At 41.0% G+C, this 144,179-nt stretch overlaps 5 protein-coding genes across 12 annotated transcripts; 3 read left to right on the forward strand and 2 right to left on the reverse strand.

Moving 5' to 3' along the window:
- Positions 1 to 269: 269 nt before the first annotated feature.
- On the reverse strand, positions 270 to 8,906 carry LOC311487310 (EF-hand and coiled-coil domain-containing protein 1). 2 transcript variants are annotated; one of them, XM_084543532.1, is made up of 9 exons: positions 8,080 to 8,906; positions 6,351 to 6,795; positions 6,116 to 6,250; positions 3,323 to 3,393; positions 2,899 to 3,040; positions 1,804 to 1,957; positions 1,155 to 1,271; positions 876 to 945; positions 270 to 795 (listed from the first exon to the last, which is right to left on the reverse strand). In XM_084543532.1, the coding sequence occupies exons 1-9, from the start codon at positions 8,681 to 8,683 to the stop codon at positions 653 to 655; spliced, it is 1,881 nt and encodes a 626-aa protein (XP_084399658.1). In that variant the 5' UTR covers positions 8,684 to 8,906; the 3' UTR covers positions 270 to 652. The 2 variants fall into 2 exon arrangements, with proteins under 2 accessions (XP_084399658.1, XP_084399657.1); XM_084543531.1 differs by having other exon boundaries at positions 2,899 to 3,055.
- Positions 8,907 to 18,874: 9,968 nt separating this feature from the next.
- Positions 18,875 to 37,861, forward strand: etnk2 (ethanolamine kinase 2). 2 transcript variants are annotated; one of them, XM_084542518.1, is made up of 9 exons: positions 18,875 to 19,769; positions 25,474 to 25,611; positions 25,701 to 25,822; positions 26,405 to 26,545; positions 28,271 to 28,413; positions 30,443 to 30,526; positions 30,622 to 30,782; positions 30,880 to 30,953; positions 33,029 to 37,861. In XM_084542518.1, the coding sequence occupies exons 1-9, from the start codon at positions 19,623 to 19,625 to the stop codon at positions 33,099 to 33,101; spliced, it is 1,083 nt and encodes a 360-aa protein (XP_084398644.1). In that variant the 5' UTR covers positions 18,875 to 19,622; the 3' UTR covers positions 33,102 to 37,861. The 2 variants fall into 2 exon arrangements, with proteins under 2 accessions (XP_084398644.1, XP_084398643.1); XM_084542517.1 differs by having other exon boundaries at positions 30,880 to 37,861.
- Positions 37,862 to 41,564: 3,703 nt separating this feature from the next.
- Positions 41,565 to 82,734, reverse strand: sox13 (SRY-box transcription factor 13). 5 transcript variants are annotated; one of them, XM_084543203.1, is made up of 14 exons: positions 82,459 to 82,734; positions 59,439 to 59,655; positions 59,207 to 59,309; positions 57,909 to 57,995; positions 56,479 to 56,651; positions 55,977 to 56,045; positions 55,758 to 55,869; positions 53,675 to 53,751; positions 52,992 to 53,157; positions 51,373 to 51,503; positions 49,707 to 49,803; positions 49,075 to 49,245; positions 47,282 to 47,498; positions 41,565 to 45,613 (listed from the first exon to the last, which is right to left on the reverse strand). In XM_084543203.1, exons 2-14 carry the CDS (start codon positions 59,652 to 59,654, stop codon positions 45,268 to 45,270), a joined length of 1,965 nt encoding a protein of 654 aa, XP_084399329.1. In that variant the 5' UTR covers position 59,655; positions 82,459 to 82,734; the 3' UTR covers positions 41,565 to 45,267. The 5 variants fall into 5 exon arrangements, with proteins under 5 accessions (XP_084399329.1, XP_084399330.1, XP_084399328.1 ...); XM_084543204.1 differs by having other exon boundaries at positions 51,373 to 51,494; positions 55,758 to 55,872; XM_084543202.1 differs by having other exon boundaries at positions 55,758 to 55,872.
- A 35,631-nt stretch (positions 82,735 to 118,365) lies between these two features.
- Positions 118,366 to 122,367, forward strand: snrpe (small nuclear ribonucleoprotein polypeptide E). Its single transcript, XM_084543658.1, has 5 exons — positions 118,366 to 118,531; positions 119,390 to 119,416; positions 119,516 to 119,578; positions 121,414 to 121,492; positions 122,165 to 122,367. The coding sequence occupies exons 1-5, from the start codon at positions 118,475 to 118,477 to the stop codon at positions 122,218 to 122,220; spliced, it is 282 nt and encodes a 93-aa protein (XP_084399784.1). The 5' UTR covers positions 118,366 to 118,474; the 3' UTR covers positions 122,221 to 122,367.
- A 613-nt stretch (positions 122,368 to 122,980) lies between these two features.
- cdc42 (cell division cycle 42) lies at positions 122,981 to 135,474 on the forward strand. 2 transcript variants are annotated; one of them, XM_084542519.1, is made up of 6 exons: positions 122,981 to 123,040; positions 128,042 to 128,182; positions 128,656 to 128,728; positions 128,836 to 128,945; positions 129,094 to 129,291; positions 133,689 to 135,474. In XM_084542519.1, the coding sequence occupies exons 2-6, from the start codon at positions 128,078 to 128,080 to the stop codon at positions 133,776 to 133,778; spliced, it is 576 nt and encodes a 191-aa protein (XP_084398645.1). In that variant the 5' UTR covers positions 122,981 to 123,040; positions 128,042 to 128,077; the 3' UTR covers positions 133,779 to 135,474. The 2 variants fall into 2 exon arrangements, with proteins under 2 accessions (XP_084398645.1, XP_084398646.1); XM_084542520.1 differs by lacking the exon at positions 122,981 to 123,040 and adding an exon at positions 127,111 to 127,154.
- The last annotated feature ends 8,705 nt before the right edge of the window (positions 135,475 to 144,179 follow it).

Below are 144,179 nucleotides of genomic sequence, written 5' to 3' on the forward strand. Positions count from 1 at the left end.
AGCGTCATGTCTGTTACACGCCAGGGATCTTCAGTAAGTACGGTGGTGGCAGTATCATGCTGTTCTCAGCGACATCTAAAATGAAAAATTAGTTAGTGTAACTAAATCCATAAAGGTCCTTGAAGGAAACCTGGGAGATTTCAGTTTTTGATTTTAAATGGATTAGGAAAAATGTATTACCATGAGTTATTGAGTGCAGGTTATCAGGGAGATGCCTGGTTTATGCATTTAAAATCAATGACGTATGAAAACACATTAACAGGAAGTGAAAGTTCACCCCATTTTTATTTTGCCAAAATGCCAGAACTTTACAGGAAAGCTACTGTTTTCCGTGATTTAATATACTTTAATTGTTGATTTGATTTATTGTCACCTTGTAACAGGAGATTCACGATGTTCCAATTTATGGGGGCATGTTATTTTCACACTGGATGGCTGTAGAAATTGTTAAATTCTATATGCACAGTAATTGAAGTTTTAATCTGCAGATCAATATCCAAACAAATGGGTACAATAAAAATCAATTTAAATAGACAGAAAGTGAAACACTAACAGACAGATGAAATATAGTAAATATATTAATCTTTAAATACTGGGGATCTTACAAGGGTGCAAACAAACCAAGAAGAGGAGATAAACAGTAGTATGTGATTTAGCAGGAGATGAGCAGAGGGTTGGTGCTGCTGGTTTGACGTCCTCCTCCCTCTTTCTCCTCTCCTCTGTCTCTGAGGATCTCACTGGAGGAATCGAGGTGGACACAGAGGGCATCGGCCACCTGCAAGGCCTGGGATGGACCTGTTTAGGGTAAAGTGTCATGAAAAAGTTAAGCAATACCTACTCGGAAAAAGTGAACTGAAAAGGCAGAGCAGACGTACCGTCTCCACCCTTGCTGCACACGTCCAGAGTGTCCATCACTATCTTCCCCAAGACTCTGCGGGACACATTCTGGAGAAAAGGACAGAGTCATTGTAAGATGGTGGAAAAGAAAATAAAGAGCATGATGGGCTAGTCTCTGATCATTTGTATAGTTTTAATGAAAAATATGTGCCATGAAATATAGAGATCTTTGTCATTAAAGACCCCAAAACTCCATACATGCACTGAAGAGGTGTGCGTGAAGGCGTGTGTGAAATCGTTTGTGCACATGTGAATACCTTGTTACGTAGTTGCAGCAGAAGCGTGAGGGAATCAGTGAGTTTGTCTTCCAACAGAGATAAACGTTTCTTTTCTTTCTCCGGCAGCCTTGTCCTGTGCTCCTCTTCCTCAGGCCTCTGAGGACCAGGAAGAGGAAAGGGAGAGTTCATTTCATTTTATTTAACCCCGTACATGAAATACTTTGCAGAAATTACCTCTTGATTATATGAGTAAACTACAGTGCTGGTTGAGGTCAGTTGTTTTCACATAAAGTAATGCATCTAAAACATTAATGCATACATGGGGTACTGCACTGATTGTATCTGCATAGATGTTTCTAAATGTCTTAAATCTTTGAATGTCTCAGCTGTGGTGCATCAGCTGTGTCTCTGCACCGATATTATTATTATTGTGGAACATTTTAATCTACTATTTACTTTTTCAAATTGAATTTTTTAACTGCTGAGTCTGTTATTTTCCCCAATTATCATAATCATAATGTCCTCTACATTCTAACATGGTATTTAATCAAATAAATTTTGCTGCCCTAACTTAGTCTTTGTCAACTTGCTGTCCACACATTTTTGTACTGCAGAGTTCTAGCAACTGGAGGACTTTTTTGGGTTAAACTCCTTCCAAATTGCAATGAAATTCATCTCTTTCCCTCACCTTCTCTTTATCTAAGCTTCTTCTTCCATCTGGCGGCTCTTGGTTTGGTTCCTCGTAGCTGCAGCGCCCCCTGCTGTCCTGAGAAGAACTCAGGAGTTTTCTGTCATACATATGACTCTGGCAGAAAAGATGAGGGACCACATGGTTCTTACACCTGGAAGAAGACAGGGAAATGTGAAGGCCTCCGTACACTGTGAAGATTTGTGTTTATTTTGTGATGTTTGCTCATCCAAGACATATCTTTGGTGACCACAGCGAAACAAATTAGTTTGTTGCCTCTGAGGTCTGTGTGAAAATACAAACCAAGACTTCAGTAGTCCAAAGAGACCCCCCGCAAGTTTGTATGCACGTATGCCTGCTGTATGTGTGTATCGGTATGTATCATTATCTTTCTGAAAATCCATTCAATTCCAATGCAATGAGGACATTTTGTGTGGTATTCACATACAGATTTTAAGTTAGCACTGGAGTTTAGAGTGTTAAGACTGGGGGTTTAGCTTCCATGTGAGGCCACCATTTTGTTGTATGCATGTGGTTACACGTGGTTTTATTTTCACTTGCTGTTTTCTTTCATTTTGTGTCATTATTTGAGCTTTCAGTCTCTCCTTGGTTGGTTTAAAAAATCCAAAAATTAGATTTAGTTTGTAAAATCTGCTACGCTAACTGTTTTGTTTTTCTCTATCACCAACTAATTTAATTGCTGCCGTGCCGTATTTAAACGTAAAGAATACAAAAATGAGAAAAAAAAGAAGAAAAACATCAGGAATAATAATATATCTAACAATATTATTCCCATGCTGTAGCCAAATCATTAATATGGCTTTGATTTTCTACCCACGTGCCTCAGTCATTGGTTTTACCCTGTAAATGTAGCTGTGTATTTAGATTTAACTGTGTAGTTAAAAAAATCTTTTCTACTATATTTCTCTGCCAGTATATTTTAATATAGCGAAACAAATGTCCGGTGTTGATTTGGTGACAAACACGACGTTATCTGATGACTACACTCCCATTAAGAGTCACTCTGAGTCACTGTACATGTTGATGTGTGCAGATGAAACAAATACCATTTATGAGTGTTAGATGTTAGCTGACCCTTTGCTACAGCCATGCAGTCGGCCGACGCGCCTCTTCACCTCCATCGGGCAGCACTGTCCTTCCTCCATTACTCCCCTGTCCTCCTCCTCTTCATCAGAAGCGGCTCTTCCCTCCACTGCCCTCTGTAGACACTCAGCGTCTGCAGATGGAGAGGCTGTATACTTTACTTCCCAAAGACAGCCTTGCACTTAAGACTCTGTACATGTACACCTGTGTGAGTTGCCCCCATGTGCAAACCATGCTGAATGAATAAAGTTCTATATTTCCTATAGACCATGTCACAGTTCCCCGGTGATGACTTGACGGAACTCAACATTTTGTTCAACTTTAAAGGAGGAGTCAACTGCAGAAATGGAAATGTATCTAAGGAGGCCCGGACGAACATGCAAAATGGGAGCAAAATACTTTTCCAGTGCCTCACCTGTTTTGCTGCAGTTGTCTTCGGGGTGATTTTGCTGACTTGTAGGGTCAGAGCCACAGGTGCAGCAGGTTCTGACGGTGGTAAAGGTAGAGAACATACTTTAAATATGCTGCCATCCATGTAATACTGTGGACAGAGGTGCCCTGTTTTACTGAATATGATAAGTAGTTTTGCTTATTGGCTTGAACCTGTCTTTCTCTCACTAAAGCTTTTTATGTGCTGCATCAGCAGATGCTATGCTCTCTGGTAGCTGACACCAAATGTCATACTGGGGACCGCTGATGTTTTATGTCAAAGTAGCAGACTGATGCTGAGATCAGACTAGAAGAGATGTATGTCTTTCTAGACAATATCAGAATCAGATTAGTACTACCATGAGCTAATGGTTCTAATATCCAATCTAGGACGACTTCTGGAATCATGTTGCAATCAACCCAGTGGTGTATAATAGGGACAGTGAGCGTGACAGAGAAAACATTCTATAAAAGATAATCAAGGAGCCATTACACTTCCTGCAACATGTATTTGTGGTTGCAAACTAGTTACATATACAAGGCATTTCTAGTACACAAGGTACTAGATGGGGTCAAATGAAAGATTAGGCCGCCTTGGGCGACCAACACTGAAGAAAAATGTTGAAAAATGAAACCATGGACCCATGGACATTATGTCCCTTAGTAAAAAGTAGTATACTTGAAGTTCATTTTATTAAGTATACTTGAGTATAAGTAGAGTACAGACCATGTACTTGCAGTGTACTAGAAAGTATACTAATTTAATACTTCTTCCGGCTAAATTGGAACATTTTAAGTATATAAAAGTATACTTTAAGTATACTTTTATAAACCAAAATGTGGACTAGAAGTATATACCTAGTACGCTAGTAATATATATGAGAGTAGTTGTGGTATACTTGAAAGTATACTTTAATAAACTTAAAAATGTTCCAATTTAGTCTGAAGAAGTATTAAATTAGTATACTTTTTAGTACACTACAAATACATGGTTTGTAGTATACTTCCTATACGTATACTTATACTCAAGCATACTTAATAAAATGAACTTCAAGTACACTACCTTAATTTTAGTATAAAATAAGTATACTTGTAGTACACTTGAATAAACTTCTTTTTGCTAAGGGGTAGTATGGGCTTTAACCATTAAAAGTGTCACTTTCCTGGCAGCTTGTTCGCATTTTAATTCATTCATTCATTCATCTTCTGTACCCGCTTATTCCTGTTAATGGTCGCAGGGGTCTGCTGGAGCCTATCCCAGCTGTCATCGGGCGAGAGGCGGGGTACACCCTGGACAGGTCACCAGTCTATCGCAGGGCTAACATAGAGAGACAAACAACCATTCACACTCACACTCACACCTACAGCCAATTTAGAATCACCAATGAACCTAACCAGCATGTCTTTGGATGGTGGGAGGAAGCTGGAGAACCTGGAGAGAACCCACGCAGACACAGGGAGAACATGCAAACTCCACACAGAAAGGCCAGCCGGCCTATGGATTCAAACCCTTCTCGTGAGGCATCAGTGCTAACCACCTTGCCACTGTGCTGCCTGCATTTTAATTTTCAGTCTAAATAAATAAAAAAACTTTAACTTGAAACGAACTTCAGCTTGAAACATTTTGTGTAAAAGCTAATGTATACTATTTTAATTTTTTGTCACCCTTAAGAACAATGATATTTTGTGCAACTTCTTGTTTCCCAAATCTCCAAAAAGGTGGAGAGGGTAAGGCGGCATGACCTCTACAGCCACAAAAAATACATTGTGCTGAAAATAATCACAGTTATTCTTGAAGTGGGCTAGAGAGTCTCCAAAACCCCTGCAAAATATCATACTTGAGGCTGGCATGCGTATTTACTGCAGACCCAAAATCTGAAAGATTTTAGGTCTGTGGATATCGCAACTGTGTATTATCTTGCTGATGACTGCCTTACTGGTCTGCGAACCATGGCAATAATCAGGCATAACAAAACATTACAGCAAGAAAAAAAAGAAGAACCCAGTCTAGGCAAGCTGGTTTATTAGCAGTGGATGTTCAGTATTTTTTCTCATTGTGGCTCTGCTTTGGTGTCCACCTCTGGCCCACCTCCAGGGCTGAACAATGATACCACCTCAAGTTCCAAAAAACTGAACTCCCTCCAAAGACCACTTGAGGCTGGCTCCAAAAGTGAATCAATTACCCACATTATAATCCTCAGTTTTACAGCCAGAGCCTGGAAGAAGAAAAGTTCTATAGCTATCTATTTCTCCATTCATGACCTTATGAGGGAGGCAAATTTAAATGATATCAACCTAAAGTTAGGCATATGAATACGGTCGGTAGCTGTATGACCCTCAGCTCCACTCACGGCCCATCTCTTGATCATTGTTGTAATATCCAAGAGCTAGGTGGAGGTACCACCACATTGAGTGACATCACAGATAATTCATTAATCTTTATATACAGTCAGTGGCTCTCTAGCTGCTACTTTGTCTATATGTTGTTTGAGACTTTATGAGGCCATGAAACATAAATTGTTGTTTTTCACTAAAAACAGTTGCATGCTGCTATTAGCCTCAGATGGAGGTTTGCAAAAGAGTCTATTAATAATTGTTACATTGGCCTTGTCTTTAATTCAGATCAAGTTGTGTGCAACTTAACCTGAGGTCCTTTGTGCATTGAATTTCAAATCAGCAGAGCACCAAGGCAAATGATGTGTAAATTGATGCACCGACACACCCATGCACTGAATTCTTTAACTCACTCAAGACCATTCACTGGTATTGATGTCTGTACCTGTACTGGTGCAGTTCATTCTCCAACTGGGTGATCCTGGACTGGAGCTGCGGCACGGACTGGGCCTGCTCCTGGATCAGCCGAACCCTCTGCAGCCCCAAGCTCAGAGCCTCCCTGGCCTCCTCCGCCCGCCTCCTGATGGAGATCGGCAATGATCACCATCAATGCCATATCCAGTTAAACATCACCCAGTCAGTTATTAAAATAGAAGAAAGACTATGTTAGTGACTCCAACCTGATCTGAGCATTCTCCTTCCTCAGTGCAGACTCCACCCGCTGCAGCTTACGCACCTCCTGGTACGCCCAATGCAACTCCTCCTCCAGACGCTCATTGTATTTGATGGCCTCTTCCAGCTGCCCATCACGTGAGGAGCGGATTATCTTCAGCTCCCTTAGAAGGGGGTCTCTAATGTCCCGTTTCCTTGCCACCCTCCTCACTCTGTCTCCATCAGCAGCACTCAGTTGCCCTTTAATTCTGAGGGTTGGTACCAGTTTTCCCTGCCTGATGGTGATGGAAGATGTAGGAGTTGAAACAGTGGTGGAGTTGTGGCACGATGGAAAAGGGAGAGTACCGCTTCTCTCCCGTTGGAGAGCCACCTCCAGGGCCAGACAGCGGGCGTCACTCCCCTGCAGCGCTGAGCGGAGGTCCTCCACCAGCTCCCTCAGAGCTGCCGTCTCATCTGGAGAATAAGATAGAGAATAACACAGAAAGTGAGTGAAGTTAACCAATTTCAGATGTGCATAGACCACAAAAGACTTAAAGAGAGAGAAATGTATACTTTATACTTATACCTCATTACATTATAGAGGAAACCATATTCATCTACAATCAACTTAGTTATACACTCACACTCATTGGACCGCTTTTAACTTTGATTACAGCACACATTCTCTCTGACATTGTTTCAATAAGCTTCTGCAATGTCACAAGATGTATTTCCATGATGTGTTGCATTAATGTTTCACCAAGATCTTGTATTGATGATGGGAGAGTCTGACCACTGCACAAAGCCTTCTCCAGCACATCCCAAAGATTCTCAATGGGGTTAAGGTCTGGACTCTGTGGTGGACAATCCATGTGTGGAAATGATGTCTCATGCTCCCTGAACCACTCTTTCACAATCTGAGCCCCATCAATCCTGGCATTGTCATCTTGGAATATGATCCATTGATGGAATAACCTGGTCATTCAGTATATTCAGGTAGTCAGCTGACCTCATTCTTTGGACACATAATGTTGCTGAACCTAGACCTGACCAACTGCAGCAACCCCAGATCATAGCACTGCCCCCACAGGCTTGTACAGTAGACACTAGGCATGATGGGTTCATCACTTCATCTGCCTCTCTTCTTACCCTGATGCCCCCATCACTCTGGAACAGGGTAAATCTGGACTCATCAGACCACATGACCTTCTTCCATTGCTCCAGAGTCCAATCTTTATGCTCCCTAGCAAATTAAGCCTTTTTTTCCAGTTAGCCTCATTGATTAGTGGTTTTCTTAAGGCTACACAGCTGTTCAGTCCCAATCCCTTGAGTTCCCTTCACATTGTACGTGTGGAAATGTTCTTACTTTCACTACTGTTGGTTTTCTTCAATTTGATTTCACCAAACGTTTAAGTGATCGTCGATCACGATCAATAAGGACTTTTTTTTTGACCACATTTCTTCTCCACTATCCTTCCAGTTTTTAATAATGCGTTGGACAGTTCTTAACCAAATTTTAGTAGTTTCTACTATCTACTTAGATGTTTTCTCGACTTTCCTCCTCCTCTCTTTGCTCAGGCCTTGTGTCTCTGTATTCAGCAGCTAAATAATCAGCACCTGAGGCAGTACAGGTGTACTTAATTAGAAGGTAACTGAGTAATCTACTGTATACTGTAATTATCTTAATGTGCATACGACATCTTTAGATTTCCGAGAACCCTCAGGATGTTTAAATGGGTAGGTGTTCTATTACAGTACCTGGCTCTTCTGAGGTTCGACCTTTCATGGATCTGCTCACTGGTCCACTCTGGTTTCTCGTGAGGTCAAAACTTACACACTTTCTCCGCCTCACACGCGGCCACCGGACCCGGATCTGTTTTTCCACCAGCTCTGTATCCTCAGTAACGGGCAGGCGCCATGCACACTCCCCAGAACTTCTACGGGCAGTGCGCACACGGAAATACCCACAGAGTCGCGAGTGAAAGTCTTTGAAAGTCAACTGACAGGGTAGTCCAGAACACACGTCTCTAAACTCTTCATCCTCCCCATCTTTTTCACCATCCCCTGCTCCTTCATTTCCTTTTACCGTCCTCTTTCCTTTCCTGTCTCCGATGAGCCCCAGGACAGCGCAGAGCGCGGTGAAATCCTGCGCAGACACAGTATCGTCCCGGTTCGGGTAGGCCAGGTGGTGGAAGACCTCCTGCAGGTATTGGTCTATTCCAGTGGCCAGGACGACGATTTCGTTTTCCGCGCCAGGATCTGGGCAGTGATGGTGGGCTAGAGCACTGCGGAGCCACTCGCTTTTACGCGCTGCTCGAGGCAAAGGCTGGAAGCGGGGCAGTGCCAGAGCGGTGCGCTCCATGGCTGCACATAAAACAAGTGTGTCTTCTAAATGATAATATATTTAAAAAATAATAATAATAATCAGATTGTGGAAATTAGCATCTGGTAATTTTTAAAACCAAAATGAGGCTAACAGTTTTACGATGCGTAACTCCCTAGGTCTGATAGCCTACCTCGAATGAGGAAAAAAAAAAAGTTACAAAGCACCGGCTCCACCCTTTTGTGTGCACACTCTCACCGCATGCGTGTGCTTGAATGTGGGCTACCAAAAGGTGCTCTTCGCCGCTTGCAGCTAAGTAGGCTGTGCCAGACATTTGTGGTTGTTTGATCAGTGGATCAAATATCAGTTTAAAAACTTCTGGGACCTGATAAACAATGAGTCAGACTACTGAGTAATTTCAGCTTCACAAAGGTTTTTGAGTTAAATTATATAATCTTAAGGCATTGTGTGGCACTCAAAAAAAAGAAACAGTCAATGAATCATGGAGGGGTTCAGGTCGCACATTTACCAGAATGAATCGTTAAGTGGATCTGACTCACTGCCAGTGTGGCAGCAACCACAGAAAAAAGTAAAATGACCCCCGTTTTCTTCGCCTTCTCCCACATCAGTCACATATATCTTTCTTTGGAAATCCAATGTGATTTTATTCCTGGAATCTCAACAACTCCCAACGGAAATACCTTTCCCCACCCTGACCTCACCACTTATCACTCACCTGACAGCCAAAACAAAGGCAGCATCTTGAGTTCGCTCACCTGGGCATGACTAGACCTTACCACACCAATTTCCCAATAATTACACACTAGTGCTGCACTTGATTCTGGAATTACACACTGATGTAATTTAGTTCAGTACTCTGGAACTAGTGCCAAAACAATTTCTCAATCAACAGAGAAATAATCAATAAAACATTAAATGAATTGAAATAAAAAGACTGCTTGTAGCAGCATCACAGCTTTGATGGTTTGATATTTTTTTCAAGGGAAGAATAATTAGAAGAACCTTTGGATCTGGTGACTTTGTCATTGTTTTATAGCATTTTATAGGCAAACAATTGCAATTCGTACAAAACAAAGTGTAAAAGCAAAGAGGCATTTGACAAAGGGTTATGAATATTTCTTTGGCCATTGCGATGACTTCCAGTGGTCTTGTGTGTCTTTAGTTTTCTGGTGCAATCACCACACTGATCGGATACTTCTCATCTGCAAGAAAGTAAATAAGCACATTTCAAAGTGACAACTACTTCCTCAGGTACACCGTTTAAAAGAAAATCTCAGGAAGTTGGAGATTAGTTGGGGTAATTATGACTCAAGAATGCAGGTGCTCTTTGTGGAGACCATACGAGAAGCCTAAAAACTCAGCTCACTTAAAATGAATCATTAACACTATGGAAGTGTTTCCAGCCTATTTTTCACCATTTGCTACCACTCACTAATGTAGTGTCTATTAGGTGAGTCACCTGAACTTACATGAGCTCACACAGTGAAACCTGAGATATTGTTTGGTCTTTGTTTTGCTTTCCAGAACTAATCTCGATATGATTTAACTGCGGCATCCGCCAGTGACTCATCTGGGGCTTTTTCGGTCACCAAAAGCCTGCTTGGAGGCTAATGCTGCACTTCCACAAGACAAACAAATCTCAAATGCACACAAGTTGTCCTGAAGGTATACAAAACGACACTTATCACCTGAGGCCATGGACATGTGGACGCATGTTGGTAACCAGCTGAAGTTGTCTTTGGACGGTGGGAGGAAGCTGGAGTACCCGGAGAGAACCCACGCAGACACAGGGAGAACATGCAAACTCCACACAGAAAGGCCCAGTCGGCCAGGGAAATGTGGTTAATACGGTAAATCGACTTATTTATTATTTATTACGTATTTAGTTTGCTCTTCCATTCCATTAAATGCATCTAAATTAATTCATAATGGAGAGTAAAAACCAACTAACTTAGAGGAGGTAGCTAAAAAGTAGCTAGCTGGCTTGGCAAGTTTTTTTTGGCGCTAATGGTTTGGTGGTTGTCTGTTGTAGTCACACTGAATTCTTATGAGAAAATTAGTCTGGTAACACTCCATTTGGATTTCATTATAGGGTGCATTTCAATTGATACAGAGAGAAAATACATCTGCCTACTTAGCATGATCATACAACCAATCAAGCATTTTTGTTGCAAATGAATTCAACTCCACTGCACTCAGATGACATGGAAGACCAGGTCACTGTTACTCTTCTGTCCATTAACACCTAAAGCATGCTCAAAAGATTTGACTGGACTGGCAGATCTTGCTGGAGCATATTCAGTTCTTAATGGAGTGACGCACAAAAAAAAAGTGCATTGTATTGTACATGAATGGGTTACATTGACAGTAGGCAAAAAGAAACACTCAAATCGCAGCCATACCCAACAATACCAGGTAAAAAGTCGGGTGCAGATATGTTGTCACAAGGGTTTTCATAAAACCAATCCTAGCTGCAGTAACAGCAGTAGAACCTACTGTTATTTCTCCATCAAAGATGTGTTCAAAAAGATTGAGTTTAAATAAATCACATGATAGGTGTTCTGGTGTTAAATGGCGTGTGTGTGCATATGTTCGTGTGGGGTAATCAGTAATTAATGTTCGGCCGGGAACTTCCTGCCACCCCAGACAGACAGTCCTCCAGCTGCTGCCCGATATGGGTGAAAGGACCTGATCTGAAAATGAAAGGAGAAGCAAGAAGAGAGGGCTGTAAATAAGGGGGATGGGGTCACTGTTGCTGTGTGTGTGTGTTGCTGCCCTGTTGTTCACCTTTGTGAGGAGGAGTGAGGCAGTATCAGTATTGATAGGAGATGGGTGGAGGCTTTGTGTTGTACTGCCATATGTTCCTCTGAGTGTCAACAAAAAGACAAATAAAGGCTCAGACTCCTGACAACACATGCACCACCTCTTTGGAGTGACGACACTGACCGATATGACCAGTTCACCAAGGACTTGTCTTGGCTGAGCCCTGCAGCAACGTGAAGGTCTTTAAACATGACGACACACATGCTCACTTATTTGCCAGCTTTCTTTTGTCCCCCTTCTCTCTTCATTGCTGCAGCCTCCATTTCAGGACTGAGTTATATGTTATGGACTAAAATGAAGACTTCACTCATAACAAGCTAATGTGGAAAATGAAATCAATCATTAAACCGTATAACATACACAAGTGCCAGTAAAAGTATATACAGTACAGTACAGCGCCTATACATACATTGCACTGCATGTTAATATATGGCCAGTATCTATCTTCACTGCAGATACCCAAAGAGTCATCTTTCAGAGCCACTGCATGTGACTCAGCGTGTAAAACATTTTCTTTCTTTTTTTGCAAGAGAACAAACAGGCTTTTGACAGCAGTGCACACGCTTTGAGCGCTTTGGTGATCTCTCTGCCTTGTGTGCTCAGGTGTGGTTATCTAAAGAATCTGGAGTGGGACAATCACTGACCTAGATCTCAGACAAAACACCCAACTCTGAAATGTCACAAAGATTTTAAATAAAATAGACACTGGCAGAACTTATTTTCAGTGATTCAGTGAGCAGAGATAGGAGAAACAGAGACGAAGGACAGGACAGATGACCAAAACTATGAAAAGAAAACTGGAAATCGCCATAATAACAAAGAAACGTTTTATATTACAGTTTAGGCAGTGTGATGAGATGACTTTTTAAAGCTACCCCACATCTGTTAGACTTTTATTTTCCATTTCATTAACCAAAATGTGGCTGTGGTGGCAGCAGATTAAGCAGGGTATTTTCCAGATGTCCTACTCCCTAGAAAATGTTTTCCAATTCCCCCTAAAGGATTCTGAGGTGTTCCCAGGCCAGATGAGATAGGCAATCCATCCAGGAAATCAATGGCTGTGCCCAGTAAACCTCCAAATATAGATGATCAGAATAAGGCATCATCATAAGATACCAAATGCAAAGAAGCAGTGACTCTACTCCAAATGTCATTTGTTGGATGCCTGGCTATTTGCTAAGATCTTTTCTATAGTATTTTCGAAATGAGAATATTTTTTTAACAATATAGATGAAATTGGTGTGGAAGACAGTTTTCAATACCAGCTTTAAACACAGCAGCCTTTATTTACAAAGATTCCTCCCACAAAGAGCTCACTATCGTATCACATAGCTTTCTCTCTTGACACTAGTAAGAGATAGAAATTAGAGAAGGCCATCAGTCCATCAGTCCAGCTTGTTCTAAACTGTTCAGATGGTCAGGTGTCCCTGAATGACCTTCAACACAGTTACTTAGCTGTAGATCATAAACTGTTCACATTGTTCAGCTACTCAAAACACATCTGTCAACTTTGAAGGCTGTCCACATCTTTTGTGGTCGTGAGTGAATGTTATGTAGTTGTGTGTGAAAGTAAACACTCCTCACATGGAATGGTCCCTCTCTCCAAACTTCCCCAGTCCATTCTAACCGTGCAATCTGTGATAGATGAGGACTGTGTCAACATCGGCCTTGACATGAGAAATTAGGTTGGACAAGAAGTAGGCTTAGTTCAGTGTGTTTGTGTCACTTTGTAAACAGAATCCCAGCGTTTGAGCATGTAAATATTTCCTCATTCCTGCGACATCGAAGGAGCAGCACTCTACGTTTGAGCTGTCCCACCTGTCTGCGAGGTCACAGCAAAGACACATATACATACACATTCACACCTACCCACTTACACATGGTGAACCTATCTTTACACACACACACACCGTTATACACGTCCATGCACAATTTACCAGCTACATTCCTGAGCCAGTGATGAGCCTGGATGAAGTTTAGGGGGAGCAGATGAGACATGTGGCTACAGGCAGAGCTGCAGCTCTGAGCTGCTATTTTCTCGCTGAAATGACACTGCATGGGTGTGACTGCACTACCTGGTGAGTGCTGTGTAACTACAAGCAGCTAGAAATCAATGTAGACATTTACTTTGGTTGTGCATACCTTTTAGTTATTGAATTTTTCTATCAGAATCAGAATCAAATACAATAAAAAAGAAAGCAATATACTGCATAAACATATAAAAATAAAATGTAAGTGTGTCATGGAGTGGGTGAAAGGAGTTGTCCAGGATGAAGTCTTATTGTAGCTTTGTTGTTCTATGGAGCAACAGCAACACCTATCTTTCACCAAGGTGGATCGCCAAAGGTCCAGAAAATCATATTAACTCCATTTTATCTGGGCTTGCATCATTAGTTACAAACTTGTCTCGCATTCTCCAGCTTAAGGCCTATATATATACACTATATCAGCTTTTACACGCATATGAACTTAAGTGACATCCCATTCTTAATCCATAGGGTTTAATATGACACCGACCCACCCTTTGCAACTATAACAGTTTCAAATCTTCTGGGAATTCTTTCCACAAGGTTTAGGAGTGTGTTTATGGGAATTTTTGACCATACTTCTAGAAGCACATTTGTGAGGTCAGACACTGATGTTGGACGAGAAGGCCTGGCTCGCAGTCTTTGCTCTAATTCATCCCAAAGGTGTTCTATCAGGTTGAGGTCAGGACTCTGTGTAGACCAGTCAAGTTCTTCCACACCAAACTCGCTCATCCATGTCTTTATGGACCTTGCTTTGTGCTCTGGTGCTCAGTCATGTTGGAACAGGAAGGTGCCATCCCCAAACTGTTCCCACAAGGTTGCCCCCCCCCCCCCACCAAACTTCACGCTCAATGCAGTCAGACAAGTACCGTTCTCCTGGCAACCGCCAAACCCAGATTGGGCCATCAGATTGCCAGATGGAGAAGCGTGATTCATCACTCCAGAGAACGTGTCTCCACTGCTCTACCAGATAACCCATCTTGACTGCTCTAGAGTCCAGTGGTGGCGTGCTTTACACCACTGCATCCGTCGCTTTGCATTGCACTTGGTGATGTATTTCTTGGAAGCAGCTGCTCGGCCATGGAAACCCATTCCATGAAGCTCTCTACGCACTGTGCTTTGAGCTAATCTGAAGTAGAAGCCAGATGAAGTTTGGAGGTCTGTAGCGACTGACTGCAGAAAGTTGGCGACCTCTGCACACTATGCGCCTCAGCATCCGCTGACCCTGCTCTGTCATTTTACATGGCCTGCCACTTCATGGCTGAGTTGCTGTCGTTCCCAATCGCTTCCACTTTGTTATAATATCACTGACTGTTGACTGCGGAATATTTAGCAGAGAAGAAATTTCATGACTGGACTTGTTGCACAGGTGGCATCCTATCAAAATACCACACGGGAATTCACTGAGCTCCTGAGAACGACCCATTCTTTCACAAATGTTTGTAGAAGTAGTATGCATAGGTGCTTGATTTTATACACCTGGCCATGGAAGTGATTGGAACAATTATTTGGATGGGTGAGTGAACACTTTTGGCAATGTGTGTGGCAATAGTGTAGGTAATTTGTACATATCATATCAAATGGTTTTCATTACAGTAGACATGTAAGGCTGCAACCAGTATTTGTCTTCATTGTCAGTTCAGTGTTCCATGTCTGAAATGTCAGAAAATTGGGTAAAATTTTAGAAAATTGTGTGTTTGGCCTACAGTTGGAAAGCAGGAAAAAAAGGAATTTACTGCAACATTACAGAGAAACCAAGCTCAATCTTTACTTCCGCTGGAACCGGAGAATTTCCGGTCTTTCCAGATCAGATTTTACCACAACCATTGTCTGTGAACTGAACATTTTGCTGTTATCAAATCAAAATAACTACTGCCATCTGTCATTTCAGAGTCAGAATAATGAAACCCCCCTCTCTGCTGCATTCAACTGCATGTGCGTGTGAATGGTTGTCTGTCTCTCTGTGTTGGCCCTGCAATAGACTGGAGACCTGTCCAGGGTGTACCCTGCCTCTCACCCGATGACAGCTGGGATAGGCTCCAGTCCCCCTGTGACCCTTCACAGGACAAGCTGTTACAGAAGATGAATGAATGAATGAATGAATGAATGTGTCTTTGTCTCCTTATTAAAATTATTTCATATCTAGAGTATTGGTCACTTTATTAGTGCCTGGAAGAATGATACAACTGACATGTAAAGGAATAACTAATGGCCCCAAAACAAATTGTTGCCCTGTGGCCCTGTCTCACATGCATCAATGGCATAAACCACTCGCACATTGACACATTCCCTTAAAGCCTCTCCAATTATATCACACTAGCAGCTATGTTTTTGCAACACCTGATCCAAAGTCATGATCAAAAGTCAACAACTTTGACTGCTGTTCCCATTAATCAGAGACAAAATAGCGTAAATTTAGTGTAAAGTTACTGTAAAAATACCAACAATCATTTTCAATTTGAGTAATACATTTGTGTCTCAAAAGTGCCATGCCAAAGACTCTCTTTACAAATCAGGGCTTTAAATCCATGATGACTGACATCATTAAACATTCTCAGACTGAATCCTATTAATACTGTAGATCACAGCATTGCAGACATAGGCCTACCTCTTGTTTAAATATCACACCAAAGACAAGGATTAAGAAAAACACACAGTGAAGTAATAGTTTTATAAGCAAAACAAACACTGATATAACTCATTGCATCATACAGTGATCAGGCATACCATTATGACCACCTTCCTAATTCCTTGTGCCTTCCCTGTGACTCATCAGAGAATGGAACATTGGATTGCCACAAGATGGTCAGTGTTATTTACTTCTCCTGTCAGTGGTCATAATGTTATGCCTGATCAGTGTAAGTAAAACTAATGTACCTTTTCATCCATGCCTCAGACACAAACACCAATGAACATCTTACCTCATGAACACATAAGGAATTTGGCCTCTTCAGCGGTTATTTACAGATCTATACATCCAGGTCCAATCACTGTTCTCTTCTCCCAAACAGTAAACAATACAAATGAAAATTCCCCACACTTCCTGTCAATTTGTTTATGTCTTCTGGCTTAGCGTGCACACACAGATCAGTCAAACCCCTGCATGATGTGCAGTGGTTGCCTCCAGCAACATATGCAACTAGTCTGAGCAGGTTTAATGTGGACAGACGGCCGTGGATGTTTATTTCATTGTGAGACACGGCACTGGGAGGCAGCTGGATGTTTAGAAAGAATTTTTATCTGCACAGAGTGGGGCTGTGGCATATGGAGCATTTGATGTACTCTTTACTCCAAACACTTATGCATAAATAACCTAATGAAATTAAAGGATCCCAACATTAGAATTGTGGGTGATCCGTAGGTTACCTTTAAAGGGTCTTTACTCTTTACGTGCAGGAGCGCCTGGTTGTACGTGCGTCTGTGTTCTGTGCTCTGTGCTGTTTCTCTGTCTTTCCCCTCCCTCCTCTGTTCTCCAGATTATGGGCTGGGCTCACCTGATCAAGCTGGGCTGCTCATTGGCCAAAGTTGGCCAAGATCTTTAGACTCATGTTCCTGTCAGCCTTGCCACTGAGTTTTTGTGTGTCTCACATTTGGTTACAAACATGTGACTGGAGGTCGTAGACTTAGGAAGGTCAGGGGTACCCTAAACACTTTCCAAAACATGTAGTATTATATTATTTAATCACACTATTTTAGTTGGTTGGTGCCACCCCCTGTATTTTTATTTATTTAAACCTTTTTTTAGAGAAGTGAGTGATGATTTTATTGGTTGTTTTAGTTGTCAGACAAATGAGCATAGTTTTATTACGATGATTAATTTTGGCACAGCCACACATCTCCTCCTCTTCCCACAGCTTTTGAAAAAAATAAATGGAATTTAAGGTCATAGTGTTGCAATAAAAGCCCGTATTTGTTGCATCATTTTGACTCTGTTGAATTGTTGGCTGTGGTTTTAGTGTCCCTGGTAAACAATGTGGGGGCATCAAATCACTCACAAACAGGATGGAAAGTAAAAGCATGCCTTTTTGTAAACAGAACTTTAAGATTCCAGATGTTTATTGTCATGTTCAGCGTAGAAAGAGCAGTTTAGACCTTTACCCATGTTTGCAGCACATTTTCATTTCTTTACTGCCCTCATTTGGCCGAGAGGTGGCACTACCAGAAAGGAGACTTGCTGGTTGTGTGCTCTTCATGCGTTTAACTGTCTAACAGTATCACTCAGCTTACTGCACCGTTGAATCTGACAGAGTTGGTGTTTCTACACCATGTTTGTGTTTATGTTGTGCTGCTTTCTAGAATAGGTGACAGAGGTGCAAGATAACAATTTAGGTACCATTTTAATCTGGCACATGGCATTACATTCACTTACATTCATCAAGAGAGGCAGGTCCCCACAACGTGACTGTGTTCTGATTTTTGTCCCCACTATCTGAGTAACACACATACAGCAGACCAACATTAATGTCTGTCCAATCACCTTATGTCTTACCATCAGCTATGTGCAGAGTACAGATCAAGATTAGCCAGCAACTGTGTCATTACAGTTACACAATAATTACAGAACATTTTGTATTCATTACACAGCTATTGATTGCAGCAGTTACAGAAGAGTCATTGGCCGTCTCGTGTGTACATACACTACCAGTCAAAAGTTTTGGAATTCTTCCACTTTTCTATTGAAATTCAAGAGTTCAAGTCAAATGAATAGTCTGCAATGGTACAATGGAAAAATGACAGACATACCATTGTAACACTTAAAAATGTAGGTCTTTCCTACGGAGAAATTGTGAAGAAAGTCAAGGTGTCAGTGAGTACAGTTTCCGTCACCATCAAAAAGCTCTCAGAAACCGGGGGAAAGCCACAACAAAAGCAGAGGACAAGTTTGATAGGTGGCTCACAGGACAACAGCTTCAAGTCCAGCTTAAGTGGTCGTAGTAAGCAAGTCTCAGTTTCAGATGTAAAGAGAAGACTTCGAGTTGCAGGTTTGACAGGTCAACTTTCAGCTAGAAAGCCATTGCTAAGATGTCAGAATAAGAAAAAGAGGCTTGACTGGACCATGAAACACCTCGAATGGACTACTGAAGACTGGAAGAAGGTGTTATGGACAGATGAATCAAAATTGGAACTCTTTGGTTCATCACGCAGAATTTTTGTACGCCGTCGAGTAGGTGTGTGTGACATCAACTGTCAAACATGGAGGAGAAAGGGTGATGGTCTGGGGCTGTTCTGCTGGATCCAGGGTCGGTCACTTGAACAGAGTGACCGACACCCTGAACCTAAACGACCACACAGTACCCTCTGGTAGGCGCCTCGTTGGTCAGGGGTTCATCAGACAGGAAGATAATGACCCAAAACTTAAGTCCATGTGAAAACATGGAGTGGCCAACACAGTCTCCAGACTTTAACCCCATCAAGCTGGTTCGGGATGAACTGGACAGAAGAGTGAAAGCAAAGCACCCTACAAGTGCCACACATTTATGGGTACTTCTGCAACATAAGTGGGAAGAACATTATGATATTATTTGATTTCCATTTTAGAAATAAAATATCACACATGTGTTCACATGTTATATCTGCCAAAGTGGCTATTTTGATGGGTCGAAAGTTTAGAATATATTTTGATTTATAAACTGATTTGAATGTTTTTGTTTTGTTTTTACTTCAGTTGTTTTTTTATTTGTGACAGACTGAGCTTTTTCAGTCCAGACTGTGTGCCGTCATTCGGCTGGACCCGGCTCCACTCGGATAAACTCGGAAATAATGGGCGTGCTCGGCTGTGTTACGTCTCCGTCTCCGCCGTCGTACAATCGGATGATCCTGAGCGGGCGGAGCCAAGTTTGAGGAAATGGTTCGGTTGGTAGGCTGCTCCCAAGAAAACCGGCGACGAGCATCCATACCCGGCAGTTTCACCGTACATCTTCACTGCTTTTAGCGTCACTGGCACAGCTCATCAAGCAAGATATACCTCTAATACGAAGCTTAAGTCATTCACAGAAAACACAGTAACATTTAGCTGCTTACAAACTAAGCGACAGTTGTACGCTACAGTTTCTGGAAATATCTGTGTAGGGCTCGGAGATTAACGTTTAAGATAAACCTCTTTAAGAATGGAGACGCAGATACATGTGCCCGTCGGGTCGCCGGTAATTAGAAAGATTCCCATTTTCGTGGACGAACACAACGTGACGGAAGGAGCGATGAAGCTCATTAAAGAGCTGAGACCGGCGTGGGAGACGAGCAGTATCAAGACCAAGGTAACGTTAGCCGCTAAGCTAGCTGTACAGAGTATGCTAGGCTAGGCTAAGATTGACAGCTCTGCAGCATCACCAAGCATAGACACCAAGCACTACCAGCCAGGAGGAGGGCCACGGAAACATGCCCTGCTGGCTAGTGACATGTCTTTTACCTTACTATGTATTGTTAGCAAGTCTCTCTATTCATTAATGGAGACGTCCAATTATTATTATTTTTTATATTCTCTTGCAGTCTCGGTAACATAATGTGTTAATGTTATTTAAGCTAGCTGAGAATTATAGTAGCAAACTAATACCAGGCAGTGAACTATTACAAAGGTCTGTGGGGTTGTAATCTGTGTAGCTATATATACAAAAACAAATTGGGCCAAATCCAGAATTAAAAGGCTAGTCATGCTGTCATCTTAGTGTCAGTGGCCAGCTGGTGGTGACGTGATGGTCGATTACATTGAGCAACGTGGTGATAGTTAATTGTGAGTTCAAGGAGGCAGACACACCTTTACACTGACTGTTTTACAGCTGGCTGTGCTGCTCAGTCTATTTTATTTTTTTGATATTCAGCCAAGTTCCACGTCACATGTTCTTATGACAGAGTGATTGGATGTTAATAATAATCAAACCAGCAGCGGTGGAGGTGGGGTCTGGGTCCTTTCTAGGATGATAGTTTGGACTTCCATGTAGTTTAGTACAGTTAGTTATCTATTTGAAATTAAATGACATGCTCGGGGGCAGAGTTTATGTTTGCGGTACTACAGAGAAAACATTTGTGTCGGATTAACCATAATTCTTGATGTAATAAACACGTTGCTAAATCCTGGCATGCTTTAGATAATGACAGACTCTGAGTTGTGCACTCTCAAGTATAAAACTAATCAAATAACAAAATTCCTCTCAGGCAAGTTCAACATATTCATAAGTAATCTAATTTAACTTCTAAAACCAGTCAGACCGTTTCTGGCCAAATGTTCTTAAATCGCAGCACAGTGTTGTTCCTGGTCATGCCCAAAAAGCATTTTTCCTAGCAATCACTGTAAGAAATAAAAAAATTAAAAAAGAGGCTGTAATACTGTTTAGGGATGCACCGAAAATTGCTGCGGTTGTTGCTTGCATCATCACAACATCCTGTTTCGCCCGTGTTGTTTCGGCGATAAGTTTCCGGCTTTCGGCCGAACATTTTCGGACTTTAATCGCCGAAACAACATGTGCAAGCAACAACAACCACAGCAATTTTCGGCCGAAAATGGCCCGAAAGTGCATTTACGGTTTTCAGCCAAAAAATTTTCGGTGCATCCCTAATACTGTTCACATTATGTTAACTGCGAAACTTTTTTCCTTTTTCTATTATAAATATTTAGTCCATGGATGTTTCTTATTTGTAAAACTTCCCTCGGTACCTACGAAAATTAGTTTTATTTTCATCAACTAACTACAATTTACAGTAAAGTCTGTGGACATTGAAACCCATGGACACAGTTAATGGGAGTAAATGATGTGCATGTGCAGTTGGTTTCACAGTGTAGTAGCTAGAAACATTTTTGGTCCATGCACCAGTTGACTGATTTGCATTCAAGCGGGGGCGTCCAGTGTCTGGTACTCCTTAATAAATGAATGTAGGAGCTCCGCATGGTTTTTGTCCATATGGGAGGCCCAATTAAAATGTGTAGTGTGAATTAAAAGTGATTTTAATTAATTAACATGCAAATCCAAGGGTCTGTAGCAGTGTTTGTAGGCTAACCCTGCCACCATACTGTAGCTGATTGACAGTAATTGGTCCAATTCTGAAATGTTCCTGGTGGAACTTATGTACTTGAATTTCCTTTTCAAAACTGAATACACAGACAGAAATTTAATATTGGACTGAAGTTCTGAACCCCGTTGCTAAATGCCAGCCGTTCCCAAAGCAAACAAATTCCCCAGTGAAAATGTTCTGTGTAGTTTTAGAGTACTTTTGTTATTCATATCAGCTATTAACTTGCTAAGAAGTGTTAATTATTTACTTTAGTTACCTTGGTAACAAGACTGGACATTCAGCTTGCCTATTGGCTGATTGCAATGCTCTGTTCAGATGTGTATGTACTTTGATTATTGGACTCTATGTCTCTGACCTTTTTAACACTAATATTTATAGAGCCTTCACAATCTCTAGAACAAAGACTACACGGATGTACTGTAAAATAGTTTGTAATGCCTTTATTTTCTATATGTAAGCTCCTCTTAGCATAACACTCTAATGTAGCTCTGTATGGCTATATGTGAAGTATAATACTCTTCATTTTCCGGGTAAAGAGGGTAAAAACATTTACTTTTCGATTGCCAATATATCATAGCATATGGTATGCATCCCTATCACTAGTATTACTCTCCCTCAGTCTTTTGTTTCTACTTTGAAATGGGAAAAAACATAAAATATTTTTATAATAGAGTATATACCTGAGGATTCAATTTTTTATTTTCACAACATGAATTTTTTGATTAAATGACAACAGTCCATGTCAGATATGAAGATTATTAGAGATATGATTATTCACTAATAAATCAAATTAGTTAAAAAGTTTTTAAAGAATTTATATTCGTTAGGACTACTGGACTATATTCTGTATATAATTATATGCATTCCAAGTATACATTGTGAGTTCCAACCACGGTGGAACCAACTTAAGCAAAATGTTTGTGCAATATGCTTTTCACCACACGTGTATTGTTAAGCAGTCCCTTGCAGGGATAGAGAAAATGCATAATTGATACCTGGTACATGGATCAAATGACTGACGTGTCATAGCCAGGTCAGAGTTTTTGGAGTGGCTCTGACAGTGGACATGATAATACCATTCACTGCCTTCACTCTCTCGTGGCTCAATTTGAACACAGCTGCCGCAGCCGTGTGTTTGCATCCTGCTGGCTAATCTCTCTGGATCTGATACCCCGCTCACTCACACACACCTGCAGCTGAGAACATCACAGTGATTGCTTCGTTTCCCCAGAGCTTTTCTCTGTGACCACCGCACAAACAGAACTCAGAGGTACATCTCCACGGCCGTCAATGCAGCCATCAGCCTGGTCAGATCAGATAATGTAGGAAAGTGTGCGATTAAGGTGAAAAACTACAGTTACAAAGAAATGTTTGGTTGAGTTGGAGAGGATGCTATAGAGCAGCTGCACCATTGTTCTGATGGGAGTTTGAAGCTCTAAATGTGGCAAGGAGGGAGCGGGGCAGCACTGTTGACAGAAACACCTGATTTGCCCTGCCACCTGGACAGGAAGACTTTTACTGTAAATACACACTGTCCATTTCCAAACATCCTACACACACACACACACACACACACACACACACACACAGTTCCTGAAAACACCAGAATGTGTCAACCTCAACAGAGCCTTCTCCTCTTACAATGTTCTCATGCTGAAGATAAAATGATTAATATCTGCCAAAGGAAGCCTGCGTCAGGCCATACATTCAGACCAGCCCGTGTTGAGCGTAGACTATAGACTGATTGCGGGGGGGGGGGGGGGGGTGTTTACCTCTGTCTAGATCCAAGCTTATCGCTGTCTATCGATCCATTGATTGACGGTCTTAGTGGCGTATTGTGCGGTGGGTGGAATGGATCAGTCATGTGGTCGCAAAGGCGTGTTTGCCTGTGTATGTATGGTCATAACAGGGATGCCTGCGTGCCCATCTTTGTGGTTCGCCATGTGTGGAATGCCAGATATGTGTGAGTGAGCGTCTGTGCTGAGGGAGATGCAGGCCGCGTGTATGTTGTTATTGTGTTCACATCAGGGGGACGGACTGGCCCACCGGTTTCCTTTGGAAAGATGCTGTCATTCATCCTAGCTCAGATACAGGAGGCTTTTTTGCTAACTCTTCACTTTAGATGAAGCATTGGAGTCAACTTGTTGGGAGTCAACTTGTTTATAATTAGTAATGCATGAAGCAGCAATGTATTCGGTTTGATGCAACATAGTAAGCACGTAACACATAAATGTACGCTTAAACACAATTCCGATGCAGCAATTAAAACAAACTTCTTAGCAGATTTTGTTATTAGATACAGAAAAAAAATCCAGATAAAGATGTCATAATATTGCAGTTAATTAAAACCAGGTAGAGACAGAAAAACAGAGAGGAGGGGTGGAGAGGAATTCATACAAACTGTACATCTGGCAGTTGCATACATCCACCATATAAACATGATACAAAGACTACAATATAGAGGTGATGCAAACAAAGGCCTCTCTACCTAGTAGTCAATAAATTTAATTAAGTGGGTTCAATATTTTTTTTTCTTGTGGCATTCCACTTTATTACACATACCATTCATAATCAGAGAAATCACAATATTACAATCCATAAAAAGGTACTGTGCAAATTTTAGGAGTTAATACCAATATGTTGTCAAAATGTATTATGAATTGCTTCATTGGAATATTTAAATTCTAACATGGTTTAGGCTTCATGTAGCCTGTAAGCCAGCCTGAACCCCCCCTGCAACATTTTTGTGGGGGAAAGTTGGTCTGGAGTTGCTCCATTGGGAACTGATTATGTACCGGCAAAGATCTAATCGAATAGTTTGGTTGGGCTTTATGTGGTAATGGTGTCGTAACAGTGACATAGACATCCAGTTGCATGCAGAGGTATTGTTTTTTTGCATTGGTTGTAACACATCCCATAACATCAGGCTATGCCAGGCAAGGCATCATGTCCAAGTTATCTAAGTAAGTGAACTGAAACTTGCATTTGTAAGGAGGCCCCTATCAAACCTGGCAGAATCACAGGCCAGACTACTGAGATGTGTACTAGGTTATGGCTCCCAAATATTTTGTACTTGTTGTATTCTTTAAATTTCAGTATTACATTAAACGTAAAAAGCAATAAGTCTGTTCTATTAAATATAGATTAGATAATAGTAGATGGTAGTTACTTTTGTCAGTTTCAGCTTGTTTAGTACAAGGTTACCAATATTTTGAGTGTTGGTGTCAGTTTGTTTTACATGCATGACCCACATATTAACACCTTCTTTAATCATACGTGATTAAAGATGTGAATCGTGAGAAAGTGATCAAACTCTCAGCTTTCGTGATTGAATATTACTCACAAAATGGAATGAAGTATTTTACTGCACTTCAAGTATGTGCAATTGATGGATCATCACAGTACTTAAGAACATTCAGATTTTACCTATACGCATGCCTGCTGTTTGTTTAGTGTTAATTTGCATATTTTTAGAGTGAAGTGTTGATGGACACGACTGTCCATCAGTGCAGGGTGTTACAGACACACAGGAGTTACTCAGAGGTGTAGAAAAATGTCATGCAATTAGTGATACAACTAGTTTGATATAACTGCAAATACGCAAAAAAAAAATGCTTTGGCATATCCAGGTTGTTCCAAACTATTCAGTACATTAATCAATGACTGAATGTGTGAAATAAGTTGCATACTTTGAAATGCATTAAAAAAAAGTAATTTAAAATTGCTCAGCACTGAGCTGACGATCTATTGGCTGAAGGCTGATGTGATATGGATATGAATCACACATTTATCCCATGTAGGTCAAAGTTGCATGGCGTCTGCAATGTTGATGCTGACTCAAGGTGAACTGATAGCTTTGTGAAATGACAAAACAAAACACTGGAACCACCATGGTGCCATAGAGTTTGATGTTTTCTCAGAGGGGTTATATGATTTATTTTCCTCCTCTTCCAGCTCTTCACTGATGGAACCACCAACAAGCTAGTGGGCTGCTACGTGGACGACAGTCCAGAGGACGTGGTCCTGGTCCGAGTGTACGGAAACAAGACAGAGCTGATTGTGGACAGAGACAATGAGCTCAAAAGCTTTCAGGTAGTGTTAGTATTTTTCTGAATTTGGCATATTAGGTGCTTCACGATTGTTTGTCCCATCTGTTTCTTATGTTTTCATGTCTCCTCTAGGTGCTGCACGCCAACGGTTGTGCTCCCCACCTCTACTGCACCTTTCAAAACGGCATCTGCTATGAGTTCATGCAGGGGGATGCTCTTGGGACGCAGGATGTCAGAGATCCTTCTCTACTCAGGTTAGGACATGATAGCGTCGAGACAGCTCAGGATTATTACAGACCTAGCTTAGTGGGGTAAAATTACAGCAGTGTGCCCATTAACATTGTGCTGTTATGGTCAAGAGCCTCTGTAGTTCCTAATTCCCACACAAATGGTTAGGCACACATATTTTACAATGCAGAAATGCCTCGTTGTCATATAGGAAATATGCAAATGAAGTAAACCCATTTTAGTCACATGCAAATGGTAAGTGGAGTATACATACCACAATAAAAAAATAAAGTGACAGAAGTTGCTCATGGCCAAAACAGTCTAATACTTTATCTGGAACACAGTGTCTATGGTACATGCTATATTGTTTGGCACTCCTTTGTGGGAATTACTATTCAGTGTTGCATGATGTATTTGCTGGTGTGAACTCAACTGTACAAGAGATTATTTGTCCTTAACCTTGTAGATATCTTCACTCTGTAGCCCAGAACTCTGTCACTTGATCTTTAGGATTATTTGGAGATTGGAGACTCGCATAGTAAAGATAATGATGTAGCCATTTCACTTTAGTCATGATGATAACCATGTTTTTTTCTTTCCCTTCACAGGATGATTGCTAGGGAAATGGCTCGTATCCATGCCATCCACGCACACAACGGCTGCATCCCCAAACCCAACCTCTGGATCAAGATGCGAAAGTACTTCTCCCTTGTAGCCACGGAGTTCACAGAGCAAGCCTCTAATGTCAGGTGAGTCCTTGCTCCTCAGATTTTTCTTGTTGGCGGGGCTCCTGCAGACTCCTCTACACATGCTGCGTTAAAGATGCAAATAGTTCTTTGAAGTGCAGCTTGATTTGCCTGTAGCATAGGACAGAGGCCATTTACCTTGAGACTGACATCACCTGAGAGAGCTCGGTGGAGAAGAAGATGAATTGCATCTTAAAATACAAGGCATGTAGTTGTGTGCATAAAAAGTCTCAGAAGTGCTTGTGCTGAGAATGAAATAAAGCACCTGTTAGGTAGATATGAGCAAACATAAGGTATGACTCTTTCCTGGAGTTGCATAACATAACCCTGATGATTCTGGTACAGTTAATTATGGAAATAATGAACTTGGACAAGGCCAAACTAGCTGAAGTGATAAATAGATCAGACCTCTAAAAATGATTTTGTACAGCACCCCAAATTTCTGGAAGTAGCTTTTGACTACTGGACTGACACACACCTACAGTAAGCATATTTATTGGAACTGCATATTCATCTCTGAGAAAGAGGAAGGATAACTGTCCAGATGTGTTCATGCTGAAGGTAGTTGGGTGGTGGGATCTGTCAAAAGTAGCCCCTTCATAACCTGGCCAGCTGCCCCGTCACAGCTGATATCTTTGTCCTGATGGATATTAGATTATGTCCAGCATGTGGCTTATATAACAGTAACAATAATAGCTGCCTGGATTAGGGAGTCTGAGGCATGCAGCGGGCCAACAGATGTTTGCTTAGCTCTGTGTATCAGGTCACTTTACTGTCTTCCATGGTAACACAGATGGCTACGGCGTTCTCATCCTGGAGAGCAGATACTTGTTTCACTGCAGTTTGAGAAACCCATGTGACCGGGTATGTTTAAAGAAAACTGTGTGATGTGGTGATGAGAAAATTTCCTCTATTGATCCACACTTTTGTTGAGACAGTGTGGGAGAGGCACCAAACCAGATAGACATCCCCAAGGGGAGGGTGTGTCTTGTATGTGTGTGTTTGATGCAGCCTTTCGCCCTGTTTTCTCTCATCTCCTGCTATCAGGCTGACTGCGGCTTAAGCCCCATAAGCCCATTACTGTTAGCACAAGGGTCTCTACTCAGCACTCAGGACTTGGTTGGCTGAGACACTAACCCAGTGGCTTAACTCTTTTTCCATTAGCCAATAACACCACTTTCTGACTACTTTCAAGCAGCGTCTGCTGTTGATCTGATTGGGTGACAGGGCATCACCTGCCCCAGGCTGAACACTCCTTGGATGAATGTTCAGCACGCCCGTGTCATGTGTATACACATTTGTATAGTTGCAGAATATGAAATCAATGCTTAAAACTGAATCCAGTAACACATTTCATAAGGAGGCATAGTATTATATCCATGGTGACACTGAAACACTGCAACACCATGAGAGTCCACTGAGGACAGGTTTCTCTGTTGCTGTTCCCAGGAGCCATCTGGCCAGGGCCCCACTGAGCCTGTGTGTTGCCTGAGCATGTTGATCTAGGTTGTTTTTACTTAACATATGTATCCATGCTACAGTGATACCAAAACATGCAAAAGTAGTTTATTTTGGTCAATAACGGTTAGTGAAACTGTTTCTGTCACTTTCTCTTACTGTAAATGTGGGCGCATGTTGCGTTTGCAGACACTCAGTATCGTTTTCACAACAGTCCAAGAGAGGTGTGAGAGAGAGCTGATCTTTTTTTGCATCTCTTTTCCCGTCCAGAATCCAGCAGGAGGTTCCCAGCAAAGCAGTTCTGGAGCAAGAGATGGTGTGGATGAAGGAGCATCTGTCCACGCTGGCCTCACCTGTGGTGCTCTGCCACAATGACCTGCTTTGCAAGAACATCATCTACAACAGCAAAGAGGGTAGGTGCCCTCTCCCCTTTTGATTGCTGCCCCCTTCCCCAACCAGAATGATCCTTACTCAGACTTCACTCCTGACACTGCTTTCATTCAATAAATGATTGACAGGTGCAGAAACAAATCTCTAAAAATGCAGATTGTTAGACTAAGGCTGCAACTACTAATTATTTTCATCAACAATTATTCTGACAACGGTTTTATAAAGCAACCCAAAACTAAGGAAACAGCAAATGTTCACATTGGACATGTCAACTGAAGGCCGACAAAAGCCAATATTTCAACTACAAACAGAATGCTGGAAATAGTGACTTGGAAATGTACATGTATAATCCGTGTTTGAAAGTCACATGATCCCTCAACTTCCTGCCATTTCAAGTTAACCATCAAAAGACAATCCCTACTTCGACAAAGTAAAGAGTTAAAGAGCTTACACAGCAATCTTGTATTAAGAGACTCTTAAAGGATTATTATCACATGCATGATGAGTGTTACTTGACTGCTGGTTTAGCAGAGCTAGCATAGTGCTAGCAAGCTTTTTCATTGGCATGTTGGTACTAAACTTGTATGTCAGACCCTTGGAGAGTATCCCATATTACTTCCCTTGAACTGGACAACAACACGTCTGTCAGCTCTGATCAACTAATATGCGAAATTCAACCTAACCACAAGGCAGGCATGCTTAAAACAGACAATAATAAGCTTCTGCAATGTCACAAGATGTGTTTCTATCCAGTGTTGCATTCATTTTTCACCAACACCTATATCTTGTATTGATGATGGGAGAGTCTGACCACTGTGCAAAGCCTTCTCCAGTACATCCCAAAAATTCTCAATGGGGTTAAGGTCTGGACTCTGTGGTGGCCAATCCATGAGTGAAAATGATGTCTCATGCTCCCTGAACCACTCTTTCACAATCTGAGCCCCATGAATCCTGGCATTGTCATCAGGGAAGAAAAAATCCATTGATGGAATAACCTGGTCATTCAGTATATTCAGGTAGTCAGCTGACCTCATTCTTTGGACACATAATGTTGCTGAACCTAGACCTGAGCAACTGCAGCAACCCCAGATCATAGCACTGCCCCCACAGGCTTGTACAGTAGGCACTAGGCATGATGGATGCATCACTTCATCTGCCTCTCTTCTAACCCTGATGCCCCCATCACTCTGGAACAGGGTAAATCTGGACTCATCAGACCACATGACCTTCTTGCTCCCTAGTAAACTGAAGCCTTTTTTCCAGTTAGCCTCACTGATTAGTGGTTTCCTTAAGGCTACACAGCTGTTCAGTCCCAATCCCTTGAGTTCCCTTCACATTGTACGTGTGGAAATGTTCTTACTTTCACTATTAAACATAGCCCTGAGTTCTACTGTTTTTTTTCTTCCGTTTGATTTCACCAAACGTTAAAGTGATCGCCGATCACGATCAATCAGGATTTTTTTCCTACCACATTTCTTCCTGGAAGACGATGGTTCTCCACTATCCTTCCAGTTTTTAATAATGCGTTGGACAGTTCTTAACCCAGTTTTAGTAGTTAGATGTTTTCTCTGCTTGATGCATGCCAATGATTTGACCCTTCTCAAACAGACTAACATCTTTTCCACGACCACAGGATGTGTCTTTAGACATGGTTGTTTAAGAAATGAGAAGCTACTCATTACATCAGTTGGGGTTAAATAACTTGTTGCCAGCTGAAAGATAATCACCCATGCAGTAATTATCCAATAGGAGGCTCGTTCCCATTTGCTTCGTTAAGTCCAGGTGGTGACTTTTTTTTTGGCCGAACAGTGTATTTTTCTTTATTTTCCAGAGAACCTCTATGATGCTTTTTGAGTGTGTCTGCACTGTGGTGCCCCTAACTTGAACTCGGTCAGCTGACTTCTTCAGAAATTGCAGCCTAACTTTCAATGTTCTGCTTACTAGACTTGAATCAGTAACAGACTTCAATCATCACAACCAAATGTTATCTTCCAGGGGGGTATTGCACACAGTTCTGTTATATATGTGATGTGTCGTCTTTTTGTCTTGCAGGTCACGTTCGTTTCATTGACTATGAATACTCCAGCTATAACTACCAGGCCTTCGACATCGGCAACCACTTTAATGAGTTTGCAGGTTTGTCAAACCGCAAAGTGATTTGCATGTGAGAGTTAATGTTATATCAGTGCATATTGCCTGTTATATCAATGCTTATTATTATGTGTAATCAGGCATGGCTGAGCTGGACTATGGACTATACCCCAGCCGGGAGATGCAGATGGACTGGCTCAAAGTGTACCTGCAGGCATACAAACTCTTCACCAAGAAAACAGAGGAGGTCAGCCCACAGGAGCTGGAGACGCTTTATGTACAGGTCAACAAGTTTGCACTGGTGAGGAGAAAAAAAAAACACGCTGTTTGTTCTATCTCTTACACACTGTGACTCAAGTTACTTGACCTCATCGGATATCTAATTTGTGTCCCTCAAGGCTTCTCACTTCTTTTGGGGCTTCTGGGCACTCATCCAGGCCAAATACTCCTCCATCGACTTTGACTTCCTCGGGTACGTTCGTGTGTGTGTGTGTGTGTGTGTGTGCCTGTGTGTGAGAGAGAAAGAGTTAGCGCTGTGTGTGGTGACCCCATACCCCCACTCCTCTTGTGTAGGATGTTACGTAAGTAATGGGTCAAAGGGTGTGTATGAAAAGGATCTGTCAGCATGGGTTAAACAGAGTATTATGAAAGACTGAAACCAATAACCCAAAAGCCAACATGTCTCTCATTTTCTTTTGTGAGCTTCCATACTACTTAACACTCCCTGACCTCACACCTGCAACACATAGAGATGCTGGGTTTGCCTCCCCTAGTGTTTCACAGAAAGAAACTAGACCTAAGCACCCCTTAGGTCTAGTTTCTTTCTGCACCCCTTGCTGAGAGAAGTGGCAGATCTAACGTCCCCCAAAAATGGAATATAAAATCTTTTTTTTTTTCTAAGAAGTCAGTATATACAGTAACTTATTGCAGTTTATTTTGACATGGACTGACATATTTGGTCAAAGTTGTAATTACAAAAATAGAACTAAAACTTCCTAGTTCATAGCGGGGGAGACTCAACCAACCACTTCTGTTTACAAAGTGAGGGTCACATGACAAAAGGGGTTAGGCAAGTTACTACAGTCGCTATAAAGCTAATCTGCTCCTGGTAGCATGTTTAGTGCTTATCACTGACACAGTGTTCAAATCACAGTTCAGCTACCAAATTAAGTAGATGTGAAAGAATAAAGGAATGTCAGGCCGATTAAGAAGCTTGTTCTCTTTCTGTTACGTCATTATCAAACGGAGAACTGTTTTAAATGCGATCAGTTTTTACCTTTTCTAATGGTACAAGTTGACAAGCTAGCAAGAGCTGCTGATGACACAGCAAATGTTGTAATTACGTGACACAATGTAATGTTTAGTAGCATCAGTGCTTACTAGCTAACTTGTTAAGCATATAGTTAGACAAGTGAAAGGAAAGTTATCAAGCTTTACTAATAGTGAGTCCAATACATACTTAACAGCATGTCTCCCCAAATGTTTGATGGCACAGCATTATTACACTTAAAATACATTACAAGTTAGAAGACAAAAAACACACTATAAGGATGTGTCGTACTCTAAAATCCACATCTACTTCTACTGGAAGGGAAAAACAGCCTGCACCCCAATACTTAACCAAGGGTTGAAACAAAACACGTGGAGCTGAAACTATTTTGTGGTGGAAAGTTGGTCTGGAACCGCTCTGTTAAGAACTGTTTATGCTCTGGCAAAGATCTGCCGGGCCAATGAAACCATTTGGGTGGACTTTATATGGTGATGGACTGAAGAGGAACAGTGATGTAGTCACACATGTCATCCGAGTGCCATGGAGATAAATTTGTTTACAATAAAAAGACTATGATTGGTTGGAGGACTATCCGATTGCGTCCAGAGTTTTTTTTTTTTTTAATGTATCAGTTGAAACGTGGCCTGTAATGAAATCCTAATGGGTGTTGCTAAACTCATATTCTGATATGAGTGTGGCTGTGTCAGGCTACCTGTAGCTACAGTGAGTTCAGACAATAACAGCTGCATAGCTTTCCAATTTATAGATAATCCACTATAAGACAATACTCATCATCAAAATGCTTTAGCTTGACATACAGAAATATACTATTTTGATATGCGTGTGCCAGACATTTCCCATTCTTCCTGCTGACGCCTCCAATGTTATGTCATGAATTCACTATATTAATGAAGGCTCAGAGTTTGGGATTGGTAGCTTAAAAAAACTTGGTTCTAAACTCTTTGGTAGTGCATCCCACCACTCAGCAGCTTTTAGGTATTTTTCAGTTTTTCTAGGAGACAGAGGTGACGAGAACACACTTCCGCTTAAAAAGTCAGTGGAGAACAGTCACTTGAACAGGGACTTAATTGTGCTCCATCTCTGTGTGGGCTTGTTGGAAAAAATGTACAGTCATAGGAATCACTGAACCAGATCCTTGAAGTTAGGACGTTTCCACAAATACGTTTAACTATATACAGTACATAACATCATTACAGTTTGTATTTCCCTACTTCCTTTCTCCACCGTCACCACTTTCATGCACTTTTTTCTTGCAGGTATGCTGTGCTACGTTTCAACCAGTACTTTAAGACCAAACCCGCAGTGATGGCCCTGCAGATCCCAGAGTGAGAGCCATGCAGAGAGAAGACAGGATGCAGGGTGTCGCAGACGTCCTGTAGGGTGGGGACTCTCTTCTGTTAGATGGACCACAGCTTGGTCTACCTGCCATCCTTTTTCTGCAAGAAGCGCAGTTACTCTTTCATTCCTCCAAACTTAGCTCCACGTCTGTTGTGACTCCAGCTCAAGAATTACAAATCTTCCATCTGTGTGAATGTGCGTGTGTGTGATTTACCTTGATGAACCCCAAATGTCTTGCTTTTCCTCTTTGGGCAGCTGAACCAGGCGTAATGAGAACAGCAGTGTGTGTAGGGTAGAGGTCTCTGGCTTAAAACCTGCTTTATTATCTGTCACACTGGCACCAAAATGTTCCAGAACGCTGGTAATGAAGGTCACTAGAGGGACGAGGCTGCTAAGGACAGTTTGACACTGACAATGACTGATAGTTTGTCTAATTTGTTGTGTGCACTATATCTATGGGACGAGCCCATGGCCTCCTTCAGGCATTTTGCCTGGCATTCCTCACATTATGTGTTTGGCGAATGGAGCAACACCGTTCCGCCTTCTGTCTGCAGATATTTTAATACATTCAGGTCTATGTTTCCTCTCTATTCTCTCCGTCTTTGGTGCTAAGGTCTGCAGCCTCTTTTGCACTGAACTTCCCAGACATCAAATACACATCACTTTCCTCCGGCTCTTCCGTTGATGCAGGTTGACCTTCTGTCAGTACCTCGGATAGTTAACTGCTGCTTCTGCCGCTGCTAGAAATGTAAAACCTACTTTTCTGTGTGTTAGTGGGTTTCCCCCTGGAAGGAAGGATCGAGTGTGAAAAACAGCAAATGGAAAAGCTTTTAATGGACTGGCTTTAGGTTGAATCACTTATTGTGTTGTAGCAATCAGTGACAGAGAGTAGCTAAAGGTGCATTTATTTATATGTGTGAAGACACTGTGGATTATTACACATCTCAGGTTAACAACTCTTCAGTTTGGAGCGCTTCAGCAAGTGTTGCCCAGTTAGAAAGTGGTACCAAGGGAGGGGTGGGAGTAAATGGTTAAAAAGAGGAGTGTAAATGTGACACTAATCTCTGTGTGCATTTCTGTCCTTGCGCTGGTTTTCCACCTTCTTGACTTTTATGGTTACACTGGATCGCTTCGTCAAGGTTTCCATTTAAACTTTCCAGACCTTTTGGAAAAATCCTGACCTCTTGTCACCTTTCTGTGCCAACTGCTCCTCCCCACTTTTACGCCCTCATGTGTCAGCTCCCTCCTTACTTTTTCCATCTATGATCTATCTCCCTTCAGCTGATTAGGTTTAGGCCGTAGCACCTGTATCACAAACCATCTGGCTATCCCAGCCACCACTCACCTCCACGCTGTAATCCATTCACATTCCAGATTTGGAGCCAAATTGTGTTGCATAATCAGACATTACATAAGCTTTTAAACGGAGGTAGGAATGGGATATGTGGGGCTGTGTGACTTTCATGCGATCACCTCTTACTTTCATGGAAAAAAGATGAGTTCTGGGTCTTTATCCAGAGCTTCTATTTCAACTCAATTTGCATAAAGTCTAAATGTTTAAAAGCATAATTCATAAGGCATAATTCTCTGTTCACTGATGCTACTTTTCATGTGAATTTCTCTCACAAAGTGAAACATTGTCAGCTTATGCAGACACCTCTAGCTGTCACGCAGAAAGAGGCAAATTCATGTTTTATGTAGTAATTTACATGCAGCCGTGCCTCTAGAATTTCATTCTCTCTGAAAACATGTTAATACACTACAGATGTGGTAGTGCATCATACATCTTGACTGGATGTCATGGTCCTTGGTCATTAACTTAGACTTTTTGACTTGTCACAGTAAAGAAAGTACAGGTTAATAAAGGCTGCTGGGACACTTAATGGAACTGGGCCATCAATAATACACCTGTGCATTTCCTCATGTGACAAATCAAAAGAGCTGCTTGGAAACTTGTAGAACTGATAAACCGTAAGAACATGATTTACATGTACTTATTTCCTGTTAAAAAAAAAAAAATGCCCGTTGCAGGATCATCCCTAACAATATTGCTTTGACTGCCTCCTTTCTACTTAATGCATAAAGCTCAATGATAGTAGACGATAGTAATAGGAGCCTTTATAATCTCAAATTGGCAACTTTGTTTTCTTTTATTCTATTTGCCTCCAGCAAATTTTATATGTAATCTATCAAAAGTCTTCTGTTTCATCCCACACGCTCAAAAGAATTGAACTCCTCATAGGCCCAGAAGGGGGAGACACTGAGCTCTGACCTTTATCCTCCACTGCTGGTGTTGTGTAACCAACAGGCTTAATAATTCACCAGGTGAGCGGTGCCTCAGAGCTGCAGCACAGACAGTGATGTTAATGACTTTCAGTAAGGAGAGTTGACCTGAGAGATGTCTCTAGAAGAATTGTATTTATTTCTGAAAAGTGTAAGTGCTCTGTCGAGCAGGAACCGTTAGATCCTTCTCAATGTGAATCAGAACTCAATTGAGGGCAGTGTGACGCTAAATGGGTTTTAGAGTTATTTATTTAATGGCACATATTTGGGAGCAAAAAAGCTGCCAGCGGCATTGTCTTAAAAAAAAGCTTGAATCACATCACACATCAATGGATTTGTGAACAATCAAGCGGCCCTCATTTTTAGGGCACTAATAGAGTAATCTGTTTAGTAGATTTGCAGACAAAGGCCAAATTAGTCAACTTGCTGCTTGGATGCACAATCCTAATGCCCTGGTGGGAATTCAGCCTGGATAAAAAGGGCACTTGCACCCCTTGAGCACTAAATAAATTTCTCTATTCACTTAGCAGAGGGCCCTGATCCAAAGTGGAACCCATCTGTTGGCAGAGTTTTCTGAAGAAGAAGGAGTTTGTGAAGTTTCATTATCTCTAAATGATATCCGATACCGTAGCATAAACAGATGCTAAGGGCTAGAGCTCAATGTAGAGTCGGTGACCTAAAAAACACATTCCACACAGCTGAGGTTGTCCTAAAAACGTTGCACTCATTTCACAGCTGTTTGGCCTTCTGGTCACCTTACCCACTGTGTTGTTTGACACTCTGGTTAGTCTGGTGTCATAGTGTCTTCATGTGACTGACATCGTTTGTATTCTAAAGGCATCTGCATGCTTCGCACATGATATCCTCAAACCACTGAAATATTTCTGTCAGTGCAGTTTCTGTGAAAGAAACCAAATGTTATATAAAAGCACAAAAGCACACGATCAGATGTGTCCCACTTCAGTATAAACCAAAAGAGAAGCCCAGAACTTTTTATCATTCAACAAAGTCTTTAAAATATCTTTTCAGCCTGATGTTAGATATTAAGTTTTTAAAATATATCTGTAACTATACCCAGCACTGATATCACATCATATCAAGTGTTCCTCTTCCAATGCACTATGGACACAAACATAATCTAAGCTATTATTTTGACAAAACTAGTTTTGTCTAACTACAGTTTCCTAGGGTTAGGTTAGAGTTTCCCCCCACTTACCTAGAAACTCTTATTAATTAAAATATTTATGTAAACGAGCTGTGAATTAACCCCTGAGTGATAAAATGAGACCTATGATGGTTTCTTTAATTTGTTCAAATGTTACCTTAAGGTTTTGTACTATTGCACTGACTGCACTGACAATGATTTTTTTATTTATTTATTTTTTTTGCATCACCAGATGGAAAAAAAAACAAAACAGAAACGAAACAAAAATAGTCTAATCAGTAGATCATACCATGGGTAAGGTGTCAAAAAGCCAATCAGGAAATTCCTGTGAGCGTTCACTGAAGTTCTTGAAAGTGTTTCCTGTTTAAAGACTGATCCACCTTTTATTTTTTTGTGTTTTTGTGGCGGCTGTTCACTCCTGCTGGCCATTAAAACATTTAACCTTCACTATGTTAGGCCTTTTAGAGTGTTCTAAAGCTGTTTATTTATTGAATGAATGAATCTAACGCTGCATTTCCCACCTTTTCTGTTGTTGTTTTCTAATCATACCAAAATGGCTAGATTCAGTGTGCATTACAGTTCATTTGAGATTTACAGTTTTTGTGTGTGAATGTACTAACGTAACTTTACGATACACTGTACAGAAAAACTGATTATTTTTTTCCTTTGTATGCCGATATTTACTTTTTGTAAAAGCTTTGACTTGAAACCTAGAGCGCTGTGTAAAGGGACGCAGCGTTTGGCTTGCAGATGTGACTTTGTAAATGTACTCATCCACTGCTAAAAGAGGTGGTGCCTCAGTGTGTGTACGCCTGGCGGAGATAGAGGATGTAAATACTGTAAGAAATACTGTGAAAAGCTTACTGTACAGTGATCCTTCACACCTCTGTAGGAGTGGCAAGAAGAATTATTTAACAGTTGTCAATAAATATTTCCATTAAAATGTCTGAAATGCTGCATGGCCTCTGGTTTCTCTGCTCTCAACCATGCTAGGAGTCGAGGAAATGACCCACGTGTGACTTGTGTTGACACTCCAGCTTCCTCTTGTGTTTGTTTCTGTCTGCCAGCTGACCCTGTGTTTTGACCCTGGCGGGAGGAAGGAAGGAGAAAACTTCTGCTGTGGGACATCCTGCCACAACACACGGGCACACACGACTGCTAATATTATTACTGAAGGCATAGGGCTAATCTTTTCCTTCCCACACTCACCGTCACCTTGTTTTATTTCATAGAAGCTAATAAAAACTGCCACCACAGAATCAGAACAGCACTGGAGGTTAATAACCTACAATACTGACCACATTAATATTAATAAAGAAAGCGATCCCTGAAGTGTCCTGTAAAGTCACATTTTGACACTTTATTTTTTCTTAAAGGTTACATAATATGGTCCTTCTGCACAACCAAACCAACACAAGAAGCAAAGAAATCTAATGAATGTCACAAATCTACACAGAAATCTAAACGCAACAAAAGAAACCCAGTGAACTTTATCACAAACAGGAAATGCTCATAGGTCGTTTGACATATATTTAATGGCACATTCACTGTAAAATCTAATAAACTGACTTTACGTAAAGTACGCAAACTCATTGCTTCAGGAAAAGTAATTGTAACATGGTGAATTAGAGCTAATTTGTTCAGTTTAAGTACTACTTAAAGCTTTGAGGAGAAAATGGAATGAATCTAAACTGAGTATGATTAAATCTGAAGTTAATAGTTGGTCTAAGAAGGGTGCAATTTGTGTCAAGTAGTGGACAATGAATCAACTTAAACTTTAAAAAAAATGAGTGTTAGTTGTACTATATGTCGAAGTAGTAGTAATTAATGAAACAAAGATGTGACCTGATCTGCCCAAAAGCTATTTATCCAATAACTTTCTGTTCCTAAGGGGACTGAACTTAAAAACAATGATTCCAAATTGTTCTATTCCAAGTCTCTGCATACGTATACGACGAAGTGTAGGCGACAAGTTGATAAAAACTGAGCTCGGGCCACTAGTTGTATATGATTAAATACCATGTTAGTATTTATAGTGTACATTAGACAAAATGTAAACGGGGCTGTAGCTGACATTACAGCAGCCCATTAATGAGCTAACCAGGTGCTGATCTCTTGAAGGTGTGAATTTCCATTATGGTACTGGTTAACATATATGAGCATTAATATGTTAAACACTCTGCAAAAAACTCAAGATGTTTTCCTGTAGTTCTCACTAATGTGGAAAGAATGAAAAATGTCTCATACACACTTACAGTTGAACTTTTTAACAACTTTATTTAAGTCATTTTCAGTTATAGAGACAAAAGTTTACATACAAACATACACAAACTTATCAATACTCGTCAACATGATCCCACACTAAAACCCTCCTCTACTGCCTCCCCATATACCCTCCCTTGGGACCAAGAGTACAAGAAAGAGAGAGAAAAAAGGATCCAATGCTGCATAAGTTTAACATCAACGGGCTAGTCCCAAGAGTTGAGAAAATGCTTAGATAACATGATTGATTAGAGATTTTACATACTCAGCGAAGGGAGACCACACTCTAATGCATGTGTCGCAAGAGTCCTTCGGTGTATGTCTTAATTTTTCTAGCTGAAGTAGAGATAGAACCTCCACAAGAAACTCTACAAGTCCAGTTGCGTCCCTCAGCTTTGTTTATTGGGTATAATATAACCTGGCTGTCTGAGAACCATCTCAAGGCTAGATTAACACCTACACCACCCTAGAAAAGTGACTAAATGGGATTTAAGCCAAACCTTAACTAAGGTAGGAGTTGGAAAGTAGGAGCAGGCTTTGCTCATGGAGAACACAGGTAGAAAAGTTGATGTCCATTTCTGTATAATGAACAGATTATTAGGATTTGTCATTTAATCTCTAAAGTCCTAATCCTTGATACCCTATTCCCACACGCACACACACACACCCTCATACTCCCTATATACTGACTTTTGATGGGAGCATATTCTTCTACTGTGGGCAAACTTCATCGACACTGAGTGAACACACGATGGCGGGCTTGGGAAGGGGGCGAAACATATGAAGATTCTCTGTATGGGAATTAAATATTACCAATACTACACCCTGCAGCTACATATGATATACTCTTGGTCAGGGTTTTAAAAAGTGAGCAGCAGGTGTAAACAGGTGACAGCCCTGGAGGCTCTGGAACTCGCATTTGATCATGACAGGAAATAGAGGAGGATATGTCTGAAGATGAAAACCAGCTTGAGGTCAATTCTGTGTCTAATAATTCTGATTCTGAACCAAATGAAGAAACTGCTACTCATATTCCTCCAAGCAAGACATCTACATCAAAACATTGTGAAATACACTGGTCTTTGTGTACCAGGCAAGACTGTTTGCAGAAAATATAATAAAGACAGAGCCAGGGCCCACTAGGATGGCAGTGGCTTGTGTGACAGACATAAAGTCAGCTAAATTAGCAAATCCACAGGACACATTTGTCTTGATTTTAAGTCAGTTTGAAAAAATAAAAATAAAAATCAATGACAAATAAAATGATTGTATTTTATATGTATGTCTATCCATTGTACATTATAAAAGTTTTAACCTGCATTTTTTTATGATAATTAGTGAATTATCCCCATTGAGCCATGATCTGTGAGAGGTAACAACATTAGACTAAATATTAATTGAAATGGTTAGTAATGGAGTTAATAATGAGATATAACCTATGTTTATTTATTTTATGACTTTTTGGTTTTAGATAACTGAACATGCATCGGGTCAAACTGACCCAGGAGCACCGTTGCTGTTCCTGAGACACGGACATAACAGGAGGGTTAAAATGAATCAGAAAACCACAAAAGTAAATATAAAGCTCCTTTAGATGTTAAGCACTTATATTAGAAAGACAACAATAAGACAAGCCTAGTCCATTTTTTGGATGTCACTTTGTAATATTACTTCAAATTAAATTTCACAGTAAGAACAAAGAATGCAAAGAGTGAGCGTTTTGTATTCTCTTTCCTTGTGGGCAACACCACAGCTGCAATACACACCACCACCAACAACACCAGCCTCATTCTCAAACAAATGTTCTGAGTCCTGTTTGTGCTCCTTGTCCTAGCAATATCTGCTTATCACAAGCTCCCACTTTATTCAACTTCCTCCATGTTACTGTAGCTGCTGTAGTAGTTACGAAAGTACAAGCTGCAGTGGTCCTGCCCAGCAGAGGGCGACCAGTCGACATTTATAGACTAAAGTAGAGGTTTGCCAATTTTTCTACGCCCTTAATAACATACCACATTAATATTTCTGGTTGAGTATATTTTATCTTGGTTAGCCTACGTGTGTACCCTTTTTTTGATAGTTGATAGTTAATGAAGGCCCATCCTGTAAAGAAAGAGTAATTGGCTGAGAAAATGCTTAATCCACCCACCACCAGGCCATTCTAACAAGCACAATGCAAAAACGATCCTAATATAGCTGAATTCACCCTAAAGTACACAGTTTGCACCTGCAGGGAGCTGAATAGAGCTGTCAGAACCTCGTTTTGGGAGCTGCAATAATGTAGAGAGTCATTGACCAGAACAAGGTTTGTGGGGAGAGACCGTAGACTGTAAATATAGATGGACAGCTCCTCAAAAGTGAAGGCAAAGCAAGTAAAGTTCCCCCTGGTGACTGCCTTTAGTATAGGTCATAAGCTCCACCCCCTCCATGGTAATGGATGGGACTAAAACACTAAAATAGACGTCAAATATTTTTTTTCAAGGATGGTTTCTCTCCTTTCAGGAAGTTAATATAATGCTGATACAAGTTCAAGTTTTTTTCATAAGATTCGTTTTAGTTAGTTATTTGATGCTATAAAAACAGGATGTGACATCATGACTACAAGTTGCCATGTCAACCATATTTACATGCACTGTATGCAAGTATGGACAATGCGTCTATGCATAGTCTATGTGAAAGACGCACGACCCTGACTCATGTAACATATAATGTAATTATAAAGAAATGAAATAAAAAATCATACCAAACACAATTAACACAACCAATTTATTGTCTTTCAAAAAACGAGAAAACAAAATAACAACAACACAAAACTCTGAAAACATAGAGAAATGTACACCTTTAAATTACACAAGCTCTTATAAACAAAATAAAGTCTCTTTCTATATTTACATCAGCAGGGGTAGCAACAGGTGACTCTTCAGAATATCTCATAAACAATCTTTCTGATTTTTTATGTCTGTACACACACACACACACACACACAAAAAAAACAGCATTAGGATGTGACCCCAACCCCCAAGGTCTGACATTGGTCTTTTCCCGCCACTGTGATTTGTCAGCAGTGTCTTTTTAGGCACACAAACTTTTTGTTTAAATTGTCTTATTGGTCAGCAAGTCTAGTGAGTGAGAACAAGTACAGAGTGTCACATTTACACAGGCCAATAGTGATGTGTCAGTGGCCAAACATATTAAGGAGGGTGCTTATTTCTGGGACTGATTTATTTAATGTAACGGTGATTTAGGGCCATACTCCACAACCACCTTCACTTCAAATGGAAAGGGCTGGCATTTTCCTTGAGTTGAAACTGTAGGAATTTCTTACACAATACTATAAATTTAACTTATTTACAACAACTCTACATTTAACTAGTAAATAATATCAATTAATATATCAGTTTAGGGACCTCTAGTCAATTGACAGCGTATGCCATCGTTAGCATTGTTTGCAGGGAGCCGTTTTATCGTTGCAATTGAACATTTTCTCATTTTCGGCAAGGAAAAACAAAATAACATTAAACCACTATGTTGGTGTTCCGAGTCACGGAGTTGTGTTAATGTCAAGCCTGAAAACAAGCCTGCATGCCTTTAAAACACTCTTGGTGGTATATTTAGTACTCTAACCATCGGTGATTGCAGACTCAATACCAAACAACCTCTTCTAATAAGTGCTTAATGAGCCTAGCATCACTCAGCAAGCTAAATCACAGGTTGCTGCTCGTATTGTCATCACTAAGCTGACCTGTGGTGCAGTCATCCCCCAAAAGTAGATCCCTTCCACTTGCTATTATATATAACAATCAAGATTTCTCTGCTTTTGTGTCAACCCCAAGAAGGGGAGGATGGGTGGTTTATATACATCCTACCGATAAACAGCTCCCTCCGATGTGAGGGTTGTGTCCAAAATCTCTCCCTAGTTACTGCATCATGAACTATATTTACCCTGCTGTTTTGTTTGAATGTCCAAATTTGGAGTGTGTAAATGTACCCACTACACACTAACCTCAACAATTCCACTGTCAGTATTATATACACTGCTTAGAATTATTATTGTGAGTGATTTTGGACACAGTCACTCAGATCTGTAGAGAATTTGCCACTCTGATAAATAACTGTGGACCAGGAACCTAAGAGATGATGAAAGGACAATCCTTCAGCCTATATAGATGGAACTTCACCTGAATTTTTTCAAAATTAATAATAAAATAATAATAATAATAACAAAAATAACATGTTGTATGTGGTTATTTCCTGCAGTGTTGCGGGAAGCTGCATTTCAGAAGAAAAAAAAACACGGCAGACGTCTGGATACAGAGATAGAAGGTGCTCAACACGACAATCAATAAACACTCGAAGAACCAAACACAGAGGTATTAAAAAAATAGGCAAGGCTGAGGTCAACCCACCCTGCTGTGGGGAGGGAACTGATGGACACACAAATACAGCATGTACAGCATGGCTCGACTGAGCCGTGTGATGAGGGAGGACGAGGGAGAGGAGGGCTTGATTGTTGATTGCCTGGGCCACTCTGACAGAGAAGCAACACCTCCCTTAAAGATGTACACCCTAAAATGATCCTCTTTAAAGTTGTTTTAATTAACATGATTTTTTATTAGCTTAAAGTGAACACTGTCCCTGAATGCAGCCACAGTGTGATTCTAATTTAATCTAATATATTAGTATGGCGCATTGGTCAGTTTACTACCCAGCCTGAGAAAACTTCTCAATAGTATCTGCAGTTCTGCTCAGATTGCCCCAAAAGTGTGTAATGGTAATCCCAATGATGTTGTAAACTAGATCTGACCAAACCCGCAAAGGAAAACCTGCGTTATAGAAATAACAGGAGTCGATTTAATGGAGCAATAAAGATGGTGGTGCCATTAAAGCATTGCAGGAGAAAAAGTGGGTGGTATAAAAAAATGTAGAAAGCATGGTGGAAACAAACTATTAAACTGATGTTTTCCAGAGCTGCTAGTTTTTGTCTTCAGGGGACGCTTCAGTGGACACTGAAGTCACATGATTCATCTCATCGTATGTCGTGATCTTCTCCCTGAAGGCCAGTTCATGGTTCCTGAATCTATGTCGATGGGCAGAGTCACACTCAAATCTGAGACACGCTTCCACTGTAATCAATTTGGCTGTCAACACATTTGCACATCTCAGCAAGACAACAGAAAAGAAACTGTATATGCATCTGCACAGCAAGAATAGAGATCCCGGGGTGTGCAAAACAGTACAAACATTATGATATACTACACTGCAAAATAACCAAGAGTCTACTTTGCTTTTCTGACACATACGCAGTCCAGACATGGGCAGACAGCGAAATTCATCATCAGACACACAAATACTGGCATGAGTCTCAGCACTCATCAGAATATGAGTCTGGTAACACGTCACTGGGATTTCATCATGGGGCGTGTTCCAACCGACACGGAGAAAAAAAATACCTCTGCACACAATTGCACAAACAATCAGAGCCATTTTGTTTTAGCTCCATGGCGCTTAGATGACACGTACGACTATGCTGCTGTTACTCTTCAGTCCATCACCACATGAAGCCTAACGGATCTGACTGGTCCAGCAAATCTTTGCCAGAGCATAATCAGATCCCAGCACAGAAAGTTGGTCTGGCTTCCAGGCCGCACGAATACAAGAACCATGAACTGGCGTCCGTGGTGGAATAATTCCCACTAAATGTGGCTATTTTGCTCATGTTAACTTTGCACTCTTCCTCTCTGTTGTAGAGATCCTGGGACATGAGTTGTTTAAAATGGGTAAGTAATCAGCCTCGTTACACGCCCAGATGCCAATAAGACAGAGAAACACCAAGATTGCTTAAATATATTCTTAAATGTCTACCTTTGATGTTACATGTCTTCTAGGTAGCTGCTGCCTGGACAATCTGAACAGAATATTCTGCAACAAGCATTCAGTAAGATTTGTCTCTCTGGGTGCTATAATAAGTAGGCTTTACCAGCAGGGGGCAGTACTGCTATAATAATAGAGATACACAGGCCTCAGGTGCTTAGCTCAGTTAATCAGCTGAGTAACAGGTGAAAACAGGTATTCTGTTGAACTTCTTTTAGAGTTTTTCCTCCAGTGACTGTTAGCCAAAGTCAACATAGGGAGAAAACAAGAAGCAAGACAGATTAAATGCTAAACCTTCCATATAATAACCAGGGTTCCACCACAAAGGAGGTGATGACATGATATATGTAAAGGGAAATAATGAAAGGCTGCCTGTGTGTGTGTGTGTGTGTGTGTGTGTGTGTGTGAGGGGGGTATTAAGTATGATGTTTTCTTTTTTTAATTCATTCAATCTGTCCTGTTTATCCTCCTTCCACTCCGACTGCCATTAAACAGAGCCCTCTTTCACCTCTGCTAACCTCACCTCTCCCCCAATTCCTCATCTTTTATTGAGTTTCTCCCTCACAAATCCACCCTTCTTCAGTCTGTCAGGAGCACCAGTTCCCCCTCACTCCTCTCCCCCCCGTCGCTCTCCTCTCCTTCACTGTACGGGGGTCGTTCCCTCTCTCGTTCCCTCTCTCGCTCCCTCTCTCGGTCCCTCTCACGGTCCCTCTCGCGCTCCCTCTCTCGCTCCCTCTCTCGGTCCCTGGGCAAAGAGGTGGGTGTGGTTTGGCCCTCGGCTCTGCGTGGGGCAGGCTGGACTTGCGGCAGGTAATGCTCCAGTAGCGCGGGGTGAAAGGGCATAGCCGCAACTGAGACGGTGCCACCACCGCCTGGGTACTGACTGTCCGCGTGGGAGTAATGGATCTGCTGGGGGTCCGTTTGACTGAAAAGACAGGAGTGAGACATGGACATTGAGACTGTAGCAGTTGATGAGAGGTGATGAGATTCAAGCTCAACTTTTAAAATCCTTCCAAGGTTCACTTTATTTAGACCTATCAACCATGCCAACATGGCAAACAAAACATAATTACTGTTCTTATCAGAATACGAGTCTTTTAACACGTCATTTGGATTTCATTAAGGGCTGTTTTCAGCCAGTACAGAGGAAAAAACACCTCAGCACGCAACTGGATAGTCCTAAACCAATCAGAGCTATTTAAGCTGTAAACAAATTCAACTCTACGGCACTCAGATGACGTGTATAAGTATGCTGCTTTTACTCTTCTGTCCAGCAGCATAATCAGCTCCCAACTGAGCAACTCCTGCCCACAAAAAAATGTGCGGGCCAGAGTTGTTCTGGTTAGGATTACCCCAGGCTAGGATTACTCAGAAACAGATATGAACTAAAACTGCAGAAACTGATTGCTGTAGAGATGAGAGTCAGCTGTGTTAGCAATCCATGATCAATTAATTGCTGAAAAGGAACAAAACATGCTGGACATCTCTTATATGTCACAAAATATAAGAGATTATTATTTACAGATTAATTAAAAATTTGGACTTCATTTTACCACTTCTCAATCTACAGGAATGAACTATTACATTTACATTTAAATAAATGTGGCATGAGGTGACAAAGCCTTTTTTGTGATGATTATAGTACCGCATACCGCATACTTCACTTCCAGTGAGGTAACCAACTCTTTCCACAGTAATATGCCGTTCACAGACTCATGCCATGTGCAGCACAAAATAATAATATTGCTTGAGGGACTTCTTCATTAAAACAGGAATAGATAGTTGTGCTCTCTGGTATTGGTAAACTAAATTGGCTGTTTTCATCAGTAACTACCGGTGTCAACCAAATCAGCCAGGACTGAAAGGATCTTCTGCTAATGCTCTGGTGCCAGATACCCCATTCACAAGTCTTGAAGCGTCCATGCCTCAGTGGCTCGGAGCTCTCTGGGAGCACGTGACGGACCAGCAGCATATTAAACAACATCACAATGTCTTTACTCGTCTGTAGATACTGATGAGTTAATCATGCCAGTTCAAACACAAACACATCAGGTTGAACCTTCAACGTACCAGACATAAGACTGGTCTTAAAATGTTCTTTTAACTTCCTTCAAGATTAGTTTTTAGTCATAGGAATTGATTTTTTCGTCCAGTTTGACAGTCTGATATTGATGTTTTATCCTTAAAAAGAGTTTAAAAGAGAATAGATGTGATGGGGCGAAGAAAAGCAAGAGGGAAACACAAAACAACTCAAAAACAACCACTGTAAACAGTTCCATCCTCCAACTCCTCAGCTTAACTAGTTGGAGGAGTTAGCGGGACCAATGGGGAGGGAGTCTATTCATTGTCAAGGACAGACTGAAAAACAGCCCAGCTGCGTTTTCCATACTTCACTTTTGTTTGTGTCTTCAAGAATAAAAAAAGGAGCTTTGAGAGTTGAGCGCATTGTCTGCAGTGTGTGGATGTACTGCGCAAACTCATCATTGGAGTGAATGCTCTTGTTGTGTGGTGTTGTGTGCCAGGGACAAATTCTCTCACGTTATACCTTATACCTCAAAGTTTTGCAAAGCATGCTGGCCTCTGTGGTTTCTACCTGTGTGTGTAGGTCGCTCTCTGCTCCTGCCGGCGGCTCTTCATCATGGCCTTGTACTCGCCGACCCTCAGTCTTCTTCCCTCGACAATGCAGGTGCGCTTGGGCCGAGGTTTGTATTTGTAGTCGGGGTAGCGCTCCAGGTGCTGCCTGCTCAGCCTTGCCTGCTCTTCATAGTATGGCTGCTTCTCCTGGTTGGACATGCCCTTCCACCTGGAGCCTAGAGACAAAGACACATTAGCACAAAGGAGGTGAGCTCATTCACAGAACATCTCTGGCAACAGAACACTCAGGCATGCTCTCGTACAAAGCCTATGTTAGTCTATGTTGCTCATTGACTCTTTTAGTTAAACCTTTTTTTTCCTCTTCAATAAAAGCTGAGTATTATTATTGGCGTCCATATGACAATATGCTTAGACACCGTTTACAAAAGAGTTGTCTTCTCCCTCTTTTTCCATTATTAAAGCAATAATAATCATCATACATCCAGTCCTCGTAATTATGAGATGTAATGAAAGATCTCGGGAGTAATTATGAGAAAAAGATAAAAGTCATTTGAAACAGTGTGAAATACTGTATACAATTTTTCATGAAAAAAAAAAAGCATTTTACAGGAAATGTCAGTTGCTGTGGATTCAGTCAATTACACTACGGGCTACAACTCTTTTAGAAGATTTAAGTATGTTATAATCAATTTTTATATCCTCTGAAACTTGATCTTTCACTCAGAAAATCAAGCTATGGCTCCTTATTTTTGACACAAAAACTAACTTCATGCATCTAGCATCTTTCCATCTGGGCCTCCAGAATATTGACTTTCATGGGTAAAAGATGCACAATTGGTACAACCCCAATTACATCGACTCTAATTTTATCCTTTTAATTAAAGAAATAAGAGGCCAAAATCTAGTACCGCAAAACAAACTAACCTGAGTTCATGAGAAATTTTACTGGACTGAATGTCACAAAAATATCAGTCAAAACCATCAATGTCACACTTAAACAGAGAAGAAAAATGAAACGTCTGCAGAACAGCAGCCACAAGTGTCAGTTACAGGATGATAACACACACCCCTTCATGTTGCTAGTTTCCCTTTTCATTTTCCTCGGGCGGCTGTGGCTCAGTAGCAAGTTGTCCATGAACCGAAGGGTTAGCGGTTCAATCCCTGGAACGTGCCCAAGTGTCCTTGAGCTTGACACTAAACCCCCGCCCAGTGTTGGAGCTTAGAACTGGTATGTGAGCGAATGGGTAGATGTATGACTGCAAAAGCGCTCTGAGTACCAAGAGGTGTCATTTATTATGACACCTTGTAATGTTTTTTTTTGTTGTTGTTTGTTGAAAAACCATCAAACTTACCTTTGCCAAGCTAGCTTGGTCAAAAAAAATAAATAATTAAATTTAGGGTATATAAGTTTCTCCACTACAAATTTTGACTAGCTAGTCTGCGCAATGAGCAAACCCTTATATCTTAAAAAAAAGTGTGGAGTAAATTTTAAAATATATCTTAGAACTTGATTTCAAGCCTGCACTGTAAAATTCCTCACTGCAAAAAAGTCCAATAATAGCTTTAGTATGAACATCCTGTGTGTTCCTGTGTGAAGGAGGGTCCTACATAACCAAACAAGCTCTTCACAACACAAAGAAATGCAAATGTTGGGTCAAGGGAAAGGGATTCAGGCCAGTATGTGTGTGCTGCTGGGGAAGCAGGTGGCTGTTCATGCCCCCACATGTGCCAGGCAGCGTCTCAGAATAGAGACGTCAAGTGAAACCAACCCCTACCCAGTGCTGGGCTTACCCAAGATCTTGCTGATGGAGGAGTTGTGCATGTCAGGGAAGGCCTGCAGGATTCTCCTGCGCTCATCCTTAGCCCACACCATGAAGGCGTTCATGGGTCTCTTGATGTGGCCTGAGGAGGCAGGAGGCCGGGCCTCTGCGTAGCTGCCTTGGACCGAGGCGGGCAGGGCACCTAAAGAAAACAAGGTTACTGGCTGAGTTAGGAATATGTTAGTCATTCTTCAGGATATCTCCACTTGCTCCTTCCTGGGAGTGGTTCACTTCTTGATATTAACTTTTCCTCCTACAACTTCAAAATTGGTAAATATCTCTTGATAATCTTTAGTGGTTGAAGGAAAACTTTTCATCACCCCCAAACATCCGTTCTTAAACACAATTACGATTCATTTTCTCCACCCGCATTTTCCATTTTGAAGTTTTTATCAGAAACGTTTGTTGTGTTTCTCATTAAAGCTACAACACTTCATGAAGAGAGTGTATTACAATCGGATGGTGGTGGTTACTTTTTTGATATTTAAATGTCAACGTGATATTGTGAAGCGCAGTAATAAAGAATGTATGAGGAAAAATAAGGAAAATAATATGGACAGTTGTGCCGGTTAGTATTATAAAGTATTAAACGGGGACACCTACTCTCAGAGTCACTGCTGAGGTGGTCCTCAGTGGACGGAAGGCCGTGCCTGTCTTCACAGTGTGAAATTCTCTCGCTGCGGGGAGAAGCTTTATACTCCTGCAGACATAAAAAAGACAAAGATAGATGAAGTCAGACATGCAGTAAAGTCAAACAAATATTCCTTCAGCACAAAGAGACAATTTGAATTTGGACTGCAGTAAAAAAGAATGACTCAATGCTCAAGGGGTGTGTTCAAGGCACACGTGTTACACAGAGTTCTATTTAAGGTAAAGACATGGCAAGCTCGCCATATCAGCTGCTGTTTAAATGTAGAGCTGTAAATGCAAAGATAGGATATTACGACGCTATGAGGGGGGAAAATGGTGTTTATTGTTTGAGGGAGGAAAGGTGAAGGAGAGGAGGCAGAGGTGGGAATGTAACAACTGGAGAATTTGCAAAACTACCATCCCGTCAGTGTAATATCTATCACCCATTCCCAAGCTATAAAACGTTATTTATCCCCATGCAGTGGAGTGAAGTGTGATACCAAAATAGGTCAGTCAACTATACTGGTGTTAACGCAGCAGCAAAGGCGAGATGGAGCAGTATAATGGAGGAGAGGAGGAGGAGGAGGAGGAGGAGGAGGAGGAGAGCCACAGAGTACAGTATTACTGTGGACAAAGAGAAGAGGGCAGGTGGCTCAGTCAATGCCACACTGAGGCCTTTGTGGTATTGTGAGGCTGCAACAGCTGTTGCTCAGGACGAGGCTAAGACCAAAGCTTCAGCCACCTCAAAGAATGAAAACCAAGACCAGAATAGAAGACCATTTTACAAGAACCAAAGCAGAAAATAACAGCCAGGAGGGTTTTTTTCCCCCAGCAATCGACATTCTGAACAAAATACGAAGTTTTGAAACATTTAATATCACTTTAAACGTGTTGCACTTTTCCCAATGCAGCACATTGCTGCAGGATAACAACAGTTTACTGTTTACTTAACAGAGTTTACTGAGCTATAACTATGTGCTTCTGTATGCGAGTACAACACAGCTGGGATATTCATCCATTGGTTAAATCCAGAGGAGAAGCATGACTCCTTGTAACTCTAAACCATACTCTGACCCCTCATTTGGACCACAATGTCACGCAACATCAAATTGTTAATAAAAACTCTAATTTACTATACAATACCCACTCGGTAAAGTTAGCAACTAGCGGATTAACACCGTGGAGCATTTAGCAGCTAAAACAACGATACAGAGTTTGTAGGAACCAAAGCACAGCTAGAAGAGAGCAGATTTTTGACTTCTCAGATAGACACAAATACAATGCCAGATGCATGGTAATGGTGCTCTGTAACAGCTGGACGTGAAACTAAGTGACTGTTTGCTAGCTTGTTTCTGCTGCCCCCAGTCTCCTTGGTATTAAACTGAAAAGAAACATACAACAGAGGTACGAGGGAATGACCGATACTGATAAGTAAGTTCATTTTTGTTTTATTTTGCGCTGCTGTTATATGCTAGTTAGCATGTAGCCTATAAGGCATCCCACTAAGTCTTGAGTCATTTTGAAGTGTTATTAAAGGTCAAAAGTTAAACCTAACCTAATGGCTCATGTAAAAACACCATGATATTTCAATAACGAGGTCCATGTCTGACAGGGGTAGGGAGGTTCAACATTAGCTCACCATCTTTCCACTGCCGTCTCTATCCCTGTCCCTGTCCCTCTCCCTCTCTCGACCTCCACCGCTGTGACTCCTCAAGAGCTGCTGAGCATCGTGGATGGCCTGGGTGACCACGTCGCCATCTCCTAGGAAACCTCAAGATTAAAATACAGCACAAGGAGGAGAAGAGCAAAAAACATGAGGAACAAATTAAAGATTAGACATTTATATATGTATAGGCCTATCCATAGCAGCCAAGAACGGCTTGCTTGCAGTTCTCGGCTTGTTATTTTTGTTATTTTGAGACAATTTGGACAATTTGTCTTGTTATCTCAAGAAAACTTTTATTCAATCAAGTAGAAAGGTGGACTTGGGAGTTGATGCGGGAAAAGAAACAACTCTTCCTATAAACCCAAAGATCTACTATGGGCTGGGAGGCTAATAAACAAGGACAAGGTGCAAACGTGTACAGAGTTGGTTTTTCCTGAACGATGCTGATCAGTTTTTCTACAGTTTATTCAGGTGATCATGACGGTGTGAAAATATTTGTGTGTTTGAATGTTCAGATAAATGATACAGTTGCAATCAAAATGATTCAACCACGATTGCAAATTAGGTTAATTGGCAAAATGTACAAACAAGCAGCTGCTTGCAATAAACAAATCAAACAAGAACAATTTAAATCGCTTAGCACAACTAATAGTACAAGTGGTTTCTCCAAATTCAACACAAAATGCCACTTTTAATGACTACTGCAGTCTCAAACTTATTCAACTCCCCGAATAGAATTCCTCATAAGAGCACACTTCAGCAAATCACGTGAGCTTTGAAGGCAAATCAGGTATGGTCTCAAGCACACCTGATACAACTAATCAAGGGCTTTATTAGTTGCATCAGATGTGCTTGAGATAGAACACCTCTAAGATTTGGATTGATGGTGACATTTGTTAGAAACATGGTGGTAAGTCGAGAGAATTGTCCAAAAAGGTCAGAGAAGGGATCATTGCTTTGCACAAACATGGAAAAGGACACAAAAAGCTAGCAAAGGCACTGAGTGTTCCTTGTGATACAGTTGGAAGCATAGTTTGCAAGTTTAAAGTTAAAGGAACAGTGGCTACACAATCTGGCAGAAAAAAGTATACTATCAGTGGCTGTCACCAGAGTCCTGAGGATGCAGGTGGTCAAAAACCCTCGACTGACTGCAAAAGGCATGCAGCAAGACTTGGTGTCGGGCTGTGCATCACGTTTGCAGCAGGTCATAACAGCAACAGGGTGCTCTACTAAGTACTAAAGACGCTTGTCATGACGGGGTTGAGACCGCAGTAGTCATTAAAAGTGGCATTTTGTGTTGAATTTGGAGAAACCACTTGTACTATTAGTTGTGCTAAGCTATTTAAATTGTTCTTGTTTGATTTGTTTATTGCAAACAGCTGCTAGTTTGTACATTTTGCCAATAAACCTAATTTGAAGTGGAGGCTGAATCATTTTAATTGCAACTGTTTATGATCAGATAAAGATCTACTACATAGAAAAGTAAAGTAGCTGACAGTATGCCAGCAGCACAACTCAAGGTTTTTTACCTCTAAGGCCATGATTCACTGCTATCTGTCTATCAGAGGAGTGTAACTGTATGCATAACTCACTCAGGGCTGATCGTGATGGGCTGTGGGGCACCTCTCTCTGGAGATCTCTGGGTCTGTATGTCCCTTGCAGCGCTAGCGATCCCAGCTCCATGGCCTGCGGACTGGGTGTTTTCCCAAGCTCCAGCCCCTTTGGCTTGGAGGTCAGGTTCAAGGGCTGACTGGCTTCCTAAACACACAGATGAGCAGGCAGGGGTGGAGCTATTTATACACATTCAACCATAACCACAACGGGCGAGGATGTGCATGTTTTCTGGTTACGCACGCCACATACGGCATGTCAGAGCACATCTGTCACACCTTTGTAGCGCTCTTTTGTCTTTAAGTTACCCTCATCCTCTCTTTCCTTTTATTTGTCTAAGCTGTGTTCGTCTAGTCCTGCCTGAGAACCTGCTGTGTAATTACAACTCACAATACATAAATATACACAAGCACACACCTATACCACACACATTAAACCTCTGAACGGTGGGTGCGGTGTATTCCTAAAGCCTCCCAGACACCTGAAAAGGATATTATTTGTTCAATCTGGAAGGCTTCACTTTCCTTAACATTCCTTAAACCAAACACATAGTATATACACACTGCACAGTAACCAAACATGCTGCTATAATACACTACCAAGTGCTAAAAGCTAAAGAACTTGCTGCCATACAATGCACGGAAACAGTGAAGTGATACTGTACCTGTCGGAAGGAACCACTGCTCCTCTTGACAGGGGTGGGGTGAGCGTTTGGCAGCAGCTGCATGGGATAGTCCACAGCTGTAAAGGGTAAAAGAACATTTTTCTCCGGTTGCAAACCACATTTAACTACATAGATTCAAACATACAGTAAGCTGGGTCAAGTCAGCCACGATGTTGATGGCTGGAGCCATGAGAGTGGCTCTACAGGAATTAAATGTATGAATAACGGCACAAGGGTTTTGTCCCATCTTTTTAAACAGCCATTGTCTATTGCGGGTAATCAGACAACACCTCCAAATGACTGCACTGTATCGTCATAAATGAATAAGTCATCTTTTAGTTAATTTAAATTTCTAGTGAAATATTTTTACTAGAAAGATATTAATACTAGAGAGAACAATACAAATGCGGCACTGAATTTCGTAGTTTCAAACCCATTTAATGTGGAGGAACTTTAATCAGGTGCATGTGCAGTGGTTGGGGTTAGGAGCCCGGAGACAACCTAAAGCTATGAGGTCACTTTAGCACTTACATTTTCACTCACAGTCACAACAGAGACATTCTGCTGTAATAACCCTGGAACACCACCACTTCATATACTTCATATTTAGGATTACTTAACACAGTGACATACAAACATAGCTGATTAAAAAATTTCAGCATCTTACTTTCATATTACTGATTAGAAAAATGGTTAAGCACAACAGTCATTAACTGGTCAGAATCCAGCTGCAACATGGCAACAGCAGAGACGTATCAGCCAAGTGGTTTGCAGCAACTTCCTGTGCTTTACTCTAGATATGGCAGATTGCAGATTGTCTCGGGTGTGTGAAATTTCATGTTCAACCTTTATTAAAAGAGTGATGGGATTATTCTGAATAGAGAATGTATTTCAACAGCGTGGTAAAAACAGAGTCCGCTGGGACTTGAAGGGTAAGTCCACAAAACACAATGTCCATTTGATAGTGTAGTTATATGCAAACGTGCAAACAAATAGAAGACACCATCGAAATGAAAGGAAACGGCACAGAGAATCATTCAAATGAGAGATACACAGTATAGCTACAAAGAACTTTCTGTCTGCAAGTGACCTCCTCCACACAATGCAGCAATCTTTCTACATTTTTTACATTCATGTGTCAAAACATTCAGAGGCACTCACACTCTGAAAGAGAGAAAAGCAAATGAATGGCTATTCTGAAACTCTGCCTGCAATGTTAAAATGTCCGGCCTTGTGTCTTTAAGTTCAGAAAGAGAAGACAAGGTCGCCCACGAGTACAGATATGAAGACTCGTGAAAGCAAATCTGACAAAGCTGTGGCTTTCTCAGCCGTGCCCTCTGTAGCCTGCTAACTGTACAAGCATACATGTGGGAAAGGTATTATCAGCTACACTGTTCAGCTGAAGTCTTTCGATTTTCTATGAAAAAGGACGCGAGTTGAAGCGCATAAATATGCTTAAGCTTTTCTTCAAAAACACTCACGGACTGCAACTCGTGGCAATAGCTTTTCACTAAGTTTCTAGCCTCCAAAGCTCACGTGATTGTTTGGTAAGTTGAGTGCTCATCCTTCTTTCGCAACAGAGTGCATATGAATAACTTTAAATGAACTGACAAAACCCAGTGAGCCCATCCCTAAATGTCTGGTGTAGAGAAAGCTTGGAGGATTATTAAGAGATCCCAGCGACTATTAAAGATGGACTAAACAGTATGCCAATCATTACTGTGCCCATTGGTTTCCTTCTGCACTATGCCTTGAAAACTAAAATGATTTTTGGCTATGATGGCTTTCTAGAGCCAAAATATCAATTTTTTTTTGATAAATGGTAAATAGCCTTGTTTTTATTTAGCGCTTTTCTACCTATTGGTACTCAAAGCATTTACCCATTCGCTCACACAAGTGCACACACCAGTGTCGCACACTGGGAGCAACTGGGGGTTCAGTGTCTTACTCAAGGACACTTCGGCATGTGGCACATTTCGGGGATCAAACCCTCTGGTTCGTGGACAACCCGCTCTACTTACTGAGCCACACGGTTTAACGGCAGTCATTTTTCCAACCTAAACCTTTGCACTTGATGACTCACTCGGCTTGCAGGGAATCGGTTGCAGGGGCAAGGTCATCTGTGGGTCAGAGGTGACCGAGAGGGGCTGGGTGTTGGGGTGGAAAGCCGGAATCATCACGTAGGGCATGTTCACCTGCTGGGACAAAGCAGGACAGATATGGTTTACCCAAGAGTTGTAGTTTTACTTGGTTGAAACACTCATTTGCTGAGCTAGAGTGAAAGGTCTTGAGAGGAGCTGACCTGGATCTGCTGCTGAAGCAGGTTGATCTTGTGCTGTTGTTGGATCAGCTGCTGCTGCTGCTTGGCAATCTAAGACACAACACTTGCTCATTAGTTGCTACTAGAACAACTATCCATGAATGCAGTAAAATCTTTAGTTCAATTTTTTAGTCTCCAGAGTGCAAGTAAGCTCTAGTGGACTGTCATTCACGTATCCATTCAAACAAACATCACACGGTCAAGCAGCACTGGATTTACAAAGGCATACTGTGGTGTTTCCTAAGCAAAAATTACATCTCAAACAAAGATCGCTTTCAGTTTTCATCCATCTAATTTACCTGATCTTCTTACGCAATCGAAACACCAATGCAAAGACAAGATTTCAGACCGTTTCATAACGGCCCATTATACGTCTATTTTCATCAAGATAATAGACAGTACAGACGCAGAAATTTGTTTAGAGGCGTTGAGACGTTTGCATGTTCTGCTGGAAGATGGCAGTTGCATAGATTCAGAGTGGTACCTGCTCCTGTTGTTGTCGAGCCAGCTCCATCTGCTGCTGCTGTTTCTCCAGCAGCAGGGCGGCCATGTTTCTCTGCTCAGAGTGGGCTCCCAGGAGCTGCTCCCTCAGACCGCTCAGCTGGTTGATCATCATCAACAACTGGAGCTCCTTCTCTGCCAGAGACTCCTGGGTACCTGGAACGTCAGAGGACCATATTTCTCTGAAAACTGCTTGAGAACATACACTGTATGTATTTTATGTCAAACTAACCCGTGTTAATTTACTAATTTGTAAGCTTCTAATGTAAAGGCTTAGACTTGTGTAGCCAGACTTAAAAGGTGAATGTGGTAAAACTCCATTTGGATTTCATTACGGGGCGTATTTCAACTGATACAGAAGAAAAAAAAATTCTGTACGCAACTGAATAGTCCTACAACCAATCAGACCCATTTAGTTGTAAACAAGTTCAACTCCAGATGACATTTATGTCAACATCACTTAAGAAATTTATTATTTTGTCCATCACCACATAAAGTGCACTGAAATGATTTGACTGGGCTGACAGATCTTTGCTGTAGCAGATCTTTTTACTCACCAGTCTATTTTCTTCTGGTTTCTATTTTTTTTTTTTTTAGAAGATATCTTCTCATTTCCTGAGGAGAAACTTTTCTTGCTGTTACACACATCTTATTTTTACAAGAAACTTGTCACATTATAATAAGAGACTTCTCTTGGCTTTATGGGAAACATCTGTTTTTTGCAGCGAAATTTCTTGCTGTAAGAAATGATGCCTTTGTTTTTATGAGAAAAAAGGGAAACTTTGCTTTTTCCCCCGAGATGCATTACATTAACATTATTTTTACTCATTTCCCCATTAAAAATCGTTACACAACATAAATCTTTGCAAGAAGGATGCTCTGCAGTAGCAGGAAGCTGATATCAGTGTGTTCACACGAGAAATGTTAGATAATGTTGTTAAAACTATTATAGATTAGTCGCCAAATCTTCAGGAAAATGCTAAAGAAGGCCAAATGACAGAAAACTGAGACACACAGACTACCACTAAAGCACGCATACCTTCTGTGTCCACTAACACCAGTGAGACAGAGACACAGACAAAAAAGACTGTGCTGTAGTTTGACTAAACAAGTCTTCCTCCTTCTCCTTGTCTTCCAGATATGCCTTTTTGTTTATTACTAAGTAGTCCAGATTTTAGAAGTAACAAAAGATGAAACCAGTGAATTTTACCGCACAGTTGTCCAGCTAGGGATGTACTGAACTAGTGCACGCAACCAGGTCATGATTGTGAAACATGTATGTATGGGTTATATAAAATTTTCTCCTTAATAAAACAAATGGTAAGAAAAAAAAATAACAATATGTGTACAAGGTAATGGTTAATAAATGGTGCATAAGTGGTGCAAAGTTTATGGTAGTGTCTGAAAGCTGACCTTTCAGTTGTCCTGCCCCCGCTGCACTTTTATCTAGAAGTTTCTCCTTCCAGTCAGCATTCAGAAGCTTCTCAATGGTAGGCATTACTGTTAACAGGACACAACAGGTACTCAGCAGAACGGCACCGGGCAGCAGGAGATGGCGTGAAAAATATATTCTGTCAAATAAAATGCATCTGACACCAGACTACTTTCTGAGCCTCTCTTCTGCCTTTCTAATGGTGCTGATTGAAGAAGACATTGGAGGTGTCGAAGGGCAGAGGATGTTTGTGCATCAGGGAAAAGTTTTGAGTGTTTGAGTGGATCAATATTTGGACAGAGAACAATCCAAGGTCAGCTAGTGGAGCGAATATGAGAAAATTTTAAGGCGAGGAGTGCGGGCTGGTGAAAGACTTGAGGGCAAGGAGAGGCATGGAGAGAAGCCTTTCACTCCACATGCGAAGGACAGAACAAAATCAGTTGAATAAAAAACCCAGCCCCGACCCCCCTGAACCAATACAAAACACCCTCGCTCTGCTAGACAAACTGTCACTCTGCACATCGATTTTCAGCAGAAGGCATTGTTAATTTCTGAATGAAGTGCACTTAAACGCATAAGGAAAGGAAAGAAGCTGTGGAGGTGCACTGACACAACTACTTTATATCCAATAAATACTGAGGCAAATGGAGAGAACTTGTTGAGGTGAATTAAGTGCAGATCCCAATACAACTGATCTGTCATTTTGACATCTCTTAGACTGATGTCAAAATGACCTGTCCTTAATTATTACCATTATGTGCAGCCACTGCAGTTTTGATGGACTTTGAATACAGTCGGCTGCTAAACAGAATTGCAACTATTCAACGTTCACAACCAATTCATACCCTGTGTGGAAACATGAAACTTGACCCGCTGCCTTTGGTTTTTTATTCTTGATGCAAACATCTTTAATACTCACTCAGTCTCTGAAAAAGTGCGCCGCTATGACCATATGTTAACGAAAATAGTGTATGGCAGTCATGAATTGTGAAAAAGTGCTGTGATTATACCTACAGTAAATTTCACAGCCATTTCATAGTCGTCAGATATTTCACTGTTATACCAAAATCGGGGGAAAGGGGAAAATTGGGTTTTCAATACTGTATTAAAATATTCAAAACAGGTTAACGGTTATCAGTGTGGCAGGTTAGGCTTAATAAAATGGGGTCCTTAGTCCGAACAGCCATGCTTGTAAATAAAGAAACTACGTCTTTAACTTATGTATGACTGGATCTAGCTCTGATGTCTGTGGAGAAAGTGGGTGAGAGTTTAGACAGACCTTCCTTGAAGTTGGATGGCCCTTCTGGACGATCATGCATCCTAGCCTCCTTCAGTCCCATGGGGCTCCGTCTGTGAGGGAGCTCCTTACCTGGAGAACCCTCCTGTCAGTGCACAAGAAAAAACATTAGACTTGGATAAGCAAAAGCACACTTTCCACTCTGACATACTTATCTGTGACACATCCCACATGTTCTAAAATGTCTAGTCAGGGCGTTCCTGATAATCCTTACCGATGGGGAACGAGACAACGGTGGGGTCAGTTGGCGGGCCTCGAGCAGCTGATTTCCTGACCAATCGCGTGAAGGAGGTGTCTTAGGATGCTCATTATTGGTACTGACTCCACCCCCTCCGCCGAACTCCTCCTGTTCTACTTTGATACCAACGCCCGCCATGCTCACGTCTCCGCTGGTGAGGAGGTGCAGCGCTGGAGGGCTGGGCTCAACCATTCTGTTGAAAGACAAACACAACACACAATACTAGGTGTCATTTGGGTGTGGTGAGGGTTGGGCACTTGACATGTTAATAAGCCTATTCTTGAATTTAGAGTTGATATTGTTTCAGCAAAGTGAAGAAATACCACCAAGAATCAGGGATCGACAAATAAATCCTACAGAAAATTTTCAACTGCAAATTTGGTCTACAGATTTGATGCAGCAAGATGATGATGAAAAATCATTCCTGCAATATGATGTTAAAAAAAAAAAGAACTTTTCGACAAGACCATGCAGCCATACTAGAAGTTCTGCTAGCTAAATGCTAACATCTGCATGCCATCGGTAACAATGTTAATTTGATGATGGGCCAAATAAAATCAAGATTCCAGCGCACACCAGGATACCAAAATCTTAGGCTACATTAAAAAAAACAGTGTTGTAGGTGCAAATGACTACTGGCCACATCTTAGTTCAGCATGTTAGCTTGCAAACTGTTTGCTGATAAGCAAATGGAATGCTACCCTACAACTGTTATCTTAAGCATATCTGGAGAAAATCTCATCGTCATCCATCAAATAGTTAAATGGACATTTCACTTTGAATCACTGGCATCAACCTCATGGACAAAAGGAAATCTCAGGATCACCAAGGATTCATCTCTTCGGGACTGTGACTGTCTGTACATAATATACAGTAGCCCAGCCAATAGTCTTTAAGGTATTTTGTTGGGACCAAAGTGTAGAAGTGACAGCACTCAGAGCATCCCTACAGCTGTGTATGCCAACCAGTCCTTATAGCACCGCTCAGGGACATGGCTAACACAAAAGGCTAAAGACTGGCCCCGAATAAAGGCCAAGACATTGACTGGTGGGGGTGGAATAACCTGTAATGTGATGTCTGACATGCTCATTTCAGAACTGAAACTGTACTGCATATGTGTGTGTTTTTGATTAAACGTAATACCTATGTGCAGGAGATGTTGCATTTCATAGATGGTATTGACCAGCGACTAAAGGAACGAGGTGATTGGAAGCATAGTGTTATGGCATGATGGGGGCATGAGGCAATTTAATTGAAGTCCATTGTTTTAGGTGACTTCTGCAGTCAGGGTCAAGGGTTAGGTGATGCTTGTGTTAAAGCCACAGCCATATTGTCCAAGTGTGTGTGTGTCTGCGCGAGTGTGTGACAGTGAATAACTGGAGGTTATAGGGGATTGGAGCCAGACAACGCCTCAGCGAGGGAGAAAAGGGAAGAGAGGACAGGTTGAGTGAGAGAGGTTTGAACCACAGTGAACTTGAACAAATCAACTCAGGCTTGTGTGTATGCGTGTGTTATTTCCCAGCTCTACAACAGGAGGAAAGAAAAACACAGCAGACAGCAGAACAAAACAAACAGAACACACAAGGGCAAAAAGTGCACATATATATATAAAGAGGCAGAAAAAAAGCCATTGTTGGAGCCGGGGAACAAAGGAAGCTGGGACAATGGGGGAGAGGCTGACAAAAGCCGCCGGCCGCAGGAAACAGGCCGGATAACAATGCCAGCGGAATGTGCCGACCAACTCGGGAACACGGCAAAAAATGCGGAGCGCCACCGTTCTGCGGAAAGCATAATAATGATTATAGCCCCCCTCGACTTTACCCAGCTCTCCCAGCCTGCACACTGTGTTTCCGAAACAAAGCCACCTGTCTGTGACAGGGTCCCAGACTCCAAACCTCTGTGATGTATATGCACGTATTAGTGTGCATATGTGTGTGTGTGTTTTTAAGCTGCACAATAAAACACAGGTATGAATGAGACTAAACTAATTCAGCCTGTTCGTGGTCACTGCTGGAAATCTTCTCCACAAAGAAGTAATGAATCAAACACAAAGTACAACACAAAAACTATCCTCCAAACAACAACAACAACAACAAGAGCTATGGCAGAGAACTTTGGACTTAACCACTAGCAAGTCACGTAAGTTAATGCACCCTGTAGTTTGGGGTAACGGCTCAACAAAATCTCCCTATTGTTCTTTTACAATGAAAGCTTTTAAGACTTAAAGGTGGAGACGTTTTTTTATAATCACATTGTTGTTTACATGCAGCAAGGCTGCGTTGGCTAGATTTATTCTGAATCTGCATATCAGAATAATGGCCCAATCACAGTAAAAATGCCTCGTGTAACCACCTCAATCAAGTTTCCAGGGAGGTTTCTAGGGCGGCTGCGACAAAAGAGATCCAAATGGTATTCTGATTAATGATTTGGAGCATGTAAAAGCACATATCCTTTCAGATCATTTTATTTAGTGTCCTTGTATACGGACAGTTTACTTAGAATCTCTAATCAGAATAATTTCAGTCAGGTTGAGCAAACCATGGCGTGTAAACGTTGGCATTGTGCATAGCACGGTTCAATGCACTGCTTCCTACAGCGCTCATGGCAGGTTTCAGTCACCAGCGGTTGATCAGTAAAAGCGCAAACAATGCTAATGCATGCGCATCATCTTTATGCACATACTAGTAGTGCAAAAAAAACATGGAGCCTTTCATCAAAACATTGTTCCACAGCGCTCCTAGTGGTCAAAAAAGGTTCAACGGATAATTTGTCCTCTAAGTTAACTCCTACAAACTCAGCTGCTACTGTGATAACTAACAAATAACTCAGACAATGCAAGAAATAATCATATGTATCTTCTCTACTCATACAATCTCTGATAACAATCTACTAAGTGATTTGGCTAAAGTAATCATGCGTATTAATATAAATACGTTCTTGGATGGACGTGTATATGACAAGACGGCAAATTTAAGTAATATGACATTTAAAACATTCATAAGTATTGATTATTATTTAAAAAAAAAACTGCATTACATCGTCCCCACGCATATGAAGCCTAAAATACTGCTTGTTATTTCACGTCTTATTGGAAGCATTAACAGTGGTCGATACGGCACTGTCACTTGCAACCGGTTTGTCCCAGTGGTCACTCATGGTATTGTAACAAAAAGTGTCCTAAAGCAAAAATTTAAAACACACAGACTAAACAGATTAAAATATTTAATCACAATTAATCGAATTTCCGTAGTTAATGCGCAGTAACGCAAATTAATCACACTTGACAGTCTTATAAAAAAGACAATGGCACAAGTAGCATGTTTGTAAAAGCCTCCCCAAGCAGCCACAGAAATGAGTCTACTTTTGAGATGTCAACACAATGGAAAGGACAAGTGAGGGCAAATGTGGTTGGTACTTACTATACTTTTTGGGCAATTTGCCATGGTGGAAATCACAGGAACAAGAATTCTCTCTTTTTTTTTTTATCAATGAATGTGCTTTGTGATTTATATTACAGTACATTTTTTCACAATAAATCAAATGTTTAGGAGAGACACGCTGACTAAATCTATAACTACTTATACACCGTATGTGTGGTAGCACAATGCATCATAATGTTGCTGCTACATTTCAACAAAAAGCCACCTGTCTGTCCTTCCTGAGTCAATGTGTGTGTATTTATATCTCTGTATTCAAATTGCAGAATCATAAAAAAATCTCATTTACACATCTGATGGTAACTAAAAAGTACCTTAAAACACAGCTGCAAGCAAGAGGAACAACAGACCTCATTAGATGCCCCCTGCTTGACTACTGTTGACTTTCAATGCAGTGTCACAGTGATGTGAGCGGATATATGTTTGTGGTTCATTGTTCCCTAAAGAAAAAAAAAAAATAGTTTTCTAAGTTTAACCTTTAATCTCAAAATGATATTTTTTTTTCCCAAAAGACAGCGATACTTGTTATTTGTCATATTTGCCATAAATTATCAGCAGCTTTACACCTAGAAGAATCTGCATCAGACTTATCTTGTTTGACGGTAATTTACAGGTTTGGTGTGTGGTTTTGCCGAGCGTTGGGAAGGAATTAGGATGGAGACAGATGAAGACGAAGAGGTGGGAAACTGTTTAGCCAACACTGCAGCAGCCGCCCTCGGTGTCGGCGAGGGGTTGATTGTGTGACGGTGGGGGTGGGGGCGTGGGGGGGGTCGCCCCAGCAGCGGCAACATACCGAGCTCAGTCCCACGCTAGTTATTCCTGGGTCTCCCCTCCATGTTCCAAAAGGGTTGGACTGTAGAGCTGCCACAGGTGGCTTTCACACGCCTCTGCACCGACTCACACTGAGTGTGTGTGTGTGTGTGTGTGTGTGTGTTGCCATGTGCGGAGGTATGCACAGAATCTCTGCAACACACTGAGCTGTTGACAGTGAGGAATGTGTGTCAAGGTGCATGTATGTTTTACAAGTGCAAAGGTGTGTGTGTTTTGTTTTTTTTAACAATGCCTTTAGCGTCTTAGAACAATGCAAACCAGTCAAGGCCATCGTTTCCCTCCACATGGCTCTCATCTAGTTAAACACACACTTAACCTATCTGGAGCTGACTGCACCCACGTGAAACCTGACCTTGTGTATGTATGTATGTATTTAGTGTGTGAGTGTGTGTTGCATGATTTCAATAGCACTGCCTTCCTACGAGGTTATCTGATTGAGCCCCTTTTCCGACCACCTACAGGGCTGTTCAGCTTTTATAGGCGCTCACCACATGCTGCTAAGAAATCACAATAAAACCCACCTCAGAGCAGCTGTTGGCTTAAACAAAGTAGAACAAAGTGACCAAAAACTTCCACTCGAGACTGTGTGTAACTATGTAAAAATATACATACATAACTCAACAGATTACTGAAAACGGTGGTGGGGAGTTCAGATGAAACAGGGGAGTCAACCGTGTGAGCTGGGGGGGTTTGCTTTAAATTACCATTTATTTGTGAATCGTTGTAAAAAAAAAAAAAAAAAAGAAAAAGAAAAAGAAAAATGGGCGTGTTATGGATCATTTAGTCATGTTTATACTGCCAGCGGTTCCTCTGCAATTCCTGAACAAAACTGAAAATGCTCTGGAGTCAAAGGTGCTGACAGTTAGCTTTTCATGGCATCATTTTAGCAAATAGTTGATTCAGTTACTGAATGTGCATGTGAACAGCATACACACATCTAACAGAAGAAGGTAAAAAAGAAGACATTTCCATTTGTTAGCAAAATATCCAATAATGCAACTGTAAAAATCTGTTTTAGGTTGCTGTAACAATCACTTATCAGTCACTTAAGTTTAGTTCAGCGTGCAGTTTCTTTAAACCAAATGCAACGATGGAACAGAAACAAACGCTTTTCAACTGATCACTGTTGAATTTTAGAGTGGACGAGCATAGACTGTAGCAAACTGCACAGCAAACCTGCATATATCGGCTTAAACGTGAACTTCATCTGGACTCAAATGTCATTGACAAAGTGAGCACAGGTTCTTTGACCCTTCACACTTACACAGGTGACCGAACAATTTAAAAGAAGTCCACCATTCATCTGCAGTCACGGCTGCACCACTACAGAACTACACTTGTGCTGTTCCCCCGCTGCGGGCTGAATGCTCCTGAGCCTCCAGCAGACAGGGAGGGGTTTGGAGGATGACAGTGGACAGAGGGAACATGCCTCTGCCCTTTGATAATAATCAGCTCTTCTCCTTTGAGCTCTGACAAGACTGAAACGTTACACTTCCCACGACACAAGAATCACTTCACACAAAGCCTACAGTTACCCAACAAGCTGTAACATGTAAAAACCCCTGGGAGGATTGGCAATGCAAATCCTTTCTGTTGTTCTCCCTTTCCATTCTTTTCTTCCTTTGTTCCGTTATTCTTTCTCTCACTGCTCGTGTTTTTTTTTGGGATCTACCCACCTGACAAGAGCAGCTTGTTAGGTTTATATCGTCCTTGTCGCTTTCCAACTAGTGCCTAAGGCAGAATAGCAGAGCGTGCATAATAGACAGAGGGAGAGAGTGCCAGGAGCCGGTCTCAGCGGTTGAGAGCAGAATCTAAAGAGGCTTACTTGGTGATAAACAAATAAAGACATTCTCACCATCAACCCTCAGACTGACAGCTGTAATGGCAGAAGGCTCCCTGCAGGAACATATCAAAGGCAGAAAACCACAACACAGCCCAGTACGCTCGCTAGACCATAACTTATCAAATAAATAAATAATAATAATAAAAAACCTGTAACTCACACTCTAATCTTTGTAAATTTCCACAGCCGGTTCTATCGCAATTCATCCCTGAACAAGAAGCCTTTTCAGAACATTTTCCCACACATATTCAATCGTCGGAGACTGTTCGTGACAGAGCTCTCGCAGTAAGTTTCCAACCTGCTGTGCAGTCGTGTTAGGGCAAGTGTGAACCAATGTATAAACAAATGTTTGGGGAAATGTTTCACAGTTAGCTGTATTTGCTTAGGGATGATAAAACAATCCAGTGTTCCGTGCCAGCTAGAGTCAGTCCGCCTGAGGGACCTGTCTCAGGCTTATCGCAAAAAGAGCTTCCAGGAAACTGAAACATCACTCAAGTAAACCACATCTCATCAAATAAAAAATCCACCTGTGACTCATCTGATTTCTCTTAACATTTGTCTCTTCTTGCTTTGGTTGAAAATCAGGGAGAGGTGTCACAGAAAAGTAAAGTTTTAAATAAGAGTTTCAAAAGGATTCCAGATACTGCAAAGCTCATTTCATGTAAAAAACAAACAAACAAAAAACAACTACCCGTCTCATCCCTCCATCTACATTCTAGTTCTGTGTACTGACCTGGTACGGCCGGGTGGATGTGAGGAGATCCAACAGTGCTCCCTGACTGCAAGAGACCTGCTGACACAAGTCATAGTAACTGCTCTCCGGCGACAGCAACGCCTGTTTTTTCTACTCTTTTGCCACCTCGACCTATCCATCCCTACCCCCATCTCTCCTCTAAAGAGAGGAAGTACAAAGAGCCTCTTCAAATCCCACTGTATAGCCGCTTCATTTCCATAATTTGGCACAGTGCTGCAGGTAACCCTCGCTGCAGAGTATCAACGTCCATGATACCAATCAAACATCAACATCACACCAACAGGTGTGATTGCCATGTGATAAGAGCATTCATTAGCCTCAGACACTTTCCAACAAAGTCTGCTTTATCCTCTAATACAATTTCCTGGATGGGTGACTGAGGGAACGTGAGTGTCAGACCAGTATAAAAGCAAGTGAAAAAGGCAGCACATAGACATTAAAGTGACACTGACTCCATTGTCGTTGCCATTTAAGACCATTTATAACTGAGGAGTGAACGACTTGCCAGTTTTAAGCTGAGATCACAACACCCCTTATTGTTAATAAGCAGTGCTCTACAATGCTGGGCGTAATACCTTTTTGTCATTAAAATCTTTCTTGTCATTTTGGGTTGAGAACAAGTTGCGGTCACTTTTATCCACAAACTCTAAGTTGTGCATGTTCAGGATCTACCCGTTTGGAAGGGTCAGATTGCGGCTTGCAGCTTTCTCAAAAACCACTCATCTAAATGAGAAGCAGAACTGTTGCTGCACCGTTCCTCAGACAGAGCAGTACCTGCTCAAACTGTGCCTGTCTGGAACGGACTGAGTGCAGCATTATTTGACAAAATACAGCAATGTGCCGTCATGCCCCCTGATGACAAAGTCCTGTTGAGGAGAAAGAGGTACCGTTAAGACAGACAATGCAAAGCTCAACAAGGGGCTTATTTGGTTCTTCAGCTACACTGTACACCCTCAAAGCGATCCACTGAATAGTTACTGAGAAAAGTGAAGAGCAAACACAGATAACAATCATATAGTGAGATTATTTGCTTTATTACTGAGCTGGCTCCATGTGCTATCTTGAGTTTAATGACTGAGTTCATTAAAAATGATGCAACTTGAGAAATTTCACTGTAAACAAAAATGGAGAAACCAGTGTGGGTTTCCAAATTCCCAGAGTTACACGACTCGTAGTTGCTGCTTTTTAACACAATTCTTATAAGGATGTGAGTCTAGTAACACACCATTTGGATTTCATTATGGGGCGGGTTTTAACTGATGCAGAGAAAAAAAGTAGGACAGTCCTCCAACCAGTCAGAGGCATTTTGTTGTAAACAAATTCAGCTCCACAGAGCTCAGTCGATATGCATGTCTATGCCGCTGTTACTGTTGCTGTTAACCCCAACCCCAACCCTGTCCATCACTACATAAAGCAAGTTCCAATGGATTGACTGGCCCAACAGATCTTTGCCAGATCATAATCAGTTCCCAACAGAATGACTCCAGACCAGCTTTTCGTCACAACAATAGTTAAGGGCAGGGGGAAGTCGGCTAGTGATTTCATGCATGTGAACACATCCACCAAATGAATGTGCATTTGTTATCTGTGGCAACTTTGACTCATAAATTGTCACAAACCATATTGACTGAGATCACAAGCCGCAGAATTAGGTGGTGTAATGAGCGGCGTGTATTACAGATCTAATCTGATCATGGCCAGTCAAGCAGAACATCTCGGAAATTCAGGTGTGATGAATTATACACAGACAGGCAGCACCAGTCAGACATGTGCCGAGTGACGGATTATTCAAAGAATGGAACTCTTCCTGAACACGGAGAGTTTAGTCCTACACTGTGCATGAGAATAAACATTTGATATAATACAAACATCAGTCTGCTTTGTGATGTGCTTCCACATGAGCATGCAGGCTGGGGAAAGACCCTTCCCTCTTGTTTTGCTTGCAGCACCACCTGCCTTTCACCGGATAAAGAAGAACAGATTCTGTGGTCCATGCTGCAACTTCTTTTTGCCAGTCATGGTAAAGACTACTACGTAGGTATGTGCCGGCAGTAACACTGATACCAAGTTAAGCTAATGTAACACTATGAGGTGGCATACTATCTCAAGGTCAAAAGAAAAAAATCAGGTGTTAGAATTAACATTACCACAAGCCCACGACTGTTTGAGGGACCTTGCAAAGGACTGATGTCAATTAGGCCCAACAAGACCAAAACCAGCTCACAATGAGCTCATGAACATCAAACACGCACAGATTCTACAAGGTTTGCACACCTTTCTGTACAGTATTTGTTTTCTTCTCCCAGTCACCTTTTTTTTTTCCCACTACCTGCCTCTAAAGAACTTCAAAAGCGGCTTTTCAATGAAATTTCAAGGCCCCACAGAAACGCTCACACGGAACTCTTCTAAGATCACACCAACCGATGAGGTCTCAAATAACTGGAGAGTGTATATTTTGGATCCTGGATTTTTAAAATTTTTATTTTTTGTGATATCAGAGTGGTCGGCACACCGACACAGAGCAACAGACACACACAGCTGTTGAACAAAGCTTCCTTGGGCTGCTGACTGGGCCTCATTAGAGATTGAGCTCTGAGGACCAGAGACACAAAAGCCTCACTCTCTTCTTCATTCCTTCCCCTCTCTTCCTCTGTTCTCCTGGCCTTTTGATGTCAAGGGTACTGAACCATAGTGCATAGTCCAAAGTATAAGCTCATCAAGAATACACATGCAGTTTTATCTTCTTTGTGTGTGCTTTACAAAAAATCTGCAATGAATGTGTGTGTGTGTGCGTGTGTGTGCGTGTGTGTGCGTGCTGAAAAGCGAACATAGAAAGCTACAAGCCCTGATAAGGTGCTGTTGTTCTGTGGTTGCCGGTCAGTTCATCACACAAAGAGCAGTGTTGGAAACCCCGGCACAGCGATTGAGTGATAGAGGCATCACAAAGACTACATTTTACTCCTCTTTTCCTCATGGAGTTCAGGGGCTGCCCCTCGGCGGCCCGCCCCCATGCACGCACGCATGCAACAACGCACGCTCAGCATCAACACCTCTCTACCTCACACACCGAGTCCACCACAACTTTAACACCAGTGGAGATGACTGGTAAAGGCAGGTGGGAAAGAAAGGCAACAAGGAATAAAGAAACTCACACATTTGCGTTAACAGTGGCAAATTGTTTTCATTATAAAATGCCTTTTCTGAAAGAAAAAAAAAAAGAAGAAAAAAAGATGTTCAGTGGTTGCAAATTCAAAGTTGGTGAGATGAGTTATAGGTGTAAAGGTCAGGGGTAATTTCGAAACCAAGTTATGCATTGAATAATAGAACAACTATAGAAAATAAGAAGAAATAAAAGAAGAAGAAAATAATTCTGTTTGGGTACGTCTTGGGTAAGTTAAAAACAAAATGTTCCTTTATCATCCTTACATCTGTGTTCATCTGCCAATGCCGAGTATTGTCCCAGTGGCTACAGGCTTAGCCCGATATTCCAGATGTCCTTCTACTCGGCAACACGTTCTAACTCCACCAGTAAAGGTCCACAGTATGGGAGATTCAAACGTAGCTTACGTCATTCATGTTAGTGTCATGTTTGATAATGATTCTGTTTCTAACTAAATTTAAAAAACGTTGAATCACAGAAACAGAGGAACATTTGACATTGTAGGACAGCAGATGGAGTCGATATGGTTCACGTGTAACTTCAGAGTAGCAAAACACCCCAAGACTTCAACACTCCCACCTCCATGTTTCAATAAGACATACTGTAGTGTCACGCTCTATGATACAATATATTGCTTTGAGCATCAATACTATCGATCTGATTTATTCTGATCAGTTAAGAAACCCAAAATACAACATTTCCATCTGTCACTGTGCACTGGTTTGTTAACTAAATTAAACAGAGTTCAGTCACTTTTGCTACCCTGTTACATACCACCTAAACTACATTTGAACTGAGACTGGTTTTGGGATTCTGATGGGTTCACCCTCCCATCGTCTTGCTGCATGTGTAGCTGACATAAGGTATGCTCTTCCTTTATCACTGCAGCCCTGCAATAAGTCATTAGAGGAGAGCAAAAAGAAATGCCTTAATTATTAGGTGGTGATGAATATAAGTTCAACCTTTTAATAATGAATAATACATATTTTACTCTTACATGCACATTAGCTGCATTTAACAATAAAATGTGTTGATAAGAGTATTGGGATCCTGTCTTGGTAATACTTCATCACACATAGTACCTATATTATTAACCACACATTTAGCATTGCAGTATTGATGCCGCTGTCACATATTTATGGGTAATTTTTTCTCTGATTGCTCTTAATCTCACATTCTCTTATGGCTGGATTGATCAGCACCCACAGAACCCAACAAAGTAATCTACTATTTTTTTATATATATATATATATATATTATCTGTATCTGCTACAGACTTAACTAGAACTTACGGTGAACACACTGCATATGACTCACCCAGACCACAAAGATATATGCTTATTTTCTTAAATAAAACCACAGAGCCTTTATTCAGTCGTCAGGAGATCAGGGCCGACTATTTAATTCAAAAACAGTTCCTTGTGGGCTGCAGCACTTTTTTATTAATACATGAATGAGTCAGACTTTGTTTTAAGCTCTGCGTGTTTTCTCCAAATACTTCATTTTTGGCATTTTGTTAAACAGCGCAACCGTGACTGTTTATGTTCAATGATTACTGATCACCGACATCCATTACGGTCATTAAAGGAATCTTTTTGAATTGGCATCCTGAACAGAGGGTGCGGTTGCTGCTAGTGGGTCTGAGTCACAGAGTCCAGTCACCCCGAAAAGACTTAACTTTCTTTTCTGTTTTCTGTTATGTGTTCTACAGAGTGACAGCGCAGAGGGGTTTGGTTTTTGTCTTGCTCATCGTTGTGCGGTGTGGTTGAGTTACTATAGAATTAATAAGAAAGAGCTTTGTGTGTCTCTTTAAGACACAACCTAAGCCTCACTAGTGAACATTCAACTCAGAGCGCCAAGGCTGTACATGCTGCAGTCAACTACTCCGAAATAAGATGTATGCTTACAGCTTTGTTACAGCTCCCATACTGTGTATTCAATAAAAATGAGGCAATGTAACATGACATAACATGTATTTACAAAGTATTCACATGATGAAGAGCCGCTGTCAGATTGAGCGGCACGTCCAAAGAATTGATTTGCTGCTCTTCTGATTGCCATAATCTTTACTTTTTACAAGTCTGTCTAATAGAAGCACAGAGGGGAAAAAAACAACAACAAAAGATTCTAAATTGATGTCAAAAAGATCGGAGGACTATGTTCAGTAAAGTCAACCGGTATGCAAGTCTAAGTGAGTGCACAGTTTGAGTTCCCGTCCTCTCCAGACAGCAGCTGCTGGACAAAATCTAGTAGTAGTAGCATGTGTCATGATGTTTTTTGACAATAAAGAATAACTTTCAGAAAAATTGTTTTTATGTCAAACAAAAAAAAAAAAAAAGTAGTATAATAATGTAATACTACCTGTCCTGCTTACCATGAAGACCACACTGGCACAGCACTAGCTGGTTTGGCCAAGACAGAACATTAGTGTAAACTATCAGAACAGCTGCGGTGCAGTTTTTTTTCTTTCTTTTCAGCACTTAAACATATTTGAAAATCGTGGAAAACAGCTCTTCTGTGCACCCCCTCATTATTGTGTATTTGATGCACTAGAAAGTTAAAATTTTTTTCATTGTTGACCCAAGTCGTGCTGAACTTTGCGGACGGAGAAAATCTGTTGAACACCGAGCGTGCAAAAATATTGAATAAATAAATAAAAATTCCAGAAGTGTGCAATAACTCTGATATTAGACACGAACGATTTGCTTGACAAAATATCAGCATGCAGATGTGGCTACAATGTACTCGCCTGGCGTTGCAAGACATGGTTCTTATCAGTATATGAGACTGGTAAAGAGCCATTTGGATTTCATTGTGGGGTGTGATTCTACCAATACAGTGAAAGAAAATGCTCTGAATGCAACTGGATTGACAAATAAACAAGCAGAGTATTGGAAACAAATTCAATCCACTGTAAGCAATACAGACCAATAAAGAATGTGCAATATGAGTATGGCAATATTGTCAAAGTCACTTGGTCATTTGTTCCACTAACTGGTTTGCCAGCGGCGAGAAGGCGTCTTATCTGTCACAGGACAGAAGCCAGAGTGACCATGTGACATGGGGCCTGTTCAGACCTTGCATTGAGCTCTGATCTGGGCGATCCGATCATGTAAAAGACCACAGTTGAGATCACATTTGGAGGTGGTCTGGGTCGCACGTGTTCTTTTGGTTGTGCGAACGCAATGGGTCCTGAGTCACGTTAAAGACCTCCTACTCAACAGGGGTGCTACTGCGCCAGCTGTGTTTTGCCTCATTCATTCAGAGAAAAAACACACGGCCGCAATTATATGTTCAGATGTTGTCTGGGTTTATTTGCATACAGAACGTGAAACTGAGACCGGATCTGGAGACGCATGTTAATGCCAGGTCTGAACACAAGTACCTAAAGCTGGTCACTTGAGATCGGATGGACCAGATCAGATCTTAAGGCAAGGTCTGAACAGGACCAGAGTCTTCCTCCATGTCTGTCAAACCCAAGACCAAGCGTAGGGATAGACGACATGACAGGTCCCATGAAGTGAAGCCAAAATGTCTTGATTGGCCCCAGTGGCTGGTTGCATTGTAGGTTATGAAGTAGGTTGCATGTTTGACTGTTCATTTTTATTAATTATTTGACGTTTGTTGTTGATCGACAGTTTCTCTGAATAACGTAATCACAGGGGCACTCGTATTACATGTGTAATATAGCATATTCTGTCTTTAAATCCTGCCCAATACACTTCATATCCCATATCCCATATCCCATCTCTCTCTCTCTCTCTCTCTCTCTCTCTCTCTTTCAAAAGCTTTCTAAATAAGATGTATAAATAGGCTGATGACACAACTGTGCCCTTCTCAAAGACACAGAGGAGAGAAAAAAGAGAGGACTCTGGCTTTAGTCACAGCCCCTTTATTCTCCTGCTTTTCAGAAGCACAGGTTAAAAAGCAGCCATTTTTCTTTTCATGCCTCCCTCTCATCCCTCTTTCTCTCTCTCCTTCTTCTCTCTCTCTCTCTCTCTCTCTCTCTCCCCCTTGCGTTCTTCGAAACAGGTCGTCCATTGTGGCGGCTAGCGAAAGGCTACTGTGGCATTTATCAGAGAGGAGGAGGAGGAGGAGGAGGGACCGGGGGAGAAGACAAAACACACTCCCAATAAAGAGATAGAACAAGAGAAAGGGAAGAAAGGATGTGCATGAAGGCCACTTTTTTTTTTTCTCTTCCTTCACAAAGCCCCCCCACCCCCACTCCCTTTCCACCCCCTGCTCCTTCAGGCTAGCTCACACAAAGGAGGCCCGACTCTCACAATGTGCTCTCTCCTTTAGGCCGGCACACTTTATATCCTCACTCCATTTACTGCTGCTTCTTGAGAGCGCCCACATGTGCACGGCGTATGCGTGTGTGTTGTCAAGAGTTTCTAATGGTCATGGTGGTGGTGGTGGGGGTCTATATTTGCTGAGGGTCTTATAGACCAAGGGGCCAGGGCTCTGTAACTATGGAAACGCCTTTGAGCAGCAGGAGCACAACAGGTGATTCAGCTGAAGGCCTGCTTGTCTTAGCATTGAGTAACTGCAGGGGGTCCTTCGCAGTGCGTATGTGTGTGCGCGTGTGCATGAATGTGTATTTCACAAGTATAGCAGCTTATGCTACTAACAACTTAGTGCCATAGGTCTTAACCAGCTCCAATAAGCTGGAGATCATGTCTGAAGTTGCTAGCCGACTGCCGTAATGACACGCCGCCTGGATTCACACACAGGGCCGGCCCACAGACCTGACTACACAGTAGATACATCTGGATGGAAATAGGAAAACGCAGGAGGATCAGTGGTGGAAAATAAACCCACGTATGCTCCACTGACTCTTACAGAGAGATGCATTCAAATACACCTATGGCAATTCACAAAGCAGAGGGTGAGAAAAGGCAGAAAAACACAGTAAGGAGTCATTACAAAGTATGTAAAACAGCTATAATTGTTATAATATCTACACATAAGTGATGTTATTTGTATGCATCATATTGCATGAAAATGTGAAAACTGTTCTCTCACCTTCACCATACGCTCCTGTATCTGCTCAGCACCACACGGCAGAGAGTGACAGTTAGCTGCCAGCAGGTGACACATGCGCTAGCTAGATATTTAACAAGCTGTCCAAATTTACCCAACATACCCACACACATTATTTATTTTTTGTGGCGGAGAGTTGCTCCGGAGTCTTTCCGTTGCAAACCGATTATGCTCTGGCAAAGATCTGCCAGCTCAGTCAAATAATCTAGATAAAGACAGGAGAGTAACAGCGACATAGCCATACATGTAGTTGTAAATATTCTGCTTTTCCTTTCCTTTTTATCAACAGTTCAGTACTGATGCTTGTTGATGGAAGGTGGAACGCTTTCATAAATCAATCTCATGATGTGACACATACTTCTGTGGCTCCGGTGCTGTGCAAAAACTTTTCAAAACCCATCAATGAGCCCACTGAACTGGGTGACATGCTATTTTATCACAGCACACATACCCACTGTAGTTCATTGTGACACACACCTGTGACCACAAGACCTAACAAGACCACCGAATGCAAATTCATCTGTTTGTGTAACGTTTACAGCGCCTCACAGTTTAAAGAAATTAAGAAGAGTTAACAAAGCCTTTGTTAAAAACTGGAAGTACACATACCTGTGTTTTATTTACATACCCGTTTATTTCCATTTTAGCACCGTAACCTGTCAAATACTATTTGGTACATTGTAACAACCTTCATTTCTAAATAAAGGTGCTTGAATGCTGATCTAAATATAGTTTTACAACTCGAAGACAGAGTTCAGCATTCTCCACAGGCCGCAGGGGTCTTTGTTTTTGAAGGTGACAGCATGATAAAGCGCTTAAATGTCACATACAGAAATTTATCTGGGTGGTTTCTCCTTCAATTGTGTTACACTTCAGCCGACGAAAAAGAATAAAAAAAATAAATTGAAAAAAAATCCTTATCTGACTGCAGAGGAACAGCAGCGAGAGCAGCAAACAGAGCATGTATGATAACAAAGGTTTAGTGAAAAATGTCGCGGGATAGTGTACACGCACGGCTTTTATGGCTGCAACAAAATATAACGTTTTTTTAAATTCAGTCAGATACACAACATATTTTATGCATTTTTTGTTCATTTCCTCTGTGACTCTATCGGTTTGATCGCTTACTATTCAAATGAAGGTACTGACAACCATACGGGATGCTTATTTTGCTTTTTCACTAGGTTATCACGTTCAGCCGAGACAGCTGGGAAATAAAATTCGAAAACGCTTCTTTTACATCTTCAGAGATCAGAATCAGAAATACTTTATTAATTGGAAACTGGGCAAACATGCTTTACTTTACTAAAATAATACGTGCTGACCTTAAAGAGGTATCACAGCCCAAGACGTTACTGGGGACCATTATTTCTATTCACTGGAGCCTAAAGGGATATCAAACATCTAAACCTACCAGTGATAACTCACAGTGAAAAGAGCATTCAAAGGAGTAGAGGAAAGCCGGCCTTCACTGTATGTCCTACATGCACACCACAAACGTCACACAAGCAACAAACTTGTACACAAAACATGCACATAATGGCCCACTGTTGCTTTAGATTTCCCAGATTTTGAAAGGAAATGCAAATGGCCCGCTGTGGAACAAACAAACGGTCTCAGGTTCATTTGCAAATGACACGATGGCCGCATATGCAAACACACACACACACACAACAAACAGGTATACAGTTTTGTGTTTTATAAAAAAAAATGTAAAATTTAAGTTTGACATGACAACAGGGCAGTGTTGTGTGAGTCCAATGGAAAGTCATGTAAATGAACCAGGAAACTGCTGTTTTTATTTGTGCATGCGGACCCGGATCGCATCAATAGCGGGTTTGTGAATTCTGTCGATCTGTGCAGAAATAAACAAATGGGTTGGGAAAAGGATGGCAACAAGCCGATTATACCTTCAGCTGTGGTGAACAAAAAAAACATTTGTTCACGCGTGTGTCCTCTGATGGCAATGCAAATCTGTTGGTTAACACTAAGAAAGTAGTAAAGGGTATTGAAACAAAGTACCTTTTTGTCTTTGAGGTGTAATATGTCAAACCCCCTGTAAGCTCAGTGTATCAACTCCATTTACTGATCTATTAATCATCTCTCATCATCTTAACTTAACTTTTACCGTGATGAGAGCAAATCAGTACAAAATCCACTCATTAGATGTCTTCTTTCAGTATCTTAAAATTAAGAAGCACAAACCTGCTCATTCATGTCCTGCATGTCAAACAATACAGGGCCGTTATGTGACGAGCATTATGGGAACACGCAGACAAAAGAAACCAGTATTTAAGGTCCTTAAAACTCACTGCATACTTCCCAACAAAAGATTTCTCCTTGCCACTACATCTAGCCAAACACACCTAGGTCCTGTAGGAGCTTGTATTTTGACATTGCGTGCTGAATGAACACACGTGCATTCAGCGCAGGCGGGCACACACATAGGAAAAGTTGAGAAAAGTTTTTTTTTCAGGGGATTAGAAAGTGTTCAAAAGTAGCATGAGAAAAGCAGGGCAGCGTTCAAGAATGCTTCCGTTCTTTCTTATTCAAAACTGATTTACAGCTGTTGATAAATAGCCTGCCGCGGCTGAAAGCGCAGGCTTTACTGCTGCATTATTAGCTCATTATTATGAGCTTATGACAGCATTCACGGACGAGTGAGCGCACATTCAAAGCACAGCTGGCAGAATGTAAATGGACGGTATGCGCAGGACACAATGCACTTGTGTCTATTTATTTAAATACCCTGTTTAATCTTAAGCCTTTCTGCAACAGAGACCTAAACAAGTGTGTACTACATTACTGCTTTCACACACACAACAACTCATCAGATGCTTTCAAAGTACAATTAAAAGCTTCAGAAACAAACACATGAAAAGCAGATACCAGATACCTAACCTTGCCTGCACCGAGTTTTGTTAAAACGTAAAAGTTTGTGTTGTCAAGAATCTTACCTTGAAGGTGTGGGTAGACGCTTACAGGGTTGTGTGTGTGTGTACGGATGCTGTTGTCTCTGAGCGTCTCTGAAAGTGGCCCATCAACTGTGTAAGACCTGCACTTTATCACCCGCCCAGCATGAGCCACTGCGTGTGTGTTTCCTCCGAGGTCTGCACAGATATTTTTTTCTTCTTTTACCAAGGCAACAGGTGGAAAATGTCTTTAAAAAGTCCTGTGAGGGATGATGATAGATGTTAAGATGAAGCAACGGCAATCAACGAACCTTTCCACCTTTGCGTTTCCTTCACAAAGACATGAATTCAAACTGCTTCTAATTACTGCTCTTTTTCACCAATAAAAAAAAAAAAAAAAACAGTGACTCCGAGGTGTGTCTCGACACTTGCAATAAGTTCTCAACTCAGTGGTTCTTTCAAAAGCCCTTCTCTGTCAGTGTACTCTGAATGTACTAGAATTGCTCTTTATGGCACTGACGTATAGAATCATTAAACATTACAAGTTCATGTGCATGAGGAGAGCAGACTGTTAGATAATGCAAAAGGGGACATTGTGAGGGAGAGAAGCAGGCTGCGATATCACGCTTTTATCAGGGGTTTAGTGAAGAATTAACCTGAATAATCTCGCTTCATCCACTTTTTACGGTGCAGAACAAAAGAGAAGTACCTCCACCATTGGTGAGGGTGTCCGGATGAAAGCCCGAAGAGTCGCGTGAATTTAACGGGATAAATGTTAAATAAAATCATTGGATCAAACTGAACACAAGCCCTAAACAGTAAACACACATTCATTTAAAATTAAGCTGCAACCACCGATTCTTTTCTGGACTTCCTCAATGTTTAGCCAGTAAACTGTCAGAGTAAAAGCATCCAATGAACACATGCAATGCCAAGCTGCCATGACATAGTTTAATTACATTAAATCTGCACTATAATGAAACTACACTAAAGTCCATAAAAAGTACACAGACAAGCGGACACAAAATTTTGCTAACCTACATTTTGACGAGTCTTCTCATTCTTTAAGCTCAGAAGAAGAACCACTGACAGGTTATCACTGGTTATTTCCAGTCAACTGACAGGAAAGGGAATACTTTGAATAGGAGCCATCGATGCGCCAAGCCGATATTAGTTTATTTCATACATGGTCGTATGGGTGTAACGTTGGCCAGCAAGAATATGAAGTACAAAAATGACAGGCTAATGTCATAACTGCATACTTTGGCCACCAGAGGGCACGAAAAGTAGGTTTTTAGACCGTAAAATGTCGAAATTTTTAACCCGATATTCATTTTTAAGCTTCCAGTCTTCAATATTGAACTATAAAAGTTATATATGATTCATATGCAGTTATATTGTCCTGCATTTGATTTGTTGGTCATAAACTCAAGTATTATCTTAAGTAGTAGTAAGTAGTATCTGGTTAAGACCAGATAAGTAATACACTTGAAGAAGCATTAAGGCCTATAGAGGATTATTATCAACTATTGCGCTTTTTTTCTCTCAATATTTTAGAATAATAATGACTGTTATTATTACTTATGTTCATCGTTTTTCTTTTTTTTTTTTCTTTCACAGTATGGTTATGTAACCGTAACTAAATTAGTCTGTATCATTGAATCAACTTGGATGTCTTCAAATATCAGACTTTTTAGATTAATTTGAACAACCAATATTTATACTGCAGTAACACAATACGATCATTTTATCACATTACAATCCACATTCGCTTTTTAGCATCTGTTAAATCAGCAGTGTAAACAGTAAAATGACCAAGATCAATGATGAAATACAATATTTACAGGCATGGCTCTGAGGCTCCATGGTGAAAACACAACCATCAGAGATGTCAGATGACAGGCTGACAGCCAAAACCAGTCGACTGTCGGCCTGTTTATCACTCAGTCAACCAGCTGTGTGTGTCTTTCACAGTACTTGTGATTCTTCCCGAGGAGACAATGCAGCGAGAAGGTTTTCTTTGAAGAGATCACAAGGCTTCCCTGAACCAAGCATTGTTCTACGTGATTGGCTTGGCCTCACACTGCGTTACAGGCTGAGGAATACACTCACACGCACAAACACACGTGCAGACACACTATTATTCTCCATTGTGGCGTTTCTCTCTGGACCCCTGGTTCAATAGGATTCAGAGAACAATGTCCAGAGCATATAGGAGGTCAGGAGGAGAGCGAGGGGAAAAAACCTTTGTCTGCTCTGCTGCCCTTATAGAGATGTCCGATGTATAGGAAATGGTACACACACATACTCCCGTCCACGCACACATGAGCAGGCTACTTAGACTACAATGCAACAAATACAAAACTCTACTGATCTGCTACAACTAAGAAATGACAACATCTGATTGTATTAAAAAAAGAAGAAGAAGAAGAAGTCTATTTTGTAGTTACTTTCTATATTGAAATGTCATGGAGTGCATTATGGGGATTATAGAAGGGCTGCTTAGGATTTGTATTGGATCAGTTCCAGTTTTTACTTGTCAAGCACTACACTCACATTGTTGAGGCTGATATTCATATCAATACTTGTATGCAGTTATTTTAAAACATGTAACACAAATAGACTGTCAAGATTCCTAAATTTGTTTGATGACGCGACTAAGATCCATTCAAATTGCGACATTTTACCGTGTACTTCAGTGTACGTCAGCGCCCTCTAATGGACGTGTGATGCGACGCGGACACGGTTTCTTATCGCTCTTATCGGTCACACACCGATAATATCAAAATGTGAAAAGAGCCGATATCTGCGGATAATGTTATATTGTAGGAAAATATAAGAAATTCACCTACATACGTGTTAAATAGTAGATATGTCATCGCTGCCTACTGCCTGGAAAATAGACGCAACTTGAAAAATGAGATGGGATCCTTTTCCATCCAGATGTTTAGAGGAAGGTTAGAAGGTCTTTGAGGATTACAGAAATACGTTCAGAAGCAGCAGTAAAGCAGATCAAAATTTACAGGTTCTGGGTCTTTCGGTGTTTGTTGAATGTTATTATTAACCTCGAGGAAGACTTCTTAGATTGTTAGTTCAGTGACAATGTAGTGATAGAGGCAAAAATTCTGGAAAGCCAACTCAAATTAGATAAATAACGACTCATTGATTCTGGTCACTGAAACACCCTCTACAGCACAATCCAAGCTAGAGTGCAGGGTGATGACAACGTGCCACTGTCTGGTACTTCAGAATATTGCGTTTACAGTTATCTAAGACCAAGTAACAAACTCTCACATGAGAGCCCTAGACCAGATTGTGTGGGGTTTTTTTAATAATGGCTTGAATAACTAAAACTGTTGATTTTCCATGGATAGCCTTATCAGTTGGTTTACTAATCAATGCACGTGTACACATGTGCTCCATTAGTGTTCCATAACAGAAAATAAAACACTCCATGGTACCTGTTAGTTTAGTTTGGAGTTCAACAGAACTTCTTTGTGATTTAAAACTGTTGTAATTAGCCGGAAGTATGCCAGTACATGATTGTAAGGAACACCTGCCAGTCAGAAATGAGAATCTCCAGCAGACTGACGGGGGACAGAGAACAAGTGAACACACGGGTCACCTTTCCCCCGACATGAACCCATTCACCTGGGAAGACAAAGCTCCAGAAGAGAGGGCGGGAATGATGAGTGTGTGTGTGTGGTGGGGGCAGAGGTGAAGGGTGAAATGCCAAACCACTCCTTGAGATTACCTTCTGTGTGTGTCTGACCAAGGTTGGTGGTGTTGACAGACTATATACATCTGCACTACTCTGTCCTGTGTTGTACGCCGTGGAGAGACCGCACGGCATGATGGGATGTGTGTTTGGGTGCAAGTTCCAGGATGTGGAGATGCAGCATTACTGTCCTTGGAAGCATCCCAAAAGAGAAAAGAAAAGAAAAGAAAAGAAAAGAAAAGAAAAGAAAAGAAGTGGTGGCAGCAGCAGGAGGTGTGAAGATGGGACTGAAGAGCGAAAGAGGAAAGAAAGGAGACTGACAGAAAGAAAGGTCAGGGACTCCCCACTGATGGACAGCTTTGTATGCAGCCAGCCACTGTAAAGACGAGTGTGCACGCTCCCTCCGCACACGCATTCACACATAAATACAAACACACACTCCTTCCACACAACTCCACAACTTCAGAGCTCAGTTTGACCCCCGCTGTGGCAGAATGCCCACAAGCGTTCACATATTTTGCACCCTGCGCTGACATGGAGACATCACCTACAAACTGGTCCCAGATCTGTGAACTCTTTCGCTCCGTACTTCTTTCTGACCATGGAGACTGAGGAACCTTCTCAAAGAAGCTATAGTTGGAAATCCAGACACTACTGACCTCTTTCTTTGTACGCTGTATGCAGTCCTGTACCGCGACCCTTTTGGCCTCATCTCTGACAAAATGTTCTTCTATTTTTAAAACAAACATGACCACAAGGACCACTTCCATCACCTCTAATCATTCACAGCTAAACTTTAGAGAATCAGCTGAGGGAGGAGGGGGAAAAAAGGGTGTTGAATCACTTGCTAAAATGTTGACACCTGTACCTATTCTCGGTGAACCTGCTGATATCCCCTCATTTGCATCTATCAAAAGCACTGACATCATCCTCACCATTTTCCCCACCGGTAGATAATTGCGTCGCAGAGCAGAACAGCGGAGCGCACAGCTCCCGACTCTGCCACATCCAGAGGGGGGAAATGAAGATGTCACAAGAGAGCGGAAAAGTAGCTGGAAGTGCAGGTGGAGGACACAACTTGGTGTTAAGTCAGAATTAATGGAAGGTTTAGAGAAGCTGGAGGTCCACACTGAAATTTGCCCCATCGCATTCATCACACCTGACATTCAAGACAGCTTTGGAAGTTTTCATTCAAGGAAATGTTGCGCGACTCCCTCAGAGTTAGTACAGAGCACATTAACACCTCAACGACAAAGCTTAGCATTTACATTAAGAGTGATTTCCAAGCCTCCACTCACCGGTCCCGGTGCGGCTGCGCTTTCCACGAGAGAGAGAGAAGAAGAAAAAAAAAAACTTCCGTCCTCCTCCTCTTCCTCTCCCGCTTTAATTGCTCACCGCATGCAAAGCACAGTGGTTTGAGGCAGAGAGGCTGCTCGGTACGTGCGCGGACTTCTGCTCCAGTCTTTCAGAGTGAGCCGGTTGCTCTTGTCGGTGGTTGAAGTTGAGATGACGGCGCGGCGGGAAGGAATACTGCTGCGGCGGTGCGCAAGTGTTTTTGGAGACAGAGAGCGCACTCGGTCAGTCACTCCCGGTGACTTTTTATCTACTGGTCTGGGTTTCCAACACTCACCGTCCGCAGCGCCCTGGAGCTCACCTCCCACTTAAAGGGAGAGGGACTGATTTCCAGGTGGTGGCGGTGGGGACAGGGAGAGACAGAGAGAGACAGAGAAAGAGAAAGAGTATAAAGAAAAGCAAAGAGCGCATCAAGGGAGGGACGGAGTCAATAATTTGTTGCTACCTCACTCGTCATATTTACATAGGTATTGATCAGACTATCGATGACTATTGATAGGCTTGTCCTCATCTGTTGACAGCCCCTCTTCCACTCAGATCCATGTCCAGTCCAATATCTGTTTACAGTAGGGGTTTGTACTGATCAGTCTGCTACCAACACAAGCAAGGTCACACACAGGTTTATAAGAGGTACAACTGATCATTATTATTCATAAGCAGTTTTTCAAACTTTAAAACATCCCAGAATAGTGAATACACAAACATTATCATGTGCCCCAGCTGCTAGAATCTGTACTGTAGATACTTTTGAATGAAGAGACGCATTCTGACTTTTTTCATTCCTCACATTGTACTTTAGGAAGCCTTCCCTTTTCAGATTTATCTTGTAAAAATAACGTTCCATGTAAAAGTGCTTTTTAAAACATGTAGTTCTTAACATGAAGATTGTCATAGATATTTGTGCTTGTCAGCTCTGGCTGTTGAGGTGCACAGCGGATGTGCAGTGTCTAATTCATTGCATCAAGGCTCCTTAACTATCAAATGTAAGGAGGTTTTTTTTTTTCAAAGTGAAATAAAATTGATATACCTGTACCCTATATTTAAGTATCAAATACATATAATATAAATATATCTTAATATACTTTTTTTGTATCACACACAACACTCACACTGCCTTTTGATATACTTTCCTATACTCCACACAACATATTGCCAGTGAATTTAATCCATGTAACAATTACTTTTCCTGCAGAATGCATTTTACAAACAAATGAGAAAATGAAAACAATTTCTCAGACACCATAAGGTTACTACTGAAGATGTACAGTTTGCCAGAAAAATCAGGCACTCTCTTTTTCCTCTCTTTTTCACAGTGTTTGTAGGAAATGTCAAAACGGTGCATAGAAACATTACTGCAACAAACAAACAAACAAACAAGCCAAGAAATGTGTTGTTTCACCCAGGTTTGTTTCATTCATCTTTTGTGAAGGGTCGCGGGGTCTGCTGGAGCCTATCCCAGCTGTCATCGAGCGAGAGGCGGGTGTACACCCTGGACAGGTCTCCAGTCTATCACAGGGCTAACACAGAGAGACACTCACACCTACGGCCAATTTAGAATCACCAATGAACCTAACCAGCATGTCTTTGGACGGTGGGAGGAAGCTGGAGAACCTGGAGAGAACCCATGCAGACACAGGGAGAACATGCAAACTCCACACAGAAAGGAACCAGTCGGCCTGGATTCGAACCTGCAGCATCAGTGCTAACCACCACGCCACGTAAGTATGCATCTCAGTGATGCAGACCACCACGGCTGTGATTAATCTGAAATGCATCTTCTTGTTCACATGTCTCTGTGGTTGGACAAGCACAGAAAGTTCTCCATCATTCTGTCTCCTACATATCTTCTACTTCTTCTCTATGTTCTGTGTTACAGTGATTTCAGTGAAGGTAACTGATGAGCCACATTTATTAATTCAGTTCCACTTGCCATTGTTTGAAGTACACTGTAGAGTCTACAGTACAATGTAAAACCATCTGTCTTTGCTTTTTCTTGCAATGATTTGATGGAGGCAGTGCATTTCTCTGAATAAATGAGACAAAACTCTGCTCATGTTATGTAATGAATGAATGAATGAATGAATGAACATTTGGGGTGCAGTAGAATATTATAATAGCTGCTGTCTCTGATGCACTGCTATTTACTGCTGGATCACAACCGCGAATAGTGATGGTTGTTGTGTTAGCTCAATATGGGGACATGATACAAATTTTGGAACAAGCTGTAAAGTCTTTCCCACTCACTCACTGAGCACAATCATTCAAAATAGTGATTGTGCCTTTATTTCTGAGTGAATGATGCAAAAGTCCGCTTATGCAGTAGCACACTAGTTGAGTAGGATATCATTAACGTGACCCAGGATGCGTTGTGTGTTCACAGTGCAGAAAGAATGCAGTCGCAAAGGCGCCCAGACCACCTCTGAATGCAGTCCAAGTGATGTCAAACGTGTCCTCAGTGCGAGTGCGTTCACACTTGTACTTTAAAATTGTCACTTGCGATTGGATCACATTAATCCCAGGTCTGTACAAGGCTGAAAAAGATTCCAATGCATGCAGCAATGACTATATGACAATGATGGTTGACATACACACTGAAGAAACTTCCGTGGTGCATTAGAAGACAACTAATCAGGTCATATAAGTTCACTAATTAATTTTACCATTGCTTCCATATATTTTTGTGGCACTCCATCAAATGTGCATCAAGTGCATTTTTGGGAACATGGATGGTGCCAATAACTTTTGTCTGAACAGTTTGTTAATGTTGCTGAAAACTTTAAATACTGTCCATTGTTCATTATTGCAAAAAGTTTTTAAACGTCCATCAGCATTTCCTAAAAGCTCAGTTTTCATTAGTGGAAAACATCTTGGGGTAATGAACATCCAAAAAAAATTAAGGGAGGGAAAGATGCACAAATGAACAATGTATATTTTCTGCTTTAGTGTGGACATGCTGTACAGTGAGGTTGACTTACTGTATCTGCATCGACATAATTAACAAAGCATCACGGAAATGAGACTGAACAAGTGAATACATAATTCCAAGAAATAAAGGAAGAAAGAAAGTATCTGCAAGGTCATGGGAGTGCACAGAGTGAGGGGAAGATAAAAGGAGGCGCGGCTCTATGGGGACGGAGAGATACATAAAGAAAGAAAGAAAGAGAGGAGGAGAAAGGAATGAAAGAGAGGGAGAGAACGAGGTAGAGAGAGCTTGGCTGCGCATTGGGGAAGCTGATGTGCCATTTCTAATCCCTCCTGTTCGTGGCTTTGTGCCGTGGCCCAGCAGGAAGTGGGAGCTGGGCAGACAACAATTAACAAAAGAGCTGTGAAGAATACAATTAGCCATCAATGGCCAACCATGGGCCTTTGTGCCTGTCGCCATGGAGACGGCACAACACCACCATACTGAGATTACAAAACCCCTTTTCTATACTTCTCCTTTTTTCTCTCCATCTCCCCTTTTTTCTTTTACCCTTTCCCCCTTTCCACTTGTCTCCTTTCTTCTGCTTTCATACTAATGTTCCCTTTTTTCTCTTCAGTTCATCTTCTGTGTCTTTTTTATCGCACACTCAGATGTTCCTCCATACGTGTGAACATGGGAATGCTTTCTGTGAAGCTAGATGATGTCTCTGTTGGCCCGGCTACAAGTCTTGACAGTCTGGATGTTCAAGCACTAACTGGACCTCTTCTTACAGATAAAATGACCTGTCTGCATCAGTCAGGAGGCTAATTTTATTCAGCAAACCTTCAATGTAACACCTGTAGCTCAGAGAGGTAGCCATGATGGGTGACTGCGTAAATAAGTCGACTGAGACATGGGATACGTCGCAATATTTACAGTCATCCAGTTATAAGACATAAGACATAAGACATGTTTATTAATCCCACGTATGGGAAATCACCTTGTCCCAGTAGCGCGGGAATTTGGCAAAAAATATATACAATAACAATAACGACTTCGACGGGGGAATTTACCAAAAAAACACAAATACTAATTTGAAAAATATATAAAAAAATTAACAACACTTCAAAAAATATATAGCGAAATATAAAGACATTCTGTATATACAGTGTGGTGGTGGAAAAAAAAACTTTACAAATAAATAATCGCTTAAAAAATTAAAAACTATAAGATGTGATAGGTTATGCTGGAAATTTGAAAAAGCTCAAACCTGATCGTCAAAATGTGAATTATTTAAACAGAGACTTAATAAAAGAACACTTTTTAATAATGAAAATGCCCTTTCACAGCAGCACGACTCCATTCCCAGATTTTACGACCTCAAGACTATGATATTGGGAAGGTCACTTTCGACAGCAATAGTATATGTAGTATGGGGTTGATATTTACAGTGAGTTTTGTCTGATTGGCGGTTTGGCAGTCAGTGTCTGGGAGAAGTTGTTGCATCGCAGTCTGTTGTGTTTCAGACAAGAACTCAGCAAAGACTCCCTGAACAATATGCCATGGCAACACTGTGGAAAGTTGGTCTGGAGTTACTCTATTGGGAACTGATTATGTCCTGGAAAAGGTCTGCCAGGTCAATAAGATCCTTTGAGCGGGCTTTATGTAACGACGGGCAGAAGGGCAACAGCAACACAGTCACACACATCATTGGAGTTGACGTTGAATTTGTTTACAACAAAATGGCTCTGATTGGTTTGTGTGCAGAGAGTTTTCTCTGTATTGTTTGAAATGAGTGAATGAAATGTGTTACCACACTCTGATAAGAACTGTGTCTAGAGGCCAGATAAATAGATAGTGTTGAGTATTGAATTTGAATTAATCAAATTCAAAAACAATAGTTTATCATAGCCCTATCCTACACAATGTACCACAGCACTGGATTTGCTTTTGTGTTGCACAACCTGCTTCATATTAATGTTTCACCTGCCTACCCTGCCTGCATGTTCCTGCTCTGTCCATAGACCTTGCACACAGATGACGAGCTTTAAAATAATATAAGCACCTTCGTTTAGGTTTATGCGAAATTGTATGTCCATAACACAGGGGATTTTTTTTTTTTCCAGGTGACCACAATTGCAAGGCATATGAAAAGCATTGTATCCCATTCTCTAAATACACAATGATTTCACTGGGCTTGTGATCATTTTAATCTGCATTTTTTTTTTGTAATTTTACAGCCACCTTATGCTTCTTGTGATTCAATTTAAAGATTTCCTGCCATCAGCTTAAGTTTTCATGTCCAACATTCTTTCCATAACATATCTGACAAGTGAAGACAGCCTAACAGGAATGAATAATTGTCTGGATTCCATACTCACGTTCACAAATCAAAGTGAAGATTCTTTTTCTTCAGCCTTTTGTTTCTCACAATACGGATGATGAATAGAGACAAACTGTAGCATGTCAAAAAAAAGAGGGAGTAGGAAATACAGCTGTGAGACACTGGGGTGCACTAGAGGAGGCCTTCAAAGAAAAAAAAAATCTAGTGAAATCAGAGCAAGGGGAGTTGATGCAAAAGTTTCAAACCTATATCAGGCAAGACATGGACATTTTCATCCACTTTCTCACCTGTTTAAGAAGTCACGGTCAAGGTGGTGAGATTTTAAAACCCAGCCCATCATAATAAGTCAGTTCTCACGAGTTCTTGTGTCGCCACTGCGCAATTACAAGTGTAATCTTTCACGGTGAAAAGAGGTTTGTTTTCTTTTTGCTGTGTTCAGGGAGGATTTTTTTGTTGTAGTTTTTTTTTTCTTGCTTTTCAGGCACCGTTGTATTGTTTAGTTAATGGTTTAAGAACACAAAAACATTTCAAGTGGCATTTACTATTTTGCAAACTGAATCAGTTTTTGGTTGTGTCACCTATTCTTAAAAGCAGACACTTTTGTGTCTAACGACACATGCGAACAATGGAGGGGAACTGAATTATTCTGAATGACTACCTGCAGCCTGACAGTGACAACACAATGTTTTGATTAATATTATTTTATGATGTTTTTGAAATGCATAGGCTTAACTTCCAACTGAAATTTCAATGTCACAGTGTTGTTGTTTAGCGGTTTAGTAGCTTGAGAGATTTTTAGTTGTGTTTAAAGGTCTTTATGATAATTCTTTCCTGGCAAAATGTGAACTGATAGGCTTTGCTTTGTCTACAGGATTTGTCCTTTATGCACGGACGACATGTATTTTGTCAGTTCAAAGATGTTTTAATGTCAAGTTAAGTCAAAGTCAAAAGATATTGGAATTTTCGAAAAGCACATTAAATTTCAGACTAATCTTCTAACCCGGACTGGACTTGATGAATCACACGATCAACAATCACAAGGTCGACAAATCTTGTGTGCTTGTGCTTATTCATTACAGTGTATACAGTTTAACATCATAAAAAAAATCATTTTGAACCATATGATAAATTGGCTAATGAATTAAACGTCATTAACTATTGTGAGCCAACAATAAATGGTAAACCTGTTACGTCTACATTGCTTCTACAAATCTTAAAGTTTGAATCTTTCCTTGCAACACTGAATACAGAACAGTTTTTGCAGCTTGGTGTGGTGCATTTTCCTGGTGTACGTGGTTTGCATACATATTTAGGTATGTGGTACGTGTCAAAGTAACATCCACATGAATGCCAGAATCCAGCAGAACCCTTCCTCCCATAGTGCATCTTGCTAGTACTTGTAGCTTTTTTCAGTTTTCAGCTATATGTGCTACAGTCGCTTGTTTGTGGGATTGCACCACACAGGCGAGCTTTTGCTCCCTGCACGCATCAAGCTCAAAGCTGTTTTATACCACCTACATTCCAGAAACACCTTATAAGATATGTTGGTTTTGATTATATGACTCAGTCTGAAAGGTATCAAAATGTTTCCCTTTCAAAGTAACTCAGACCTTTACGTTTCCATAGCATTTTATACTGTAGTTTTGGAGTGTATTTTCTGTCCTCACAGTGTTGAGAGCGGGGCCTCCACCTGAAGTGTTCCAGCAATGGAGGTTTGCAGCCAGACTGTCTTGACATCAACTGTGACCTTTAATCCACCACTGGATCAGGTCGATCAGGTTCTAATGTGTCAATAACAACACAAATTGTCTCAAGACGCTTTACAAAGCCCGGTCCAAAACCCAGCCTGAAACCTCAAAGCAAGCACTGAGGTGATGGTGGCAAGAAAAGAACTCTCTTTGAACAGGAAGAAACCTTGAGCAGAACCCAGAAAGAAAAACTCAGTACTAATAGGGTGTTGCTAGTATTGCTACTTTTACTCAGGTAAAGTATGTTCTTTCACTTTTGGTCATTTATACATCAGTCTGCTCTCGCCAGTTTAAAGGGTTGTATCTGATATCTACAGGGGAATTCCTAGCTTAACCATATTTAGGGGTCCAAGGAGCAAAGCTGCTGGAACCCTTTTGTTTTGTTCTCATTACTAAGGGAGCAAGCAGGGAAGCCGCTGGATCCCTATTGTTTTTCTTCTCATTATTAAAGGTCCAAGCTGTTTAGCCACTGGAACTATGTTGTCTCTGTTCTCATTCTTCTTATTATTATTTCTTCTTATATAAGTGTTTGAACAGCAAAAGTTATAAGAAACTGAAACACCAGAATTTACTGGTGGGTTGCAAAATGCCCCTACTACTGCAGCCTCAAAACACAAGAGATTTCATCCATTGGTTGTGCAGGAATAACCGAGTTTATATAGTCACAATTATCCCAAAAACTGCATCTTGAGACACATATTTGGGAGTTTTCACTGGGTTTTACAGAGTAAAGTGCATTGTTACCTTTTAAGGGGTGAAGTTAACTTCAGATAATTAAAAACAAAACAAATCTGACCCTGTGGAATTTCAATATGTCAGTCATATTTTAGCATTATACCAACAAATGTAGTCATTGGAAAATGTCTACACTAAGTCGTCGTAAGCCACATAAAATGTTTCTGAAAGTAGATTTATATATCTAAACAGAGCATCAACATATAGTGGTGATCATAATTCATTATTAAGCCACTGTTTATCCGGGAGCTTGAAGTGGAGAGGGTGAGCAGCTTTAAGTACCTGGGGGTCCACATCACTGAAGATTTCACCTGGACACTACACACCACACACCACACCACACAGCTGGTTTAGAGGGCTCAGCAACGGCTGTACTTCCCGAGGAGGCTGGGGAAGTTTGGCATGTCGCCTAAGATCCTCAGCAACTCTTACAGCTGCATTGTTGAGAGCATCTCGACCAGCTGCCTCGCTGTGTGTTACGTCAGCACTATTGTCATGGACCGCAAACGCCAGCAGAGAGGCTGCTGAGAAGATCACCTGTACTGTTTTGTCTGCTGCTGCTCCTGCCTTCATGGCCGCGTTTGGCATACTTTAATATTTCGCTTTGGTCTGTTGTTTTTCTGTACACCTGTAGCCTAGAAGCCAAGATCAAGTTCCCCGCCTGCAAATGTTTTGTGGCAGAAAGCTAGTTTGAAACCACCTAACTGGGAACAACTGATTATGCTCGGGGCAAAGATCTGCCAAGCCAGTCAAATCATTTGGGCGGGGGCTTAAGAGTAACAGAGACATACTCAGACACGTCAACTGTGCACTTCAGAGTTGAATTTGTTTTCAAGAAATGGCTTCTCTGTTAATTGAGTGTGTTGTAAAAGATACTGACGGTAAAATAACTTTTAAAGATGAACAATAAACAGCACTTAAAGCACTTGTTGAGAATGCCTTGATCACTAAACTTCACGTACTTTGTTGTTCTGACTGGTTGTAGGATTGTCCAATCGGATTGTTTTCTCTGTATCAGTTGAAGCACAGAATGAAAGCCCAATAGAGTCTTACCAGACTCATATTCGGATAAGAATTGAGTTTGGCTACGCCAGGGTAGTGTACCTGTGCGTCATTTTTCTGTTATTTTTCAGATGTTTCATCCTCCTCTTCTCAGACGTAAACCTAATTTTCAATGTATTACAATTTCATTTCATATTTTGTTTGTGCACTAATTGAGGGCCTCCAGCTGGCTTGCACATGCTGGTAGATATAACAGCAACATTTTAAAATAGCTTCAATTCTATGTTATAATCAGGATCTGGCATTTTGCGAAAGATTAGAAAAATTTTTTACTATTATGAAAGCTAAAAAGCATTCAAATGATCTGATGAATGACATAGTTTCACACCTGATACATGCACATGTCGGACCAAAACTCTACAGGCTCATTCTCACCATGGCTCACGGTGCGTGGAAGATGTGAGATGACGGAAAGTGGCATATTCATAACCAGGTTTATTATTCACTTGTGCCTATTTAGCTTTTCGGTGTCAGACGGTGAAGTTAACTGTGCCAGTGTGGGGGCAGAAGTGCAGTTCCAGTAACAATCAAGCCGTGAAGTGCAATTTTCATGTCAATTATTGCCAGGATTTGCATTTGTGCCACCCATCTGTTCACATCAGGACACAGAGCACAGGGTGTAAAGCAAAGTCATGTTTCTTCTGTGTTTCTGTGGCTTTGCCGTTATGCCTTCGCGAGTAGTTCCTGTTCAAAATGGAACTTTTGTTGATAAGTTGGCTGGCTGGTGTACAGTAAGTCTGTCCAGCAAGACAATAAAATAAACAAAACCGTTCCTTTTAACTCCATGCACATTGCCGTCATGTGAATGATTGTAATCCGAAACAAAGCTGTCAGTTTGTGCACCATGATGTGATGTGTGCTGTGGAGGTGGCCACATCTATTAAAGATTTGTTTCCCACACTGGAAAATGGATCTTTTATGACTGGAGCAACACAGTGAGTGGTGTGTTTTTTTCCTTCCAGGCAAATTCTACTTGAACATGTCATGTGCACGGACTATTAAATACTCTGTTGTTTCCAGCAGTCAGTGTTTGGAAAGACGTGTAATAGGTTACCAGTTACTAATCATCCTGTTAAATTACAGTAAATAACTTATTAGATCTGATTGGTTTTGATTACCATTCTAGAAAGAAAAAACAATGAAAACGTCCATTTAAACCAGGCAGTGTAAACTTTAATCAGTTATAACTTTAATCAGTACAATACGTATTACTGTCCAACTTTTATCAAAAGCTCTTTGATAGAATTTGAATGGAGATAAAACATAAATGGTTAACCTTCTGGATGGGTGCCAAGCAAAAACACTGACTTGGACATTTGCCTCGCATTAACATGGTGAGGCGAGAATTTTTCTCAGGGTTTGATGCTGAGCGTTTCACTCTAAAAGGAGTTCTTCTCCTGCCTCGGTGTGATCACCTGGTAGCAGGCGTCACAGATCCACCGCCATCCTAACCTCGTTGTTGCAGTCAGATGTATGCCAATGACTGTTGACTTGCACTGGAAGTGAATACATCAGATGGGCAATAGAACAACTGATTCCTTAGTATAATCAAAATAAAAAACTAATAAAAATAAAATAAGGTGACAAGCCCAAACACCAGTCACTAAAAGTAGAATTTACAGTGGATCCAGGGGTCGCGTTAACCGAATATTTTCTGTCATTGACCGTTTATCTAAAACACTGACGGAAAAATCTGAAGGCCATCGGTCATTTTGACAGATTGCAATTCACACCCCTGACCACTTGGTGGCGAGTGAGGTTATTAATAGGCTCTTGTCTGTAATCGTAGTTTGCATTCCAAACATCGCAGAATTTTTGTCAGTGTACGATTTCCTTGTACACCGATTACACTGATGCACACGTCAGAGCTCGGCTAACCATAGACATATGTACAATATATATGTAGCCTATATATATATGTATATGTCTATGTCTATACGGCTAACGGCTACCAAAATGGAATTTGCATACCACCGAAGCACTCAACCCTACGGTACCGTCTAAGAGCTGTACGCTAGCAGTCCCGGTCCGAGTACGGACAAGACGTGTCAGCAGCCCAAACTTTTTTTCTTTTTTAAAGTCTTTAAAAAGTAAAAGTATATATAAGTTAATTGGAATTTAATGAAAGTTAAATGTTATTGAATATGTCATTATTATCATTTAAAAAAATTAAAGTGACGGGTAAAAATAGATTATGACGGGATTTTTATGAGCCTGTCAGTCAAAATGACAGACAATGAAAAAGTCTAGCGCAACCTCTGAGTGGATCATTCTCCACAGTGAAGCCACAGGATTGCTATGATTCTCCTATGAGTGTAACATCTTGTTTACACCAGCTGTAGCTAATTTTGCATAACTGTCCTCCACCAAAAGATGATGGAATGTTTTTGAGGTGTTTGTTGGATCAACGATCAATCAGGATTTTTTTTCCGGACACATTTCTTCTTGGAAGACGATGGTTCTCCACTATCCTTCCAGTTTTTAATAATGTGTTGGACAGTTCTTAACCCAGTTTTACTAGTTTCTACAATCTCCTTAGATGTTTTCTCTGCTTGATGCATGCCAATGATTCGACCCTTCTCAAACAGACTAACATCTTCTCCACGACCACAGGATGTGTCTTTAGACATGGTTGTTTAAGAAATGAGAAGCTACTCATTGCATCAGTTGGGGTTAAATAACTTGTTGTCAGCTGAAAGATAATCGCCCATGCAGTAATTATCCAATAGGAGGGTCATACCTATTTGCTCAGTGGCAGGATACCAACAGAAAATTCTCCCTTGTCCATTCAAATGTCTCCTCTCTGTCCTACGTTGCGGTAACTGAGTAAAAGTAACTCTTGTGTAAGATCTGGTGTAGCTAAATTCAATCAGTCACAAAATATGAGTGTGGTATCATTCAGTAGGGATTTCCTTATGGGGCGCGTTTTCAAAAATACATCTTCATGTGACTGGATAGTTCTACAATCAATAAAACAAATTCAGCTCTATGTTGCTGTCACTCTTGTGTCCAACACTGCATTAAGCCCGCCTGAGCCCGTGATTTGATTGGCCCAGCGAATGGGCATCTTTGCCAGAGCATAATCAGTTCCCAACAGAGGAACCCGGGACCAGCCTTTTCCAACAAACATTGTTGAGAGAGAAATTTGGGGCCAACTCCCCGGCATTTTAGCAGCGTAACTACAGAACAATGACGACAAAGCAGCACACAAGTAACGGTGCTTACTTAGGCTATGATGTCTGCCTGACTCAGTCCCAGAAGTGTAATCCAAATGTGCCCAATTTGACAAAAGTTTTAAGTCAAGATGGCTTGTGTTTTGTATTTTGATGTGATCATTTATCAGCAGTTTGAATCAATAGTTTCTTAGGCTATGGAGTTTACTCCTTTATCAAAAAAATGCACAAGGCTACCATGACAGAAAGGATTTTTTCAGCCACACAGCACAGCAGCGAGAATAAGAAGAAGTTTTGAAGACAAGGCCTAAAAATCAGATCATATATTTCAAGGCAAAGTCCACAGATTTTACAAAATATATACAAAGTGTGTTTCCAGGTTACTCCTTTGTCATATAAAGTATTTTGTGGTTCCAGAAGTTATGTCACATGAGTGAGCCAGGTGAGCCACATAAAGAAAAGACACTTCTGTAGACGTTTCGGTCTTTTGTATCTCAGACTGATATGCCAGTGGTCATTTGTGGATAATGCATGTGCCAGGTTTTGATGAGGAAGAAGAAGGTGTGCAGTCCTCTGGTTCATCATCCTTTACCATCCATCACTGACAGTGTTACAACAGTGTTTTATTATTGGAGTACTCTTTTCGAACCAATCCTGATGTTGAACTTTCAAACTGTAGGAAACCAGCAGTGCTTCTATACCTCGACAAAAATGTCACTTTGAGCACACAAACCACACAGTTTTTGCTCTGTTTTTCCCACAGCACCTTCAGACACTGCTGGCTGTAGTTTCTAGACTATCCTTGTATTACCAAACTGCATACTAGACGGACCAAGCTCTTTTTGTACTCTCTTAGCGCCAAAGTTTCCATAGTAGAGTGTCAGGTTGTTTAGAAGATGAACCTTTAACGATTTTTATGAAGATGTTAAGTTGTTGCCACAGCAAATAATAGGTGCAGCAGAGAAAAGTACTGTAAGTAGACGTGTTCACGGTGAAGTAACCTGTAAGATCAGGGCTATCATGAAGTTTTTCAAGAAAGTAAGTTTTCTTGAAAGGGGGTTTTATGCATCCATTTCATAAGCAACTGAAATACATTTTTTGTTATTTTGTTTCTGTTGCTGAATAGCCCTTCAGTTTTTGTACATTTTTTGTTGTGTTGTGGGTTTATTTTTTTCCCTAAATCACACTCTCAAAATTCTCATTTTGTGAATTCAAGATGCCAGGCCTTTGCTGTGACCTTCCAAACTGTGGTCAGGTGCACCCTATTTGTTAATGACACCTGTCAGTATGAAGGTCGCACAATTCAACCAGTGCAAAAGTCTAAGAAACTCTCTTTAGACCTCTGTGATAAAATTGTGGCAAAGCACAAATCAGGGAACGGATATATAAAGATGTTTAAAGCATTGAGGTCTCTGGAGCTCAGTGGCCTCAATTACAACCAGGAGTTTTCATAGAGTTGCCGGGCCAGTCAGACTTAGCAAGCAAGCCTTGGTCAGGGGGGTGACCAAGAACCCTCTAACAGAGCTTTAGAAGTGTTCAGTAGAGAACCTGCTCAATACCATGCCCATAGTGAAGCATACTATGGCGTTGTTTCTTAGGTCTAGGGACTGGGGACTGATCAGGAAGAACGAGTTCATTTCGCTTTGGTCTGCTCGAAGAAAAACTGCCTCACTCTGCATGCCAAAGCCTAGACCGAAATGCCACAAAACATCTATTAGAGACCTGAACAGGGCAGTTCACAGATGTGTGTTAACACAACTCAACCAAAATTGCACCTGAGAGGGTCTGTCAGGAAGAATGATTAACTGACAAAGCCATGTACAAAGCCACAGAGCCTGTAGAGACGAAACCTGAACCCAAGAAGACTCAAAATTACAGATACAGATACAGAAATCTTTATTAATTCCCAAAGGGCAATTAAGTTTCTACAGTCCACCATTATAATAGTTGAGTTATTTTAGTTTTTTTAATACGTTAGCAAAAAATCTGAGGACTGGTGATGGTGAAACATATCGGTTAAAAATGTTAATTAAATCTGCCGCAGAAGAAAACTAAAAATGAAGTCCTGAAACCTCTTCTAATCTGTTTACAATGTTTCATAGTTCACCAGAAATATCACTGTGGTATATGCTAAATAACAGAAAATATGTTATTAGATCAATTTTTTCTTTAGCACAAGCCCTCCTGGCCACAATGGCAGTTGCTGCAGGCTTGTTGTGCATAAGCAGTCCAGCATAATCTACGTGATGCAACATGTCATAACAACCCCGACCTCAACTGAAGTCAATTGCCCACACTATCTTCCTGTGTCCCAGTTTGCCCCTCTTTTCTGGGTTTGTCAGACCCTGATGGCGGAGATTGGAATCAGGTCACTCAGGCTGCCATCTCCTCTCAGCCATTAGATAGATATCTGCTCTATCTGAGGGCTGCTGACTGCACAGTCTACCTGCTGCTATACTCTGCTCCGCACACTCACACACACAAACACGCACACAGACACATTATATCATTTTAACCAGACACGTCCAAGATGATATCCTGCAATTTACCTAAATGTTAATAGATGCTGAGATGATGGACACTGGTGATATTCTTTAGTTGGAATCTGCATTCTTTATGATAATCTGTGATTGCAAAGTTCAGAGCATTTTTATTTTTTTTTAAGTATAGAGCTTTATTGTGCAGTAATACCTTTTCTAAAAGTTTAAACATCTTTTCACATCGTTTCTTTCCTATCAGACTTCACCGATCAGCCGCAATAAACCAGCAGGCTACAGTAAATAGTCACTGAGCTGCAGTTACAGCCTTTGGAGTGAACGCTCGCACACTCGTCGGGGGCAGTGATGACTGGAAACAACTGAGAGAGACTTGTCATCCTCACAAAACTGACCCTGACAAAGACATACTTTAACTCGTTGGGTCACAAAACTGGTTCACAACACACGGAAATAGACATGAGAAACACTAGACCACAGAGAGAAGTAGGCCTGCAGCCACTGCTGACGGGATGCTTTGGGTCAGTCTCTGTTTCCAGCAGCTCTGGTCAGACAGACGTGTTCAGCTATACCAACACCTGGTAAACTGCATTTGTGACATCAGAACAGCTTTACAACAAAAAATACAGATGTGAACTGACTCAGTGTTGCTTATCGAGCCTGCCCATTTGGATCAGGCCTTATTATGCTCTACAGTATATAGTGTAAATTCTTGTACCACATACCTCAGTGCGTAGAGAGGATGCAGTATAATCTATGGCATGTTGATGTGTTCCGGTTGGAGTCTTGTAGTTTTATCCTAATTTGCTAAGACTACTTTAGTTCATTTGACATCTTGGGTAAAGTAAAAATGAATGTCAGTATAGATCATTTTTTTGTGTGGGGAGTGTAATTATTGCATACATACAATAAAATACAACACATAACATAGTTTGTCCTTATCTCGTGTTGTGCTAATGTGCACTAGTAAAAAAAAAAGAAAAAAAAAAGAAGATATTTTGGGTCCTTTTGCTGGAATTCCAGCCTGTTTAACAGACTCAGCATCTGTTGCTGTTTACTCATTTAGTGGCTTTCAGTACAAGTGTACATTACATTTACAGTTTTTGAAGTGTCAGATGTAGAATTTGCACATTAAGTATGTTTCTTCCTGTGAAATTTCTCACCTGATTCCACAGTTTATATCTTAAAGTGCAAACTTACATTGACGCAGGGGAACTTAATTTATGTAAGTTCCCATCATTTAGTGCTGTTAAGTCAAACATGCATTCCAAGATGTCATCAGGGAAATGAAAGTAATGGACCTGGACTTGTTGCAAAGCAAGAAAATATAAAGAAAGTGGTGTAGTTATAGGTCCTTCATCACAGTGCACTTGCTGTACTTGGCAGTGGAGCTAGCCGGTTAATGGTGGTATCGGCTTGTGAACACCAGCATAGTTAAAAACAACTTGCATCTGTTTGTATGTGTATTCTTACATAAAACACAATAAATCAGATAAGCTAAATGTTGCATATATATTTAAGGTTAGCAACCCCCTACAGCTGCAATAGTGTGAACCACGGTATTAAGCCTAAACACTAAATGTATCACGCAAGCCAGAGATAGAGAGGGCCCCTGACAGACAACACTCTGAGATAAACACCAACAGTGGAAAAACCTCATAAGATTATTCTGCTTAGCTGACACAATATCACAGCGATAGCGCAGATCTGCTCATGTGTGCATTTAGACTGAACACGTTGTCTTCAGCAACCTGCAAAAAAAAAAACAGTGACACACACACACACACACACATACCAACACATTGAAAACCGCACAGGGGTGGCTGAATGGGACTTGTCGTAACAACCGTTTTTTGTGAGCGTGTCAACATGTTGCTGATGCTCCTATCCGATAAGCAAAGTTCGCATTATTTCTGAGAAGCAAGTACACCGCAACACCCTCTTTTCCGACCCCTCATCCGCTCAATGCAGCAAAACAACACTGCGGAAGCATGTTGAAGGCGAGAGCTGCTCTTCGCAAACATTAACCTATAGAGATACGGAGACCACAATGACCCGATAGAGCCGATAGCGATGTGCACAGTATTCTACAGAAAGCCTCTTGAGGATGGCGGGGGATCCGGGTTGGCGTTGGCGAAACACGACTCAATGGTGCCCCTGAACATTACAGGTCAGCCCAGGACAGGGTCTGATACTTTCTCCGACCAACACCCATCACCTTCCTGATTTCAGTTTTTCCCCCCTCTCTCTCTCCCTCCATCTCTCCACGTAACCGGCTACACTTTGCCCTCTGCTGATGGAAAGCAAATAACAAGCCGCATAAAAGGCCTGCTCTCTGTCCACGGACACACTCGTACGTGAACAAACACACACAGCCGCGCACAAGATAACAGGGCCTCAGCGGGGGCGAGGGTGTGTGGTGGTGGGGTGATTCAGGGAGTTGAGGATCGAGGAGAGGTGGGGTGGAGGGGGTGGGGGGTGGGGTGGGGGGGGAGTGTGGCACTACCCCACACAAAGGCAGCCCTGAAATAGCCCCCTCACACAATGAGACCTGCCACTCTGTCTATGAGATAATGTCTAATTGAAAACACTGCAGCCATTGTGCTCCTGTCACCGGCTCTATTGTCCAGATAGCCCTCCCCCCACCACCACCACCTCTCTTTTTCCATTGACGCGGCGCGATTGTTCCTCGCCATTGTGGCAACCCTACTCTCCCTCTCTCTCTTTCTCTGTCTCTCTATCTCCCCTTCTCTCTGTATTGTTATAATTTCATTACTTATTTGTTTTTTGTTCCACTTCTCCTTTCACTCCCCTGCAGACCTTTTGTTCACCATATTTAGGCACTTCATTGGGATCTGCTGCCAATGTGTGTGCCTGTGTGTCTGTGTGTGTTTGTTGGCGTGTGTGTGTGTGTGTGTGTATTCGTGTGTGTATGTGAGCAGGTGTCAGTTTCATGAGGAGATAAAAACAGGAAGCAAGATAAAATAGCTCTGAGATGAAATAAAGCCCTTGCAGGCATCACAGAGGGGGGAGACCAGTTTTATCCATATGCAGCTCTTGATTCTGGTAATATGAAACACGGCCTTCGCGCTTCATGTTTCAGCGCCCTCTGAGACGAGCGGTTACGAGGACAGCAGGCATTGTCCCGGGTGAATTACAGTCTGCACAGAAAAAGTCTGCGTTTATTGACATCGTAGCGTGTCCAGAAACTATGGACAACCTATCACCCAATGACACAGATATTTGTCAGGGATGAGGCACACGTGAATTATAGATCATGGGACTGACAATGGCAGCTGACCTGAGGAGAAGCACTGCAATGCTCGGAGGCCTGACAAACCTGTTGCGGAAAAAAAAAACCTCGCTCCTCACCTACTGCATTTCTTGTATGGTTATTCTCAGACGTGGATTTGTTTTAAGTATTCACAAGAACTCCGTGACGTTGCAGTCTGCCCGTATTAAGTGATATAACATTCTGTCCTAATCCTGTGTTTTTACTCTCAAACAGTCATTTTTCTCATATCACAGAAGATTCTGAGAGATACTGAACTTGTCGCCTATGTAGGCAATCAAATACGATCTGTGGTAACTAGCTATAAAGAAAATAAGACCATTTGCTAGTGCATGTACTTTGGCTTCCTCCCACAGTCCAAAGAGATGCACGTTAGTCTAATTGGAGATTCTAATTTGGCCATAGGTGGGTATCTTTGTTTGTCTCTCTGTGACTGGGACTGTGTTAGCCTTGTGACACAGTGGAGACCTGTCCAGGATGTTACCAGCCTCTGGCAGGTATTCATTAAAGTTAACATGTCTAGAAACACAATAGTACGGCGAACTAAAGACTTGTCATTTGCATGTGATGTGAAATTTCACAGACACCACACCGATGCTAACCTTTTACTGGGAAGTTGACAATTACCTATTTGCATTACGGAAAAGCAGGCTGGGAACCAGAATGACCAGCAGCTATGCCTGTGACGTCCTTTGCATCTCAACCACCAAACTTCCTCCCTGCAAACCACTCTTCAGTCCAACGCGTCACTGTTCATACTGAGTACAATAAAAACATTCACACACACTGTTCAGGTGGAAAGCTGTGATGTAAGGTATATTATATACCTACATTTATTTGCCAATACCTGACCTGAGTGGCCTTCTTATATTTTTCTGCACGTGGCCCTCAGTAAAATAAAATTGGACACCCCTACTCATAAAGATAACCGGGCAAAAAACTATCCAGACATTGAGTTTACCAGTGCATAGGTCATTTTGCTTATTCAAATAAATGGTTCAACACTGGCATATTCACTGTATTTCAGAGACAGAGGCAGATCCATACAACTGTCATTGATGTATGATGCATATGAAGCTAGAACTAGGGGATGGTAAGCTTAGTTTAGCATTTATTTATAATTATTATTATTATTTCTTACTTATTTATTAGTTTAATACTGGAAATAGATGGACACACCTAGTTTGGCCTTGCCAAACACAGCACCCTTAAAACTCGCAGGCTAAGACATTATATGGAGTTGGTTGGTAGTTTATATACAAACAGAGTAAAATAAATGCTTTATGGAAACCAGTAAAATTACCATTTGAGCTAAGTGTATGTGACACTTGTTCTTAAATGTTTTCCAATGCACACCTTTTTAGGGTCATATGTCAGCTCTTGTCAGCTAACATTCTAGTGAGAAACAAAATCTAGTAGCCATGAAAACGCAGGAGGACAGTGTTATTACATCTGTAGTATGTATATCTCCTTAAAATATACTAGAAAACTACCAGATGTACAGGTATTGTGCAGAAATGTGAAAAAAAAAGAAAAAGATAGGAGTTCCAAAATAAGAAGCCATGTCAGTACAGGACTATTGTACACTATTATTTTTATGATTAAAAAATAAAAATAATTTTTAAAAATGTTCATTTAGCTCCCTAGCGTCTGGACAGACAGGTCAGTATTTATGTTTAATATACAGCTGAGGCTCCAAGACATGCTGTAGTAAAATATGTGCTGCTAAATGTTGCTTGAAATTCCTCACCTTAACAAAGAGTGTTTTGTTAGCAGTGGTAAAAGACACAACATAAACAAATCCAAACCTGACATTTCGTGTTGTCTTTTTAAGATAAGTGACTAGTAAATTAGATATTTATTCTGCAAGGTGAGGTTAGCAGTTTTCCTTAATTTGTATATTATATGATAGACTATGATAGGCACAAATGCTTTTAGTATACTATACTAGTCTACTAAATGTTTCTTTTAATATTTTTTTTGCAGATGTGCTTTTGCAGTTGACTAGCAGCATCACAGAAATGTAATGTTTTAGTGTTACTCCCATTATTAAATTCAGTCAGTTTGATAGCGTAGCAATATCAGGAGCTACCATTTCTGTACATTTGTATTAGACCCTTCTTGTTATAAATCTGCTACATACAGGGCTAGCATTTTACCAACACCAATTCACACAGCAATTATAGTTATAAAAGGGTTATAAGCATTTTATGACTGACTACATGAGCTCTACGGACAGGCAACGGGGTGAAAATGGACACATACACAAAGTGGGAAGGAAGCTGCATTCTCACTGATATCAAGTCTACATCAAGTGCAGCGAAATAACTTTAAAGGACAAAGAGTTTAAGTCATTTGTTGTTGAATGCCTTAATTGCTTAATGTCATCTACGTCGTTGCTCTGATTTGTTGTAGGACTATCGAATTGTACACAAGTTTTTTTTCTTTGCATTGGTTGAAACACACCTCGTAATGAAATGGAGTGTTATAAATAGATAGATAGATAGATAGATAGATAGATAGATAGATAGATAGATAGATAGATAGATAGTTTCTTTATTAATCCCAAACTGGGAAATTTCTCTGTTGCAGCAGCAGTGTACAGGCATTCAACCATACATAAATTTAACAAAAGCTAAAAATCGACAATAAAAAGAATAGAGAACTAAAAAAAGAACAAAAAGTATACACAATATATACAAAAGATAAGTGAATAAGTGAATAAGTGAATATTAAAAAAGTTAAATTAGAATGCAATGAGGTGTACTGAATTAGGTAAGATTAAAAATGTACAACCAATACCAAACAACCAGGCTATGAGTATCATTACTGAGTGCCAAAGCTGCTGTACTGTTACACCAAAAGCAGCAGCACTAATCAGTTCAATTTAGTTCACTTTTGTTTATATAGCATCAATAACAATACAAATTCACTCAAGACACTTCATAAAACCTGGTCTGAAACCAGATATGATGATGGCGTGAGGGACACACAGCTGTTAATGTGCCACACAGTAGTAGCACACAAATGCATGAGTAGTAATAGAGAAGAAATTAGATAAGAAATTAGAGGACAGGAGCTTGAGCATCGGCCCAGCAGCCTAGGCCTATAGCAGCATAACTAAGGAATGGTTCGGTGTCACCTGACCCAGCCCTAACTATAAGCTTTATCCGAAAGGAAATCAAGCGAACATGCTCAGCACAGTCTCACAGAGCTGAGAGTACAGCAGCTTTGTTAGTCTTGATAAAATGTATGCTTTTTTATTCAAAGTATTTCTGTAGAACGAGCCCCAGCAGTATGAAGTGGAAGAGTATGCTCACCAAGGTTGTCACTGGGGTGAACAAACAGACCCTCCTATAAAGAGGTATTGCTCTTAATTTGGGCAGCGGGTTTGGAAGCACACACATCTCCTGCAGCAATTTATCCTCACTGAGAGGCTGACAGCAGCACAGATGACAGATGAATTGTTTGCTTGCAAGTGGAATGTAAGTATTGCTTCTTATTAGGCAGCAGTGTACTAACAAGTCAGGCCACAAATGTTACATTGGTTGAAAGAATTGCTCCAAACAATGATAACTTGGCCCCTCTGTTGAACTTCTTTACTGTCACGAAATCAGTCAGCACACGTCAAAGGCAGTGTGGCTGTGTGCTGTTCACCCAGTGGACTTGACACAAGATGCTGGATACTTACTGTGACTGAATTTTGATATATATAAACCTGAAAGAGGCCGACTGGGCCTTTCGGTGTGGAGTTTGCATGTTCTCCCTGTGTCTGCGTGGGTTCTCTCCAGGTTCTCCAGCTTCCACCCACCATACAAACATGCTCATTAGGTTAATTGGTGATTCTAAATTGGCCGTAGGTGTGAGTGTGAGTGTGAATGGTAGTCTGTCTCTCTGTGTTGGCCCTGCGATGGACTGGCGACCTGTCCAGGGTGTACCCCTGCCTCTCGCCCGATGACAGCTGGGATAGGCTCCAGCAGAGCCCCGCGACCATTAACAGGAATAAGCGGGTACAGAAGATGAATGAATGAATGAATGAATGAATGAATGAATGAATAAACCTGAAAGAGTGCAGTGAAGATGAATAGTGGTCATGGATCACTCAACTGTGATAATTAAATGTGAGAATTTTTTGCTGCCTTTTAAATGGTTTTGTTGTATCTCTACTAGTTCGGTATTCATTAATTAAATGTATTTGTTGCACCTGAATTGCCCACATTTGGTGTAAACACTTGAATATAAAACTTTTGATTACAGCAATTATAATAAACAACGTGTTTCAATATGTCACTGTGTACCTGTATTTACTGTATAAACATATCCGTTGAGATTATTATGTACCTCTGTGTTAGTATAAGGAATAAATGACAAAAGGCTGCAGGCAACAACTAGGTGTTTATGATGGTCTTAGAAATAAATTATTACAGAGTAATATATCGTTATTATTATTAGCAGTAATACTGGGTAGCAGTGCAGAGACAGTGGGGATTTAATGCAGTGTTGATATAGACATAAAGTTATTCATATAATAGTTTTCAAAAAAAAAGTGACAGATTTTTTTTTTTGCCTCAATGTCATTAATATAGTTTTAAAGTAAGTTAAGCAAATTTAAAAAAGATTTTAAAGGAAATAAAAAATAATTTCAGCCTATGTGACGTCATGGAAATGGGTATCGATACTGAATCACTTCGGCACATTTCACATGTTGAGTAATGCATTTTTTCACCTTTTCTCGTGACATATTATGGTGTTAAATGACATGCAAGTGGGAGGAGAGGAGAGGAGAGGAGAGGAGAGGAGAGGAGAGGGGTAGGCTGTCCTTTAGCAAGATTACACACTACACATGCATGAAATAACACGCCAAAACCACAGAATGAGTACTGATAGCATGCAACATGACTTGGTGTGTTATACATATGCTGTTAGCCTTAAAAGGTGGAAACAAGATGCAAATAATTCAGTGCAAAGATGCTAAAACAATTGGTTCTGGCTAAATGGTCTCTGTGTCTTTAAAAGATAAGATAGGTTGAAATTTGTTGTTTCAATCTTCTGTTACGAGCACACTGAGTTGCTGCTGACAGTTGTGTGATAATAGATAAAATTCTTAAAACTTGAGTCTTAAATCAGGATCGGATGTCTAAACTGAGATGTCTTTAAGGATCAGGAACATTATGTCACAACTCTACAAACTCTATATGAGCTGACAGATATTTCAGCCTCAAACATTATGAGATACTGAGAGCATCACAGAAAGCAAACACTGACATTCATTCATCTTCTGTAATCCAAGTCACCAGTCAATCGCAGGGCTAACACCGAGCGGCAGACAACCATTCACATTCACATTCACACCTACGGCCAATTTAGAATCACCAGTGAACCTAACCAGCATGTCTTTGGATGGTGGGAGGAAGCTGGAGTACCTGGAGAGCACCCACGCAGACGCAGGGAGAACATGCAAACTCTACACAGAAAGGAACCAGTCGACCTGGATTCGAACTCGGAACCTTCTTACTGTGAGGCATCAGTGCTAACCACCACACCACTGTGACATTATGTCTGAAAATATCTTAGAAAAAGAGAATTGCTAAAATCACTCATGTGTCATAGCCAGAAGAAAAAGAATGACTTTAAAGGTACAAAAGATCTTCACGCTACTGGTGCAACATCTATTAGTGTCATTCATTTACAGCACAAATACTGTTAATATATACAGAGCAGCAACTCATATAAATGGACCGTGAAACACAACTCACTTCTTATTTCTTCTTTAGTCTTCTTCCTCATTGTAACAAGATATTCTTAAATGGGGAATTCAGGAGCGACAGCATAAAAATGGAGAAGTACTGTCAAGGCTGGATCACAAAAATGGGCAAATTTGGCACCTGCCTGGAACCTCCAAAAATCCCAAATGTACATGATATTTGTATATTTGTTGTGATTATGCAGGTTCGAAGAGAAATAGTAACAAATGCCCATTGTCATTCCTTGAAGTCCAAGTTAACATGCTGTAATTATGTTTGTTGCTTCGCCAGCTGACAGAAAACAAAGAAAAAAATAAATAAATTATTGAGCAGCTGTCACAGAAATGAAGGGAAACTAGCTCTCAGTAGATTTTTGACATTTTTTTTCTTTAAAATGACTAACAATAAATCAATTATCACAAATATTTTCTGTTAGTTTTCTGCTAACTTGTTTTCTGTGAGTTTCAGGGTGCAGTAAGAAAATAATGAAGCTCCCACGTAGATAGCAGGTCAATAGGGGCCCATTAACAAGCATCATGACAACATGCAAATAAAGTAAGAAATAAACTTAATGACAATAGAATCAGAAACAAAATAAAGATATATAAATAAGGAAAACAAAATAAGAATGAAAATAAAATTTAAATTACAACACATGTAATATATGTGTTTCTAGTAACCACAAACATGCACACCATTTGCTTCAACTAATTGAGAGCAGAGATAACATACTACAGAGCTCATCTGTAATCTGCAAACTTGGATGTCTCCCTTAAAGCTGATGTATAGATTGACAGTTTGTGGTGATAATGTCCTCTTGACATAAACCCTTTTCAGTTCTCCCAGTGAATAATGAAACCAGTCATAGCATGCGATGACTCCAGCAATGGTGATTTGACTATGATATGAGAAGTACCTCAGGCTCAACTCTTCAGCTAAATTCAGAGCCATTTCCTATGACAATATCATTTTAGAGGAAATGTCCTCTTTAATAGATAGAGTAGCAGTCTTCTAGTGCAAACTGCTTTGGGGATAAATGCAATTTCTTTGACAACGCAGAGACCTTTCCAATTTCAAAGTAAACGTGTTTTAGTTTAAACTGTGAAACAGACCTCTTTATGTTTTTTTGAGGAATTGGACAGAGCTTATAGAGTCTCTATTTAGTCTCCAGCTTTGTTGCAGGGATGTGGACACTCCACTAGACAAACTGTAGATTTACAAGAACAAGAAACCACAAATGGTCCATCAGAAAGATTTATAAACACAATTCCAATTTAACTTCGTTATCAGGACCATTTTCACACCACTCTCCATTTTAAGTCTTGTGTATGACGAACTGTATGACCGTACTATTTTTTTATTAAAAAAATCAAACAAGTATGGGTAGCTGAAAAGAATCGTACTCCCAATGCTTGCTATTTTTACTATTTTACTAAATGCTACATACTAGCAAACAGACTCAAAGCACAATTTTCATTTATGACCACCTGGTGTCTCCAGCATTTATTCTCTGGTTGGCTCTGCTGTCTGTTTCCACCAGTTCATTCTTTACCTGCAGTGCTCTAAATAAAAGGTTTACTGATAGAATTTGATGCTGGCCTGGGTCTACCTGACAGCATGTCCAGTCTCGATGGAGGCCAGATTATTACCATCGTCAAGTCTCTGTGTTGAGGATGATCGAAGGCCTGCTACCTTGGCCAGTGCTCGTGGCCACTACACTGCATGTAGACCAACACCACCAGGCTTTTGGTTGCTTGGGAAAAACACAGGCATAGAGTACACACTGGCTCAGTGATTAATTTTATCCCATGTGGTAGTAAAAGGGTTTGGGCAGAAGAAATTCAGGGTTAACTTACTTTAAACCACAACCGCCGCACTTAAAGACAGCACGGGGGGGTACTGTGGCTCAGTAGGTAGAGCGGGTTGTCCACGAACCAGAGGGTTAGCGGTTCGATCCCCGGAATGTGCCACATGCCGAAGTGTCCTTGAGCAAGACACTGAACCCCCAGTTGCTCCCAGTGCGTGGCACTGGTGTGTGAATGTGTGTGTGCTTGTGTGAGCGAATGGGTAGATGTGTCTATGACTGTAAAGCGCTTTGAGTACCAATAGGTAGAAAAGCGCTATATAAAAGCAAGGCCATTTACCATTTACCACGTCTCACAAAGGCATGTACACACTGCCTGGCCCAAAAGAAAGTCGCCAACCAAAAGAAAGGTCACACACTCGAATATTGCGTAGGACCGCCTTTACCTCTGATTACAGCACACATTTGCTGTGGCATTATTTCAATAGTCTTCTGCAATGTCACCAGATTTCTTTCCATCCAGTGTTGCATTAATGTTTCACCAAGATCTTGTATTGATGATGGGAGAGTCTGACCACTGCACAAAGCCTTCTCCAGCACATCCCAAAGATTCTCAATGGGGTTAAGGTCTGGACTCTGTGGTGGCCAATCCATGTGTGGAAATGATGTCTCATGCTCCCTGAAATACTCTTTCACAATCTGAGCCCCATGAATCCTGGCATTGTCATCTTGGAATATGATCCATTGATGGAATAACCTGGTCATTCAGTATATTCAGGTAGTCAGCTGACCTCATTCTTTGGACACATAGTGTTGCTGAACCTAGACCTGAGCAACTGCAGCAACCCCAGATCATAGCACTGCCCCCACAGGCTTGTACAGTAGACACTAGGCATGATGGGTGCATCACTTCATCTGCCTCTCTTCTAACCCTGATGCCCCCATCACTCTGGAACAGGGTAAATCTGGACTCATCAGACCACATGACCTTCTTCCATTGCTCCAGAGTCCAATCTTTATGCTCCCTAGCAAACTGAAGCCTTTTTTTTCCAGTTAGCCTCACTGATTAGTGGTTTTCTTAAGGCTACACAGCTGTTCAGTCCCAATCCCTTGAGTTCCCTTCACATTGTACGTGTGGAAATGTTCTTACTTTCACTATTAAACATAGCCCTGAGTTCTACTGTTGTTTTTCTTTAATTTGATTTCACCAAACATTTAAGTGATCGCCAATCAAGATCAATCAGGATTTATTTTACATTTATTTTTTTAACATTTCTTCCCTGAAGATGATGGTTCTCCACTATCCTTCCAGTTTTTAATAATGCGTTGGACAGTTCTTAACCCAGTTTTAGTAGTTTCTACAATCTCCTTAGATGTTTTCTCTGCTTGATGCATGCCAATGATTTGACCCTTCTCAAACAGACTAACATCTTCTCCACGACCACAGGATGTGTCTTTAGTCATGGTTGTTGAAGAAATGAGAAGCTACTCATTGCATCAGTTGGGTTGCCAGCTGAAATATAATCGCCCATGCAGTAATTATCCAGTCTCGTACCGATTTGCTTAGTTAATTCTAGGAGGCCAATCGGTGTAATATACCAAAGAATGTTAACAGTTGAAATTTCTATTCTATTTTTTATGCAATAATGTGCCATTTTTATGGAAATAGGATCAAATGATTGTTAATGCCAGCATATACTTTGTCTCATTATTGTGAACAGTATGTTTAAGCATAAAAATATGCATTTAAAGTTATTTCATTTACTGAACAAGAGGTAAACACACACACACACCCACACCCACACACACCTCCTTCCTCCCCCATCCCTCACCCCTTCCGCAGTGCCTCTGCTCACTGACCCCTGCCACTTCTGGAGCAGCTTTGGCTGACATGTTCATCAGATCCCCTGTGTTACAGCCAAACAGCCTCACAATGAAAAATGCCTTCACATTTCCCCGGTTTCACAAACACCGTTTGAAACAAAAAGCCCTTATCGGACCTGCGTATTATTCACTGTGTTAATTGGAAGGGAAAATAAATGCATTGTGCATCTTGACGGTGCTGTTAAAACAAGATAAGGACGGCGTGAGCAAGTCCGAGGCAGTGAGTATTGAATGAATTGTTTAATAGAGAAAGTGTGAACAAGTTGGAAACTGTTTTTTCCCCTCTTTCTGCTGTAATTTACTGGCCTGGTATGGCTGATGTGACCAGTCTGGTAATCCCCGGGTAGATATCATTTATTGTCACTGTTTCTGACATCACTCATTCAAGCTTCAAATGTCAGAGGTCAAACACTTGCAGACACATTAAAACACACACAATCACCACACTCACAGGTTTTGATATGCACACAACTCATGGCTGCATGACTGTCTGGATTTCCCTTAACAGCAACTGCACAGTAAGCTGGATTTATCTTTAAAGAAAACAGCAGACATGGAGGACAGCATGCATGTTAGAGGGATCACTATTTCTTGCATTTAAAAAGAGATTTTTTTTCATTAAGTTCTCAGCAGCCGTCAATCTTTTCTCCACCTTAGGCCACAGTGGACCTCACCTCTCTTGGTCCTGACAAGTACAGCCACTTTATATTGTGACAGTGACAGCTATGCATGAAAAACTAAAAAGCAGTTTGGGTTTTTGGCTGGATGACGATCCATTTCTAAAGTTTTACATTTGCCTCAGTCTGGTCTCAAAGGCTCAAGGATAGTAGAGTTCATACAAACTATATAAAATCAAACATTAAAGATAGAAAAAGTTGGTTATTAGGTCATGACATATAAAGGTGTTTTGTACACACACATAAGGGCGTTTGCTGTGAGAACACCACAAACCCTAACCTGGTTTTTCAGTATCGACTAATGGAAAAAGGCAGTGCATTGAAATAGTACAGTAAGAGGTAATTATATTCTGACTCACAATAATAAAGCCCATATTTGGTAAAGTTGGGGCACAGAAAATAAAAAGCATGATTACACATGTTCCTGTAATTGGTTTGCTTCTTACACTGCATGTTAGAGCAATGGCAAGTGACTCCACCCCGTACAGAAGAGAACCGATTGTCTACTTCCAATAAAGGTGATAAATATGTCAGTAATCATGTTTGTTAGGTGGCGGTTTTACTGACTGCTGTCACGTCTGTAAATGATACCATCTACTGGAGAGAACAGCACCACAAACACCGACCTGTGTGTCACACTGAGCACGAATAGATGCATAGACAGGTGGAAGGTTCATGTACAGGTTGAAACAACATGCCATTACAATTCTCACCAAACCACTGGCTCTAGCTTACCGTCATGTATAGAGATGTTACCAAAGCCCTTGTAAGAGTGTAGGCAAGTACTGTATTTGTGTAATTTGTTGACCTTGGTGAGTGAAACAGTGGACATACAATATTTCAGCACACAGCGGGAGTCTTGATTGATTCCTACATGGACAGATCAGCTTTCTATAGGAACCCAGAGCAGATTTGTTGTTGGGTCCCCCACCATAGACCATAGACTGTATATATATATATATATATATATATATATATATATATATATATATATATATATATATATATATATATATATGGACAACGCATCCCCATTCACTTGCACTGGCCAAAGTGGTGCTATTTTCCTAGGGATACGGGTGGTGTCATCTTGCAAACTAAAACAAAAGTTGAGACTTGAAAAATGACAAAAACTATCCTTGAATAAATTATTAGAATTTAGTTTGGCCAAGTCCCAGCTATTAACATGGAATTGGTGGAGCTTGTGACCTATAATGCAGCCAGCCACCAAGGGGCACCCTACTTTGGGTTCACTTTTGAGGAGCTCTTCTGTCATGCATCTTTATTTACAGTCTATGGTCCCCATTGACATGCACTTATTATGAGAGCTTCATTATTCCCCCAGGCCATACATGTAAATAATATTTGATTCAAGTAAACTGACCCAAATGCAAGAGACTAAGGGGAAGCAGAATCGGGAAACAAATTGACTCAAAAACCAGAACTTAGGGCACTACAGGGATGGCAGGGTATTCCAAACTCAAAAATCCAAAAGAAACTGGTGAGGTCCAAAAATGAACCACAAGGAAAAATCCGAAAAGGTAACGGCACAGGGGTAACATTACAGACGACTTGACAGTGAACTACACTCCTGAACAAAATCTTAAGAAAAATTACATAAATTTGCATTTCGCACTGTAACTGTAACTGTACCTGTAACCAGGTAAGCATAGCTACAAAATGCAAAAAAAAAATAAACTGGAGCAAGAGACAAAAAAAGGATAGTAGGCAGTTTACTAAATACTCAAACAGGCTGTTCATAAGCTGATCAAAAATTTAAGACCATTGCCCAAAAACCCGAAAATAGAACTGACAGTGTCAAAAAAGGACTCAGTTAACGAGTAGCCCCACCTTTCTTGTTGTTCACTTCAAAAATCTGTTTCCAGAAGGCTGGTGGGAACGTTGCTCCATGTGGTGAAGATGTCTTCATGTAGTGCATCCACAGTCTGGAACTGTCCCTGGGACCTTGGGGTTCTCCTGGAAGAAGACCTTGTTAGGTGAGCATTGTGAGCTGCAGCATTGTCCTGCAGCATTGTCCTGTTAAAAGGCCTAGCCATTACCGGCCAGACGAGGGCCCTCAGTCAAGAGGGATGCCCACTCCAACATGTATTATAATATTGAATAAGACATTTGTAATACTGCATATATTTTAATCTTTCCTAATGCTATCTTAATGATGTAAAATGTATTGTCTCTAGTACCCTGAAAATGTATTGCTGCTAAAGATTACTTGATACAACGCATATTTTATACAGAAATTACAGTGATGCAACTGAGTGATGGAAAATAATTATTCATCATTTTCTGTATATTTTCTGTACAGTATTTTTAACAGTATTAAAAACCACCGAAGCTGCTTGAGCTGAAATGTTGTAGCTAGTACGTTGGTATCTGCGTTGCTAATGTTAGCCTACAACAGCCACTGTGAACTAGTGCAAAAGTATTGGTTATGGTGCTTGGATTATACCTGAAAATATAAGAACATGGTCATACAGTTGACTACAGCTAAAGTGAGGCAACATGGAAAGACCACCACTATACACTGTGACGTTTGAGTCTCATACATTTTGCTGGGACATTTGTGGTTCTATGATCTGATCCAACAAATCACAAGAAGTAATCTTGAATATCATCAACCCAACATCTAACTTTTTGACAGGATTACGGATAACGCTTACTGTATTGCTGCAGGTGTGTCTAATGGGCATGGGCCTAGTTGAGCTGTGTTGTGGCACTTGACTTAGGCTAGCAGCCAGCACTGCAGGGAAATCAAAGCAATCGGAGTGAAGGCCACAGGACAAAACAAAGACAATCTAAGGCAAACATCCCTTAAAGCTGACGTGTGTGTGGGTATCAGTTACCCTCAGACAACACTTCAAGATAAGGGACAGTTTAAACTCGACAAACTGGTGGAAGTGACAACACATGTCATGGCGTAAAGCACAGAGTTGCACATGACATCATGTCCTTTCAGTCCCACTAGGTAGAAATGGTCATGCTGCTAGCACTATTAAAAATACATTACAAGAGGCTTGTTTAAACCCTCAGAAATCTTGTTTTTGATATATTGTAATAACAATTGTGACCATTATACAAGAAGCCTGACATCCACTTACACTACCAGTCAAGTTTTAACTGGTCCAAGCACGCTATGAATATCCTGTCAGTCAGTGAGGCAGGAAACAGACAGTCAGCGGGTTGTCTGGCTGGCTCTACCAGGCCTGCAGGGGTCAAGCCTGTCAGGTGGGGGGGAGGGGGAGGGTACGCAGGTGAGGCAGAGAGGGGAACAAAGAACAACCACCACCAACAACAACAACTCTCCCCCCTCCTTCTTCCCCATCCCGTCTGCTTTCCCTTCCCCTCAGAACAATCACCACCAACAGGAACAGGAAGTGATGGAGAGAGGAGGTAGATCTAACCAGGGCAGTTCCTTTTGGCCGGGTCAGATGAGGAAGGAGAAGGTAGGAAAGACAGGCATGGAAATGAGAAAAGATAGAACACGCATAGGGCCAGTTGTGGCAGGGTATCCTGTTTGGGTGTGTGTATGTGTGTGTTACTTTCCTATTTTTAGAATATTCCAGTAGAGTCCCATATTGTTGGTCGGTACTTACCTAGAGTATCAGGCATTGTGGGAAAATGGTCTTATATGTGCTACTATGGTGCTCTTGTTATATCATTTGTCATGTGTCTGTCAAGATGCCCACATGACCTTGACCGTGAATAAGGCAATGACTTTGAGTCCCCTCACTCTGTGCATGTACAGGCTGGCCTCCATCATTGTTATTTTGACTCCAGGGCCTCTATGGCAGCCAGCCGGAGTGCCAGTGTCTGCAGCGTCTCTCTTCCCTCAGCCTTCCTTGAGAATGTGAGCAGGCGTGTGGCATTGAGAGTCAGCAGCCCATTCCTGAGCTCATAGCACAGACACAAAGCATGTGGCACTTGACAGCGATGCCCGATGAGCGACGCACGCCACCACGAGCCGCAGCAGCTCTGCCTTTTAAGATGCGGCCGAGGGGTCCCTGCCCTGAAAGGCGACACCTCGGCCTGTGCCACCGAGACTCCTTGCGTCTTTTCTTTCCCCCCACTTGCGGACTCTTGTCTGTCCTCGGCTGCTAATTTCCGTCACACTTTCTTTTCTGAGCGGGGTGGTGGGGTGAGCCTGTGTTGTGTGTTATTAATACTATTGTTAACTGCACACTCAAGGCTGACCTCCCTGACTCAGCTCATCATGTTACAGGCATATTGTGCACAACAGAGAAATTGCCAATCCTGCTTTATATAATACAATCTATAAATATCACAGGGAATGCCTTGGCCAATTATGGTCAGACACAGGCTGATTGTCATGATGTGTTGGCAACAGAGTGAGACTTTCTTCTTGGACTCTAAACAGAAGATGTATTTTTTGAGTGTGGTCGTATTTTTACATTATTTTTGTGTCAGCTTGGTCTATAAATTAGAAGCCAGTAAGGAACAAATTACTGATCAATGGCAAATACAGATTTATTTTCCTCCAACCCATAAGCACAGCTGTTAACTTTATCAAATACATCCAAAAGATTCTGGCAACGCTGTCACATTAGATATGGCACAGCACCCTCTAGAGGTTAATATCTGGATGTTCATCCATTCATTCATTCATTTTCTGTAACCACCTGTCCTCTGGAGGGTCACAGAAGCGGCTGGAGCCTTTCCTGAGGGGGGGGGGGGGGCACAAGCCGGACAAGCCGCCAGTCTATTTATCTGGAAGTTGCTTTGTTTCATTAGCTTCTAAATGCAAACTTCAGAAATACAAAACAAAAACTACATTTACAAAATTTGTAATGATAAAAGATTAAATAACTAAATCATTGTGTACATTAGGATACTGAATAATCCCTAGTGATATTGTGAATCTATTTAACTGTTATTTGTGCTATTAAGTCATTTGCGCTTAACAAAAAATTAATGAATCAGTTTTGGCAGAAAAACATAATTGAATAAAATTAAAAGGACTTTTAAACATGTGATCACTTAAATAATGTTTCTTATTCTTCGCTTTCAGTGAAGCCTTCACATTCAATGAAAAGGTCTTTGTGCAACATAATGAGGGTGCTTTTTAAACCCATTGTATGGATAGGTCTGTGATCAATGTACGCTCACAGCATCCCTGAGCTGCAAGGGCTCTTACGCACACTTTCGGTGCAATTAAATACATAATGCAAATCAGTTTCCTGCTTTGCAAAGAACTGATCTGAATTTATATATGTATGTACTGTTATTAAGTAATTTCAGGCAGAAATGTTGAGATTTTTTTGAGTACTATATGAGTATGAATAAACTGCCTAATGGACAACTCATTATCATACATCAAACCACAAGCATTAATGTAAGATTATCACAGAATACATTTCTCTGGTTTCAAACTTTCGAATAGAATCTGGAAGATGGCTTCAGGGATTTACTCCCATTCAACTACGAGAGACTTTATTAATGTAAAGTCAAGTTTCAGTTTGCTGGGAAACACACTGCATGTTGACACAACTGGGAACCAGATCGTACAGAGTCCCTGTTGTGGTGGGAATCATTTTCTTTTCCCAGGGCGCCACCTGATGGTTCATCTGGCCATGGCTGCAAAAGAAAGAAATGGAATAAATAAGATGTTAGATACATTGATTGTATATACAGGGTTAGATATGAAAAGCGGAATCATGAAAAGGGTAGCCATGGTAATTTGTAACTATGCTTCTACTTAACTAGCTCTTATATTGTGTTAGGGTCAAATCTGACCCGTTTACCAGTTAAAATGTGTAAAAAGTAGTTTAGTTTAGTTTAGTTTATTTCGAACATGTGCGGGTAACATAACAAAGTAAACTGAAAACAAACAAATCCAATAAGAATAGTCAAAACAACAATAACAATAGTCAAAACAAAAATAATAATGTCCCAACATGTCTGAAAAGGAGTAGGATGAAGCATATGCTTATTGAACCTACCCCTTCTCCACTACTCAATTAACGATCTTTTCTCTCCAGATATTTACATAAAAAAAAAGAAAAGAATTAGGAAAAAAAATTTGATTAAATAAACAAATACATAAATCATTTATGAAAACACCCGATTGCTAAAGCCCTTCTTCCTCCCTGTACTTCGTGAAAATCATGTGTTTGTACCGCTTTTTAAACTGGATTTCCTTGTTTTTATTGGAACAAGACTTCATGATATCCTCAGGAACAGCTATCTTAACACAACAACAGAGTTTTTCACCATTTTAGTAAATTCTGAAAGCCTCTAAAAAAAAAAGTGACATCTGTGGTGTCACGGGTCAAATATGACCTGCCAAGAATATTGGTAGTTGCACGCATCCATGCATCATAAAAAAAAGTTTTAGGTTGCTGTGTGGATCAATTTAGGCTCAATTTACATATTGATACATTTTGTATCATCTTTGGAGACAAAGATTGAGGAAGATGAGCATGATGTTGAGTTTGATCATGAAGAAGAAGACAAATCTGATGAAGAGGAGGGATGACACAGATGCTCAAAGAGAGGTCTTCAAATCAAAAAAAGGTGACATTTCATGGTCATCAATCCCTTATGATACGTAAGGCAGAGCATCAACAAGACAACAATCGAGCTGTTTATACCACCTTATGTTGAGAACATCTTGCTTGAGATGACAAACACTGAAGGTAGAAGGGTGTTGTGCAACAACTGGATTGGAAACGACAAACACACCTAGATGCTTACATGGGGCAGTTGCTTCTTGCTGGGGTGTATAGATCCTGTAATCAGACTACAGCCATCTTATAGGATGCTGTGTCAGGCTGGAGTATTTTCCGTGCTACCATGTCTTTTCAGACCTTTCATGTGTTGTCAGGAATGATCCACTTTGACAATCGGGAGACGAGAGCTGGTCCCCATGTAGATTACAAACATGCTCCCATTAGAGATGTTGGGGACAAATGGGTAGAACACTTGACATACATATACAAACCAGGGCCTATATTTGCATTTGCAATTTTGAGCAAAATAAAATTTAATTTGTGAAAAAGATTTTTTTTTTTTACATCTGTCCTAACATAAATATGTGCGGGTCAGTTTTGACCCGTAACACAACAGATGTCACTATGGTTAAAAAAACTCCACATGTAATTTATTTTTGTTGGTATGTTCTAATATGGTGGGCGGCACAGTGAAGGTGGTTAGCACTGATGCCTCACAGCAAGAAGGTCACCGGTTCGAATCCATGGGCCAGTTGGCCTTTCTGTTCTCTCCAGGTACTCCAGCTTCCTCCCACCATCCAAAGACATGCTGGTTAGGTTCATTGGTGATTCTAAATTGGCCGTAGGTGTGCGTGTGAGTGTGAATGGTTGTCTGTCTCTCTGTGTTAGCCCTGCGATGGACTGGAGACCTGTCCAGGGTGTACCCCTGCCTCTCGCCCGATGACAGCTGGGATAGGCTCCAGCAGACCCCCGCGACCCTTAACAGGAATAACCGGGTATAGAAAATGGATGAATGAATGAATGAATGTTCTAATATGTTCTAATATTAATCTATGGTAGTCAGATAGAATAATTGCCCATTGTCTTCACTATAACAAAGATAAGAAGTGAATTTAAATATTTTTTCAAATGAAAACGAGTGGTGTATTCTAAGATAAAAGGTCTATTGGGCCCAAAAAAATAACATTTAATACAATGCTTACATGGATATGAATGCAAAACAAGTTAGATATGAGGTGAAAAACAAAGTTGATAAACATTGTTCTTAGACAATTTTGGGCTGGGTTAAGTCACGTTTCAGTTTTGACCCGCTAACACAAAAGACGTGGGCAGCTTTCTAACACGTTACAAGGGCTAGAAAAGTCATTTTGTTTTCTTTTTTTCCTCTCAGATTGTGATAAATGTATTCAAGTGCGCCCCTGCAACAGGTGGGTGCAGTCCTGACCTCCCGCCTGCAGAGGCGCCGTTTCCCAACCCGAGGCATCTTCAATAACGCTGGCGCTACACGCGGAAGGAAACCCGCCATTGAAGCAAACTCACAACGTGAATGGTACGTTGAAGAGCACTGTAGAAAAGGTGCAATTTTTTTTCATCGTTTTCCTACTGTTTTTTACAACATGGCTTACAGAGGTCAAGGAGGACAGAAGGTCCAGAAAGTGATGGTGCAGCCCATCGTATCCTTTTTACTGCAGTGAGCGACATACGCGTTTGAATTGGTTGGTACTGTGACTTAGCAGCTAGGCTAACCTTTTCTTCACCGAGCTCGCTTGTTGCTACTTATACATTTTGCATTCGCGTAAACGGGGTTTTAAAAGAGGTATGTGGTGGTGGTGGTGTTGTTGTGATACCAATCAACAGAAGATGTTACCACGACGCAATCATGCTCATTGTCAGTCCATGTTCATTGAAATCGATCCTAATGTCCAGTATATAGACGCAGCCGCGTGATTAGCATAACATTAGCTCAATGAAATCTCGTCTACCCTGGTGGTTTCTTCTTATCCTTATAGCATCAAGAACGTGGTGTTAATGTATACCAAGAAATTACTTCAGATAATTACACCTGAATATGTTTTGTTTTGATAGTGGCTAGCTTAAACAGTTATTCAAGTAGTCTACAGAACCGTTTTTATATAGGCCTAAAGAGTTTAATGTTTCCAAACATTGCTCACTTCCAGCTTCTCAAATGTGAAAGTACGCCGATGTTCTTCGTTTCCTTGCCCATTTAACGTTGGCATGATGGTGTTAGTTGCATATTGTTTGCCATGAAAGTCAGTATAGTTCTTAAACTATTTATTTGAAGGCTTTCTGATTCATCTGAACGTGTGGCATTTATCAGAAGAGATTTTGTAGAATACCATCTTAAATGTAGGTAAACTACTTATAGACAGTAGTGTTGCCATTGATTTTATTTTTTATTAAGGAACATCCATCTGAATGTACACATTTGCTGTAAATATATTTGCCGTTTGTTTAAGTTCATGTCGTATGTTTGCTTTTGGAAATTAAAATTCCTTGACTCTGTATATCAGAATTTGATTTTCCGATACCTGCAAAACGTAAGTAGTGCATATTTTTCTATCGTTTATTCTGAGTTAGTTTGTTGTGAGGCTCTTTCAAAATAAATACTTTCCCTTCCTACGTTCCTGTCATTCCAGCGGTCGCGGATCCAGGTGTGGTTGTACGAGCAGGTGAACATGCGGATAGAGGGCTGCATCATTGTAAGTGCAAATCAAACATCATTACTTCTTTCTGGGGTATTTCATACGCCGATAGGGCATATCTTTATGACCACTGACAGGAAAACATTTACCATCTTGACAATGCAATGTTTTGAAACTTTTGGACCTGGCATTTGTGTACATGAGACAACCATCCAGAACTGATCAAGTATCTGTGGCATGCACTGGAACTAGCATGATCTCCAGAGGACCCTCCCCTCAACCCATAGGACCCAAAGGCCCCCAATAACAACATTCTGTTGCCAGACACCAGAATGTCTGGTGTACTGTTAATGAACCGTGTAGAGAATTGTTTCAAACCTTTATATTCACATTGCCTGAATCATGTCCTTTGTGGGCGTCTCTGGCCTACAGTTAGACAACAGCATTGTCCTGTTTGTCTAACACAAATAATGACAGGCCATAATACACACAGAAAAACTACTTGGACAAGATGCTTATTGTTTAAGCAAAGTGAATAGTTAATTACATTTGTTAGAGCACCATATGACTTTTGATGGACGCTTATGTTGAAATGCTGCATTTGTTTTTGTACATGCTTTTTCTGGTATGTGATTTTTCTCAGTTATAAAACGTCAATCAAGAGTCATGTTTCTTGTTCTGTACAATTTATACAGCATATGAATTGTCTGTAAAATAAGATCATGCGTTTTGTATCAGCCTGTTTTTTAAATTACCGTAATAACGTGGATATTGGTTTAAGGACAAATGGCAGGAACGTGTGCAGTTGATCAATTCATATATAAGAGTACTAAACATAGTGCTGTTGAGACACGGTGTTGTATGGACAAATGTATGTAAGATTAAATAAAGTAAATAAAGAATGAATCTAATTTATAGTTAAGAGTATAGTCAACTTTCCGTCAAACTTTGTGATCTGACTAATAGGGAGAGATGCTTTCGGGAGCAATAGGAAAAACAACACAAGCCCAATGTTGTTTGAGACGTGCAAAAATATTTCTAATTCATTATGAGACCATGGTGGAGTAAATTAGATGTTAGCGGGCCGCCATAGTATGTATGGGGACACCCTGAACTTATGGCTCAGTTTGCTTGTTAATGGTTATGTTTACCATAGTTTTAATTGGTGAAAAGTCAAATTAATGACTTGACATGCACAAGCGAGTTAGGAAACATTTCACATTCACCAGTTTACCTGGAACATTCTTCTAAATACAAGCAAAATTCATAAGTGGTTCATACCTGCTGCACGAGTCAGGTCTCTACAACTACAGCTACAATCCCCTTGGCGGCCTTGCTGCTCACTGTTCTGATTAATTCTCCAAAACCAAAACAGACCGGACTCGTCTTTTCCAAACTGTCCACTGACGAGTTGAGCAATGGGGAGCTCAGGCCCATTGATTCCCATAGCCTGCTATGTTTGGATCCCGGAGGCTCATTATTCTGCTCAAAACCTGGCCACAACAGAATGCCTCTTTACCATAAATGTTCTCTGGTGAACAGTGGGGATATCAAATTCTGACCCAGTTATTACCAAATGCTGCTTCTGTTTAAGAAAACTGTGAAGAAGACTGTGGCATTATACTGCATGAATATTGTCACTGAAGTATACCTAATATATTTGATTTCATGGGTTTCTTATACAACTACTGACTTGGACCGTTTGGGATTATCTGCATGTTTCCAAAAGTGGAGCAGAGTAAAATGTAACATAAAAATGGCAGTGTGCACCAGAACAAAACTTTGCTGCCTGCTTATTGTTTTGTAATTTTGTTGGATCTCAGTGTGTGAACATACCCTTAGAGTATAGCCCAGTTAGACTGACTTGACACACTGTTCTCTTACTGTCTTAGGGTTTTGATGAGTACATGAACCTGGTTCTAGATGATGCGGAGGAAGTCCACATGAAGACTAAGAACAGAAAGCCACTGGGTAAGAGTCCCACAATTTTGAACTTTGTACATGTGCTCAATTTTACAGTAATAAAGACATTTACCTTAATTCCAGTGTTAGAACTGTTTAACAGCTGATATTTAGGTTCATCGTAGCAGGAAAAGCACATTAGTTAGTTGGACACTTGGTGGAACTGAGCCATTGTTAGCTTTTCCTTCAATACAAAGTCAAAGTAAGTCATGGGGTGTGGGTTTTTCTGTTTTAATAATGCTGTGTTTCATAATACACTTGATAGCTACCTGTACCAACAACCATCAGGCTTTGATACGTTGATGAACTTCTCTCTTTGGCTGCAGTCAGAATAAAAATGATCAAAATCTCCCAAAATACTAAAAAGTGTATTAATTGCTGATTTGGTTTTGTTTATTCATGACTATTAAACAACCAATTTGATTGAATTCCCTTGAATACTAAGAGAATGCTTTGGTCCCTAATTTATCTTGCACTGTCCCACAAACTATTACATTGACTCTTCTACTTGAATGTTCTGGGTGTTTTTCAAGATGTTTATGAATAAGTCTGATTTTTCCTGGTATCTGCTGACTTTGTAGGGACTGTGCTTTGTCCAAAAGTGAACTGACAACTGTTTGTCATTCATCCTATGTCTCTTCTGATCTTCCTCCACGTGGGTTTCTTCCTCTGTCTTCCCAGGGAGGATCATGTTGAAAGGAGACAACATTACCTTGCTGCAGAGTGTGTCCAACTAGGATGATGGAGAAGATTTCCATTCTTTTTTTTTTTTTTTTTCCCCAAAATTTTGAGTATGTTTGTGTTAATATGACATGAATATTGTAATCGTTTCTTCATACCATATGGTTTCATTTTGACAATAAAGTTGTTTTTCTTACAAGTGCTGTCTGTGTTAAGTCAATCAATTTTTCCAGCCCTCATTTGCTTATTTGGGTCACTGGGTTGCATTGCCATCTAGTGGCAGACACTATAGAGACAATATACCAACCGATATTTAGGTCAAACTCGCAGCCCCAAATTCACTACTTTTATTAGAAGTACTAATGGACTTGTATTATTTTATGGTTTCTGTTGTGAAATATAGAGGGGATGATATACGTTTTTGAACTCTACAAAAAGATTAAACTGCTTCAAAGCAGATGTAGTGAAAGATAATGTAAGGAGAGGAGACGAGGAGCAGAAATTAAGCCTATCCATTCTTTGTACAATCTCACTTGGATCCATCTAATTATATAATTTTCAAAACGTAAAAAAACTATCCATGCATATTATATTGCGAGATGGGGGGGGGGGGGGTCAAATTCCTCAGTTAATTTTACCTTTCAAAAGCTGAAATTGTATGTTGAATTCAGACAACTCCTGTTCTTCATCGCTTAAACTGCATAGCAATGTATTTTATTTACCTTTTCCTTTTTGCCCCATTTTGAAAGAAGGAGCGAAATTGATTAACGTAATCACGTAGTGGTTCTCTACGCAACGTGTCCCTGTTCTGTTGACTGGGAAGCCCCTATCGCTGAGCTGCCAACGCCCGGCGTAGAGACACAAATAGAGGATACGGTACGGTAAAAAAAAAAAAATAATTTTGTGTTATAACTATAATTGTTGTTTAGTTTAAATGTGGGCAACATTATGTGCGCTGCACATCTGTACTATGTAAATTGTCTTTTTAGATATGTCATTTAGCGACAGCATCCACTAAGGATAGTGTAGCCACTTAGCTCCCTAGCTAATTGGGTAGGACAGTTGTTGGCTAGCAAAGCAAACAGGCACCCTGTCTCTAATATTACATCGGTCAGTTAATAAACCTCGTGGGGCTGTATAGTAGCCATATACATATATATATATTATCTATGTAGTTCTTCGACCTTAAGTAAAGCTAGTAAATTGCAAAATACGCAACTATGTAGTAGCTAGCGTTTAGCCGGTTACCGAGCTGAATAAAAATCCATATCAAGTACGGTGCGGTGTTAATTTCTAAATATATTTTCATAAAAGCGCCATCACGGATTATAGTTGAACAGCGTAATGTTTGGGTCCCACGGTAACGGTTATGGTTCATAACGTTGGCTGGGTAGAAAGAGAGACTGCTAGTAAGTTTATCGTTTTAACCGGCCGGAAATTAGGCCAGATTGAGGCCGGGGATGTGGCCGATATAGAGCAGCTACTGCTAATGCCATCAGGCTAACGATCTGTTGAGTGGTGGCCGTCTGTAATGTGTGATGTATAAATGTTTATGCTTTCTTACTAGCGATTGTACTACTCATGCGGCTGTCTCATACTGCTCGCGGTCGTCTAGTTATACATGCTATAAATTGTAAGGACCCTGTCAGGTGAAAAGTCCGATGTTGGAAGGATGTCAAGTCTAGTAGTAAAGGATTGTGTTTGTTCTCTTTGACTTGGGGAATGCATGTGTCAAGTTTCAACCGACACACATCCCGTGATTTTCGTCGTTGAGCCTGTGCTTGAGTGCATCCTTAAATCTATATTCCAGATGAACTTAGAAGGAAGCTGTGGCCAGTCATTGAGGAAATGGAAAGCGCACACTGTCTGTATTTAATGATGTAGTAAGGGTGATGCAAAACACCAATACTCGTTGTTAAAGAGGGTGGCCAGTTGCATAGTGTTAATCTCAAATCAACAGTTTTCTACTGCTTTTGCTACCCGTGTTAAAGCTGGCCTGGCCTCATAGTGCTTGCTGGCCTACAAACACAATTGTGTGGATTATGTCTGGCGGTATTATTGCAGCTGCAGACACCCTCTGTTGTCTTTTGCCATTGACTTCATTTGTTGTTAAGCTTAGATTCCGTTGTCTTCTGTTGCAAATTGTTCCATGATTAATAGATCACGTTTTTTTGCCCTCTAGAACAGTATAATACAGCTCATACACAGTTCCATGGATGTGATAGTGATCATCATACTGTGTAACAAACCATTTTTGCAGTAGTCCAAGTGGCAGAAGAATGGTGGGGTTCTGTCTTGCTTGGCAATAATGTTAATAATCATAATAATAATAATAATAATGATAAATTCTATTTATGGACACCTTACGTAAAACAGCAAAGGCAAACCTCATCTTGGTATTGAGTCACCTGAATGCCCATTTTCAGCAAAAAAAAAAAAAGTTTATGAAGTCCCTCTGAAACACATTCCTTTGCAGAGCACCACAACAAATTTTGGACTTCCTGTAATTAGTAGAGATGCACCGGATCCTGATTTTTAGGATCCTGCCGGATACCGGATCCACTGCTTAAGATCCTGCCGGATCCGGAACCGGATCCGGATCCTACTCCGATCATCAGCTTGTACATTATAATGCAGTAAAACAGCGGAGATGTTGAGTACACTTTAACGTTTTTACCTCGAGACAAACTTTGACAGCAAAGCGTGCATATCGCATGACTTGAATCTCCCTCTACCAGTTTAAAGTACTGCCACACAGCACTTTTTCGGCTCCCTGCTTCCATTTCCGACGAGGACTGCTAACACAATGTAGTGGATGGCTTCTCTAAACATTAACCGCGTAATCACGTTCTTCCGGGTCCGGATCCGGTTGCCACGCTAGGTATCCGGCAGTAACCGGACCCCATAAAAACGCCATTATCCGGCCGGATCCGGATCCGGAACCTGGATCCGGTGCATCTCTAGTAATTAGTGCATTGAAATTTTACCTGTTAGTTGCCTAATACACTTAATCAGTTTTCTGCAGTATTCTGCCAAAATTACACAACACTTTCCGTGTGTTGATTGATGTAATTTCAGTTTTGTCCCATGGGTTATCTGGATAATACTCAGAAATGTAAGATATGGAAAAAAATATTTTGTATGTGGTTCAGTTGGCATTGAAATAAGGCCGTTAACTAGGGGTGGGCGATATGGACAAAAAATAATATCTCGATATTTTTGGCGATTTTAACGATAACGATAATTAGACGATATCCATTAAAAATGTATTTTTAAAAGTCTGAGTTACTTAATCACTGATAATAATAATGGGCACAATGTTGAATGAAAACAGTTCTTATTTATTTTATTTAACATGTAAGTATTCAAGTAAAAACAATTCAGACAAAATACAAAATACCAATTGAACTCGTGTAAGAACATTGACCTCTGAGTAAACATGACTTTTATGAGACCTTATAGCAAATAAAGAGAGTAAAATCAACGTCTATCATTTATTTTGAAGTTTCATTTCCGACATGACCGTGGATAACCTCGTTCACTTTAAAGTAGCGGCTGCACGCTAGCTAACACCCGTTAGCTTCCAAGCTAGCGCTAGCTGACACAACATGGAGCCATCAGTTTGTATGTTCGCCCACATCAATGCCGAGACAACGGATTATCTAGAGTATGCGGGAGAGGCCTGTGATAACGGCCGGGCCTCGGGATGCAAACAGCTCAGCTGACAAAAAGCAGTCGGGAGACAGCGGTGCGCCCTGCCGCTCCACCCCCCTCACTCACATTCGCGGTAACTATACCTGTGAGAGAGATGATGAAGTGTAGGCCCACTACAGCAATCACGTGACGCCCTGCTGCAGCCAAGGGCTTCTGCTGCACGCACCTCTGAATGTGTGGAGTTTTAATGCGTGTTTTAGAGTGTTTTTTTCGGACTAATTTAAATACTCGATAATGTGAATTTGCACATCGTTAACACAACAATCACGATATTATCGCAGACGATATATATCGCCCACCCCTACCGTTAACTAAGCAGTTATAACTAGTTAGTGCGGTTATTGCCTTTTCATTCTGTAACAGTAGTATAATCAGGCTCAAATCTCAGTAATGGACGGTAACTTCCAATAAATATTCAGTTAAATACAATATAATGGTCTGTCTAAAATATTGCCTGCTTAATTTGCAGAGGATTAAATTTGGTTAAATCCACGCAGAGCCTTTGTGAGTAACACATGATATTGTAAGCATTTATACTTGTGCACTGGTAAGTTGGCATTGTTCTGTAATTATGCCACAAAAATGTCAGTCAGTGGCTAGTTAGCTGTATTGTGTAGTTGAAACTTTGCAGCTCATGTTGAACAACAGTTACTTTTACTGAAATCACTGCAAAACAGAAGAGAGAAACGGCATCTTAGTAGATGGTGTGTGTGTGGGAGGCAGAAAGAAGGAGAGTTTTCGGTTCTTGTCTAGCTAATGAGTGACAAGGATGAAGAAATGTGTTTTGGGACAATCACAGTTCTGCACTCTGTGTTACCCCAACATGTACGGTTTAGCCTATGGTGTAGGGTGCCATAACCACGGCATAGATCCGACACAAAAGCATAAATCCACCTATGTTCTGTTTCCCTGTTTACTGCATTTTCACACTATAACATCTGGTTTCTGCAGTTTTGTCTCTCCTGCTTCACTCAGTGACACCCCCACCCCCACACAGTGCTGCAGAGCTCTGCAGTGGCCTACTGCCAGCAAATGGGAGAATACTGTTCATGTAATGCTTACATGATGGATGTTGTCTCTAAAATCAAGTGTTTGTTGAAGCTTTAGTTGAATTTCACATGGCTGCTTCCGTTTCAGTGTCCTGGTGTTGTACCGGCTGGGTCATTGTCGTGACTGAGACACTTGAATAGAACAGAGTCACCACTACAGTAGTAACATCTGTGCTTTTCCTTCTATAACAGGTCAAATTTTGAATAAAGGCTTGTCTAGGTTTCCTGTAGGTATTTATATCGTTGCTGTGGTAGTTGGATTGTATTTATTGGCTGCTGTTGTCTAACTAAATCATGTTGATGTTTTGATTGTGAATATCATCATGTAATGAGTGCATGGCCTCCACTGTATTGTTTAAGCTTTGCTGTGTGTCCTTTGAGCTAATAATTCTTTGAGCTTGTTTAACTTTTCCACACCAGTAGCACTAACCCTGACTGTTGGAGTAAAAGGCCTCAAGTTCACGTACTCTGAACTTAATTATTTGTAAGAAAACTTGTCTCCAACTCCTTAGTGTCACACTAACATAGTATTGATTTGATTCTGATTTGGCTCTTGGGAAGTATGTGGAAGAGGAACAACCCCGAAATGGTTTTCCTTTCCTTCCACATTTCCTCCACCCAAACATTCTTTATGTGCTTGTACTGCCGTAAAATGAGGAATTGTCTTTGTGTGAGTCACTGTCATACTGCCGTTTCCTATACGGGTCTCTGGCTGTAATTAGTAGGAAATTGGAAAATAACAGCTGGACAGTTCCAGATTACCTTTTGTTGATCAGTGAAGCCAGTTGTATGTTATGGATCGTCTACCCATAAACACCCCCATGTCAAGAAGACAGTAAAATTTATATCAGGCTTCTGTTTTCAATGTTTTTATTAACATTTCTTTTACCAACTGTAATGAGCCCATGTCTTCACCATTTGCTTCTTTCTCATTTTGTGTTATGCTCACACAAAATGTCCAGAATACAAAATGTACAGTAAACTGTAGTAATCTGGTGCTTTAGCAAGAACCAGAATTACATCCATTGTAATTCTGTGTTGGAGAAGAAGACACAAGACAAAGAACATAAATCAACTTATCAACTTTTTCCTTCCGTTTCTTTTTCTTGTCCAGATCTTGAATGAGTAGCGAAGACTGTAAAACTCAGCTATGCAGACCATCAAGTGTGTTGTAGTTGGGGACGGTGCTGTGGGTAAAACCTGCCTGCTGATCTCTTACACCACAAACAAATTTCCCTCAGAATATGTACCTACGGTAAGTGTGTGAACCTCCATATTTAATGGGTAATTGGAGTTTAACTAGATACTCTTTCAAGATGTACCATTGTGACATCCAACCAAATACTTAGTCTTATTTGTTGTGAAGTTGCCATGTCTTTTTAGCTTGCCTCAGTGATAATTGTAAAGTAAACAAGAATTCAAATTTAACATCCTCTGCTATTCTGGACCATTATAATTTTTCAAAATAGGGAATAAACGTATCATATCAACTCCTGTGGTGAGATCAAAAGTATGTGTAGAAGCTGCTGTATGATGTCACATCAGTTTGATATTGAATACGACTGCCATACTATAGATGGCGGTTCTTGCAAAAGAACACTAAAAAAGCCACTAAACTAAAAATGTGTGTCAATATGAACAATATATTTGGCAGATTGTAGTAGGAATACAATGTGCACATACTTCATATGGTGAGTGACTAATCAGGTTTTGTTCTCTGTGTTGTAGGTGTTTGATAACTATGCTGTAACTGTAATGATTGGAGGTGAGCCCTACACTCTGGGCTTGTTTGACACGGCAGGTATGTCTTTTGTTGATATCTTTAATTTCCTAATGTGATTTTGGTAAATTTGCAAAGTGAAATGATAATCCTAGCTATTTAAACATACTTTTATGTTGTTTCTGTAGGTCAGGAAGACTATGACAGGTTACGACCTCTGAGTTATCCCCAGACAGATGTCTTCCTCGTTTGTTTCTCTGTTGTGTCTCCATCCTCCTTTGAAAATGTCAAAGAAAAGGTAAGTCTGGCACCTCCCATTTTTTTGACAGTGTGAGAATGTTGCCACCGTCTCAGAGAGGGTACAGAACATTGTCTGTCTGTCTTTCTCTGAAAATTCTGTATATTAACTTTTAAGTCATGGCGTGTTGATTGTTGTGTTTATCCAGTGGGTTCCAGAGATCACCCACCACTGTCCAAAGACCCCCTTCCTTCTAGTTGGGACTCAAATCGACTTGCGGGATGATCCTTCCACTATAGAGAAGCTGGCTAAGAACAAGCAAAAGCCCATCACTCCGGAGACAGCCGAGAAACTGGCACGAGACCTCAAGGCTGTGAAATATGTGGAGTGCTCAGCCCTAACGCAGGTAATGCAGACGTACATGTAAATATGCAAGATGTATCCTCACATACACACACACACCCACACACACACACACACACACACCCACACACACACACACACACACACAGGCATGTGTATGATTGACACTTCAATGGCAAAAACTAAGAAAGTGGAGGAAAGAGGAACATGCCCATATCCCCTCTGAGCACATTTTGGTTGCTGAGTTTTGTTCTGCATGCTTGTTTGGTTTTGGTGACGTTGTAGCTTGTGAGTTCAGTGCTGTTGTTAATTGTAAAACATAAGATGTTTTTCTTATTGTCTCCTGGTTACAGCCATCTTTTAAGCTGTTATTATTTTGCTGTTGGTACCTTTAGTGTGCTCACACAATGTAAGCAATCCCTTTGTCTGCAAAATGTTTTGAGTGATACAATGGCTTACTAGTTAGTAAATGTCTGTGTCTGCAACCTAATTCCAACACACTAGCTGACCAGTCACTGTTGCTTCCGCAGCAGCTCACCATTTCCTCTTTGTTATTGTTTTTAGCCTGCTAGTTTAACTCTGGTGATAATGGGACAGTTGAGTTCATAGTTTATTCATAAGCCATATTTGTACCTTACCCCTTCAAGGTTAGCCCTGCCAAGATTTCTTACTATTTGTTAGTGGCACAATTTTGCAAGTTGTTAGCAGCTGTATTTTTCTTCTCAGAGCAAATCCACTTAATGGTACTCTTTCCATTGCTGGTGTGACCAGGCTTTTAAGTATTTTAAGTGAAACTTTGTCAAGTTTCTTCAACGGTCCATTCATATGTCAGTCTGCACCCAGTCTTTTTCAACCTACAACTACTATATTGGGCAGATGCAGCAGCTTTGCTTGGAACACATGTTAAAGTAACAATAACAGCATGACAAAATGGCTTCAGTATTCTTTTGTTAGGTAAAATGTCTTCTGACATGATATTAAAAAGAGAATTTAGTTGATTATTGGGTATATGAACTATGTTTATGTATGCAAACCTACTGCTAGTCCCTGTATGGGTTATTTTTTTACTATAATATCTTTAATTGAGACTTGTAATTGTGATTAGATCCAACACATAATTGACTGTTGGAGAAACAAAGACAACCACTAGTAGACATCATGAATAGAGCTTTTTCACAGCACACACCTGACTTGTGACAGTATTAAAAGCACAGGTGGAACTCGTGTACATTCTGGTTCACTGTCATGGCTTACTGGGACACTTAATGGTCAGCATCATTAATACACTGCTCAAAAAACGAAAGTAACACTTTAATAAGTCCGTTCAACTTCTGGGTTATTGATGTGGTCACTTCAGTAGCAGAGGGGGTTAATCAGTTTTAGCTGCTTTGATGTTAATGAAATCAACAACAGGTGCACTAAAGAGGCAACAATGGGACAATCCCCAAAACAGGAATGGTCTTTATAGGTGGAGGCCACTGCCTTTTTTTCCCTCCTCATCTTTTCTGGCTGTTTTTCATTAGTTTTGCATTTGACTATGGTCTGTGTCACTACTGCTGGAACCTACAGAGGTTGCAAAGGCAGTCCAACCCCTCCAGGATGGCACATCAATACGTGCAATAGCCAGAAGGTTTGCTTTGTCTCCCACCACATTTCTAGAAAGGCAGTTTCTCTCGGAGAGCTGGACAGGATCTTAGAATGTCCTCAACCCATCATCAGGACTAATATCTGGTCCTTTGTGCAAGGAGGAACAGGATGAGCACTGCCAGAGCCCTACCAGCTGGCCACAGGTGTGAATGTTTCTGAAGAAGGAATCAGAAACCGATTTCTTGAGGGCCTGATGTCCTCTAGTGGGCCTGATGTCCTCCAGTGGGCCTGATGTCCTCTAGTGGGCCCTGTGCTCACTGCCCAACACAGTGGAGCTTGATTGGCATTTGCCATAGAACACCGGAATTGGCAGGTCTGGCACTGATGCCCTTTGCTTTTTACAGATGAGAGCGCGTTCGCACTGAGCTCATTTCCTTCAAACAATATGGCATCCTTTGGTTCCTAACACATTACCCAGTCCAGTCCAGTATAGATATCTGGCAGGATTTTTATTCCTATCTGATCTGATGTGTTTTTTGAGCAGTGTGCATCTCTGCTTTCTCCACTGCAACAAGTCAAAATGTGTGCTCAGAAATAGGTTTATTAATATAAAATGTCTTCCGTTCAGTATTGGAAAACTTGTGTTGAATTCTCTAATTAATAAATCAGTCACTGCCTTTAATAGTGTAACTGCACAGTCTCGCCCTCAGTGCTTGTGTTATTATTGATGCTGTGCTGTTAGAAACTCAAGAAAGGGAAGAGATGAGTTAGGTCTCACTCATGCAGAGAACAATAGTGTTGATGGCGCTGAGGTGAAGCCCCCACCTCTCTGCACTGCTCTTTCCTTCCTCCTCTCTCCATGGCACGGCGTTTGCATGGCTGCTGATGTCATTTCCTGTTTCCTGTCAGAGTCCCAGCACTTGGTCCCCACCACACTATTAGCCTACTGTTGAGCAGCTGCCCTTTTGGCTGTGGAGTCTTGTCTCAACACAACAGTACTTGACTCTTCATCTTTGTACCTTGCACCGTCTTCACACTGTCACTCTGCAGCCTCAAACCTTCACTCTTCTCTTCACTCAGAGACTTTCACTATTATTCTGCCATGTTCCTCTTGTCCTTCTCCGTATCTCCCTGTCTCTGTGTTTTCTGTGCTAATTGTACTCTTGTTCTCTTCCCTGTTGTTGTAGCGAGGGCTGAAGAATGTGTTTGATGAAGCTATCCTAGCTGCCCTAGAGCCACCTGAGACGCAAAGAAAGAGGAAATGTTGTATATTTTAAACTCTCTGTGCTGCTGCTCTTATCTCTTCCTTCTCTGATTGCCATTTTCTCTGCATTTGCCATCTCTTTATGCCATCTCATTTCGTCTACTTCCTCTTTCTATCATTTTACAGATGGTGATTTTGAAACTTAACCCGTCTTTATCTCAGCCATTTTATTAACCATTCCATCCGTCTGATATCAGAACTGCTACTCTACTCTGCATTAAGAGTACGTGTAAACTAATGTTCATCCTGTGGCCTGATTAACTGACTCAAGGCCATTCTGCACTTATACTCTTTGCCTTTTCTTACTTGGCTTGGTTGGTGTGTTAACATACTTCTTATCTTACCTTAGGATGGGTGTATAACCATAAGTCTTGAACTTCATCATTGCATTATTCATTGTTTACTTCTTTGGCCCAGCGCTCATTAATGTAGCCCCTGCACAACAGTTGGGCGATATCTTTCAAAGGATGTTGGGTGTAATTTGGGATATAGCCATTGTTTCGGGTTGTCTTCCCCCTTCTCCTGTGGTTTTAGTTAAAGAGGGGAGGGCAGTGGCTTCACAGGCTCAGATTGATATCAACACTAAACAGAGCTTCCATTTCTAATGCTAATGTATTTTTTGTACTTCTACAGTTTATGTCCACTTTAGGGGAACTTGGAGTCCGACTGTGGTTACATACAGGTCTTTCATATACTCAAGTCATATATAGTGTTCTGCCATTTTGACAACATAGCCAACATAGATTTCCTGTTTGCTGCCACAGTGGTGGTCTTATTGGCTCGGTTTATAGTTAAGCCACGTTTGGGGTCCATTCTGAAAAATGCTTCAACTTATTTGCCCCAACTTCCCCTATATATGATATTAATGTGCCATTACCTGTGGTGCATATCATGCTGTATTGGAAGTCCAGATAATAATTAAGTTCTAATTGTGTGAAATTACTTGTGAAATGTATTAATAAAGCACAAATGAACTTGCTCCTTTCTCTGACTATTCTTTTTCCAGTACTTTGTCAGAGGCGCATTCAGTATAGTTAGTCGGCTGAGTTAAACAAGATAGAGGGGTTTATTGCACAGTGCAGCGCTGTGTCTTAGCAGCTCTGGTTGCTTCGCATGACTGGGCTTATGGTGTAAGCAGCTCTGCTCAGGGACAAATACAGAGAGATTCATCTCTTCAGTGTGAAGAGCACCAGCAGTGAGGTCAAAAAGAACAGGAGGGGCATTCAGGTTCCATTTATGCTGTGGTTTGTAGCATCAGGGGTTATGCTCTGTTTTTCCTCCACTTGTTTAGCTTGCCTTTGATTTCACAGATCAGCTGCACTTTATACTTAAACATGCATGTGATTTATGTTGTTGACCTCAGTCAGGCTCACACAAATAATTGAACCAACCTCATAATATTTTTACTTTTATTATTTGACCTGTCCTGGATATTATAATCTTTTTATGATTGTCACCTGCAATGCATTTTTTTCACAATTATGTTTTTCTCAGTTTAACCTGATACTTTGTTTTCCCCTGTGAGATTTGATTTGATTTGCTTGTTTTTGTGCTGCTCCCTCATTGTGTTTGTATGTTTGTGTTTACAGAAAGGCCTAAAGAATGTGTTTGATGAGGCGATATTGGCTGCATTGGAGCCCCCAGAGCCCAAGAAGAAACGCAAGTGTGTGCTGCTATGAGAGGTTCCTACCTATTCAAAGCGCACACACACAACCACGCATCTTAATTACACCCCCCACCCTCACACCCCTTTCCCTTGCTCTGCTAAGGCTGGTTGACAGCATTGTCCTCCACAGGGAAGACTAGACAGAAAACAGCCTACCAAGTTTCAGAAAATTCTCTGCAATAATACAAAGCTTCATCCCCAAGTCTGAGTTCGGGACAGAAGATGAACCTAACCTAGCCAACAGGCTGCTGTGGGCTCTGGGCAGGGTGACCTAGAGTCAGACAGGAATCCACATACCAAGCGTGTACACTCAGTAGAACTCATTCTGTTGATCTTTGGATAATTTTAATTCAGTCAGTGTCGTGGCCTAATTGAGTTTTAGTTGCCCAGCCATTTAGTTGTCTTCAACCAATGTTAAGGGTATCACAGATATAAGCCCACCCCAGCCTCTCCCAGCTACCTGATTGGTGGCTGCTCATGCTGCTGTTCCCGCCTCCGTGGGCAAGCACACTCATCGCCCAAGCCCCTGTTTTCTTTCTCAACACTACCCCAAGAAATGCAGCAGAGTAGTGTTGGTTTTTATTTTATTTTTGTTTAGTTTTTTTGCCAATGCCCCCTTTTCTCCTCAAACACGTGACAAGTCTGAGATATTTATTCCATGTTCCAAAAGACGCACTCTTAACCACTAAGGAGAAGATTGAATTGGTAAAAATTGCCATCTCGTATGCAGTCCTTTTAACATGGACTTCCACAGTGTAGAGTCACAGTCTATTTGGAGTGAGGTAATCACTTGAAGAGCTAAAGGCATCCAATAGTAATGGCTCTGCTAGTCGACCACAGGAATTGGCCTTTTAGTGTCAGGGAACTTAAACAGTGTTAGCAGAACAAGTGGTGTGTTCTTCATGCGTTGCCAGGGACCAAGGTGGGATAAAGCAAAACCCTGTTCTGACATTATTGTCACCATACACTTTGAGCGAGTACAGCAGAGATATCCATGTTAAACATGCTTGTTGCTGGAGTTCCATTTTTAGAAAACTGTTGAGTGAACATGATTGTCCACCAGATTTCTGTGCCACGTCAGAGTTTGGTGCCTTCCTGTAGTGTGTTGTATCCAGGCAGCACATCTGAGGTGTCAAGTCTGTTGTACCCTTTCAAAGTGTATGGCGCTATATGTAACTCAGCCTTGGTCTCTGTTCTAAATAATAGGTTTAACAGATGTAATTATAATGTAAGCAGGCACAAAATGTTGATATAGGCTCCAGGTGTTTTTACCAAAATCTTTTTTCTTCATTATTTCTGTTGTGCTGGTTTTTTTTTTTGTTTGTTTTTGTTTTGTTTATATATATGTATATATATATACATATATATATATATATATAAAAATAAGGTTACTTTGACTCCTTTTACATTTAGGGGTCGGAAGTCATCTGAACTCTTGCCTGCCAGTTTATACCAAGAAAACCTTTGATTGGTTTAGTTGAATTAAAACCTCCAATGGCAGAGAGACTGTTTGGTAAAGATTATTTGTGATTGGTTGGTTCTTGTTTTTCTTTACTGGTGGCTTAGAGTTGGATTGATGTCCAGCCCAAGTCAGTATAATTAGTATAACCCGTTGTTTTGGTGCAAAACCAAATGCTTTGTCTAAAGTCTTTGTTCTTTGTATATGCATTCTTTTCAAAAATATTAAACTTATACCTTAATTGCCTTTACTACTTTTCCCTTGCCTTGTTTATTTATTTTATTTTATTTTTAGATGTGACTACTAAAACAGAAGAATAACCTGTTCTGGTTAAATGTTGAATTAGTCTGTCATGGAATATTCAACCAGCAGGAGGTGCTGTCCACTCAGCCATCACGGCTGTTGATCCATTGAAATGTTCCAAACTATTCAATGAAGTGGACCTGCTCCTGCCTTGTAAACTGATAATTGGTAAATGGCCTTGTTTTTATAAAGGGCTTTTCTACCTATTGGTACTCAAAGCATTTTACAATCACAGGCACATCTACCCATTCGCTAACACAAGCACACACACATTCACACACGGGTTCAAACTGGGGGTTCACTTTACTTCAGCATGTGGTACATTCAACCGTGGACAACCCACACTACCTACCTACTGAGCCACAGCCAATGGATGACGATGAATGTTGGTACTGTAATGAGAAATGATTTACTAACACGCATATTGATAAGACGTTGATGAAGAATATATTAGAAGTGGAAAAGATTTATGTCAGAGGTAGAAATTCTGTTAACAGCTCAGAGGTCCATACACAGAAGGTGTGAAGATGTGCATTGGGAAAAAGTGAAGAAAGCCCGCACCCTGTTGTTTTTACATTCATTACAGAAAAACGAATATATCCAAAACAAAGAGTGAAAAATTTAAAGGGGTCTGAATACTTTCCGTACCCACTGTATATACATATATATATATGCAAATGTTCTAGATTATTGTATCATCTGTATAAAAATGTATTCTGTATGAAATCTAAAAAAAGACAGTCACTATGATAGAGCCTTGAGGTACATCTTTTATGATCTAAAGGATTTTAGATGTCCAAGAATCATTAGGATGGCTTTGAGGTTTGTCTGAGTGATAGTTGATGAACCATCCTGAAGTAAAATCCTCTATCAGATCCCTCGACAAGTCAGCAAACACCAAGCACAAAGTTGTGTCTCCTCAACTGAATAACTGATAAGAAAGAAGGCTGCTGATTTTGACCAACACTATGACAAAACCAGGGTACTGTGACATTTGGGTTTAACTTAATTTGTGTAAAAGGGTTGTCAGATCTCCCTTTAAGTGACAATTACAAACAAACAAGATCAATATGAATGAACAACATGCTTTCAGTTGTCCAAACATTCAAAGTGTAGGTTAAATTGAATCCAATGACTGAAGCAAGAGGTTACTGACAAGAAGCGTCTGGTGAAGTGAGCATCAAGAATGGCTGGATAATGTCAAAGGGTTTACAAAGGAACCTTAAATAGTTTGGATACTCGTCAATTTGGTGTTCGGCACACAGCCAAAGTCTTGCTCCCATACGCTGCTCATTGATTAAGGTACACTGTCGTTGGCAAACGTCTCCTGGGCTCTCCTCTCCTCTTCGCACTGCTATTGGTGGATAAACACTGATTTATCTGTGTAGAACATGTGGTACTACATATGGCGTGAAAAGGACACAGTCTCTAACTGTGCTGTAATGTTGGTGTTAAGAGATTGCTATCTCATTCACACATCTTACACAGATGTCCAGGAATTCCACAAATGGCAGCAAAATGAGGGCGATATCTCAGCTTTGGTGACCTGGATCATCTGCCACAGAGGGTTGGGAGGGATGATGAAGCACACCCCAACTCTTGGATCCCTCCTCCACCCTCATCCACGGCTGTGAGGCGTTCACACATTCCCTGCGTTTCTGGAGTGCTGTCTGTCAGCGCCTTCTTCCTTTAAAGAGACGCTGACAGCCATTAATTATCACACAGGCTGAACGAAGGGCATTCCTCTCTGCTGAAATATTGGTGTACTTACACACACACATGCACACACAGATGCTCCTCAGCCTCCTACATCCACATGTTAACGCAGAGTGACACCACCTGGCGCCCATTGGTCTTCATCACATTTGACAAGTGAGTCTGAATGTTTTTGTCCTCTGTGGCTGTCCAGTCACCGTCAAGCCTGGGACAAGCAGCAATAGGTTGGGATGTACTGACTGTAGAACACACTGGGACAGTTGAGAAAAGCGTAAATACACACACAAAGCTGGCAGGGAGCTTTGCGTGCTGCACCCATTTTTATGGGACGATTTTGTAATGATGTGCACAGATACTGACTTGCGTTGAAAAGTATACAGAGGATTTTAGCAGTTTATCAGAGCTCAGCACTAAATCAGCATTCAGACATCTCAGCTCTATACAGTACGTGGGTACGTGCTATGCTGCTGTGTGTGTGAGTGCGTGGAAATAACTCTCCATTGCTGGCTGAAGCTGCAGGACACAGCCTACTTAGCCATGCTGGTACTGAACCTTTGACAGCTTTTTTTTGTTCCAGAGTCCAGAACTCCTGCCAACACATGAAACTCAGTGTGGTTTCCATGTAGAAGTTGGCTGTGGTTTAGAAGTGCAGGTATGGCCTGGTCCACCTGGTCTAACTGCTCTGAAGCAGGTAGGAGTAGATAAATGGAACGGGGGCCATCTTAATTTTTAACTGAGCCATATTGTAAATCATCATCATCAGTCAATCATAGGGCAGCATGTCTGTTAGCTACCGCAAGATGTGAATGGTGTGTAAGCTCGGGGCCTTTCTCAGTATGTGTTCATGTCTGTACTTGTGTTCTTGTGGACTAGCGAAAAGCCATCAGTCACTGCCCAAGTACTGTGCCAATTCAAAGTACATATCTGACCAAGTACAGTCCAATGTCCGGACGTGTTCTTTACCCGCCTTTTCATCGAAAGGTAACTTGTGTGGACTTGGGACAGCCAGATATTACAGAATGAATTTTGCAGGAATCATCGAGTATGCTGCTCCAATTCCAGTTATGACCATGCTGAGTCCGTACTTCAGAATCTAACTTGTCAAGTCCAAACTACCAAGTATGCAAGTCTGAAATTGACATAATTGGTATTGATAAATAGCCATGGTCTCACTTCCCATTATAGTGTGGGCTCAAGTTACAAGAAGTGGCTCATGCATTTGGTGTTATTGTGTAGAAATTGCATCCACTATTTGAGGATATCCTTGTCCCTGATTCCCAGACACCATTTGATTCAGAACCTAATTGCCCATTGGTATAAAGCTATAATACACTGATCAGGCATAACATTATGACCACCTTCCTAATATTGTGTAGGTTTCCCTTGTGCCTCCAAAACAGTTGTGACTCATCAGAGAATGGACATGGGCCTTCTGAGGGTGTCCTGTGGTGTCTGGCAACAGAATGTTGTTAGTGGGCCAGGTCAACACTTTGTGCTGTTCTTCATGTTTTTTGAGTTGTTCCTAAACCCTCATGTGTGTGCCTGTGTCAGGCTGCATCCTGCTGGGGATGGCATCAAGGAGTGTCATCACTGTGGGGTGGGGGTGTCTGGTCTGGTCTAGGTGGGTGCTACATGTCTAAGTAACATCCACATGAATGCCAGCACCAACGGTTTCCCAGCAGAGCGTTGCATTATCACTGGATGGTCAATGTTATTTTCTTCTCCTGTCAGTGGTTGTAATATTGTGGCTGATAGGTGCAAGTTATTTTGGGTCATTATCTCTAAAACGTATTCTGATATAATATAATATAATATAATATAATATAATATATACTTTGTTTTTCTTTTTCCTGAAAGAGCTCAATATGTGCGAGTATCACAGGACAATTCGAGGATGCAGTGCCGCTGTGTGTGCCTGACAGCCTCTGGTCAGTGCAAGGATTATTTTGACATGGGAGGTTGCTGTTAGCTAATAAATACATCTAACGCGCACACATACACATACTCTAACCTCTGTCACCTGCATACACACACACATGGACATCTTTGGGTGTGTGTGTTCAGTGTCCAGGTGTCAAGAGAAAGTTCTTTGCAGTTCAGTTGATGACAGACACACAGCTATAACCACACACACGACGTGTCTGTGTGTGTGTGTGTGTGCGTGTGTGTGTGTGTGTGTGTAGAGGTAAGCTCACAGTGATCCTCCATACCAGCATCCAGAGATGAAGCTGATGAAACTGTGGCAGCTAAAGCCCCCATCAACAGCCCGATGTATCGTCTGTGCTTGTGTGCGCGAAGTTGTCACTTTCACTCCTTGTGAGTGTGCTTCCTTCTCTCTCTGATCTGTCCTTATCTGATCTGTCCAGGCAGGGATAAACTGTAGTCTGAACGGCCTCAAGGGAGTGTTTGAAACAGTACTGATAGATGTATTAAACAGAGCAGATAAATGTTCTTCATAGTCTCCATGAGAGTGACCCGATAATTACACCTGTTCTTAACTAACTGCCAAAAACTGCAGTTCATCCAATGGCCTCATGTTTATAGCCTGATATATAAAGTGGATGAGGTATTCATGGCTGCTAATTTACCAATTTGTGACAAATGTATGGGCAGAATTTTTACATACTCACCTGTTAAAAGGCTTGAAGTAACTCATAATTTACTGCTGTAGGGTTAGGGTTACACGTGGTCAGAGATCTCTCTAATGGAACCTCAACAACTCTAATGGCCTCAGTGACAAGTGGTTTTACTTGTAGGTTGCTAGCCATCTGCATCCCCCACCTACCTTAGCTCCCACACGTTCCACTCAGTTATTAGTAGTACTTATTAGAATTAGTCGTCCATCTTATATTTATATAAGTCAATAATTGTACCTGTCCCTAACAGAGAGAGAAAGCTGATACGTGTAGCTGCATGGTGCACCATCACTTAATCCTATCAACTAACAGGAAGCTGTGGTGAAAAAGAGTAATACCAGATGGATTATAATGCTCTAAAAAACAGCATTAACTCAGATAAACTAACCTGTTTATATGCTTCAGGTACTCCAGCTTCCTCCCACCATCCAAAGACATGCTGGTTAGGTTCATTGGTGATTCTAAATTGGCCGTAGGTGTGAGTGTGAATGGTTGTCTGTCTCTGCGATGCACTGGCGACCAGTCCAGGGTGTACCCTGCCTCTCGCTCGATGACAGCTGGGATAGGCTTCAGCAGACCCCCGCGACCCTCAACAGGACTAATAGGCCTAGGCTGCTTAGGGATGATGCACTGAGCACCTGTCCTCTACTGTCTTCTTTCTTGCATCAAGTTCCTGTCCTCTAATTTCTTATCTAATTTCCTCTGTATTACCACTCATGCATTTGTGTGCTTCTACTGTATAGCATGGTTAGCATTCGTTCCATGATTAGATTCTACATCATGTATGCTTTAGTCAGATGTATGTATCTATGACAGATGTATGTTAATCTCGTTCCTCCTTTTCTGTCTGTACCCGGCCGGCCTCAGGCAGATGGGTCCCTCCATATGAGCTGGGTTCTGTTCAAGGTTTCTTCCTGTTAAAAGGGAGTTGTTCCTTGCCACAGTCATCTTTGTGCTTGCTCTGGGGGTTTCAGTCCAGCTTTTGTAAAGCGTCTTGAGACAAAACAGATATATCCACATTTATGAGTAAAAATCTCTTTTATCCTGGGACTATTTGCTTCAGTGTAAATGGTCTTATATTTATATAGTGCTTTTCATACCCACAGCAATTTACGGTCACTATAACACATCTACCCATTTGTTCACACACGCACACATCAATGCAAAGCATTGAGAACATCTCACGGTATTGCTAACACTTGGTATGTGGTCCACAAGTGCGTCTGATTAGATGAGCTCTGTTCTGTGAGACACACCTCCTTTCTGAGCCAACCTTTGTGATTCGCAGGGATGAACTTTGTCAGCTCTACCATACACCTGAGAGAGAGAGATTCGGATAACTTGCTGCAATTTCAGTTTATGTTGGTGTTAATTCAAGGGGATACAGACTGATAAGATGACTTTACACTTTAACTCCCTTCTTCCTGTCCTGCCCTGTCTACCTTTGCTCAGCTCAGCATGTGAACACACCACCAAAAATGATTTTAATAGGGTTAGGGTTAGGGTAGAAGGGTTAGGGTTAGGGGAAGAATTCTAAACCCTGTGCTAAACGTGTTTCATCAAGAGCCATCAGCTTACCAGACTTTTATGTCCCTGCTAGCTAAATTAATGAGAAACCAACAGGGCAGGCGAGAGTAGGAAAAATGCACTAGAAAATGTCATTGCATGAGCTGAAAAACCTAATTATTTTTTTTTAATACTGTATAATTGTTTAGATTGAACAAACTATATGAGGAACTAGGTACAAGTTCTAATATTAAAGTCAGACTACAGCTTTAAAATATAGCTGACATAAAAAATGTTGGCCCTCTGGGCAGAGGAATTACTGTTTTTTTCCTCTGTGGTGTATCATAGTTGACAACAACTGATATGTATCTTGGACACTTCACATGTCCCGACAATTTTCTTTCATAAATAAATAAATAGCCTGTCAGAATTATTTATACCTTCTCTCAAGCCAAGTTACAACCGCAATGTGTACATGATGTTGGCCATTAGGAGCACAGAGTTTTTTCGTCCACACACAATGAGGCAAAATGAAAGACAACACAAAGTGAACTCTGACTCCCAGGTTAGCCGTGATTTTTTTCTCGATCTCTCTTTTCCAAACAGCCATAAGCCTCCTTCCTGATGACGTCACATGGGTCTTTAAAGCTGTGATTGATCGGTGACCGACACGTCGTCTGTTCTGTCTTACATCTAAGCCACAGCAATAATGTATGACTTCATAACTGTCTGATTTGACACAGTATCCATCTAGTTAGACAAAAATATTGCACAGCCTGAATATTATTAATGTCCGTTCATAAAATTAAATAAATATCAGGTGTTTAGAACTATGAATGGATCCTCAAAACTCTTTTTTACACGAAAAGTAAAGGCTTGTACTTTATTTTCATTCAGGAAATACGTACAGCTACGCAGTTCCATGCTGAATTGATGAATTCATGATGGGAGGAAGCACAGTGAAGGAGTAAAGAAGAAACATGAGTGAGACAAGTGAAGAGCCACTCGGTTATGCAATTAGTTCCAGTCTTGGCTGAAAAAGATAAATAAATCATTTTTGTGCTAATTTCACAATTTCATGCTACAGCTCTCCGATGTCGGATGTCCGTCTGTCATGGCCCACAAATATATTTCAAATACTGGGCAACCATCGTCTCCTCTCAGTTGCATCCCTTCTCCACCATGTGCTCAGATCGGTTTGTTATCAGATATCTGTACCTCTCCTCACTTTTTTGTTATTAAAAGTTGACACAAAGCCATTTTTATCCTATTAACTATGTTCCGGTTAATCAGTGTTCATACGTTTTCTCCTACTTGTAACTTGCTGACAACACACAACATGATAATACAAGATAGCGGAATAAGAATGTGATTTATTAAAAAAGTTGCACTGGATGTCTGAGGTTATCCACCATTTGACTGACTTGATTTACACCTACAGGTGGAAAGGATTGATACAGTAGAACAGTGCCATACAGCGAGTTTATTATATATGTGAAGCCTCAGACTATACATCTCAATGCCCGCCATCACAAATCTAACAGCCACTCCTCGTGTTGCACAACATGGCCATCTCAGGGCAAAATGAAAAAAGTATAGACACCAGAGGTAGGGATTGTGGAGAAAGAATTGCAACTGTCATCACAAACAAGAACCATCTGTCTCATTTGTGTAACTTGTTTTCTTTTAATATGAGAAGTATGCTGAAGAGATCTGGGAGTTTGAGAGAGGCCTGGGAGGGCTGGGCCCTGGGCTAAAGCCAGCCTTCTCCTGGGTTTTCTGAGCAAGTGGCATTAATATCCAGCCAATCTGCACTATTAACCCTTCACACTCACAACACACACTGACAGCGAAAGAGAGACCGCATCAGACAACATTTAACCCCAAGCATGCACAGGTACCTGACTTGTTGTTTAAACAGACTGCTTCCTGTCTGGGAGAGAGAATTGTCTAGAAGATATATTGGAGTGAATTCCTAAATTATTGTCTCAATACTTCTTTAGGATGCAGTCATGAGAGAAATAAATAAAGCATGCTAATTAGACAACATACCACTCAAATGTTATTAATTGTGTTGATGTGGTATCAGTTTGATTTATGTCTGTGGGGGGAACAGTCACCTACATTACTCTCGGCTAGAGAACTTGTTGGATTTTTATAAAGCTGGTCCAAATGTCCAAATTGTGCTCCAGGTTTACGCTGTTTTGTATTATCCTGCATCTTTAGTATGCTGTTTTACAATCACTCCCATGTTGTAGCTGCAGAGTCGAAGCAAATCCAGAAATTCCAGGCTTTACTCCAGATGCAGGAAAACCTCATTCAAATCCCATTGATTGGAACCAATTGATCTGTAACTAAAAAAACATCCTAACTGAATAATATGTTGTGTGCTTCATTTTTCCACATGGTGTGTGTGTTTTGTTTCTCTGAAACCCAAAAATCTCTTTTACAAAAGCCAGTTCTTGTAAGTCACACTCCATCACTGGTAGAACATCAAGACCCTTTCGGCAACTAGTATGTTTGTTGAAAATGTTAAGTGTCTGCTGGATAAGTACCCCTGTGTAGTAGCTGTAGCCACGACTTTAAGAAGGCATTTGATCTGGTGACCACCAAGTTATTCTAACAAAGCTCACATATTTCAATTTTTCTGATGATGCTTTACAGTGGTTTACACACGATGTGTAACTGTTGACAGGGTCAAATCTTCCTACCTCAGCAGTCCTGTTGGTGTCCCACAGGGTTCGATCCTCGGTTCCTTATTATTTTCACTGTACACAAATGACCTCCCAGATGT

The sequence above is a fragment of the Chelon labrosus genome, assembly GCF_963514085.1.
Source record: "Chelon labrosus genome assembly, chromosome: 4".
Taxonomy (NCBI): Eukaryota; Metazoa; Chordata; class Actinopteri; order Mugiliformes; family Mugilidae; genus Chelon; species Chelon labrosus.

Coding starts and splice junctions, on each gene's coding strand:
- cdc42 (XM_084542519.1), top strand. CDS start 128,078: ATGCAGACCATCAAGTGTGTTGTAGTTGGGGACGGTGCTGTGGGTAAA. Junction 128,183..128,655: donor CCTCAGAATATGTACCTACG/GTAAGTGTGTGA, acceptor TCTGTGTTGTAG/GTGTTTGATAACTATGCTGT. Junction 129,292..133,688: donor AGTGCTCAGCCCTAACGCAG/GTAATGCAGACG, acceptor TTGTGTTTACAG/AAAGGCCTAAAGAATGTGTT.
- etnk2 (XM_084542517.1), top strand. CDS start 19,623: ATGGAGACGCAGATACATGTGCCCGTCGGGTCGCCGGTAATTAGAAAG. Junction 25,612..25,700: donor ATGAGCTCAAAAGCTTTCAG/GTAGTGTTAGTA, acceptor TGTCTCCTCTAG/GTGCTGCACGCCAACGGTTG. Junction 25,823..26,404: donor AGAGATCCTTCTCTACTCAG/GTTAGGACATGA, acceptor TTCCCTTCACAG/GATGATTGCTAGGGAAATGG.
- snrpe (XM_084543658.1), top strand. CDS start 118,475: ATGGCTTACAGAGGTCAAGGAGGACAGAAGGTCCAGAAAGTGATGGTG. Junction 119,417..119,515: donor TTTTCCGATACCTGCAAAAC/GTAAGTAGTGCA, acceptor CTGTCATTCCAG/CGGTCGCGGATCCAGGTGTG. Junction 121,493..122,164: donor TAAGAACAGAAAGCCACTGG/GTAAGAGTCCCA, acceptor CTGTCTTCCCAG/GGAGGATCATGTTGAAAGGA.
- sox13 (XM_084543202.1), bottom strand. CDS start 59,654: ATGGTTGAGCCCAGCCCTCCAGCGCTGCACCTCCTCACCAGCGGAGAC. Junction 57,996..59,206: donor GCCATCCAACTTCAAGGAAG/GTCTGTCTAAAC, acceptor TCCTGTTAACAG/TAATGCCTACCATTGAGAAG. Junction 45,614..47,281: donor AGAGCGACCTACACACACAG/GTAGAAACCACA, acceptor CTGTCTTTTCAG/TCAAACGGACCCCCAGCAGA.
- LOC311487310 (XM_084543531.1), bottom strand. CDS start 8,683: ATGGAGCGCACCGCTCTGGCACTGCCCCGCTTCCAGCCTTTGCCTCGA. Junction 6,251..6,350: donor AAGGAGAATGCTCAGATCAG/GTTGGAGTCACT, acceptor GATCTCCATCAG/GAGGCGGGCGGAGGAGGCCA. Junction 1,272..1,803: donor GAAGCTTAGATAAAGAGAAG/GTGAGGGAAAGA, acceptor CCTGGTCCTCAG/AGGCCTGAGGAAGAGGAGCA.